This window comes from Phyllobates terribilis, unplaced genomic scaffold (assembly GCF_046119375.1).
Source record: "Phyllobates terribilis strain yellow unplaced genomic scaffold, ASM4611937v1 Scaffold_2__4_contigs__length_985480577, whole genome shotgun sequence".
Lineage (NCBI taxonomy): Eukaryota > Metazoa > Chordata > Amphibia > Anura > Dendrobatidae > Phyllobates > Phyllobates terribilis.
The window spans coordinates 329,827,938-329,938,877 of record NW_027362762.1 but is presented as its reverse complement, the minus strand read 5'-3'; the positions used below and the strand labels follow the sequence as shown (position 1 = coordinate 329,938,877).

The following is a 110,940-nucleotide window of genomic DNA, read 5'->3' as shown; positions in this document are numbered from 1 at the left end:
ATACCCAAAAGTGACACCATTCTAAAAACTGCACCCCTCAAAGTGCTCAAAACCACATTCAAGCAGTGTATTAACCCTTAAGGTGCTTCACAGGAATTTTTGGATTGTGGAAGAAAACAATGAACATGTAACATTTTTGTGAAAAAAAGTTAATTTAGACAAATTTTTTTATTTTCGCAGGGGTAACAGGAAAAAATGGAACCCAAAATTTGTTGTGCAATTCCTCCTGAGCACGACAATACCCCATATGTGAGGAAAATCCACTGTTTGGGCGCACGGCAGGGCTCGGAAGGGAAGGAGCGCCATTTGACTTTTTGAATGTAAAATTAGCTTGAATAATTAGCGGACACCATGTCATGTTTGGGGAGCCCCTGATGTGCCTAAACAGTGGAAACCCCCCACAAGTAACCCCATTTTGGAAACTAGACCCCTTAAGGAACTTATCTAGATGTGTGGTAAGCAGTTTGAACCCCCAAGTATTTCACAAAAGTTTATAACGTAGAGGCACAGTGCAAAGCTCAGAAGGGAAGAAGCGCCATGTTGGAGTTCATATTTTGCTGGGCTGGTTTGACGGTGCTATGTCACATTAGCAAAGCCCCTTAGGTGCCAGAACAGCAGAATCCCCACAAGACCCCATTATACAAACTACACATCTAAATGAATTCATCTAGGGGTGCAGTGAGCATGTTGACACGACATGTGCCTTACAGAATTTTACACCATTGGGCGGTGAAAAAAGAATAATTGCCTTTTTACCATCAAAGTTTTGTTTTAGCCAAAGATTTTACATTCTCACACTGGGAATGGGTAAGAATGGCACCAAAATTTGTCACACACTTTTTGCTGAATGTAGAAATACCCCATATGTGGCTGTACAGTACTGCTTAGCCACATGGCGAGACTCAGGAGGGACGGAGCGCTATTTGCCTCCTGGAGCGTAGATTTTCCTAGAATAGTATGCAGACTCCATATACACAGCTCCTACGTAATTCAGATGAACCCCCGAGGGATCCATTCACTATAATGAGGCAGAAGAGTTAGGCCTCTTTTACACGTTGGTGTGTCCGGTACGTGTGGTGACATTTTCCACATGTACCGGAGACACGTTGGCAAAACACGTTGACATGTCCATTTTTTTTTTTTGCGCTGCACGGGCCGCAAAATGTCCACACTGATGACATCAGTGTGTCATCAGTGTACAGTTAGCTCTGTTCCCGAGTGCTGAACGCTGCCCTCATCATTGCCCTTGCTTGCGCTGTAATCAGCGCGAACAAGGGACAATGATGAGAGTAGTATTCTGCTCCCACTGTGTCCTGGTGTAAAAATAAGAATAAAATAAAAAAAAATCCTTATACTCACCTGTCCGAGGATGTCCCCCCGCTGTAATCCACCTGACCGCTCATGGAGAGGAGCCAGGGAGAATGACTGGCTCCAGCGAGCTAGCCCTGGAGCAGAGCTCAGTGAGTAACAGAACATCGCTCGCTGAGCGCAGCTCCAGGACCCACTCGCTGGAGCAAGTCATTCTTCCCAGCGTGAGAATGAGCGGTCAGATGGGTTACAGCGGGGGACATCTTTGAACAGCAGAGTATAAGGATTTTTTTTATTCTTATTTTTACACCAGGACACAGCAAGAGCAGAATACTAGTCTCAACATTGTTCCTTGCTTGCACTGATCACAGCGCATATAGGCAACAATGATGAGGGCAGCATTCAGCACCTGGCGCTTGGGAACAGCGCTAACTGTACCGCTGATTCCCAAGCACCGGTACGTGTGCTCCTGATGTGGGACACGGTTGCCACACGTGTGCACACGGACATGGATATCTCTGGTACTGAAGATGTGAAACCGGCCTTACTTTGGACTCCATCTGGCTTCTGTTTAGAGGTTTCCTTTTTTTCAGAGGTTCACAAAACCGGCCAACGGCACTTTTATGCAAGCCTAATAAAAAGACTGACACCCTGGGATTACAGGCCAGACTGCATCCACGGTGCCTCCATCTGCCTCATTACAGGGAATCTTCCGCTGAACACCGGGGTTCAGAGATTTACACGGAAACCCCGGTGTGAGCGCTCAGCGCAGGATAAATGTGAGCCAAGCCATACTGCGATCTTTGGGAGGCTGAATGAACAAATCAGCAGCAGGTGAAGAATTGGTTTTATTTATTTTTACGCCGTTTCTTGTGCAGTATAAGTGATTAGATGACTTTATTCTTCGGGTTGGTGCAATTACAGCGATACCAGATTTATATTGGGTTTTTATGTGTGGCAGCTTTCACACACTAAGGCTGTGTGCCCACGATGCGGTTTTAATGCGTTTCCGCGGTGGCATTTCCGCTGCGAAAACGCATTAAAATCGCTTGTTAACCCCTTCGCAACCCTGGGATTTTTCGTTTTTGCATTTTCGTTTTTTGCTCCCCTTGTTCCCAGAGCCATAGCATTTTTATTTTTTGGTCAATATGGCCGTGTGAGGGTTTATTTTTTGCGGGACAAGTTGTACTTTTCAACGCCATTACTAATTTTACCATATTGTGTATGGGAAAACGGGAAGAAAATCCAAGTGCGGTGAAATTGCAAAAAAAAAGTGCAATACCACAGATGTTTTTTTTTCTTTCTTTTTTTTTTTTACCACATTCACTGAATGCTAAAACTGACCTGCCATTATTATTCTCCAGGTAATTACGAGTTTGTAGATACCAAACATGTATAGGTTCTTTTTTATTTGTGGTGAAAAAAAATTCCAAAGTTTGGTTAAAAAAAAAAAAAATGGCGCCATTTTCCAAGACCTATAGCGTCTCCATTTTTGGGGATCTGGGGCCGGGTGAGGGCTTATTTTTTGCGCACCGAGCTGAAGTTTTTATTGATATCATTTTGGGGTAGATCCTATATTTTGATCGCCCGTGATTGCATTTTATTGCAATGTTGCGGCGACCAAAAAAAACATAATTCTGGCGTTTAGAATTTTTTTCTCGTTGCGCCACTTACCGATCGGATTAATTCTTTTTTCATATTGATCTGGCGATTCTGAACGCGGTGATACCAAATATGTGTTTTTTTTTGTTTTTTTAATTTTATTTTGAATGGGGGCGAAAGGGGGGTGATTTAAACTTTTATATTTTAATATTTTTAAAAACATTTTTTTTTCCACTTTTTGCTTGCTTCTATAGTCTCCATAGGAGACTAGAAGCAGCACTTATCTGATCGCCTCTGCTACATACAGATGATCAGAAGATCACCTGTATGTAGCAGAAATGGTCCTGTGCTATGAGCGCCGACCACTAGGTAGCGCTCATGACAACCACTGGAGTCTGCTGCAGACACAGGGTTGTCATGCCCACCCATCGGTGACCCGCGATCACGTGACGGGGTCACCGATGGGTGGGGTAAGTGACGCACTTCTGGCTGTTAAATGACGCTGTCAGATATTGACAGCAGCATTTAACATGTTAATAGTTATCCACCCGCGGCTGTTGCGGGCACATGTCAGCTGTAATAATCAGCTGACATGTGCCCGGTTCAGTGCGGGCTCAGCGCCGGAGCCCTCACTGAACCGGGGGATTACAGCCTGTGCGTACTAATACGGCACAGGCTGTAAAGTGTTTAAGATGTCTGCCATGTCTCCCAATGATAATCCGCATTTGCTGTGCACATGCTGTGGAAATTTCCGCGGCAGATTATCATTGCGGAAAAATCCGCAGCACAACCAATTTGGCTGCGATTTTGCGTCGAAATCGCGCCCATTCACTTGCATTGAAACGCATAAAATCCGAATGTATAGATTTTATACATGCGGACTTTATGCGGTTCAATGTGTGGATGGTACCCGGGTCTGTAGAAGAGGAGACTCTCATCCGACCCTGGTACCATCGTACCCGCAAGTTAAAAAAGAATATAAAGTAAAAAAAAATTATTCATACTCACCTCTCCGGCGGCCCCCGGTCTTCTCCTCGGCGGCCCGCGATCTACTGGCAGGACCTGCGGTGACGTCAGAGCGGGGGCCGCCGGAGAGGTGAGTATAATTTTTTTATTTTTTTTTTATTTATTTTTTTTTAGTATAGATGCACCATTGAAAATCAGAACTCTCCTCTTAAGTTGGTCACACAATATAAGTCCATGCCAGTTGCATGTAAGGCTATGTGCCCACGATGCAAAAATGCTCCGGATTTTTCCTGAGCGTTTAGCATCACTTGGAAAGTGCTTGTCAACTTGGTCACACTATATAAATCCATGCAAACAGCATGGATTTATAAAGTGTGACCCGAGAGAATGTAAAAAAATAAATCTACACTTACCTTCCGATGGCCCCCGGTGTCTTGCTTCCCTCCGTCCTGGCTGCCGGCACATCGCGGTACACTGAAGGACCTGCCGACGTCAGCGTTGCGTGACCCGTCACATGACTATGACATCAGCGCAGGTCCTTCAGTCCATCACGATCTGTCGGCATGAGAGGAGGAGCGCAGTGGGGGCCATCAGAAGGTAAATATAACATTTATTTATTTATTTTTTATTTTTACAGTTTTCTATGATACCTGGGTCCGGAGGAGAGTCTCCTCTCCTCTAGACCTGGGTACCATCCCCACATTGAACGCATGTATTCCGCATGTGCTTATTTAGTGAAGCGGAATGCATGCGTTCTAATGCAAGTCAATGGCAGTGAAAACGCAGCGCTTCCGCAAAATAATTAGTAGTGCTGTGTTTTTTTCCGTAATAATAATCCGCAGCATGTGCAGAGCACATGTGGATTATCATTGGGGAACATGGCAGACCTTCTACCATGCGGTTTTTAAGCATTTCTGCTGCGTTTTTGCATCTGTGGAAACGCTTAAAAAATGCATTGTGGGCACACAGCCTAAAAACTGTATGTGCTTTTTCTACCAGGGAGAGGAAAAACCGCTCAGGAAAATTGTGCCCACGATGCAGATTTCCTAAAAAACATTTTTTTTTTTTTTTTTTTGCAAAGACTAGTTTTTGCATTACCATATTTTTGAGAGCTATAATTTTTCGATATTTCGGCCGACAGAGTCATGTAAGGGCTTGTTTTTTCCGGGACAAGTTGACATTTTTATTGGTACCATTTTCAGGCACGTGATATTTTTTGATCGCTTTCTATTCTGATTTTTGGGAGGCAGAATAAACAAAAACCAACAATTCAGGAATAATTTTATTTTTTTATTTTTATGCCATTCCGTGTGTGGTAAAATTGATATGGCAACTTTATTCTTCTGGTCTGTACATTTACAGCGATACTACATTTGTATAGTTTTTTATGCTTTGGCGCTTTTACACAATAAAAACTTTTACAGAAAAAAAATTTTTTTTGCATCGCTATAACTTTTATTTTTCGGCTGATGGAGCTGTATGGCAGCTTGTTTTTTTGCAGGACAAGATGAAGTTTTCAGCGGTACCATTTTTATTTACATTCGTCTTTTTGATCGCGTTTTAGTCCACGTTTTGTTCAGCGGTATGATAAAGCACTGTTTTGTAATTCGTTTTTTTCTTTTTTTTTCTTTGTTTACGGTGTTCACTAAAGGGGTTAACTAGTGGGACAGTTTTATAGGTCAGGTCGTTCTGGACGCGGGGATACCAAATATGTGTACTTTTATTGTTTGTTTTTTTCATAATATTTGAGTACCATAATATATATATTTTTACAACTTTTTGTTTACGTCTCACTTTTTTTTTTACTTTCACTTTTAGCAGTCTGGTCACAGTTATAAGGTATAGCAGTGCAAGGTCACTGCTATACCTCATAACTGTCAGTGCTGCAGACACAAGTTAGTTTGATCATGCGCGGTGCATGATCAAACTAACTTGCTGGTGCCTGGTGACCCGGATGTTTTCATGACGCCATCGGGTCATCATAGCAACGATCGGGACCCCGCGAGGGCGCCGCTCCAAGAGCAGAGGGGCTTTTGTCCCTCTGCTCGCTTGCTAAATGCTGCGATCACAGCATTTAGGGGGTTAAAGTGCCGGGTGTCAGAATCAGCTGACACCCGGCGGCGATCCCACCCGCACAGCCTCTGTGCGGGCGCGATCGCCTGGGTGTAATAATACGTACCTGGTCCATAAGGCACGGGGACGTATTATTACATAGCATGTCAGAAAGGGGTTAGAGTATATTTTTCAAACCTGGCTGAGATCATTCAGCCAATGTCTGATGCATGCTGCCTATGGATCAGGCAGCATGTGTCAGCTGTCGGATTCCCTTTAACCCTTTTCATTCTACCAACTAAGTCATATGAGGGCTTGTCTTTTTGAGGGACGAGCTGTAGTTTTCACTGATGCCTTTCATTTTACCATATAATGTACTAAAAAAGAAAAAGGGCCAAAAAAATTGTGCTGTGAAATGGTGTAGGAAAAAAAATCTATTTCATCATAGTGTTTTGGGTTTTTACACAGTATTCATTGAGCAGTAAACCTCACCTGGCTTCATGCGGCTTATTACAAACCTGTTGATACCAAGTTTTAAATAGTTGCTATCACAATACCTGGATTCAAATCAGCAGAAGCAAGCTGCGACTGGGGGCGCACTATGCCAGGAGCTAACCATCCAATCGTCAGTTGCAGAATGGATCATATTAAGTTATTTTCAGTCTGATCTGGATGAGAATGGCCCTGAAAGGATCCATCAAGGATCCATTTTCGAACTGACGAGTGGATGATTAGTTCTTGGCATAGTGTGCCCACAGTAATATCAGTTTGCTTCTTGTGATGTGAATCCAGTTATTGTGATGGCCCCATTCTCCTGGGCATTGATCAGTGACTTAAAGGGATATTCCCATCTCTAGGATCCTATCCCAATATGCAGTAGGTGTAATAATATTAGCAAATACCTCTAATTAGAAATGTAGTATAGTTCTTCTGATTCACTGTCTCTTTTTTCATGTGCAGGCATTGCAGCCACTTAGGTATCCATGGTTACGACCACTGATATAATGAGTTAGTTAGCTGGTTGCTAGTGGTTGTAACCATGGATACCTAAGCTGCTGCAATGCCTGCACATGAAGAAAGAGCTAATCAGAAAAACTATACTACATTTCTAATTGGAGGTATTTGCTAGTAGTATTATTATTACACCTACTTCATATTGGGCTAGGATCTTGGAGGTGGGAATACTCCTTTAAGCCTACAGGATACAGACAACAGGCGGCACTGTGACAAACCCATGCCTACAATCGTTTTATGCCTTATCTAGAACAATGCTGCAAGGTGAGCCTCTTTTATCCACTATCCATTATACTACATTGCTGTTTCTACTTATTCACCCTATGAGGACCTCTCCTGTGTTTTATATTTTTTTTTTTTTATCCATCGCTTTACTGTCACCCTCTTTGCTTTGGCTGTTGAAGCTTAAAGGGGTATCGCCGTCTACAAGATCCTATCCCAATATGTAATAGGTTTAATAACAAATATGTCAAATTAGAAATGTAATATAGTTCTTCTAATTCACTATGTCACGTACCCCATGTGCAGGGTGTCACGCCGGCGACTCGCACGGCTGCTAAGCGCCGCCCTACTCAATGCAGTCATCGCTCTGCTCTCCCCAGTCGCGGGATGTCTTGCTGAGCTGCCTCTTGTAGCATTCCCAACAGGGCTGCATCCTTCACCCACCTAGCTATAAGGAGGCGTGGCCACTTCCTGCAAGCTTTTAACCACATCATGTCCTGCAGAGGTGAGATTCTCTGGCCTATCCCCAAGCAGCTCCTCCCATCACTCATCGCCTGATCTAAGGCTGCGTGCACACGATGCGTTTTTCATGCGTTTATGCTGCGGAATTTCCGCAGCGGAAACGCATCAAAAACGCATGGTAATCCACACCCCATGGTCCCCAATGGCATTCCGCAATGTCAATGCACATGCTGCGGATTTTTCTGCAGCGCAAATAAATCCGCAGCATGTTCATTAATTTTGCGGAAGCGCAGCCATTGACTTGCATTGAGACGCATAGAATCCGTGTCTGTACATTTGTACAAGCGGATTATATGCGTCTCTATGTGCGGATGGTACCCAGTTCTGGAGGAGAGAAGACTCTCATCCAGACCTGGGTACCATTGTACCTGTGAAAAAAAGAATAAAATAATAAAGTTTATATTCACCTGTCCGGCGGCCCCTGCAGCGCTTACCTTCCAGGACCTGAGATGACGTCGTGGTCATGTGACCGCAGGCTGTCTCGCGAGATGCCGACAACCAGGAAGAAGCCAGGACGAGCGCGACAGCACACGCGGCGGGGGATCGGGGGTAAGTATAGCTTTATTTTTTTATTTTTACGGTCACACTATATAAATCCATGCCTTTTGCATGGATTTATATAGTGTGACCTAGTTGTCAAGCACTTTCCAAGTGATGCTATCGCCTGGAAAGTGCTTGTCAGTCCGCATGCGGAAACACATGTGGGTACGCATGTGAATCCGCATGTATTCTGCAGGAAAAACGCATGCACAATCTGCATGCGTTTTTTCTGCCAGGGAGATGCAGAAATGCTGCAGAAATTTTCTGCTTCATTTCTGCATCGTGGGCACATAGCCTAAGATTCTAGTTCAGTCTCTGTCTAGATTCCTGTAAGATGCACTGTTGTATTGTCTCTTGTTTTCTGACCTGTTTATCCTGACCTCTCTGCACCAGACCTCAGCTACTTACGTTGAACCTGTGCTGGCTGCCCTGACCCTGGATTGTCTGACCACGTCTTTGCCTCTGTCCACCTGTACCTTGTACCCATGTCTCTGACCATCCGGTCAGCTGCTGCAGACCTGGGTACTGCCTTGGAGTGGTCCCTAGTGACTGCTGGTGGCAAAGCCTATCCTTACCAGCCTACCCTCATCAGAGGCTCTAGTGAATACCTGGTAGTCAGTTACACCGCCCCTGGGTAATCCCGGCCCTTGGCGCAGTAGGTCTACACCCACCAGTGTTAGATCATGCCCTGGATCCCGCTGACAAATTGGGACCCAGAGATCCCGAGTCTAACATGCAAGTACTGTACGAGGTGTGCTTTCAATGTGAGTATCCGAACGAGATGATGCAGGCAAAATAATGTAGTGGCAACCTAGCTGCAAGGTCTGTCCGTCGCAATGTCCACCCTGCCTACCGCATCTAACACATCTGGCCTACCCTCCTCAGGACAATCAGTCTCCCTGAGGGAACTGCCTATGGCCTCAGTTTTTGGTGGAACTGCTAAGCTCCAGCTTCCACTTCTGTCCTGCTACGATGGAGATCTCAAGGAGAACCGCAGCTTTGTTAATCAGTGCCAGATCCATTTCACGCTCCAAGCTCATCTCTTTCCTTCGGACCAGACCAAGATAGCGTTTATGGTCTCTCTGCTGTCTGGATAAGCCCTGGACTGGGCAAATCCCATTTAGTAGCATAGCAGTGCGATGACCCAAAATGTTGGTATTGCTGTCTGTAGATGTTCCGAGCGGTATTCTAGGTTCCAGGTCACACCTCCTCAGCTGCTTCGTTTCTTTTATCCCTAAGGCACAGCATTTATACCATGGCCCAGTATGCCTTACGCTTCCATACCTTGGCAGCCAAGCTGGCTTGGAAAGAAGAAGCCCTGGTGGCACCCTTCTGACAGGCTCTGTCCAGTTGTATAAAAGATGAGTTGGCAGGCCGAGATCCTTGCTGGATGCCCTTGTACACCTGGCCACAGGGATAGATCTACGCTTTCATGAGCGAGCTCTAGAGCAAGCTTCAGAGCCTACACATGCCAGAAGACCACCTAGACTGGCTCCAAACTTAGTTTCCATTACTACCACAAGTCGCACCACCAGTCACTGAGCCAATGCAGATTGAGGGGGCCAAACTTTCTGTGCAGGAACGACAGCGGAGTGTCACAGAAAACCTATGCATGTACTGTGGAGGCAAGGGACATTTTGTTCACAAGTGCCCTGTGAAACTGGGAATCTCCAGCACCTTGGGTTGGCCAGAGAGACGACTCTATATGAGAGTAATTGCTCTCCAAAGCTAGTGACCAACGTTACCCAGACCCAGAAGGAGAGGTCTCTCTCCGCAACTGCCCATCTGGATTCCGGCTCCACGGGCAACTTCATCCATCAGTATCTGGTCCATCGACTTCAGCTTCCAACACAACAGCTGGATCAACCCCCGACTATTACCTCCATTGATGGTCAACTCCTGGCAGAGCCTATTAGATTCATCGCGCTGTCAGTCATGATTTGGATTGGAGTCCTGCATTCAGAAAAAATGTCCTTATACGTGGTACCCAGATCCGTGAATTCTGTTCTCCTTCCTTGGCTGTGTCTACACGCATCGGTTGTTGATAGGTCTACGGGTTAGGTGCTTCTCTGGGGACCGTATTGTGCTTCCAACTGCCTTGCCAAGGTCACGCCCAAGACTCCGCCTTCGAACCGTGGTTCTCTGCCCGTCCATTATTGTGCCTTTGCAGAAGTCTTCTGTGAAAAAAAGACAGAGGTCCTACCACCCCACAGACCTTATAACTGTCCCGTCAATCTCCTACCTCATGCTTCAACATACAGGAGTTGGGTGTATCCGCTATCTCTACCTTAGACTCGGGCCATGTCTGAATATATTCAAGAAAATTTTGCCAAGGGATTCATTCATAAATACTCTTCTCCGGCTGGTGCCGGCTTCTTCTTCGTGGCCAAGATGGTTGGTTTCTTATGCCCCTTTATAGACTATCGAGGTCTTAACAAAATCACTATATAGAAAAAGTTCCCCCTGCTTTTGATTTCTGACCTTTTTGACAGAATTCGTGGAGCTAAGATTTTCATCAAATTAGATCTGCAGGGAGCTTATAACTTGGGTACTGCCCTTGTTAGGACGGGAGTTAATGCAAGGGGCATCACAGGGTAGACATCTTGATCCAGTCGACCAGTATGAAGGGAACCCCTTCCATTTTGGCATTTCCACTGTGAAAATGGGTGAGATCTATGCATGTCTTTTCATTTATGCACTATATCACTTTAAATTTATTTAAGTACTTTGTTTGGATTTCTCTGATAGATAAATGAACCTGTCTGGGAGAGTCTAAAATTATTGCTATTTATGGCTTGTGTATGGTTTACTAGTGGACCCTGAAAAAGGGGTCTTAAAATCTTTATCCATGTTTTTGCTTTGCTGACGGATAGGGGTTCGTAGATTAAGACATCTAAAGGGTGTTCAGGAGATTTTTTTCACCCTAGGTATGTATTTTTCCTACAGGAAAATAGGACTTCATGGTTATATTTTATTTGTATGATTAAAGGTTATCCTCTACGCCAGAGGTCTCAAACACGCGGCCCATGGGCCGCATGCGACCCCTGAGGCTGCTTTATGCGACCCGCAGGCACAGATCCCTTGACAATCCCGACCTGGTCCAGGAGGCTGCATTGCCGCACAGAGACCGTCTCCCGGCACAGCATTTCCAATGCCAGCCGCCGGCCAATCAGAGGCCAGCAGCTGACATTTGCGTGCCGGCGCAGCGAGTATGACGTCACTGCCATGCGCGGATGTCAGCTGCTAGCCTCTGATTGGCTGGCGGCTGGCATTGGAAATGCTGTGCTGGGAGACAGTCTCTGTGCGGCAATGCAGCGCTGCTGTCAGCGGCTCCTCCTGGACCAGGTCGGGATCGTCAAGGGGTCTGACTCTGTGGTGCCTGCGGGCCACATCTGCAGGAAGGACGCCGAGGAAACGGAGTATAGGTGAGAATAATCTTATTTTTTTCTCTTTTATGTGTGTGAAGAACAGCACAGGGGGCACATAGCCACAAGATGGGGACCTGGATGGGGCACATAGCCACAAGATGGGGACCTGGATGGGGCACATAGCCACAAAATGGGACCCTGGATGGGTACATAGCCACAGCACAGGATGGGGACCTGGATGGGCACATAGCCACAAGATGGGGACCTGGATGGGGCACATAGCCATAGGATGGGGACCTGGATGAGGCACATTAGTACAAGATGGGGACCAGGATGGGGCACATAGGCACAGGATGGGGTACATAGCCACAGGATGAGGACCTGAATGGGGCACATAGCCACAGGATGGGGCACATAGCCACAGGATGGGGATCTGGATGGGGTACATAGCCACAGGATGGGGACCTGGATGGGGCACATTAGTACAAGATGGGGACATGGATGGGGAACATTACTACAAGATGTTTGCCATTATTACTATATGGTGCTAATTGTAAGACAATATTACTGTATGTGGCCATTTATAGATTCTGGCCTCTCGCTCGGTCCGCTTGGAACTCGAAAGAGCTTGGATATGTGGTTTGAAGGAGAGATTAGAGTCCAGGTTTACCCCAAGAGCTGTTCACTTTTCCATTGATAAATTTGGGCCTCTCGACCGGCCAGCTTCGGGCAGGGCAACAGAAAAACACATGTAGCGATTTGAGGAGCCATGGTCACCCGAAAGTGACGGTGAGAAAGTGTCACAAGAGGTGGATAATGATGAGACACAATAGACAGAAAGTCAGCAGGAGGACCTGGGTGCGGAAGTGGAAAACGAAGCGGTGGATGATGAAGTCACTAACCCAACCTGGCAAGGGGACATGTAGAGCGAGGACAGCAGCACACGGGGGAGGAAGGTGTAGCACCACAACAGGCAGGAACAAGCAGTGTGGTGGCCACAGACACAAGGCGGGCAACTGCTCCCCGGAACAGCAACACTACGGAAGTTGTCAGTACAACTGTTAGGTCTTCCCGAGTCTGGTTCTTTTTTAAAGACTGTTTAGATAACCCTATAAAGGCCATTTGCAACATCTGCCAGGCCAGCATCAGCAAGAGCACCAACACTACTAGCCTGACCACCACCAGCATGCTCAGGCACATGACAGCAAAGCACATGACAAGCTGGGCCAAACACCAAGGTCGAGAAACAGTGTCTGCGGGTGATACCACTGCCTCTTCCGCTGTTGTGTGTGCACGTCAATCCCCTGTCCATGGTGCATGCGAAGATGCCTCCCGCCCTACACCTACCATTGCAGACTTGCAACCATCACCAGCCTTTGCAGCGTTCAGTTGTCCCTACCCCAGTTCTTGGAATGCAAGCGCAAGTATGCAGCCAGTCACCCATCCACCCACAGGCCGCAATACTAAACTGCCACATTTCTAGACTGATTGCACTTGAAATGTGACCTTTTAGGCTCATGGAGGCGGAAGCTTTCCACAACCTCATGGCAGCGGCAGCCGGGTGTCCATACTCGGTCCTCAGCCACTATTTCTCCCTGTAGCACCTTACACAAGCCCAGAAAATTACCCGCGCCCTTCCCAGTCCACTTAAGTGGTTAGGACTGCATAACCACAAACACGTGGACAGGTGAATATGGCCAGGGACGGTACATCTCACTGACGCATGCGCAAGTATGCAGCTAACCACCCACACACAGGCCGCAATACTAATCTGCCACATTTCTGGACTGCTTGCTTGCACTTGAAATGTTGCTTTTTAGCCTCGTGGAGGCGGAAGCTTTTCACAACCTCATGCTGGCAGCGGCTGGGTCTGCATACTTGGTCCCCAGCCACTACTATTTCTTCCAGTATCGTCTCCATCTTCCACAAGCGCGGGTTCCAGGTAATTACCCGTGCCCTCCTCAGTGCACTTACTGGGAAGGACCACCTCACCACAAACACGTGGACAGGTAAATGTGGCCATGGATGGTACAGAGCCAGTCCACAGTAAAAAAACAAAAAAAACAGCCATAGAGTGTCTGGGAACCTTCACACACACTTTTCTTAGCCAGTGCTGCTTCTCAGCAGGGTTGGACGGGCCCACCAGAGAACCAGAGACTCCTCCGGTGGGTCCTGGCTTCAAAATCAGGAAAGTTCATAGTGCCGATGTGAGGATGTGATGATGATAGAGGCCACCATCTCCTTAGCTTGCTGCTGTTACTTTTCTATGGGAATCAGTTTGGCTCCAACCAGCCTGGAATATTTCCAGTGAACTATGGTACGACGCCATGGTATTAGCAGTGCCCCCAGTACCAGTATCGAAGCCATCCACAATTTCCTCCTCAGGGATTTTATTTGGTGGACTGAGTGGCTGCCCAAATACATTAGTTTCTCATAAAGGAGCTGAAGATACTGAGTGGCAGTAGGTGCAAGTTTCTACAGCATGTTAGATATCAGAGGGAGAACAGAGAGGGCAGCACAGTGGCTCAGTGATTAGCACTGAAGCCTTGCAGCACTGGGGTCCAGGGTTCAAATCCCATCAAGGACAACATCTGCAAGGATTTTGCATGTTCTCCCCGTGTTTGCGTGGGTTTTCCCCTCAGTAAAAAAGCAGCCATAGAGTGTCCAGGAACCTTTCCTCACACTTTTCTTAGCCAGGGCTGCTTCTTGGCAGGGTTGGACAGGCCCACCAGAGAACCGGAGAATCCTCCAGTGGGCCCTGGTTTCTCCTTCAGGAGAGTTCATAATGATGATAGAGGCCACCATCTGCTTAGTTTTCTGTTACTTGGAATGCAAGCGCAAGTATGCAGCCAGCCATCCACCCACCCACCCGCAGGCCGCAATAATAAACTGCCACATTTCTGCACTGCTTGCACTTGAAATGTTGCCTTTTAGGCTTATGGAGGTGGAAGCTTTCCAAAACCTCATGGCGGCGGCGGCCGGGTGTCCATACTCGATCCCCAGCTGCCACTATTTCTCCTGGTATCGTCTCCGCCTTCCACAAGCGCGAATCCCAAAACATCACCCGTGCCCTCCCCAGTGCACTTAAGTTGGAAGGACCGCCTAACCACAAACACGTGGACAAGTGAATGTGGCCATGGATGGTACAGAGCCAGTCCACAGTAAAAAAAATAAAAAAAACAGCCATAGAGTGTCCAGGAACCTTCACACACACTTTTCTTAGCCAGGGCTGCTTCTCAGCAGGGTTGGATAGGCCCACCAGAGAACCAGAGACTCCTCCAGTGGGTCCTGGCTTCAAAATCAGGAAAGTTCATAGTGCCAATGTGAGGATGTGATGATGATAGAGGCCACCATCTCCTTAGCTTGCTGCTGTTACTTTTCTATGGGAATCAGTTTGGCTCCAACCAGCCTGGAATATTTCCAGTGAACTATGGTACGACGCCATGGTATTAGCAGTGCCCCCAGTACCAGTATCGAAGCCATCCACAATTTCCTCCTCAGGGATTTTATTTGGTGGACTGAGTGGCTGCCCAAATACATTAGTTTCTCATAAAGGAGCTGAAGATACTGAGTGGCAGTAGGTGCAAGTTTCTACAGCATGTTAGATATCAGAGGGAGAACAGAGAGGGCAGCACAGTGGCTCAGTGATTAGCACTGAATCCTTGCAGCACTGGGGTCCAGGGTTCAAATCCCATCAAGGACAACATCTGCAAGGATTTTGCATGTTCTCCCCATGTTTGCATGGGTTTTCCCCTCAGTAAAAAAGCAGCCATAGGGTGTCCAGGAACCTTTCCTCACACTTTTCTTAGCCAGGGCTGCTTCTCGGCAGGGTTGGACGGGCCCACCAGAGAACCGGAGAATCCTCCAGTGGGCCCTGGTTTCTCCTTCAGGAGAGTTCATAATGCTGAGGTGAGGTCATGATGATGATAGAGGCCACCATCTGCTTAGTTTTCTGTTACTTGGAATGCAAGCGCAAGTATGCAGCCAGCCATCCACCCACCCACCCGCAGGCCGCAATACTAAACTGCCACATTTCTGCACTGCTTGCACTTGAAATGTTGCCTTTTAGGCTTATGGAGGTGGAAGCTTTCCAAAACCTCATGGCGGCGGCGGCCGGGTGTCCATACTCGATCCCCAGCTGCCACTATTTCTCCTGGTATCGTCTCCGCCTTCCACAAGCGCGAATCCCAAAACATCACCCGTGCCCTCCCCAGTGCACTTAAGTTGGAAGGACCGCCTAACCACAAACACGTGGACAAGTGAATGTGGCCAGGGATGGTTCATCTCACTGACGCATTCCACTGGGTTAACATTGTGGAAGCCGGGACCCAGTGGGACCTTGGGACGGAACATGTCCTCCCGACGCAGAGGATTGCGGGCCCTGGGTCAATCAGGGTTACCCCTACTTTCTACAGCTCCTGCACTACCTCCTCCTCCTCTTTAGCTTCCATCTCCATCACTTGATTCATTTTTTCAGGACATATTAGAGATTATTTACTTAAACTTCGTGTGTGGCAATAACAATAAGCAGGACTGTATGCTTAGGCAACAAACCGCACACCGTTGCAGAGTTGTTAAAAGCTGTATCAGAGAACCTGGTGTCAGCTCTGAACCTAGGCAAGCTCACACATGTACCATACCTGGCCCATGTGCTCAACTTAGTGGTTCTGCAGTTTCTCAAAATCTACATGGATCTGCCAGAGCTGCTTGTGAAAGTACGCCGCGTGTGTGCCCATTTCAGAAAGTCAGCTACAGCTTCCAGGCAGGGCTTTAGCAACGTTTGCAGCTTCCAACGTTTGAGATGTGACTATGCATTGGAAATCAACATTGCAGGTGTTTGGAATGATTTTGAGCAGCAGAGAGCAGTTGTTGAGTACCAGCTTCAACACACCCGTCGGCATTCAGGTCAGCCTCCGCACATAAGAGCTAATGAGTGGGCATGGATGTCTGACATCTGTGCCCATCTCCAAAACTTTGAGGACTCCACGAAGATGGTGAGCGGTGATGATGCCATAATTAGCATCACCATCCCGCTTCTCTGTCTCCTGAAACGCTCGCTGCTCACAATTAAAGTGGAGGCATTGCAGGTGGATCAAGGAACTGTACAGGGTGATGCTACCCAGCCCAGCCACATCTCAGCGCGGACTGGGTGATAATGAGGAGGAGGAAGACAACATAGACAGTAATACTCTTGGTCAGAACAGGGAAGACTTAGCTGTTGGCAGTCTGGCACACAAGGCCAACGTTATGTTCCCCTGCCTTTACCGTGACCATCGCATTGTAGGCATTTTGGGCATTACAGAAAACTGGCACGGCACGAGATAATTCTTGGAGACGGAGGTGTGAGGTTCTGATTAAGGAGGATGTTTGTCTTAGATCAGTTGCAGAACAGAGGGAACAGGAGGGGTGATACACAGAAATGAGGCCAGTGCAGAACTGAGGACAGCATGGTGGGTGAGAGAGATGAGTTTGTATTGTATTCTGTAGTGATTGTTTAACCTAACTTGTGCAATGACTGGCACAGCGTAGAGGCGTTGGTGAAACGGCTTGAAAGACCCTACTACTGCATTCAGAAGGGATTGGAGAGGAGATAGTTTGTTTAGAGGGAGACCGATTAGAAGAGAGTTGCACTAGTGAATAAGAGTGACAGTAAGAGTTTTTGCAGTATCAAAGGTGAGAAAAGGTCAACTTCTAGAGAAGTTTTTAAGGTGCAGGTGATATGAGCGAGTGAGTGATTTTCCAAGTTGAATAAAGGAAAGTTGTGTGTCAAATATGACTCCAAGATAGCAGGCGTGCCGAGTGGGAGTTTTGGTGGCAGCAGCTAAAGGAAATTGCAAAGTCAGATATAGGTAGGTTAGTAGAGGGAGGAAACTGAAGGAGTTCATTTTGGGAGATATTAAGTTCAGGCTCTTGTTGAAGAATTATAACAAAAAAAAAATTCTCATATGAAAATGCTGGCGGCAGAGGTCACAGTCAGACAGTTCATTGGACAACCAAGGAGTACAAGCGAGGAAAACACAAACCAGATGCGGCAGAGGCAGGATAACGCTGTCAATGGTCTGGGACAGTTCTCTCAGACCCTCCCAGCGCCCACGCCCTGATACACGGGGTACTCTGACAAGGAGGGAAAAGTTTTGGAAGATGCAAGCTGGACATGTGGCATGAACTGTCTTTCTACGCCTTGGAGGTCCTGGCCGCCAGCGTTTTGTCAGAGATAGTTTTTAGTGCCACAGGGGCCTTGTAATTGATAAAACTGATAGGCGCATCCATCCGCCTGTCAACTGAAAATGCTGACAGGCTGCCTCTTATAAAAATGAACAAGTGCTGAATTGGGCCAGACTTCTCAACACCACCAGATGATAGCATCAAACATAAACTCAAATCCAGTGGTTATTTTTTTGGGGGTCTATTCCCATGCACCCCTTCACACCCAGACATGTGTAAACCCTTCTGGAATTGTTCTATTTTATGTCGCCCTCCTCCTTCTACTCATCATCCACCACCATATCACCAGGGAGACTGTGATGCAACACTCACATAATTTTTTTAAGGGTGTTTCTGATTAGAGATGAGCAAATATTTCAATATTAGTTTCGGATTACAATCGCCGTTTTTGCAATATTTGCCAATGTAATTGTCGAATATTTGCTGAACATTGCCAAACGCCATTGGATTCAATGGGTGAGGTGGTGTGTAAAACCAAACGTATACACAACACCTTCAAACGGGACTAAAAGCTGCCAAAATACATAAATTTAGGGGCAGTCACCAGGAAAGTGGCATCAATTGACCCAGAGTAGAAGTAGTATAATTATTATTATTCATTATTACAGAACCATATATTCCATTTCTCTTTACATGTGAAAAGAAGTCACTGACTGGTACAAGAGCAGAGAGGACCCTGCCCGTGAGGGCGCACAAGCAGTCTATAAGGGATGGGTGAGGATACAGTAGGTGAGGGTTCAGCTGGTCGAGCAGCGGTATGGTGGAGCGAGGGTTACTGAAGGTTGTAGGCTTGTTGGAAGAGGTGGGTCTTCAGCTTTCTTTTAAAGATTTCAACAGTAGGCCAGAGTCTGATATGTTGGAGTATACAGTTCAAGAGTAGAAGGGATGCACAGGAAAAATCTTGTATGCGATTGTGGGAAGAGGAGAGAAGACGGGAGTAGAGAAGGAGATCTTGTGAGTATCGGAGGTTGCGTGCTGGTATGTGCCGGGAGACTAGGTCACAGATATATGGAGCAGACAGGTTGTGGATGGCTTTGCATGTCATGGTTACGGTTTTGAACTGAAGTCTCTGGCCAATGGGGAGCCAGTGAAGGGATCATAGATTGCAATCTTATGGATTGCTTGAGCCAGTCCATAGTAAAAAAGCAGCCATAGAGTGTCCAGGAACCTTCCCACACACTTTTCTTAGCCAGGGCTGCTTCTCAGCAGGGTTTTACGGCCCACTCAAGAATCCTTGGGTGGGCCCTGGCTTCTTCATCAGGAGAGTTCATGATAGCTCAAACTTTGCAGCTGCTATGGGGCTCATGAGCGGGGGAGAAAGGTGGGCCCTCAAAATCAAATCCTCTGGTGGGCCCAATATTTTTCACTGACACTGCTTCTCGGTGAGAGTTGTATTTCACCACAGCCATATTCTTTAACTCAGTGAAAGGACTGGCATAGAGGAAAACCGTATCTACTCCGGCTGTCATTTCTCCGCCACCAGGTTCCGCCCATTGTCACACACGACCATGCCTGGCTGTATGTTCAGCGGTGAGAGCCACAGATCAGGCTGCTGTGTTACAGCTTTCAACAACTCTGCAGTGGTGGGCGGTTTGTCACCTAAGCATTAAGCATATTATCTTCAGCACAGCCTGTTGCCGCTTGGCTAAGGCAGTGCTGCAGTGCTTCCAGCTTGTGACTGATGTGGTCATTTTGGAGATGGAGGCCGAACAGGAGGAGGAGGAGGTGCAGGAGCTGAACAATGTGATTACATTGAGGTTACATTGGCGAGTCTGGTTTTTATACTAAAGAAAGATCCTACTGTGTTTTTTATTATTTTTTTTACGTCTCTTCAAATGTGTATTGGAGTGTGTCCTAATTTTTGGCAGCCCTTGAAATTGTTGCATATGCAATAACAGTATAGGAGACACACTCCTTAATAATGGAAAGGACAATTCAAATAGATTCTATGTTCTATAATATTAACTGTCTTATCTAAAATACTTTTACGGGTGAGGTATCGCAGTGTGGATAGCGTATTACACCGATCCAGCCAGGTATTATTGCCTTATACTACATGCCGCTCAAAATTTTTTAAAATCTATTCTATTCCCTATCAATAACACTGCCAGATGCATTTACAATAAGAACAGGTGCTGCTGCTAGGTGGTATCATCACCAGCTACATGAGTGTTCATTCTGGTCGCATAAATGTCTTCCACAGCCCATAACTTATTTTTTTTAAATTTCTTTGGCCTTATATACAAGTCATTGCCTTGGAATGTTTCTTAACATTTTTTCCATTTTAGCTTGTTTTTTTTTGTCAGTCTGCAAAAGTGGCGTAATACTCTGACAACATTATTTACAGATATGTTATTTGTCAGCGGCCAACTCAGAATAGGTTGAACCCTCAACTGCAATACTTTAAATGGAGTGTAATATTTGACACGCTCACAATAATTGCTGAATTATTAGGACAGTCATATGGGATAACGTCTGATGGCCACGGTTTCAGGCAGTTTCCTAATAGTATGGTATTTGTCAGCAACCAAGTGTCAATTGGTTCAACAAACACAGGTGACTGACTTAAAAAGGAGTGGAATATTTGGCATGCTCTACAAAATTTCTGCATTATTATGGCAGTCATATGGATCACGTGCGTCTGATCATTGAAAAAAGTTCCTCTGCTTCCACAATACAGTAATATGAATAAAACGAAAAAAATGTGGCTGTATTCTGTGAACAAGCAAATGGAGCTGTAAAATGGTGTACGCTGACACACTGCTACAACCTATAAATGGAGGACAATATTTTCCACGTTCACTACAAATGGCTGGATTTGAACCGCAGTTACATGTAATACGTCTGACAGAGAACCACGGTTTTATATAGCTGGCCTGTAATTTACTGCTATTATTCTACACAGAGACCTAGTGTGAATAGCTTGACCGACACACTGCAACAGAATGGAAATGGAAGAAATGTTTGATTTTGGAACAGTCTTATAGGTGATATGTCTGACAGAGAACCACGGTTTTAAATAGCAGGCCTGTAATTTACTAATACTATTCTTAACAGACACCTAGTGTGAAAGGTGTGCTTGACTGACACACTGCAACAGAATGGAAAAGGAGGCCAATATTTTCCACGTTCAGTTCAAATTTCTGGATTCTTATCGCTGAAACATGGAACAGATCTGAATTTATTCTGCAGTGAGAACAAGCAAATGGAGCAGAAAAATGGTGTACTCTGGATTGCTTTTTAAGCAAATAACCAGGATTAAGATAAAAAAAAAAATTGCCCTGGCCCCTGATATCTGGGGCTATGTCTACAAATATCTGTAATTATTACAGCAGCAGCAGACAGGACGTTCAATGGACCCTCTTGCGCTATATGCACTGCAGTCTTCCACATACACTGTCTGCCTGCCTAACTCCTGCCTAGCACTGATTATATGCAGCTGGATTAGTCCTCAGAAGAACTGTTAGTTCAGATGGATATATGACGCGCCCCCTGGGCCGTGGGGTACTCGGTAGCCGGGCAGGTCGGTGCTGGGGGATGTCACAGTGGCGGTGACCCGGTCCGTGACCCAGGGCGGTCAATAAAAGGGGTTTTAAAGAAAAGGGAATAGAGTTTCTATATATAATGTTCGTGACGCCACCTGTGGTATGCGGCTATATGGAGCCACTGCTGCGGAGCAGATCCTCTGGAGCTGATGATGACGCAGCAGGGTTGGTTCAGCTCTCCACAGGCAGAGCTTAGCTCCAGGGCAGGAAATGGTGATGTTATAGATGTTGCTGTGCAGTGTAGTGCAGGGGATGGTGAGGATAATGACCAGTCCACAATTTAATGGCGGTTTCCTCTTATCTTTACTTGCGGTGGTTAGGCAGACCGGGGCACAGGTACTATCTGATAGTAGAGGTCCGGGCGGCCTGGAAGAAAGTTGGGAATTCACCTCACCAGGTGAAGTTGGAGGCCTTCCCTTTGCGCTAATATCTTCGGCCCTGCTGCTTATAGCTGTGCTGTGGCCCTCGTCCCTGAGTAAAACGTCTTTGTGCTCACCCATATGGCAGGCAGCTTGGGCCTTCCTGGAGTGGTGCTCCCACATGGCGGTGCTGGGCCCTATGTGCTGCTGAGCCTCCGGGCGTCTGATGGGGCCAGGAGACCTGCAGTCTCCTGCCCTCCGGTTTCTGCTGCTGGGCCTTCAGTGCCCCACAACCTGGGACTCCGGTGTCTGGTTCTTCTACGCTCCTCTCTGGGGTGAACTGCCATGCAGCTTCACTCTCCAGGTCTTTCCTCTTTGCTGTCCTGTATTCAACTCCTTTCACTAACTCTAACTAACCCCGCCTCCAGATTCCAGTTGCTAAGGGGAGGAGCTCCCCTTGCTGGTCTGGAGCCAGGAAAGTGTTGCATGCTAGTATACCTGACTAGGGGACCCCTGCTTGCTTCCAGGCATGGCATCACCCCTTGTGAGGGAGGTAATGCCACTGTGGCAACCGGACTCCTGGGGTGCCACATTCCCCCCTAGTTAACTTCAGTACTCCCGGACTGAGGATACCTTTTTGAATTAACAATTCACATTACAAATAGTTCACAAAGTTAAAAATTACAAAAAACCCAACCAAAAACGTATAGCAGTCACTGCGGTGCTTAGTCTTTACGCCACAATCCTGATAACTGAAATTTGGCTGGTGGGAACCGCATCAACCCACTTTGTGTATCGTCCCTGGGCGTGTGGCTTCAGGGCACTCTGTCGTTGGGCCTAGTCTTCGGCCACGCCTGCGGTTTATTTTCAAGGCCACTTACTAACTATTTTCAATATTGTCCTGACCACACCTAGTCCTGTGGTCCAATTGTCCATAAATGTAACAAATATATATATATCCAGGATTATTTAATGGTTACAACTATATATAACAAACACTTTAGTTCCTCCAGCGGGCAGGGAGCTGACCTTTAGTACTCCGGGTCGATCTACATAATACATTTGTTGTCACTAACCTACCCTGGTCCCTAGTGTCTACCCCTGGTGTGGTGGGTTCAGTGTGAACTACACTACGGGTAGCCTGAGGTAACACCGGTAGGCTGGGTAATCTCCTACGAATTTTTTGACTCACCATAGGTATGACAGGTTCACCGCTAGCAGAGGGTAGATTCTCCTGATCTGCTGCTGATGAAGCATCTGTATCTGAGGTCGACTGGTCTTCTAGATGTTCTGGAGCCTCTGCAGCTTCCGGTGAGGCCGCTTGGAGAAAGGTCAGGAAAGGTACCACAATTGCTCTGTTCACCTGCATCCAAGACCGGGGAAATGCTCCAAGGACTGTCTGGACCATTTCTTCCACTTTTTCTGTGGACTGAGGGCTGTCTTGGTCTTCTTCTGGGTGTTTCAACTGTTCAGGGCATATCTTCAAGTGGTCTCTTGAGACTGCCCCTGAAGTTTCCCCTCCATCTTTACTGATGAGGCACACCTTGGTGTTATCGAAGTTCGAAGGTAAGATGGTGTATGGCTCAACCTCCCACTGGTCATCTAATTTGTGGACTTGTCTTTTCCTCTTGAATACCTGTTCTCCAGGTGATAAGGGAACGGCAGGTGCATGCTGATTATAAGTTTTCTCCTGCCTCTGTCTCGCCTGGGACAAACTTCTCTCAACACATTCTTGCACCTTGCGGTATTGTTGCTGCCGTTCGTTATCCCAATCCGCATCTGGTGATGTCGTCTCTGGTGTTAAAACTCCCATGTCTAAGTCGATGTGTAGCTTACCAGGTCTTGCTCTCATCAGGTAAGCGGGTGTACAGTTGGTGGAATTCACCGGGATGTGGTTATATAGGTCCACCAAATCTGGTAATTTCTCTGGCCACAGGCTACGTTCTTCAAGGGGCAACGTCTTCAACAGGTCTATTACCACCTGGTTCATCTTCTCGCACAACCAGTTGGTCTGGGGATGATACGGCGTCGTCCTTATTTTCTTGCAGCCGTACAAGTTACAGAATTCCTGGAACACCTCTGCTTCAAAGGCTGGACCTTGGTCGGTAAGCACTTGTTCAGGGTAACCTTGCGGGCGCAAAAGTGTTGTTAAAACGCTTTGGCTGCCGTCTGATCTTTCACTGGCACTACTACCAGGAATCGGGAGTAGTGGTCTACTATGGTGAGAGTGTAGACATAGCCTGACCGGCTTGGAGCTAGCTTCACGTGGTCCAAGGCTACCAGTTCAAGTGGTTGTTTGGTGATTATGGGCTGCAGGGGAGCCCTCTGGCTATCGCGGTCTTTTCGTCTCAGGTTGCATGGACCACATTCTCGACACCATCTCTCGATTGCTTTCCTCATGCCAGCCCAGTAGAATCGCTCACATAGCAGGGCTTCCAACTTCTTCCACCCGAAGTGTCCTGATCCATCGTGGTACGCTTCTAAGACCATTGGCGCATCCTGCCTCGGGATTACCACCTGCCAGACCAGTTTGTGTGTCTGGGAGTTGATACTTCTTCAACACAGCTTTCCCTCGTAGATGAACAGCTTGCTCTTCTCCTTCCACAACTGTTGGGTCTCCTGTGGAGCATCTGGATGAGGGTGCGAGTCAGCTTGTGTCAGCAACTCCTTGATTAGGTGGACAGCCGGGTCGCTATCCTGCGTCTCTGCCCATCCATGGTGGGGCAATGGGGTGAATGTGGCCTCTCTGTTGGCGGAGCGCTTGTGCCTCACACAGTGGGAGCACTGGGTCACCCCGTGACGATGGAAAGCGGGTAGCTCTATCTCCTCCAGCTCTTCCGGGTCTTGTCCCCCATCTGGCAAGTTGGGCATCCTGGACAGCGCATCAGCATTAGTGTTTTTATGCCCCGCCCGATACTTGATGGTAAACTCGTAGTTAGACAGTCAAGCTATCCATCGTTGTTCTAGGGCACCAAGCTTCGCAGTCTCCAGGTGCGTCAGCGGGTTGTTATCCGTGAAGACTGTAAATCTGGAGGAGGCGAGGTAGTGTTTGAAGCGCTCTGTTATAGCCCAGACTATGGCTAAAAACTCCAACTTGAAGGAACTATAGTTGTCGGGGTTCTGTTCCGTAGGATGGAGCTTCCTGCTGGCGTAGGCAATCACTTTCTCTCTGCCCTGCTGTACCTGGGACAGCACCGCTCCGAATCCCACATAGCTGGCATCCGTATGAAGTATAAAGGGTTGGCCACAGTCGGGGTAGACCAGGACTTCGTCTCCAGTAAGAGCCATTTTCAGTAGAAAGATTCGTCTTCTGGTTTACCCCATTTGAACGGAGGTTTCGGGTTCTTGGCCTTCTTGGACTGGCCCACTAAGAGGTCCTGCATGGGTGACGCTATCTTGGTGTAACCCTTGATGAATCTCCTGTAGTAGCCTTCCAGCCTGAGGAACTGCCGCACTTCCTTGATAGTGGAGGGTCTTGGCCAGTCCTTGATCACAGTGACTTTTTCAGGGTCTGGTGCTACACCTTCGGCGCTTACCACATGACCTAGGTACTGCACCTTGGGCTTTAACAGGTGGCACTTGGACGGCTTTATCTTCAGGCCATAACCAGATAGGGCTTCGAACACCTCGGCCAGGTGCTCCAGGTGATCTTCATATGTCTTTGAGTAGACAATTACATCATCTAGGTACAGCATGACAGTTTCAAAGTTTTTGTGTCCTAGGCAACACTCCATTAACAACTGGAAGGTTCCTGGGGCATTGCAGAGCCCGAATGACATGCAGTTGAACTCACTGAGGCCCATTGGTGTTGTAAATGCGGTCTTTTCTCTGTCCGCCTCTGCCACATGAACCTGCCAGTACCCACTGGTGAGATCCAAAGTGGAGAAATAGTTAGCTGATCTCAATGGCTGCTAATGATTCCTCAATTCTGGGTAATGGGTAGGCGTCCTTATGTGTAATGCGGTTAATCTGCCTGTAATCAACACACATCCTCATTGTACCATCTTTCTTTCTAACGAGAACTATTGGAGCTGTCCAGGGGCTACAACTATCTCTGATCACCCCAGCCTCCTTCATCTCCCGTAACATTCCTTTGGCACATTGATAGTGAGCTGGGGGTACAGGCCGGTACCTCTGTTTAATGGGCGAATGATCTCCCGTGGGGATATGATGTTGGGCCCCTTTTACCTGCCCAAAGTCTAGTGGGTGTTTGCTGAAGACTCGCTCATATTCTTGGACCATCAGGTATACTCCATGCTTTTGGTGCAAAGAGGTGGAGTCAGTGCCCACTTGTAGCTTCTGACACCAATCCTCCATCTGCCCCTTGGAGCCATTATCCTCCGCCGGTTTGGATGGAGGAAAGGGTTCCACTGTCCTTATTGCGTTGTTACTGACAGGGAATAGCTTAGTAAGGGTAGCATACCGGGGTAAATGGACCTCTTTCTCCCCACAATTCAGGATGCGTATCGGTACTCTCCCCTTGCGAACATCGACTACCCCCCTGGCTGTCAAGATGATGGGCATACTATCAGAGTACACGGGTTCTACCAGGGCCTGATAATCTTGACCCCTGAGACCGATTGCTGCCCAACACCATATTAACATTTCACTCCTACGAGGCATTGCAATGGGGAATGGATCACTCATCCTGACACTGCCAACTTCTCCACCAGACAGCTCTACCTGTTGTCTTTTCATCAGGGCTCTGATTTCCTTCTGCAGAACTCACTGCTGACTGGAACTGGCAGTCTCTGCAACCTGTTGCAACAAAACAATAATTTCCCCAAGACAATTCTCTATCACACTGGTGCCTAAGGTTATCATAGGATGACTTTCTCGGCGATCAATATCAACAATAATCAATCCTTGTGATGGCAATTCTACTCGGCCAACTTTTATGGTCACCTCTTTATACCCCACCTGAGGCTAGGGCTGACCATTGCGGGCATAGATGCTAAGATGTTCATCTGGACGGCGGGTAATGTCTGAATCAGTCCAGAATTGTTTATAAAGGATATATGGCATCGCTGTCACCTGGGACCCAGTGTCCAGCAGTGCATTCATCGGGATGCCATCAAGCACGACAGGTAGGACCGGTCGTCCTCCCACGTACTTGCCAGCTTTGTGGGCCTGGGCGTCTTACTCCTGGGGGTTGGCCCTCTGCCCCAGAGGTTGCTCGTTTAAATTACAGAATCTTCCGAAGCGCCCCGCCTTTTGACAGCGGCGGCAGATGGGTTGTCCGTCCTGGTCGTAGCGATCTCTGTTCCTCCCTCTGGTCAGTGGAATTCTTCTCTGTCGATGCCACGGGACGTCATCTGGACTGGAAGCCAGCTGGATCTTTTCCTTTGGAGACACTTGCATGGCCTGCACGGTTTTGGTTAGTGTAGCCACACTTTTGGTCAGCTCCTGGACCTGAAGGCGTAGGTTTGCAGACGGGTCATTTTCTAGGGTCTGCGCGTCAGCCTCCACAGGTGCCAGGGAAAAGGGCGTCACCTCCTGGTGGTATGTGATAGCTGGGCGCCGGAGGGATGCAGTGCCACTTGGGGTTGATTCTCCCAGCACCCGGATGGCTCGGTCTTTAAATTGCGCAAAGTCCAGATCAGGGTTTTGCAGAGCCGTAATACGCAGCTGTGTCCGGTAAGCATTAGACAGAAGCCGCTCAATAAACTATTCAGTTTGCAATATGTCCTCGTCTCGCACACTGTCGGGGTCTACCTGTTTAATGGCTCGCAGCGCCTCCTGAAGGTTTAGATCATAGTCCCGTACACTGTTCTGCACCCTTTGTTTGCACCCGTAGAACTTCATCTTAATTTCTGCTGCGGTGTGGGTGTCAAAGGTATCCTTCAACCGGGCCAGTATTTCCTTAACAGTGTCTTTGTCCCTGCCGGCCAGGACTTCACTTCTCTCTGGGCTACACCAATTAGCTGGCCTATGAGGATGCTGACTTTTTGCTCCTCAGACAGGGGGTACACTTTAAACAAACTGCGCAGTCTCTCCTCAAAGTCGGTCAGGGTGTGCAACTCCCCTGAGTACTGGGGCAACCACGCCGCCCCCGGTATATACGGCATTGATAACGGCATGACAGTGGCGGCGGCTGAATCCTCTCCCAGGTTGGGCATCTCCCCTCCCCCCCCCCCAGTAAACCTCAGCCAGGTCCTGGATGGCTGCTGACGTACCAGTATGCTGCTCTGCAGGTGGGAGGGATCGCTTACCCAGCGGTTCCGGATCAGGGCCTCTTGCTTCCCCTCGGCGGACGGCATGTGATAACACAGTTCAGTAAAGTCTATGGCACACACAGAATCCGGTTATACCGGGCTTCGTGAATCCTGTTCGTAACGCCAAGTTGACGAGTCCCCTGGGCCGTGGGGTACTCGGTAGCCGGGCAGGTCGGTGCTGGGGTATGTCACAGTGGCGGTGACCCGGTCCGTGACCCAGGGCGGTCAATAAAAGGGGTTTTAAAGAAAAGGGAATAGAATTTCTATATATAATGTTTGTGACGCCACTCGTGGTATGCGGCTATATGGAGCCGCCACTGCGGTGCTGATCCTCTGGAGCTGATGATGACGCAGCAGAGTTGGTTCAGCTCTCCACAGGCAGAGCTTAGCTCCAGGGCAGGAAATGGTGATGTTATAGATGTTGCTGTGCAGTGTACTGCAGGGGATGGCGCAGATAATGACCAGTACACAACTTAATGGCGGTTTCCTCTTATGCAGACCGGGGCACGGGGTACTAGCTGGTAGTAGAGGTCCGGGCAGCCTGGAAGCAAGTTGGGAATCCACCTCGCCAGGTGAAGTTGGAGGCCTTCCCTTTGCGCTCATCTCTTCGGCCCTGCTGCTTATAGCTGTGCTGTGGCCCTCACCCCTGAGTAAAACGTCTTTGTGCTCACCCATATGGCAGGCAGCTCTCCTGAAGTGTCGCTCCCACGTGGCGGTGCTGGGCCCTATGTGCTGCTGAGCCTAAGGGCGTCTGATGGGGCCAGGAGACCTGCAGTTTCCTGCCCTCCGGTTTCTGCTGCTGGGCCTTCAGTGCCCCACAACCTCGGACTCCGGTTCTTCTACGCTCCTCTCTGGGGTGAACTGCCGTGCAGCTCCACTCCCCAGATCTTTCCTCTTCGCTGTCCTGTATTCAACTCCTTTCACTAACTCTAACTAACCCCGCCTCCAGATTCCAGTTGCTAAGGGGAGGAGCTCCCCTTGCTGGTCTGGAGCCAGGAAAGTGTTGCATGCTAGTATACCTGACTAGGAGACCCCTGCTTGCTTCCAGGCATGGCATCACCCCTTGTGAGGGAGGCAATGCCACTGTGGCAACCGGACTCCTGGGGTTCCACATATACACTGCTCAAAAAAATAAAGGGAACACTTAAATAACAGAATATCACTCCAAGTAAATCAAACTTCTGTGAAATCAAACTGTCCACTTAGGAAGCAACACTGATTGACAATCAATTTCACATGCTGTTGTGCAAATGGAATAGACAATAGATGGAAATTATTGGCAAATATCAAGACACCCTCAATAAATCAGTGGTTCTGCAGGTGGGGGACCACAGACCACATCTCAGTACCAATGCTATCTGGCTGATGTTTTGGTCACTTTTGAATATTGATTGTGCTTTCACACAGAAGTTGCTCAGGTAGTGCAGCTCATCCTGGATGGCACATCAATGTGAGCTATGGCAATAAGGTTTGCTGGAGGCGCTATCAGGAGACAGGCCAGTACAACAGGAGACGTGGAGGGGGCCGTAGGAGGGCAACAAGCCAGCAGCAGGTCCGCTACCTCTGCCTTTGTGCAAGGAGGAACACTGCCAGAGCCCTGCAAAATGACCTCCAGCAGGCCACAAATGTGCATGTGTCTTCACAAACGGTTAGAAACCGACTCCATGAGGGTGGCATGAGGGCCCAAAGTCCACAGATGGTGGTTGTGCTCACAGCCCAGCACCGTGCAGGACGCTTGGCATTTGCCACAGAACACCAGGATTGGCAAAGTCGCCACTGGCGCCCTGTGCTCTTCACAGATGAAAGCAGGTTCACACTGAGCACATATGACAGACGTGACAGAGTCTGGAGACGCCGTGGAGAGCGATCTGCCACCTGCAACATCTTTCAGCATGATCGGTTTGGCAGTGGGTCAGTAATGGTGTGGAGTGGCATTTCTTTGGAGGGCCGCACAGCCCTCCATGTGCTTGCCAGAGGTAGCCTGACTGACATTAGGTACCGAGATGAGATTCTCAGACCCATTGTGAGACCATATCCTGGTGCGGTTGGCCCTGGGTTCCTCCTAATGCAGGACAATGCCAGACCTCATGCGGCTGGAGTGTGTCAGCAGTTCCTGCAAGATGAAGGCATTGAAGCTATGGACTGGCCCGCCCGTTCCCCAGACCTGAATCCTATTGAGCACATCTGGGACATCATGTCTCGCTCCATCCACCGTCATGTTGCACCACAGACTGTCCAGGAGTTGGCGGATGCTTTAGTCCAGGTCTGGGAGGAGATCCCACAGGAGACCATCCGCAACCTCATCAGGAGCATGCCCAGGCATTGTAGGGAGGTCATACAGGCACGTGGAGGCCACAGACAATACTGAGCCTCATTTTGACTTGTTTTAAGGACATTACATCAAATTTGGATCAGCCTGTAGTGTGTTTTTCCATGTTAATTTTGGGGGTGACTCCAAATTCAGGCCTCCATTGGTTAATAAATTTGATTTCCATTGATGATTTTTGTGTGATTTTGTTGTCAGCACATTCAACTTTGTACAGAACAAAGTATTCAATGAGAATATTTCATTCATTCAGATCTAGGATGTGTTATTTGAGTGTTCCCTTTATTTTTTGAGCAGTGTAGATATATATATATATATATATATACATATATATATACAAAAAAAGTGTGAAACAACTGAAAATATGTCATATTCTAGGTTCTTCAAATTAGCCAACTTTTGCTTTGATGACTGCTTTGCACACTCTTGGCATTCTCTTGATGAGCTTCAAGAGGTAGTCACCGGAAATGGTTTTCACTTCACAGGTGTGCCCTGTCAGGTTTAATAAGTGGGATTTCTTGCCTTATAAATGGGGTTGGAACCATCAGTTGTGTTGTGCAGAAATCTGGTGGATACACAGCTGATAGTCCTACTGAATAGACTGTTAGAATTTGTATTATGGCAAGAAAAAAGCAGCTAAGTAAAGAAAACGAGTGGCCATCATTACTTTAAGAAATGAAGGTCAGTCAGTCCGAAAAATTGGGCAAACTTTGAAAGTGTCCCCAAGTGCAGTTGCAAAAACTATCAAGCGCTACAAAGAAACTGACTCACATGAGGACCGCCCCAGGAAAGGAAGACCAAGAGTCACCTCTGCTTCTGAGGATAAGTTTATCCGAGTCACCAGCCTCAGAAATCGCAGGTTAACAGCAGCTCAGATTAGAGACCAGGTCAATGCCACACAGAGTTCTAGCAGAGGACACATCTCTACAACAACCGTAAAGAGGAGACTTTGTGCAGCCGGCCTTCATGATAAAATAGCTGCTAGAAAACCACTGCTAAGGACAGGCAACAAGCAGAAGAGACTTGTTTGGGCTAAAGAACACACGGAATGGACATTAGACCAGTGGAAATCTGTGCTTTGGTCTGATGAGTCCAAATTTGAGATCTTTGGTTCCAACCACCGTGTCTTTGTGCGAGGCAGAAAAGGTGAACGGATGGACTCTACATGCCTGGTTCCCACCGTGAAGCATGGAGAAGGAGGTGTGATGGTGTGGGGGTGCTTTGCTGGTGACACTGTTGGGGATTTACTCAAAATTGAAGGCATACTGAACCAGCATGGCTACCACAGCATCTTGCAGCGGCATGCTATTCCATCCGGTTTGCGTTTAGTTGGGACCATCATTTATTTTTCAACAGGACAATGGCCCCAAACACACCTCCAGGCTGTGTAAGGGCTATTTGACCAAGTAGGAGAGTGATGGGGTGCTATGCCAGATGACCTGGCCTCCACAGTCACAAGACCGGAACCCAATCGAGATGGTTTGGGGTGAGCTGGACCGCAGAGTTAAGGCAAAAGGGCCAACAAGTGCTAAGCATCTCTGGGAACTCCTTCAAGATTGTTGGAGGACCATTTCCGGTGACTACCTCTTGAAGCTCATCAAGAGAATACCAAGAGTGTGCAAAGCAGTCATCAAAGCAAAAGGTGGCTACTTTGAAGAACCTAGAATATAAGACATATTTTCAGTTGTTTCACACTTTTTTGTTAAGTATATAATTCCACATGTGTTAATTCATAGTTTTGATGCCTTCAGTGTGAATGTACAATTTTCAAAGTCATGAAAATACAGAAAAATATTTAAATGAGGTGTATCCAAACTTTTGGTCTGTACTGTATATATATGTTGTGGAATACCTAAACTAACAGGATGTTCAATGGACCATTTTGCACTACATGCACTGCAGTCTGCCACATACCCTGCCTGCCTAACTCCTGCTATCACCACTGAATATATGCAGCTGGATTAGTCCTCAGGAGGACTGTTAGTTCAGTTGGATATATATATGTTGTGGAATACCTACACTAACTATAAACAAGCAAATCTCTCCCGGACGCAGCAGCACCTCTCCCTACTCTGCCTGATTCCGAGGTAGACTGTGACGAGCATGGCAGCGCCCGGTCTTATATACACTTGATGATGCTGTGCGGCCAGCCATCACTGTAATGCCCACAACCAACATGGCTACGGCATTACAGTGCATGGCAGGCAATCCCTGCATGTTCATTGGCTCTCTAAAAAGCGCCAAACATGCAGGGAGGGGACCCGAGTTCCCGCCCGAGCAACCCGGAAATACTCACCGAGCTTGTCGAGCACAGTGATGCTCGGGCGAGTACCGAGCAGTGGAGAGCACGTTCGCTCATCACTAATAATGATCCTAAACAGAAGTCAAAATCCACAATAGACTACCTCAAAAGGCGCAAAATTAAGGTTTTATAATGGCCATCACAGCAGGGCTGTGGAGTCGGTAAGCTAAACCTCCAACTCCTCAATTTCAATAACATAGACTCACTCATACATGGCTCATGTTTAAGTGATAAATTTACTGTTGCACAGATTAATCTCAGCTAAAAGTCTAGACCCTTAGATCAGGAATAGGACAGACATTTCTAGGACATGTCATGACTTTCCCAACTTCTTATTAAAAAATATTCCTCACAAACAGCATTGAACTACTGTACCCAATTTATTATATATTTTAGGAGTTGGAGTCGGTCCATTTTATGCTGTCTCCTACTCCACATCCCTGCCTCACAGTCCCCTGATCTGAACATCACTGAAAATCTATAGCTAGACGTCAAAAAAGCAATGCATGCAAGACGACCCAGGAATCTCACAAAACTGGAAGAATTTTCAAGGAAGAATGGATGAAAATCCCTCAAACAAGAATTGAAAGACTCTAGACTGGCTACAAAAAGTGTTTAGAAGCTGTGATACTTTTAAAAGGAGGTGCTACTAGGTACTAACTATGCAGGGTGTCCAAACTTTTGCATTGGGCCATTTTCCTTTTTGTAATTTTTAAAATGTAAAAGATGAAAATATATATTTTTTGCCTAAAATACAAAGGAAATGTGTCATCTTTAACTTCAGCCCTTTTAGAGATCATTTCATCTTTAACTTGCTTAACTGTTCACAATAACAGATATGCAAATTGCCTCTTCAGAGAAAAAGAGGACTTAAAATCTATAGCGCCACCTATTTGAAGCAGCAATCCTACAAGTCACAATCAACCCTTTAACGAGTCGTCCAATATGACTTAGGATAAAAGCCAAATCAGAATCTCAATTTGCAGACAGTGTTTCTGGCTGTTGGTCCTCGTCAGTTCTAAGTATGAGAACTGATTTGGTTAGATGAGAGGCTCTGGACTGAGGTCTAAGGGGCAACGTTTCTCCTTGTGGAGAGTGACATACCGGCTCTGGCATGTCAAGGTAAGGAGGCTTATTCACCGTGCAATGCTCCTCTGGGAAATGTAATATGCAAATTGCCTCTTCAGAGAAAAAGAGGAATTTCCCAAAGGAGCATTGCACGGCGAATATGCCTCCTTTCCTTGACATACCAGAACAGGTATATGACACAATAAAAACAGACACATTTTTTCAAAGAAATTATAGAAGCCATGTAACCAATAGAAAACAGGGAACTGAACCAAGAGGTTGAATGTCCCCTCAACCCCCTTTCATATCTCTACATCTTCAGATGTTACAGTCGCTATTCCCAAAGGCTTCTTCGGTCTTAAAAAAAAAGTTGAAGAAACCAGCTTCCAAAAGTGCAAATATTTATTGAAGCAAATCCACGCAGTTTAAAAATTTCCAAATTACATCGGGGAATCTCACATGGAAAAAACGCAACGCGTTTCGAACACAAAGCTGTGTTCTTTGTCAAAGCTAACATGCATATGACACTCTATAGTATTATATCCAATAACAACCAATCAGATCGATATGCTTGGTCACATGAGAGTGTGAATAGGGTGCATAATTAGTGTGAGCCAATCACATAAAATGGAAAAAACAATAAAACCATTATGGAGAGAAAGAACAAAAAAAGAGATAAAATTCATTTTAACATAGAATGTTACATGAAATAAATAAAATAAACTGACAGAAACATGAAGTAGAATCAATAATGAAACATGATTTCACGGCGTGCATTGAGTCCGTCTGGGAAACGGGATCCAAGGTTGTAAATCCAGAATGCTTCTCTGGTGAGTAAACGATGTCTGGAATCTCCTCCTCGATGTGCAGGTTTAACCCTCTCTATACCAATGACCTGTAGAGAACTGCACGATCTCTGGTGAAATTGAATAAAATGCCTAGAGGCATGTGAAATATTACGGTTGGTACTAGAAAGAGAAGATATATCAGTTAAATGTTCTGAAATGAGAACTTTAAGATTTCTTGTTGTGCAACCAACATATATAAGATCACAAATTTTGCATAGAATTATATAAACCACATTCGTGCTGTTACAATTTATGTGTCCTTTGATTTTGAAAGTTTCTGTGTGGTTATAATTGAAAAATTCTTTAGTAGCTGATGTATATTTGCATGTCCGACATCTATTTTGGCCGCACTTATAGAAACCAGAGTAATTTAGCCAAGTATTACTTTTTAAATTATTAGAGGAGAAAAAAGACGGTGAAACGATGTTACCAATAGTGACACCTCTCCTTGCTACTACAGAGCAATTGGATTGTAAAATTTTAGATAAAGTTGCATCCTCATACAAAATGGATATGTGTTTGAAAAAAATAGATTTGATTATATTAAACTGAGGGCTATACTGCAATGACAGGACTAGTCTATTAGAATTATTGTGAACAATACGTGCTCCCAAATTTTGGTGTCTCTTGTGTTTGATTATATGTTTGGCTCTACTCAGGGTCCATTTAGGATACCCCTTTTCTGAAAGTTTGGACCATGTATGTGTAAGTTCTGTAGATAGAGTGTTTTCATCATTGCAGTTCCTTGCAACACGTGTAAATTCACCCACAGGTAATGCTTTGATAGTATGGGGCGGATGACTACTACTTGCATGCAAAATAGTATTTCCAGACTGTGGTTTACAGTAAGTACTAGTCAATATGTGTTGATCTGGAATGCCCCGCAAATTCAAATCCAAAAATGAAATGGCAGAAATTTCAACCCTATCCGTAAATGTCAGATTGCAATGATTGACATCTAAATATTGCACAAAGTCGGGTATGGCAGACACATCGCCCGACCAAACGAACAGTAGGTCATCTATGTACCTGCCATACCAAACCAGGTGTTTGGTAAAAGGATTATCAGTACTGTAAAGATAACCTTCCTCCCAATAGGCCATAACTAGATTGGCTAATGATGGAGAGTGTTTAGCACCCATTGACACGCCTCTCGATTGTAAATAATATTGGCCATCAAAAGAAAAATAATTACATGTCATAAGAAAATTGACCACTTGTATAATAAATGTACATAGGTCTTCCGTATAATCACTATATTTTTTCAGATGATATGAGAGTGCTTCCACTGCAATTTCTCCGGGGATTGAGGTATATAATGTCGTTGCGTCACAAGTAGTGTTGAGCATTCCGATACTGAAATATCGGGTATCGGCCGATATTCGCGGTATCGGAATTCCGATACTTAATTCCGATACTTTTACAATATCGAATACCGGAATCGGAAGTTCCCATAATGCCTGCGCTCTGCAGTGTCTCTGAAGGATGACAAGTTGGATGGCAGCGCTCAGCTGAGATCCAGCCTGTCATCAGAATGCCATCCCAGCGGGGGAGAATTCTCCTGATTGTTTAAAAGCCGGCGCGCGGTAAAAAGCCGCCGGCTTTTAAACAATCACACAGCCCCATACTGCTTCCCCGCAGCCTCCCACCCCGATCCTCCGCTCCCCTCGCCACCTCCAATCCCAATCGTAAATTAGGACCGGGCGGGGAGCGCAGCACCAAGGAGCGAAGGACCCGGGCGGGGAAGCCGGCAGTGAAAAGACTTCACCGCCGGCTTTCCCGTTCTGTGCTGCGCTTTCCCGCCGGTTATTTCAAATGAACAGCTGAGGTATCAGCTGATGCCGATCAGCTGTTCATTTGAAGTCGCCGCGGTGCCCTCAGAGGGTTCATGTGAGTTCATGCTTGACTGCATGAACTCACATGAACTTTCCCACGGCCGCACAGGTCAGCCTCACCTCCCAGACCATCAGACCGTTCATGATTAGTGTGTGTGCGGGTGTCTGTGCGTGTGTGTGCGGGGTGTGTGTGCGATGTCTGCGTGTGTGTGCGGGTGTGCGCGGTGTCTGTGCGTGCAGGCAGACATAGGCCGATGTGACACTACTACTCCCATCGGCCTATGTCTGTCCCCCGTCCACTCGTGCCAGCAGGATCAGCTCGATGGGAGCAGTAGTTCCCATCAGCCTGATCCTGCTATTTAAATTGCCCTACTGTGCCCCAATAAATTTTAAATACATGTCATTGGTGGCCAGTGGTTGCCTACAATAAATTAGTTCATACATTACCTGTCCCCGCCGATCGCCACCTAAAATAAAGTAAAAAATAAAAAACTACACCTATACTCACCTAGACACCTAATTCCCCGAAGCCATCGATCTCCTGTAATAAAATATAAAATAATAAACCACAACCTTATCCTTACCCCTCCGTAGTAGTCCACGAGTGTCCCACGAAGATCTCCAGTTCAGAGCAGCCACATAGAATGTGACCGCTCTGACCCGCTGCTGCCGCTAGAATGATGGGGCCGTAAGGGTTCACCGGAGTTAAGGCAGCGCTGCTCCGGTTAGCTCCTTTACGGCCCTGCTGTATCGTGAGAAATTCCCACGGTACAGCAGTGCCGTAAAGGAGGTCTCCGGAGCAGCGCTGACTGAATGCACTCCGGTGACCTCAGTCAGTGGCTCCCCCTGCCGGGAGCGGATGTGTTCCCGGCAGTGTGAGCTTACAGCAGCCATGCACAGCTGTCACCATCTCCAGATGTGACAGCTGTGCATGGGAGATCAGCGCAGGAACGTGGACAGGTAACTATTATTTTTAGTAAACTAAGAATTAATTAAAATGGTGTGTTTTATTTCAAATAAATTATTTTTTTCTGGGTGTAGTGTGTTTTTTCTTTTTAACACTTTGTAGGTTAGTAATGGGGGTGTCTTATAGACGCCCATCATTACTAACCTGGGCTTCATGGCAGCTGGCGCTGACATGAACCCCACCACTAGTACCCCCTGCCACCGCACCAGGGCAGCGTGGAAGAGCGAGGCTAAGTGCCAGAATTGGCGCATCCTATGGATGCGCCATTTCTGGGGCGGCTGACGGCTGGTGTTTCTAGCCTGGGAGGGGGCCATTATTCATGGCACCCTTCCTGGGCTATTAATATCAGCCCCCAGCTGTCTGCCTAGCCTTTGCTAGCTATTAAAATAGGGAGGACCCCACGTCATTTTTTTTGGGGGGGTCCCCCATTTTAATAGCTAGTAAAGGCTAGGTATTCAGCTGGGGGCTGATATTAGTAGCCTGGGAAGCTCCGTGGGTTTTACCCCCTTCCCAGGCTTCAAACATCTGCCCCAGCCGTCTGCTTAACCTCCGCTAGAGACTAAAATTATGGGGGATCCCACGCCATTTTTTTTTTAAATAAATCCTTTATTTTAACACTAAATGACATTTGAGGAGTTAATAAAGATGCAGTCCCTAAATTATTATTTATTTTTTAATTAATTTTTCCCAAAACTTTTGACGTGGGCTTCGCCATATTTTTGTATGCCAGCCAGGTACAGCATCCAGCTTCTATGAACGCGCCATTTTCCGGGGCGGCTGCGGACTGCAATTTTCAGCGGGGGGGGCAGAAAGCTTGGGCCTCCCTGCGCTGCAGATTCCATCCCCCAGCTGCCTAGTTGTACCTGGTTGGACACAAAAATAGGGAGAAGCTCCACGTTTTTTTTTAATTATTTCATGAAATTCATGGAATAATTAAGAAAAAAAGGGCTTCCCTATATTGTTGTGTCCAACCAGGTACAAATAGGCAGCAGGTGGTTGGGGGCAGCCCGTTCCTGCCTGCTGTACCTGGCTGGACACAAATATAGTGCGAAGCCCCAAGTCAATTTTTTTTTAATTATTTCAGGAAATTCATGAAATAATTAAAAAAAATTGATGTGGGGCTTCGCCCTATATTTGTGTCCAGTCAGGTACAGCAGGCAGGAACGGGCTGCCCCCAACCACCAGCTGCCTATTTGTACCTAGCCGGACACAACAATATAGGGAAGCCCTTTTTTTCTTTATTATTCCATGAATTTCATGATATAATTAAAAAAAAAAATACGTGGGGCTTCGCCCTATTTTTGTGTCCAGCCAGGTACAACTAGGCAGCTGGAGGATGGAATCTGCAGCGCAGGGAGGCCCAAGCTTTCTGGGCCCCACCCGCTGAAAATTGCAGTCCGCAGCCGCCCCGGAAAATGGCGCGTTCATAGAAGCGCCATCTTCTGGCGCTGTACCCAACTCATCCAGGGCCCTGGTGCGGTGGCTCACTGGGTAATAAAGGGGTTAAGGCCAGCTTGGCATTATCAGCTGGCCCTGATATTAGTAGCCTGGGAAGCTCCGTGGGTATTACCCCCTTCCCAGGCTTCAAACATTTGCCCCAGCTGTCTGCTTAACCTCCGCTAGAGCCTAAAATTAAGGGGAACCCCACACCAATTTTTTTTTAAATAAATCCTTTATTTTAACACTAAATGACAAGTACAGTAATCAACACTGTCACTGTACTTCATATATATGTGACTGACATGTTTCTATCTATCTAATCTATGTGTGATTCTCTATTCTTTCTATTCTAAATTGTCGGGTACCGCTGCTGAATTGCCGGCCGGCTTTCTTAAAGAGACGGTGCATGAAAACACTATTATTTTTTTAAATAAATCCTTTACACTAAATGACAAGTACAGTAACCAACACTGTCACTGTACTTCATAGATATGTGACTGACATGTTTCTATCTATCTAATCTATGTGTGAAGCTCTATTCTGTCTGTTATAAATTGTCGGGTACCGCTGCTGAATTGCCGGCCGGCTTTTTTAAAGAGACTGCACGAAAACACTAATATTTTTTTAAATAAATCCTTTACACTAAATGACAAGTTCTGTAAGCAACACTGTCACTGTACTTCATATATATGTGACTGACATGGTTCTATCTACCTAATCTATGTGTGAAGCTCTATTCTTTCTGTTGTAAATTGTCGGGTACCGGTGAATGCCGCTGATGAATTGCCGGCTTTTCATGTCATTCTACATTATTCTTAGTTGTTTTACTTCATGTAGAATTAACCTACAAGGAAGGAAAGGGTTTATTTTCATTCCGATATTTGTGTCTCATTGACTTGCATTGGTTTCCGGTATCGGAATCGGCGATATCCGATACTTTTTGGGTATCGGCCCGATCCAATCCGATACGATATTTCCTGATATCGGAAGGTATCGCTCAACACTAGTCACAAGCAATCCATGCAAAATCTTGTCTCCAAACTATATTATAAAGTTGTCCCAATACATCTCCAGTATCTTTGAGAAAACCAGCTGTTCATTGTGATAATGGTTGCAAAAGCGAGTCAACCCACTCACTTAATCGTTCAGTGACTGATCCTATGCCCGAGATGATGGGCCTCATAGGGGGTGGGCTGACTCCCTTATGTACTTTGGGCAATGCATGCATAATAGGGGTGATTGGAAAATCTACCAAAAGGTAATCTCTTTGGTTTTTAGATAATACACCCAACATATAACCGTCACTTACAATTTCATAGGTTTGTTTTTTAATATCTACAATCGGATCACACCTTAATTTACGATATGTGGATGAGTCCTCCAATAAAGATGCAACCTGGGATCTATATGTGTCAGTGTCCAGCACAACTACTAAGCCCCCCTTATCAGCCATACGTATAACAATATGTGGCATATTTCTCAATTCCTGCAATGCTTGATAGTGTAAAGATGATAAGTTATGGTGGGAACCATGATGCTTGACATCCTGTGCCAGCGATTTGAGCTCTCTTTCCATTGTGTCCTGGAAGCGATCCATACAGTCCACCCGTGTTTGTAAGGGATAAAAAGAAGGATTTCTGGTTTTGAACGAAGTAGACATCGAGGTTTGAATAGAAGCCGGTTCCAAAGGATTCTGAAGATCCTGCAAATGCAATAAAGACATCTGTTCCTTGAAATTCAAGTCTCTGTATTCATTGACAGTAATTTGAGGGAGTTCAGGTTGCTCATTATCCTCTGTTGTAAAGTGTTTTTTTTATAGTAAGATTCCGTATGAATCTATTCAGATCCAATAGAGTGGAGAAAAGGTTGAAATTACGGTCTGGTACAAAATTCAAGCCAAGTGAAAGAACTTCATCTTGTTTCTGAGTTAAAACTTGTTTTGACAAATTCAGAACATTGGATTTATGTGATGTTAGAAATATTTCTTTCGGCGAGTTGTCATGCCTGGGGGGTTTGCTGTGTTTGCGTCGTCCCCTCCTTTTCCATTTTTTGTCTGTTTGTGGCTCTTGTAATATTTGGGCTTGCGATAATAAGTGAGATTCTCCCGAGTTTCTGTGTCTGTGACATTACTGTCTATTGACTCTTGGTCAGAGGAACTAAAACTGACGTGGAAATCAGATGGAATATTAGACTGATTCTTTTTCTTTTTTAGAATGGACTTAGGTGATTGGGAGGTGCGTGCCCACCTACCCCAATCATACACCTGTTGTTGTGAATAATCCATTTGATCCCTTTGGAATTTAGACTTTTTCCGTGTCATAATAGTGGTTTCTAATCTGGAAACTGCTTGTTGTATGCGATCATTATAAGTCTGATAATCAGGGTTAATTTTGTATTGCTCCAATTTATTGTGTGTGGCTTCAATCTCTTTTTGTAATTCAGTGAGTTTTGACTCCTCATGTTTGATAATGAGCCTCATCAGATTCAAGGAGCAGTCTGAAAGGAGCTGATTCCAGTTCACAACAAATTCCTCAGAGTAAATAGTTGTGGGTATTTTTTTGATTCTTAAACCTCTAGGGATCATATTTTTGTGCATGTAATTTGACAGAGTAGTCTGATCCCACCAGACTTTGGTTTAATTTAGCATGAGTTTTTCCAATTGCTTAAATAAAGCGCTCATGTCATTCACATCTGAGGGGTTAAGAGTCCACAGAAAAAACACTCTCCGCCTTACGTAGGCGTTCAGATTGAGAGTGTGCCATCTGATTTTTATGCACCAAAAAATCTAAGTATATAGCCTTAAGCAAATGATTCCACAATATTTGTTATCTTCATTAGTCCTAATATGGTTCAATATGAAAAAAATATTATAGTGGAATTGTGAGCACGAAAATGTGACCATTCAAAGGTGGCCTCACGTGTTTGCATGAAAAAAAAGTTGAAGAAACCAGCTTCCAAAAGTGCAAATATTTATTGAAGCAAATCCACGCAGTTTAAAAATTTCCAAATTACATCGGGGAATCTCACATGGAAAAAACGCAACGCGTTTCGAACACAAAGCTGTGTTCTTTGTCAAAGCTAACATGCATATGACACTCTATAGTATTATATCCAATAACAACCAATCAGATCGATATGCTTGGTCACATGAGAGTGTGAATAGGGTGCATAATTAGTGTGAGCCAATCACATAAAATGGAAAAAACAATAAAACCATTCTTCGGTCTTAAGCTGCCTAAATTACAGATGTCTCTGGTCCTAGCGGCTGACTGTAATAAAATGCTGACACACATAGTATATGGAGATCACTCAGATTCAGACTACTCTCCATACACATGGATGTGACCAATAACGGATATTTCTGTCACTGGTCGTTAAAAGGATTGTTCCGATTTCACTCACTGTATCAGGAGGCAAACAGTGATGGTGATGTCACGTCTATAGATACCTTCCAGAACATGTGCATAATCAGCAGGTATCGTGCACTTGTTACACACTGCAGGGGGAACTCACCAATTTTGAGAATGGGGGTCTTGTGTCCCCAAGTTTGAATGGAAGTCCAGTATGCACACTGCTGCCACATTCAGTGTATGGGACTGGCAGAGACAGCTGAGTGCAGAACAGGTTATCTCTGTCATGGAGTAGCACCATGCATGCTCAATGAACACGCCATTCAAAAAAAGGACACTCAAGACCTTAGTTCATGTGATTGGAGCGGAGTACCAGTGATCAGCAACTTGTTACGTCTTCTGTGGTTAGGTGGCAAGTTGTGATTGTTGGACAACCTCTTTATATACAAGGAATTTTACCTGGTAGAAGAACAGCACTTTCTACAATGTGAGTGACCATAGCAAGCTCCGAACCATATTCATCATTGTTGTTTCTGGAGTAATTTGCTCTCTTTTTCATGGCTTTAGAATTTGCTACTTATTCTCTACTTATGTTTTTTGCCATTGTTTGGCTGCGTGCCCACAATGCGTTTTTTAAGCATTTCCAAAGCGTCAATTCCGCCGCGAAAACGCTTAAAAAACGCTTGGTAGAAGGTCTGCAATGTTCCCCAATGATAATCCGCGTGTGCACATGCTGCCGAAATTTCCTCGGCGGATTATCATTGCGGAAAAGTGCGCAGCACTACCATTAATTTTGTGTAATCACGGCGTTTTTACCGCCATTGACTTGCATTGAATTGCTTAATATCCGCATGACTACATGTACACATGCGGATATTAAGCGATTCACTGTGCGGATGGTACCCGGGTCTGGAGAAGAGGAGACTCTCATCCAGACCCTGGAACCATAGTACCTGTATAAAAAAAAAAATTAAAAAAAAAAAAAAATTAAAATGAAAAAAAACAACAACATTATACTCACCTTCTGATGGCCGCCGGTCTCCGGTACGGTGCGTCCTGGCTCCTCGGTGGTGTAAAAGGACCTTCCATGACGTCATTTAGACATGTGACAGGTCACGCGACTGTTGACGTTGGCGGACGCGTGACCTGTCACATGACTAAATGACGTCATGGAAGGTCCTTTTACACCACCGCGAGCCGCCAAAGACACCAGAAAAGGAGACCGGGGGCCATCGGAAGGCGAGTATAATGGTTTTTTTTTTTTTACCATTTTTACTTTTTTTAAACTTAACTTGGTCACACTATATAAATCCATGCCAGTTGCATGGATTTATATAGTGTTACCAAGTTGTCAAGCACTTTTCCAAGTGATGCTAAAATCGCTTGGAACAGCGCTTGACAACCCGCAAGCGAAATCGCATGTGCAAAACGCTTGTCCCTGGCTGAAAAAAAGCATGTTAAATCCGCATGCGTTTTTTCTGCCAGGGAGATGCAGAAACGCTCAGGAAAAATCCAGAGCATTTCTGCATCGTGGGCACATAGCCTTTAAGTCTGTTGTGATTTTTCCTCACCAACTTTGCTTATCCAGATCTTGTAGAGATATTCATGAAATGCAGACAAGCGTATGAGAAAGCGTCCGAGTTTCATCCAGAAAACTCGTCCAATTTACATCTAGTTTTCATCCATGTGTCCGTTTTTTACGTCCGTGTCCGTTTTCATCTCTATTAAAAAAATGTACATGATCAAATAATTTCCTAGGTTAATAATAGAAATGTATCCGTAAAAATCAGATAGGATATTCTATGTGGGATCCGATTTTTTTGTTTTATGCACCCATATGTGAATGGGTAAGACTCGGAAGAAATCGTGCTGCTGTGATTTTTTTTCTCACGGACAGTTGGACCGAGAGGGAAATCGTTTATCTGAACAGTTCTATTGAATAACATGGGTCAGTGCACTCTCTGATTAAAAAACTACAGCACCGTCTGATTTATACGCTCATCTGTACGGGCCCAATGTCATTTTGTAGGGGCGTATCTCACTATAGTTCCTGCCTGGAGTAAGTTTTTTTTTCTCTAGATATATTTTTCATTTGTGCCTAATTCTTCTTTTAATTTGCGCCTTTTTAAAGTCTATTTTATACCTGTTCTGCTGTTATTGTATAGTGGCGATTGCTGGCAGAGTTTATAGTTTCCAGATGCTTTTAGCTGATTCATCACTTGCAACTTTTCAAAAAAGCCACAAAATCCTGGAGCGATTTTATGTACACCTGATATTTTGTCACATATTTTGTGTCACTTTGCACTAAAAAGTCTCAAAATAAAAAAGGTTAAAAGACAGAAGTAAAAACCAATTTTTGAGTTTATGTAAAGTTCACTAACCACATGCACTACTTTGAAGAATTTGGCGCAAAAAACAGCAACAAGTACCATGATACAAAAAAGAAAAGTGACACACACAGAGTGGCACAAAAAAACCACAAGACAATAGGAGTGACTTAAAAAAAAATCTCGAGACCATTAAATCAATGCAGATTTCAGCTCTGAGGCGGGCAGAATTGTGAATACAGCTCTGGAGTACAATACAGGCTGTAACATGGAGGCGTAGCAGAAACTAGAAGTAGTCTTGCAGCTGAATCCTGTGAGAGCAGAGCTGGAAGTCTTATTAGAAAGTGTGAGCAGCCATTCGTAGCGGTGAATGTACTAGACAGTGTCGCACCTGCCGGCAGGCACCCGAGCACACAGCAGCCGCCGCCACCCCGGCTCATCCCTCCGTGTGCAGGGAGGGGAGGAAGGGATGGACACCAGGGAGGAAGTGGAAGAGGAGGAGCGGAGGAAGCCAGCGAGCAGTGTCAATACAATAGGCTTCTTGTGTGTGGATGTGTGCGCCTGCTGGGAGGAGAGGCTGTGCAGCGCCTCAGCTCGGTCACCGGCCTGTCTGTGCTCCGGCATCTGGATGGCCAGCGCTCAGGACTGACCGGGACGTGACAGACTAAGGGCGGACGAGCTCGGGAGAAGGTGAGAGACTGCTGGGTGCCCGTCCTGCAGGCCGTGCCTGCCTCCACACATGCGGTGTGCTGCCTGCTTGTACGTGTGCCGGCAGCTGGCGCGGTGCCGCTGTGGTGTGTATGTGTTCCGGGTGATGCGGTCCGCACACTGCCCGTCTGTCACCTCAGGCGGCGCCTCCTCCGCGCGCACTCTGCAGCTTACACTGAAATTTGGCGCCAAGGCTACCTCAGGACGAGCGCTGTCTGGACCCGGCCTGTGACGTCAGCACTGCTCTGACCTGCAGTGACTTGTGCCCGGCTCCTGTCAGTCACAGTCTGGACCTCAGTCACATCCTATCCAGCAGGCAGTGCAGCCATGGCCATTGTGGGATTGGTTTTCTTCACAAAAATTACATTTTGTGTTAAAAAACGCATGAATGCCATAGTCAGGCTGCGTGCCCACTATGCGTTTTTCAAGCGTTTTTGCCGCGGAATTTCCGCAGCGAAAAGGCTTAAAAAACCCTTGGTAATACGTGCCCCATGGTCCCCAATGATAATCCGCATGTGCTGTGCACATGCTCCAGAAATTTCCGCTGCGGATTATCATTGCGGAAAAATACGCAGCATGTCCATTAATTTTGCGGACACGCAGCGTCATCGCCGCCATTGACTTTAATTGAAACGCTTGATATCCGCATCACTACATGTGCACATGCGGATATGAAGCGATTCAATGTGCGGATGGTACCCAGGTCTGGAGAAGAGGAGACTCTCATCCAGACCCGAGTACCATAGAACCTGTTAAAAAAATAATTTAAAATAAAGATTATACTTACCTTCCGATGGCCCCTGGTGTTTTCTCCGCTACGTCCGGTCTGTTGTATCGGTCGCGGTGGTGTGAAAGGACCTGCCATGACGTCATTTAGTGATGTGACAGGACACGTGACCGCTCACATGACTAAATTATGTCGTGGCAGGTCCTTTCACACCACCGCGAGCAGTGCAAGAGAGTGGACACAGCGGAGGAAACACCGGAGGCCATCGGAAGGTAAGTATAATCTTTATTTTTTTACCATTCTTATTCTTTTTTTTTTTTAACTATTACTTGGTCACACTATATAGATCCATGCCGGTTGCATGGATTTATATAGTGTGACCGAGTTGTCAAGCACTTTTCCAAGTGATGCTAAAATCGCTTGGAAAAGTGCTTGATACCTTGAAACGCTTCTACCTGGCAGGAAAAAAAGCATGTAAAATCCGCATGCGTTTTTCCTGCCAGGGAAAAGCAGAAAAAATATGCAGCATTTCTGCATCGTGGGCACTTAGCCTTATGTCTGGAAATTTGTTATGTCATTGATAAATTTTCCCTGTTTCATTTGCCTCAATTGTTATATAGTTTAAAATATAACAGGCTGAAGTCTATCTGTGAGAGATTAGCTGCGAAAAGTCCAAACTAAAGCCTGTACCCAGTCAAGTCTGCACTATAGACTAGCACGACTAAGGTATGGCCGTCCGTGTGATCCATCGGGCCCCTGGACCAAAATTACGCTTGACCGAACGAGCCCTAAAGCCATTGTTCAGACAGGAGAATTTCACAGTCCATATCTGAACTTCAATGCCAAAAATGTCAGCAGGTCTCCTGACCCAAAATTAAAGCGTCAAACATGTCTGAGGCTGTAAGATCTGTGCACGGGACCAGCGGTCAGTTCGAGCATTGCAGTCCGGATACAGACCGTGAAAGATGGCCGTCTGAACCTAGAAATGGTGAATATCAATTCACAGGACCTGGACCAGTGACCACATCAATAATTTGTGCCCATTGGACAGGAGCCTTGCAAGACACTTTCTATCTGCCAGCAACACAACACTTCTTTTGATTAGCCGGCCTGGTGCACCGTCACATCTGCCTCACGCTGCAACAATGATGTGCCATCTGATGCCTGCTCTTCCCCACTCATGACTGACAGGTGTCTCCAGATATGATGCGAATCGATTTGCAGGACCCATTCCAGCACCTACAGGTTATCAACATGGGATTGGGAGGCTTGTGAACCACCTCTTAACTGACAACATCCACGACCTGGCACAACGTCGTCATTGTGGCTTGACACACATGTGATGCCAGGCTGGCTGTTTAAAAGAAGAGCTACAGATGGTGACAGATAGGAGGCAATTCACATGGCTTCCATCCAGCAGTCACAGCTTACTGACATGCGGTTGCAGGACACTGTGCAGCAAATCGATTTGCACCATATCTAGGAGAGATCTGTGAGTCTTGAGGAGCCAGGTGGGGAGCAAGTTTTTGATTGGTCTCCAGATGACTTTACAAAGTGTGTTTTCATTGAAATACTGTTGTTTGGGCAGTTTGAAGCAATTGTTAGGTTCACTTTAAAGGAGTTTTTCCAAGATTAAAAGTTATCCCCTATCTCTGTGAGAGTGGATAAGGCTATGTTCACATGTCCAGTAATTATCGGAACGGATCCAGCAGCAATCCGTTAACAAAAAAGTTGTGTAGACACCTCTTTTTTTTGTCCAGCTAAAAAAATTATTTCAGCAGCATCCGTTTTAACATTGAGCTCTATTGAGAACTGATCTGTTAAATAGCCATCAGTTTTTCTTTCATTTGAAAAGGATCTTTTTTGTGCTCAGTGGATCAGTTTCAATTGGAACAAAACTCATGGCTATTTAATCGATACGTTTTCAATCAACGTCAGTGTTAGAAAAAAAAACGGATCCAGTTGAATTTTTTTTTTCTTTAGCTGGACAAAAAAGATGTCTGCACAACTTTTTTGTTAATGGGTTTTTGCTGGATAGGTCTACAGCAATAAACATACGTAGACTCTTCCTTAATCTGCAGCTGCCATCGGATAACTGGGGTTGTAGGGTGGTAGTGTCGTTGGATGCACGTAAAGCATTTGACAGCGTTGAATGGAGCTATCTTTGGAAGGTGTTGGCGTGCTTTGGATTTTACCAACCTTCATATCGTGGATACGGCTGTTGTACACATCCCCAACTGCTAGGGTCAGGGTTAATGGGCGGACATCCAGACAATTCGCTCTTCATAGGGGGACCAGACAGGGGTGTCCGCTGTCTCCACTGCTTTTTGCTTTGGCAGTGGAGCCCTTGGTGCAGACAATTAGAAAGTCAGCCTCGGTCAAGGGGTATAGATATTGATTTATAGAAGAAAAAATAGCTTTATATGAAGATGATGTGCTGCTTTTCCTGAAAGACCCTCATGAGTCCTTGCAGGGTGTGATGAGCATCCTTGGGAGATTTTGGGCTATATCGGGCCTGGAAATTAATTGGGAGAAATCCAACGTTCTAGCTGTGGACGATGGTGGTGAAGACCTTAGGATAGAGGGGGATGGTAATATGTTGGCGGTTGTGCAGCAGTTCAAGTACCTGGGCTTTCAGGTATCGCTCCCGCTCTCGAGCTATATATAGACCTGAATCTGATCCCACTACTGGGTAAGTTCAGAAGCAAGTGGGGGCGTGGAATAGATTACATCTATCAGTGGTGGGGAGGACAAACCTGATTAAAATGGTGCTAATGCCCCAGGTGCTGTACGTTCTGCAGAATGCCCCCATATGGTTACCTATACGGTGGTTCCGTACAATCAATTCTATATTTAGGGATCTTGTATGGGGGGAAAAACAACCGAGGATTAGATTGAAAATATTACGGAGGCCCAAAGATGAGGGGGGCTGGCTCTCCTGAGCCTGTGGATCTACTATCTAGCAGCTCAAGGTCAACAGCTGAGGGGATGGAGAGAGGCAGAAGGAACGGGTTCGGTGTCACGGATATTGACTCACGTACTGGGGAGAGATTTATTGGTTCAAGGACTGGAGGCAGGTAGTTTTAGGAAACTGGGACTGTCATGCCCCACTCTGGCCCTGATATACAAGGTATGGGAGGAGATTAAAAGGATTAGGGGAGTGGAGGCCCTGACTAATTATTCCCCTATATGGCAAAATTAAAAACTGCCGGAGTTTGACAAAATGGGGAAATTTAAAAACTAGACGAGGAAAGGAATTCAATACATGGCCCAATTACAGGACTCGCGAGAACTAGTGACTTTTGAGAAACTACAGGAGGAATATGAGTTATCTCAGATCTGTAGATTCCAGTATAGACCATTCTGTCACTCTTACATAGTGCCGGGTAAGACTGCTTCTATGAGGGTCCAAAAAGACATATTAGTGGACTGTGTGTAGTGATGGGGGAACAAAAGGAGTTATGTCAGGTATTTATAAGGACTTAATCCACACCTTTTTAATCAACTACCCGATTAAGGCTAAAGAAAAGTGGGAAGACGAATTGGGACCGATAGAAGAGGATAAGTGGGAGGTGATTATAGAATACATACCCCAATTGTCACTGAGTGAGCCAGGTAGACTCTCACAAATATATGTGCTCCATAGAGTATACAGGACCTCTGAAAGACTAAATAGGGCAGGACTGAGACAGACTTCTGAATGCCCTCGTTGTGAGGCCGATGGGGCCGGGATCTTACATATGTTGTGGCAGTGCTCCAGACTAGACTCATACTGGACAGCGGTTATTAACACTATAGAGGGAGTGTATGACTGTAGAATTGAGAGGGATCCTGTGGTTTCTATTTTAGGTTATGTGGAGGAGATCCAGATTCAAAATCAGTTCAAATTGGCGATAGCTAGATTGTTATACATTGCACGTAAATTAATAGCCAGGCATTGGATAAATGAAGAACCGCCGACGATACAAGAATTTTTTAGACAATCAGACTTTATTGTAAATATGGAAAAAGGTATTTATGCCAAAAGAAAAAAGGAAAAAAACGTTCAATACATTGTGGACACTGTGGTTGGAGAGACGATGATCCCGAAAGGAGGATGTACTTTTGAGTATTTGTTGTTGATGTTTTTTTTATAAGGGGGGAGGGGATGCGCTGTAATTTGAAAATATGTGACCTTGTTGGACATTGTAATGTCTGAACTCTGTTTCTTTGTTTGAATTTTGTTAATAAAAATTTATCTGATTAAAAAAAAAAAAGTAAACCTTATATAGGCTGCCATAGCTCTCGGTTGTGCCAGTCTAGTTTACACAGAACGATGCAATGCCGAGAATGATAATATTTTGTGTTGCATAAAAGATAATTTCACCCGTGATGTGCCTAAAAGAGGTGACCAGTCCATTCTTCTGGCGACTTGTGGTTGGAAGCTGCTGCTGTTTTATATATATAGAATGTAAAAAGAAAAATATGCCACAAAGCACAGAAAAGACATGTCAAGTAAAACTCCACTGTCATTTTCTTGAAGCGTCTTTCTACAGCGAAAACTATGCAGGGACGCTGGTATTACATGTTGAGTATTTGCAGCAGAGTTTTCTACACCAAAAACAAAAGTTTTGACAGGAAAAATTATGTGTAAAATATGCACATATTTGATTCTTTTTTGTGTTTTTTTTCAATGTGTTTTTGTTTGCATTTTTTCCTCCCCATTTATTTGAACAAAAAAAACACGCTGAAAGAATTGTCAAGCTGCAAGTTTGGAAAAACGCTTTGATTCTAATCCACAAGGAAAAAATAGGCAGCATGTGCATGAGATTTCAGAAATCTTTCACTTTGCTGGTACTGTAAAGTGGAGCATTGTCTTACCCTTGTAAACCATGCAGAAAAAATGTGACAAACGCAGTGTGTAAACCAGCCTTAACAGTGGACAATCTCCATTTACTAATCCACCAGTTCTACACATGGCCTCATAGTCATCTACTGTTACTGGGAGATTACATGAACTTTACAGTTTTGTGGAAGAGATATATTAAAATTTGTCTACCCCTTCACAATATGCAACTTGGTATTTACACTACGTCAATTAAAATAATCAGATGGCTCCTTGGTTCCAACCAATGTGTCATCCAAATGCTGTCCGTTTTTCACTAGCAGTTGATCGAAGAGTTGACTTTTGTTTTCATACTAGAAGAGTGGATGCTACATGGATTGTAAAAACTGACAAACGCATCAAAAATGTGTGGCAAAAAATGTGAATTCAACCAGAACAGGAACCTGTCAAGTAAAAAACCCCCGCTATTAACCTTCAGATATGGGGTTAATCTGCAGGTTATTAGTTTGATAATTTTGTTTCCCTTTAACCCCCTTCAGCCCCAATCTTGTTACCTTCCTGACCAGGCCAAATTTTACAATTCTGACCAGTGTCACTTTAGTTAGTAATAACTCTGGAACGTTTCAACAAGTCAATGATTATGAGATTGTTTTTTTTTTTTTTTCCTGACATGTTGCACTTTGTTAGTGGTAAATTTAGGCCAATATTTTTTTTGTTTATTTGTGAAAATTTCAAAATTTTGGCAAAAATTTAGCAGCTTTCAAACTTTAAATTTTTATATCCTTATACCAGTTAGTTATGCTGTACAAAATAATAAAAAACATTTCTCATATGTCTACTTTACATCAGCATCATTTTTGAAACATAATTTTATTTTTTTATTTTTAGAAAGGTAGAAAATTACCAGCAAAATTTACAAAACCGTTTTTTTTAGGGATCGCATCACGTTTAAAGTTAATTTGAGGGGCTTATATGACAGAAAATACCCAAAAGTGATACCATTCTAAGAACTGCACCCTCAAAGTGCTCAAAACCACATTCGAGAAGTTTTTAAACCCTTTAAGCACTTCACTGGAACTAAAGCAATGTGAAAAGAAAAAATTAAAACTTTAGCATTTTTACAAGGGTAACATTAGAAATTGAACCATACAATTTTTTTGTGCAATCTCTCCTGAGTACGCCAATACCTCATATGTGGAGGAAAACTACTGTTTGGACGCTCGGAAGGGAAGGAGCGACATTTCACTTTTGGAGCGCAAAATTGGATGGAATAGATAGTGGATGCCATGTCGCATTTGCAGAGCCCCTGATGTGCCTAAACAGTGAAAACCTCCCACAACTGACTCCATTTTGGAAACTACACCCCTTAATTGAATTTACACCCCTCTGGGAATTAATCTACAGATGTAGTGTCAATTTTTGACTCTATGGCCGTTTTCCAGAAACAAACGGGCAGTGGAAGTGGCAGAGTGAAAATTGTAAATATGCCATTGCAGTGCCCAGCTTGTGCTTCTGGAGCCAGGCACCCGTAAATTAAGGGGCTCTCCTCACTACATTAACATGTCAAGCATGTGGACGCTAACTGCGGTTTTGGCACATTGTGGGGCTCAGAAGGAAGGGGATCATTTGGATTTGGGGGCGCTGATTTCACTGGATTTCTTTTGTTGGGAGCCATGTCGTTTTTCCAGAGCCTTTGTGCTACCTGTAATGTGGAATCCCACTATATTTCTGTTAACAGATGACAAACCCGAGTGGGGACTTTTTTTTTTTTTTTTTGTGGGTTGAGTTGAAGCTTTTATTGGTGGCATTTTGGGGTACAGAGCATTTTGTATCCGTTCACATTTATTTAGCGATCTACGCTGTGCACTTACATTGAGGTTTCCGTCTAAAATCTAAAAGATGTTATTCAGATGAAACCTCCAACTGATCCATTCACTATAATTGGGCAGCGGAGTTGCTCCGCACTCCATTTGGCCACTGTTAGCCGTGTCTGGCTTTTCAGAGGTGCACAAAACTGTGACTGACCGCAATTTTGTGCTTGCTTAAAAAGACCTAACCCCCTCCCCCCCCTGCTGATACCGCTGGATCATAGGCCAGACTGAGTCCACAGTGTTTCTACCTGCCTCATTATAGGGAATCTTCCGTCCGGGGTTTCGTCTAAATACCGTATTTCAGATATTTATTTACTCCAATGTTAATGTGAGCCGAGCCTTACAGAGATCTTTGGGAGGCAGAATAAAGAAATCAACAGCAGGTGAAGAATTGGTGTTGTTTATTTTTTACGCAGTTCCTCGTCCAGTATAAGTGATTAGACGACTTTATTCTTCAGGTCAGTGCGATTGCAGTCATGACAGATTTATTTTTATATTTGGCTGTTGTCACACATTAAAAAATGCTTTTATTTTAGAAGAAAAAGCTTTTGCATCACCATATTTTGAGAGCTATAATTTTTCTATATTTCTGTCGACAGTCATCTATGGGCTTGTTTTTTGGGGGACGAGTTGACGTGTTTATTAGTGCCATTTTTGGGCACATCATTTTTTGATTTCTTTCTATTTTTGGGAGGTAGAATGAGCAAAAACTAGCAATTTAGGAATTGTTTTGAGTTTTTTTTTTTTTTTTTATGCCGTTCACCGTGTGGTAAAATTGATAGGACAGATTTATTCTTCAGGTCAGTACGTTTACAGCGATACCACATTACATCATTTTTTTTAATGTCTTGACACTTTTACACAATAAAAACAATTATATAGAAAAAATAGTTTTTGTATCTCTTTATTCTGAGAGCCATAGCTTTTTTATTTTTCTGCTAATGGAGCTGTATGGCTACTTGTTTTTTGCAGGACAAGATGACTTTTTAAGCTATACGTTTTTGATCAATCATGTTTTATTCCACTTTTTTTGGCGGTTTAATGAAAAAGCATAGTTTTTTGTCACTTTTTTATGGTGTTCACTGAAGGGGTTAACTAGTGTGACAGTTCTATAGTTCAGGGTTTTTTTTGCATACGGCGATACCAAATGTGTACTTTTTTTGTTTTTACATACATATTTATTTGTATAATAATTTTTTTTTGTTCTTTATTTTGTGTTTTTATTTTTTACCCCTTCACCCCCGGGCAATTTTCTTGTTTTTGCGCTTTTGTTTTTTGCTCTCCTTCTTCCCAGAACCATAACTTTTTATTTTTCTGTCAATATGGCCATGGGAAGGCTTATTTTTTGCGGGACAAGTTGTACTTTTGATCGACGCCATTGGTTTTACCATATCATGTACTGGAAAACGGAAAAAAATTCCAAGTGCGATGAAATTGCAAAAAAAAGTGCAATTCCACTGTTTGGATTTTTGGGTTTGTTTTTTTACCATGTTCACTAAATGCTAAAACTGACCTGCTTTTGATTCCCTAGGTTATTACGAGTTCATACCTACCAAACATATGTAGGTTCATTTAAGTGGTGAAAAAAAAAAAGTTTGTTAAAAGAAAAGTCACCATTTTCCATTTACAGAGACCCATAGCGTCTCCATTTTTTTGGGATCTGGGGCCGGGTGAGGGCCTATTTTTTTGTGTGCCGATTTTGACGTTTTTCTTGATACCACTTTGGGGTAGATCTGATGTTTTGATCATCCGTTATTGCAGCGACTAAAAAAACGTAATTCTGGCGTTTTGTTTATTCTCATTACGCCGTTTACCGACTGGATTAATTTTTTTTAGATATTGATAGATCGGGCGATCCTGAATGCGGCGATACCTAATATGTGTATATGTAATTTTTTTATTGTTTTATTTTAAATGGGGCGAAAGAGGGGTTATTTAAACTTTTATATATTTTATTTTTAAAAACCTTTTTTTTTCTTTTACTTTACACTTGCTTCAATAGTCTCCATGGAAGACAAGAGACTGCGATTGTCTGATCGCCTCTGCTACACACAGACGATGATCAGATCACCGTTGAGCATTTCTGCTATGAGCGCCGACTGCTGGGCAGCGCTCATAGTCTCCCGGCAATGACAACCGCGACGGTTTCCTGCAGACCCTGGATTGTCATGCCGACCCATGGTCATGTGACATGGGCGCTGATGACGTCCTTCCGGCGCGACGATGTTAAATTCCGCTGTCAGAGATTGACAGCGGCATCTAACATGTTAACAGCTGCGTGTGGATCGTGATTCCACCCTCGGCTGTTAGGGGCACATGACAGCTGATCAGATCATCCCTCATGTCCCCGGAAAGGTGCGGGCTCATTGCCGGAGCCCGCACCAAAGGGAGAGACTCGACATGTCGGAAAGGGGTTAATATATTTTTACAATCTTTTTCTTTTTTTTTTACTTTTTTATTTAGGGACTTTAAATTTTGTTACAATGATTGCTGATGTAATGCATTGCAATGCATTATACCTGTCAGTTTTACACTGACAGAAGCCTCTTAGACCATGCTCCGGGTATGGTCTAGGCAGGCCACCGTAGCTGACAGAATACTTGGTAGCCATGTGACCTCCTGCTGTCATGGCAACCATTGGTCCCCCGTGATGACGCTGATTAGATGGGAGAGGGAGCCCCCTCCCTCTCCCAGCCTTTTTAACCTTCAACTGGTGAGGTGGGGTTTGCCACACCCCAGGGAATTTTTGTTCGACTGCCATTCATTGAAAAATGCTGGTATGAGGATACGTGTCTCACTAGCTTCCATCCATTTGTGGGTGTCAACAATTTATTATACTCATGTGTAATCAATCGCCAATAAGAAAACGATTAAAACAAATGTGATCTTTGCATTTTCTGTAAAAATAAGAGATCTCTAAACACTGGGGTATAGGAAACCCCACCTCACCAGTTGAGGGTTAATGCTGTGATTGCTATTGAATGAGGCCTAAAAAAACGTATTCTGATACTGCATGCACCGCACTGCAGTTTCACTCTGAATTTATGTGGTTTTAATCACCATACATTTTATTGGTTGGATTTTCATGATGGTTTTATCTGAGTTCTGATCCAAAAGCCCTCGCAAAATTGTCAATTGTAAAAAAAATATAAAAATGTAAATACTGTGCTTTTAGTTGCTGCTTCTTAGTCCATTCATGCAAATGGAATAAATCCACACGTAAACTGCATAATAAACGCATGTGAAAGGACATGCCGTAGCTGAAAACCACAATGTGTATAAGCGCAGCATTTGAACACCTTTTGCTATCCATGTGTTGACATTAATTTTTATAGGAAATTTATTTGTGTGGATTTTAAATCCACAACATGTCATTTCTTTGAATTGTCACACTGGATTTTCATTGTTTGCAATACTTAGGTGAAATCCTTTCAAATCTACTTCAAAATCTGCAAGGTTTTTTTGTACCACAGGTGATGGTAGCTGAACAGTGGCAGTAAGGGCTTTTATAATTGTTTTAGTATGTTCTATACCATTGTGTACATAGCAAATTTTCTGTATATCAGGACTGGACTAGTCCCAAGATCCTCATAAGCCAATTTATCTAACAGGTGTGTAACTGATTTGTTTTCTTTTGGTCTTTGGAAACTTATTGTCTAGCTGCTATAAAAATATCAGGCTCCTACAATTTGTCCACCCCTCTTTGTCAGCACTGGTGGAAAATGCAGAGCAGTAAACATGATCTGTCTCATTCTAATAAGGGTTTTAGTTTTTCTGCCTTCTTCTCAGACATTTGTAATGTAATGTGGGTTATTTTTAAGGAAATTACTGACCTGTTTGAGGTGTATGGTTACCTGGTTGTTCATGCTATCCTGAAATCATCTTACCCCATACATTGCCAGAGTAGCTCTATAGTGACCCACAGTGCGATCCTTGGCATCACCCGACACACCTGTTCTCAGATTTTCTTCTACATTCAGATTGTGACTTTCATTCTGCCTTTCTCGGGCCAGAACAGTCTATTTTAAGGAACAGCGGTTTTATCAGCTGTCTTCTCAGTTTAGATTTGATGCCTGTTACAGCAAACTGAAGAATTCACATAAGAGTGCTCCAGCTATGTCCATTATAGATAAAAAAACCGATTGTACATTTATACACAACACTACGTTTAAAAAATATGTATTCTTCACTACATTCTTTTTACTAGTTTGGAACTGCGATTTGGTACTTGGACTGTATAGATAATCAGATGAGAGAAGTCAAGTGGATGTGGTCATTAGGATGTCTCAGTAGTAAAGCTCACACTCTACACCGTCCTCTATGGCCAAAATTGTGGTCCTTCCTCAAAATCAAAGCAGTTTAACCAACAGAATAAAAACTAAATAGGTGTGCTGCAATCTCACATATTACACTGCAGATTATGCTTAGTCTGTACTGTCCTAAATTGAAAGTGGTGTTAAGCATTTCTTTTAGTCTGGCTTCAAATTCCCCATGCTAGTGTTACAACATCTAAGCCTGCACCACAATGAAGGCTAAACACTGGGAATAGGTGTCACTGGCAACGTTTTCGGATTGTTTCAAAACAGACTGTCACTCTTCTTCCTAGCAACGTTTTGCTCTCACACAAAGACAATTGCTCTGTTACCTGACATACACAATTACTAGAATATACCCGCAATTTTCGACCAGGGTGTGTGCACATGCTGCATGGAAACTGCATAAAAAAGAATGCATTATGTTTTTAGTCCTTCACATTTTGGTTCTAAAGAGCAGATATTAGACTGGTATGTACTACACGCTCACTTCATAGGCTTTACCAGGCAAAATGCATAGGTGGAGCACCGTGTATGCTTCTGGCCACGTGCCTGCTCTCAAAGATACCATTGTGGACTAGTCCCATACCGAATATCTGAAGAACGACACCATTCCGTAAATGCAGTCAGACATCATTGCAATTTTCTTTTTTCTAAAGACCGAAATATAGCACTAGAGATGACCAAGCACATTAGATTCAAAATTGTTTTTTCTTTTAAATGATTGTTCAATCATCTTACCGATACAGCCATTCATGTTTTAGACCACACTGGCTAGAACCTGACAGCTGATACATGCTACCCAATCCATATATATATATTTTTTTTCAAAAAGTGTTTTTTTTTTTTTTTTTTTTTTTTTTAAATTTCATTAAAATTCTTTATTCTAGCCGTGTATTTATTGAAAAAGCGGCGACCATTTTACTATGCAGTTAGTAATGGGGGCGTCTTATAGACTCCCTCCATGACGTCTTATAGACTCTCTCCATTACTTACCTGGGCTTCATGTCAGCCGCCAATACAAGGCTGACGTGAACCCCAACCCCATTACCCCACTCGCCACCGCTACAGTGCAGTAGGAAGAGCAGAGGCTAATCGCCAGATTTGGCGCATCTTATGGATGCGCCATTTCTGGTACTTCTGAGGGGTGATATTATTAGCCACGGAGGGGGCTAGTATTCATGGCCACTTCCTTGGCTATTAATGTCAGCCCGCAGCTGTAATCTAGCCAGTAAAGGCTAAACAAACAGCTGTGGGCTGATATTAATAGCCAGGGAACGTTTTTGGCTAATGGCCCCGTCCCCGGCTATTAATATCAGCCCCCAGCAGTCGGCTTTCCCTCTGCTGGTTATAAAAATGATGCGGGAGTCGACACATTTTTTTATTTTTTTTTATTTTAGGCTCTGCTCACGCTCCGGACGTAGCAGCTCTTTGGATGCATATTTTTGCTGTGTCCAAAATGTTGCATTCTATTGAACGCAGGTAAATCCACATGTGTTCACTGAACCTTGCGAATTTACTACATTCAATACATTCTAGTGGTCAAAGTTCTGTTGCGGAGACTAGCGACTCTGCAAGAGAATTTGACATGCTGCGGTCCTGAAAGACGCGCCGCATGTCCGTGTCCACGGGTGATCCGCAGCCTCAGGTGCACACATAGTGGACATGGGATTTCTAGACATCCCATCCACTATGCTTTAACATCTGGACGCTGCAGGTTTGACGCTGTAGAAACACGCAGCGTCAAACCTGCAGCTGCTCCTGATCGTGGCCACGTACCCAAACTCACCCGCAGCATGTCAATTTCTGTAGCGGACACGCTAGTCTCCGCTGCAGATTTTGACTGATTGAAGTGTCATTATATGTGATAGATTCACATTTACCGACAACAAAAGTGCGGCATTAGAACACCGCGTTTTGGACAGAACAAAAATGCGCTGCATCCAAAACGCTGCTGAGTGCTGATCGGGCGGACGTAGCAGTTAACGAACTAGCTGTGAGCAGTTAATTATAGCCAGGTACCATATTTGCAAATGGCACCTTCCCATGCTAAAAAAAAATAGCAGCTCACAGCTGCTGCATAAATTACGTGAATAGAAAAAGCTAATGAAGATTGGGTGAATTGGGACTAGCTGACACTCGGCTCTTTTTTGTTTGGTGATGACAAGGTGTCAATCAGACCTTTTCGTGACCAAACCTAAGTAAAGTAAAGAGTTAAATAAACACACAGATGCAGAGCACTTTATTTGAAATACAACAGACATTCTTTAATCATTTAAATTAACCAATATACTCACCCCAGTTCTGAAGGTCATCCAAGGGTTTAAGTTATGTCTCACCAAATAACTTTATTTAGCTCCAAAAAGCATTCATTGATGTACAAAAACGCTTCAAAAAACGCACGGAATTTCCGCAGCGTTTTTCCTGCCAAGGAGATGCAGAAACGCTCAGGAAATTTCTGCTTCAAATCCTGATCGTGCGCACATAGGCTAAAATTAAAGAAAATAAAAAGAAACATATTTGGTATTGTCCTGTCTGTAAAAGTCTGGTCTAAAAATATATGTGGTAAACACAATAAGTAGGAAAAAAAATTAAAATGCCAGAATTGCAGGTTTTTGGTCACCATTCCTTCTGTAAAAAAATAAAAATAAAATACAGTAAAAGGAAATCCAAAGATGTTATATGGATCCCAAAATATCATCAATAAAAGTATCCGCTAACCACACAAAAAGCAAGCCCTTGGACAGCTCAATTGACAGAAAAATAAAAACGTTATTGATCTCTGTGGCGACACAAATTAATTTGTGTGGGGTTTTTTTTTCTTGTTTTTTTTCAGGTGTTTGTAAAAAAATAAAAAAATAAAAAAAATATATACATATATGCAAGTTTTGTAGTGCCTTAATTGTACTGACCAGGGGAATAATGTAGCCAGATAATTTTTTACCATATATTGATTGTTGTAAAAGGAAAAACCAAGAAATAATGGCGGAATTGTTTTTTTTTTTTTTTACCATTTTATCCCACTTCAAAAAAAAATTTCTTTTACATTTTATGGTAAAATAGTGTGTTTTTTTCCGAAAGTACAAGATAAAAAAAGAAGTTTTGATACGGCTGTGTAGATGCAAAATAAATAAGTCATGCCCCTTGGAAGATGGGGAGGAAAAAGTAATCTGGTCCTTAAGGCACTTGTCCACCACTTTATCGTTGATGACATCACTGTCTGATCGGTTAGGGTCCGACACACGGCACCCCTGCTGATCAGCTGGTGTTGGTGGCGGCTGCCGGAAATGCTCAATTGAATTGCAGAGCTGCTCTGTCGTCTGATAGTGTCCGCGGCTGGGTACTGCACATCCGCCTCCTATTGAAATCAATAGGAGGCTGATGTATAGTGCTCGGCCGTGGCCACTATCGGTAGACGTAGCAGCTGCGTACACAGGCAGAGCCGTTGAGGTAGGTGAGTGAGTGGCTGCAGTGCTGTTGATGTGATGTCAGCGCTGCTGCCAATATTGGACAATGAGTAAAACTGTTTATTTCTATTTATAACAAACTGTGCCAGAAACTTGGGGTTTTCAGAAAGGCAGCAGTCACCATTACATTTTATAAAAAAAAAATGCTTAGATAAACGATCTTTTTAAATTTTAAGAGAAATTATAAAATTATAAGAGAAATTCACTTTTGCCTCCTGGTTGAACTTGCACGCTATAAATCCCATGATTGATATAGGAGATGGCAGTTTGTGCTCATAAAGGTCTATGGAGGGGGGGAAGGCGCTAAAAGGAGACGCAGACATTCAGCTGCAAGTTTTCCTGAAATTACTGTTATGGCTTACTATTAAAAAAGTTGTACAGCATTGAAGAAGCATGTCTTATTTTCTTTCAGAAACAGTGCCATGCCTGACCACAGGTTGTGTGTTGTATTGCAGCTCGGCTCTATTACTTCACTGGTGCCGAGCAGCAGTATCATTGACAGGTATGGTTCTGTTTCTGAAAAGCAAACATGGATGGCACAGGAGTTGTGCCCATGCCATTATAAGTAGGAGCCGACTGTAATACGTGGGCAGGCTCCTGCTGCATGTGCTGAAACCAGACATCACACCGATCTCAACACTAAGGCTGTGTGCCCACGTAGCGTTTTTCAAGCGTTTTTGATGCGGAATTTCCGCAGCGGAAACGCTTGTAAAACGCTTGGTAACCCGCACCCCATGGTCCCCAATGGGATTCCGCAAGTTCTATGCACATGCTGCGGATTTTTCCGCAGCGTTTATGCTGCGTTCAAAAATCCGCAGCATGTCAATTAATTTTGCGTTTCCGCAAGCAGAATTGCCTTTGTCCAATGCATAAAAACGCAAGGCAATTCTGCATGTGGAAAACGCGTGATAAACGCGCGATAAACGCGTGCGGAATTCCGCATGCGTTTTTCCGGGAGAGGACTTGCAGAAATGAAGCAGAAATTTTCTGCTTCATAAATGCAACGTGGGCACATAGCCTAACTCCAGATGCAGCTGTAAATGGTGACCGCAGCCAATGAGGTATTAGACAAAGGTAGATCGCTCCCTTTGTCAGACCATCAACATGCCCGCAGCACAATTGCGGGGAGTCAACCAGTTGCTGTGGCAACAGGGCGTCCAACAATGGCCTCCGTTTCTGCCATTTCCCATAGCCAATCCTATCCCGCCAGGAGGCGGCCCTGATAGGCTAATTGTCAGTCAGATACTGACAGGTTAGATAATGTACAGTGTTATCAATGCCATCAATAGATCGCATGTTCAAGTCCCCTTGTGGAATCAGTAAGCATTGCAAAAAGAAGAAAAAATGTTTTTAAGTGTTAAAAAACATATTTTGTATTGTCGCATTCTTAACCCGTACTGTAAAACTATATAATTTGTCATACCATATGGTGAACATTGTGTATGTGTGTGTATATATATATCAGCTGTATGTATTTTAAAATTGTACCAGTAAAAAAAAAATACCATACATCTCAATATGCAAAACAACAAGTTCTTATACAGTTCTGTAAATAGAAAAGTTAAAGTTAGTGCTCTTACAACACAAAGACCAAAAAATGGGATTCTTTTTAAGTGATTTTTCTTGTAAAACAAAGTAGTAAAAGTAACATAGGATTACATTGATACCCACTTTATACCATCAACCCACAGAATAAAGGTAACATGTCAATTATACTGTACTCCATAAAAATTAAAATGTGAAAACCATTGCCGATTTAATACTTTTGGTTCATGCTTCCTACCAAAAACTGTGATCAAAAAGTACTATGTACCAATAGTGGTACGAGTAAAACTGCAGCTTGTTCCCCCAAAACACAAGCTGTCATATAGATGCATCTATGGAAGAATAATAAAGTTATGGATGTCAGAATATGGTGACCAAAAACATTTTTTTTTTAAAAAAAAGTCAGTGCAAAAATAGCAAAACATAAAAAACACCCCACTATATAAATATGGTATTGGTGTGCTCCTTTCAACCCACAGCATAAAGATAACATGCCAATTGTAATGAATGGTGATTGGAGTTTTAAAATAAATAAATAAATAAATAAATAGAATTATTATTTTGCCTCTCTTAGAGGTTATAAAAGTGATTTAAAAAAAAAAAAGTCACACTTTCCACAAAATGGCACCAATGAAAAGTACAGCTTACTGCGCAAAAATAAGCCCTAATATCGCTTCGCTGAAGGAAAATTGTGAAACTTGTCACTCTAAAAATTCGACGACCCAGTAACAAATGTTTGTTTTTTTCAAGAGTTTATTAATTGTACAAAAGTAATAAAACTATAAATGTAGTATTGTCGTATTTGTACTGACCCAGAGAATAAATGTAATACTTTTTTTTGTTTGTTTTCAGCCTGGTGAAAAGTGTTAACTTGTAAAAAAATAAAAAAATAAATTCTGCCATTTGTTTTTTTTTTTGTGTTTTTATGTTCCTTCCAAATCAGTTAATATAAGCGTAATAAGTTATATGTACCCCATATACAACTCATCCCCCATAAAACACAATTATGGTAACAATAGAAAAAATATGTACTGGCATAAAGGGCAAAACTGGCTGCATTGCCGAGGGGTTAATATTTGTGGCTAGCAGATGTACATGGACATGACACTATATGGCATGTATGAACTATCAGGGCTGTGGAGTCTGCAAGCCAAACCTCCGACTCCTCAATGTCCATGACATCGACTCTGACTCCTTCATACATGGCTCATGTTTAAGTGATAAATTTATTGTACAGATTCATCTCAGCTAAAAGTCTAGACCCTTAGATCAGGAATAGGACAGACATTTATAGGACATTTCATAACTTTCCCAAATTCTTATGAAAAAAAATATTCCCCACAAACTTCATTGAACTACTTTAGACAATTTATTATATATTTTAGGAGTCGGAGTTGGTCTATTTTATACCGACTCCACCAAAATGGGCTCCGACTCCACAGCCCTGATGTCTACACACATGTTCACTAGAGCTAAACATACCACCACCTCCTGATCCAGATAATACTTTGGTCATGGAGTTGACAAATGTCTTGATAAGGTGCGGGGAATTAATAAATATTAAGCTGTTCTCTTGTCTTTAGTAGGAAAAAAAAGACACCTGAGAATTTGAGCACACATTAGATCTGATGGCAAGAGGGGTAAAACATAGAGAACATTTCCTTCATGCAGGCTATACAGGGGGAAAGATGAGTAAGAGTCGGGGATCTTCCTGCTTCTATTGCATCTTCACCCTCATTTAGGCTAAGTTCACACAAGCATTTGAAAAATCGTCCATTTTTGACATTCGAATGACATCTATTTTTCACATCCACAATTAAAAAAATGGTAAAATGTCTCATCGTTCTTATTTAGTCTTTGGTTTGTCTCTTATGGTTCACACACAAGTCATTCACTGAGCACTCGCGCTGGACAAATGACCCTTTCCTAGTGAGACACCTTTTTCAGTGAATGTAATACACACGGGATGTTGTCATGAAGAAATGTGCTAACATTCATTCTGTACAAATTACTGTATGAGGCTTAAATCTCCACCGGTAGTGAAGACGATGATGAAAAGCCGCTTTGTTACCATTCAGGATTTCCATGACTAGAACGTTTTTTTTTTTTTTTTCCTGGTTCATGTGTCTGCAGCTGCCATTTTTCCAGTAGCTCTTCACATGGGTTTCTATTGCAGTCTATATTTTTCCACCTTTCTATCAGGAAGTTCCTTCACAGTTACCTATTGGAATGAATGTAGAAGACATCACAGGAAACGTTAGTTTCCTGCTAAGATTTTCTTGGTTAAAATCAAATTAACTGATACTTTACAATACTTCACGGCCAAGTTCTATGTCACACTACTGCTTGTCTGGCAACAATCAGGGGGAAGCATTTGGAATAAGAGTTAGATATCCAGTTTACCTGTAAAATATATACTTGCAATTTGGAAAATGTGTATGTTGGTGCCTAGGTCTCTTCCAGTAGCACCCAGTAATGATATGGTATGGGAATGTGCACATGTGTTTTGCTGTAGAAAAATCTGCTGGAAGTACTTGAATGTTGGTAGGAAAAAAATTGTGTAAAATACATGCGTTTTGTGTTTTTGCGCTAGTTTTTGATGCTTTTTTTTTTAGTTTTATTGGTGAAAAATGCTGCAAAAATGTTAAAAGAATTGATTAGCTACTGATTTGAAAAAACGCTTTGCTTATTTTTTCCTTGTAGATTAGAACCACCAGTGTGTGCATGAGATTTCAGAAATCTCATTCACTTTTCTGGTACATTAAAACTGTGGATTTTTTTTGTCCCCTGCAAAAACGCAGCGTGTGAACAAGCCGTAAATGTCCTGCACGTCGGAGGCCCAGGTTGCTCCCCCATGTCACTTCCCAGTACAACTCAGATTAACTGTTGTGCAGAAGCTTGAGCTAACTAGGAATTCAATGTTCAACCTATTACCTATTGTGTTGATCTAGATAAAAACCCCATGAGACAAATGCTAATTGCCCCATATTAGGGCAATTGTCAATCAGATTAGTTCCCAGAATAAATGTCCAATAACGTAATATTACATTTATCAAGAAAGGCCCTCCTTGAATTTGGCCAGTGAATCGACCATCACAAAATCCAGCTGCAGAGTTCCATAGTCTTGGTGCTCACACACTAAAAATTAGTCTAAAACTATGAAGTACCACGGGTATATATACAGTGGGGTAAAGTGTTTGATACACTGCTGATTTTGCAAGTTTTCCAACCTACAAAGAATGGAGTGGTCTGTAATTGTTATCATAGGTATACTTCAATTGTGAGAGAGAGAATCTTACAATGTGATTTTTCTGGATTTTTTTAATGATTTTTACATAATTGATTTGCATTTTATTGCATGAAATAAGTATTTGATACAGTTGAAAAACAGAACTTAATATTTGGTACATAAACCTTGGTTTGCAATTACAGAGGTCAGATGTTGCACACACTGCAGCAGGGATTTTGGCCCACTTCTCCATACAGATATTCTCCAGATCTTTCAGGTTTCGGGGCTGTCACTGGGCAACTTTGCGTTTCAGCTCCCTCCAAAGATTTTCTATTGGGTTCAGGTCTGGAGACTGGCTAGGATGCTCCAGGACCTTGAAATGCTTCTTATGGAGACGCTCCTTAGTTGCCCTGGCTGTGTGTTTCGGGTCATTGTTATGCCGGAAGACTCAGTCACAACCCATCTTCAATGCTCTTACTGAGGGAAGGAGGTTGTTGGCCAAAATCTTGCGAAACATGACCCCATCCATCCTCCCTTCAATACAGTGCAGTTTTCCTTTCCCCTTTGCAGAAAAGCACCCCCAAAGTATGTTGTTTCCCCCACCATGCTTCACAGTTGGGACGGTGTTTTTGGGGTTGTACTCATCCTTGTTCTACCTCCTAAGGCTGTGTGCCCACAATCCGGAGTCGCTGCGGGTTTGACGCTGTGGACTTATGCAGTGTCAAATCCGCAGCGGCCATCTGTTAAAGCATAGTAGATGGGATTTCTAGAAATCCCATGTCCACTATGCGTCTGCGGCGCGTCTTTCCAGACCGCAGTATGTCAGTTTCTCCGGCGGGTCCGCATTCGGGCTTTCCCTATAGACTTAACCTCTGTGAGGAAAGTACAAATGGGGGAAAATTAAAAATATGGCGCCACTCATTTGCATAGATGAGCGGAAGCCGCCGGAGGCTCTTCCGCAGCGTCTAGGCCACAGGCCTGGACTCATCGAGGGCACATACCCAAACACTGCGAGTGGAGTTGATACCAAAAAGTTCTATTTTGGTCTCATCTGATCACGACCTCACATGCCTCCTCTTGATTATCCAGATGTTCACTGGCAAACTTCAAATGGGCCTGTCATTGTGCTGGCGTGAGCAGGGGGACCTTGCGGGACCTGCAGGATTTTAATCCATGATGATGTAGTGTGTTACTAACGTAATGTTTGAGACTGGTCCCAGCTCTCTTCAGGGCATTGACTAGGTCCTCCCGTGTAGTTCTGGGCTGATTCCTGACCTTTCTCATAATCATCCTTACCCCACGAGGCAAAATCTTGCATGGAGCTCCAGACAGAGGAAGATTGACAGTCATCTTGTGTTTCTTCCATTTTCTAATAATCGTGCAAACAGTTGCAGAGTAGGAGGGCTTCTTAGAGAAAAACTAACAGGTCTGTGAGAGCAAGAATTCTTGCTGGTTGGTAGGTGATCAAATACTTATTTCATGCAATAAAATGCAATTTAATTATTTAAAATCATACAATGTAATTTTCTGTTTTTTTGTTAGATTTTGTCTCTCACAGTTGAAGTGTACCTATGATAAAAATTACAGACCTCTCCATTCTTTGTAGGTGGGAAAACTTACAAAATCGGCCTTGTACCAAATACTTATTTTCTCCACTGTATATACCATACCCTTGTTTCCGTTACAGCAAAGTTATAAAGTGATAACTGCTACACTTATACTGGGGAGAATGATTCTCAATAAGTAATGTTGGAGTTCTCTAACATACAGAAAGTAAAGAAGTTATCATGGACAAATTTGTGCATCATGAACAGTGTAATTGTGATGGTTGTTTTTTATGCCAGCAAAAGATATTCAGGAAGGGTAAAAATCGTTAACAAAATGAATTTGTCAATTTTTACTGAAGTTTCCATTTGAAAGGCTCTTGTCCATCATAGGCTATACATAGCTGTAAAGAATTAACTTTCACTAAAGCCCCGATTCATCCAGCCTGTGATTTTTACGTCCTTGTTGATGAAGTGCTCTAGAGAGTAAGATGTGTCATATTCATTAAAAGGTGTGCACCTTTTAATGAATTTGGCTTATCTTTCAGACTTCCGTGCGCTACCAAAAGGAATGTACTGTGTCAGGTCCTGAAATACATCTTTGTTGTAATTTCTGGTACTTTTTGGCACAATTATGAGAATTGTGCTGGGCTGAGCTGTTTTTTTTTGAAAGGTAGGCGGGACTGTCATAAAAAAAGACAAAAGTTGCAAAAAATAGCATTTCTAACAGTTTTGGCAAGAACTGCTTGATAAATCGAGTCCTTGGTGGTTTGGTTTTCTCCCGTTACTGCTGTTTTTTAAAAAATGTTTTCTTTTTTTTTTGTAGAGGATGCGTCAGGATGAAGCGACATAGGCACCTCAGCAGCAGCGACAGCTCAGACAATGAAAGTGAGTACTTTGTGTGCTATATTACCCTAATCTTCACATAAGTATAGGTTGGATCCTTGTGTACATTACATATGGAGCTTGTCCTCACAAGACCAATAGCTGTGCACCTTACTGCCTTTTTCACATAATAGAAGGAAAAAATTGAAATAATCCTAACCCCAGATTATTTGTTATTTTCACAAAGATGTAAAATGAATTCAGTATTCTTCAAATATTCTAGTGCGGAGGTAGTCTGCTAGTTCTTGCTAGGCATATGCAACATTTGGCAGCTTATGATGTACAAGTATTGTACTGATGAAACCTTGGTGCATATGAACATGGCCTAACCATGCTCCTGTCATATTGCAGTTATGTCTTTCCGGAGACTCACACTTCAACATTTTATTCATCTGTTGCAGGTCTTTTAAGAATTTGTTTGGCCACATTTTTCTAAGTAACAAAAAAAGCTGTTAAATATCACATATGAGCATTGGCGATACTGAATGTTGTCGCAGTATGGCTATAATACCTATAGAATGTAGTGTTACTAGTTGGAGCATTTTCAAGTTCACTTTGTACAGTAAAAAAGTGCTGGCCCTTGTAGTGCACCGCCAGTAATGTAGGTTTGTTTTATTTACAGGTCCTTCCACTTCCTTTTCTTCCTGTTTTCAGTACAAGAATAAGGCTAAACTCACAACAGAGGATGAAAAGAAATCTGCCGAGGTATTTGGAGACACTTGAGAATTAATAGTACTGCAATTGGTTGCATGAATTTAGAAAAGAGTGGGGGGGTGGAGTGGTGAAAATTGCAAGCAATGTATCGCTTTGTATGTTGGAGGCATTTCTAATCACGGTTATTTTGTGCAGAAGTGCTGGACATCTTCAGTACACTTGTAGGGATGATTTAAGATTTGTCATAATGAGAAGTTTTTCATTGTTTAAAACACACAATAAATGTTGTGCGTGTCTGGCATATTTTGCTTAGTTAATCTTCCCAATTGTAGCTGCACAAAGTCTCTGCTGATATTTTTTCTATGTTTGAGGTTTAAAGCACCACTCTGGCATTTTTTTTAATTTGACTGCTGGAGAGGTATCATTAATGCATGTGCCCTGCCCCTAGTAAAATACTTGCCAGCCACCATCTTCTGCTCTACCCGGTGCCACTCTGGTCCCGTTCCACCATCTTGTGACGCAGCACCTGACTGGCTGGAAGTCAGCGCTAACCATCACAAGCTTTGAATGCAAGTCTGAGAAGCTCGTTATGGCTTTCATAGACTTGTATGGAGAAGCGACGTCCAGCTCGCCCAGCAAACATTTGTGGGCTGTTTACTATCTACATAAAGAGTATATGCTGTACTCAAAAGTTTACACCATGACCTTTTTACAGTGCTATGTTTTCCAATGAATGTCCATCATTTTCTCTTTATTGATAGTGCATCCACTGTCTGATTGCTTACAGTTTTAATGTCCCAGATCGTACCCCCTTACAGAGCAGCCGCCATTTAACTACCTGTTGGATCATGATATGTGGATGTATGAAACTGGTCAGAGTACGAACCGAGATGAGCAGACTGGCCTCAAGAACACTGACCCGAACTTGACAGCCTCTTAGGTGTATATGAGGCTGTTGAATTCAGGTCAGAAGATCGGCAGCCAGTCTGTGCATCATGATCTGTTCTCTAACCATATTACATGGATCTGTGAAACAGTTCTAAACTCCTCCACACCCCCCCTTGAAGTTTCGTTTTATAAGGTGGGGGCAACGTACACATTGTGTACTCAATTTCCATTTTGTGCATTTTCTAGTGGTAACTGCACATGGTACCCCGTGGAATCAAAAAAAAATATCTTCTAGATGATTTTGTGCTGGAGTAGATTTAGATAAAAGCAAATTATAATCCACAGTTTTATTAACCGCTGGTACACAGGCACATGTGTTAGTGACTCCGAACCCCAGGCTTCCTACAGTATTGGTTTCCATAGGGCCTCCAGCTGCTGCTGTTATTAAAGAAGTCCTCCCATGAAGATTTTTTTTTTAAATTAATCTGTGTATATGTGTATGTAGAGTAGTGATTGTTTTAATATACTCACTTACCGCTTCTCCGGGATCCAGTTCTGTTCTGGTCCTCTTCTAGGTGACGTCACTGCTCTTCAGACTCTCTCGCTCACTCTATGCTTGGGCCAGAAGTCTCATTTACAGTGTAAATCTATGGAGCCTCGTTATGACGCTCCATAGACTTACATAGAGTTTTACAAGTGTAAAAGGAACTTCTGGGTCAAACAGAGCACAGAGAGACTGAAGAGCAGTGACATCACTGAGAAAAGGAGTAGAAGAGAGGAGAGAGCACACATTCACAGGTTTATCAAATAAACATCTTCAGGGAAGGGCTTCTTTAACATATGTGTTACCACTCTAACATCTCAGTCCACATTTGAGAGCTTTATCACATTTTCCTTCTTAATAATAGACCTCAATGGATGCAGTATAGCCAGAGCCCATATCGCTGGTGATAAAGAAAAAGTTTTCCTTATAACATGTTTTTGCTACAGCGCTTTTAAAGCGGCAGTCTTGAAAATTGATATTATATATGTGGCTTTATATTCTAGAAAATTGAGTTTTAATTTTTCTCTCTCCACTCTGGTTAAAATAAATACGATAAAGTATGTGGGATGAGACAAACAAACTAGATTTTACATTTGCTGACTATATAGTTAATGTTAATTAATGCTAATTAAAACTGTATGCTCTTCTTGTACCAAAGCCACTTGGCAGAGGCACACAGCTAAGCTCCTTCCGTAGGTGACAAAAATGTAAAAATAGAAGTTAGGAAACATGCAGTAAAAACACTGATCTTTATATGCTCAAACCAAGAGCTTGCATGAATTTGTGAAGTGCCTCCAATAAAAAACACCAATCAAGTGATACAGGATGTCATCTTATCTCTTTTTACATGATTGTTAATAACAGTTGAATATATGTAATAAAAAAGAAAATTGAAATGAGAATGTAATTGTACAAATGAATACAATCCTTGTATATTGATACAAAATGAAAGCAGATGCCATGTGTCACGCCTACAGAGAATAGAAGCATATGGTATGAGGAGTGAAAATGGTGCATCATTGGCTTAGCTATTCCCAAAGTCTTGTCCTTCAGTTTGATGTCGTTAAATTTAATTTTCATTTAAACTTTTATTTTTTTTGGCAGCACAGTATTCAGAGATGTCATCATAATCCTATTGCTGGGGATCCGTCTCTAAGCACCCTCGAAGATCAGCTGTGTGAAATGGCAATGGTGCTTGTGCCAGCCATGTAGCCTCTTGAATGCTTACACTGCTTTATATACACTGCTCAAAAAATTAAAGGGAACACTCAAATAACACATCCTAGATCTGAATGAATGAAATACTCATTGAATACTTTGTTCTGTACAAAGTTGAATCTGCTGACAACAAAATCACACAAAAATAATCAATGGAAATCAAATTTATTAACCAATGGAGGCCTGGATTTGGAGTCACCCCCAAAATTAAAGTGGAAAAACACCCTACAGGCTGATCCAACTTTGATGTAATGTCCTTAAAACAAGTCAAAATGAGGCTCAGTATTGTGTGTGGCCTCCACGTGCCTGTATAACCTCCCTACAATGCCTGGGCATGCTCCTGATCAGGTTGCTGATTGTCTCCTGAGAGATCTCCTCCCAGACCTGGACTAAAGCATCCACCAACTCCTGGACAGTCAGTGGTGCAATGGTGGATGGAGCGAGACATGATGTCCCAGTTGTGATCAATCGGATTCAGGTCTAGAGAACGGGCAGGCCAGTCCATAGCTTCGATGCCTTCATCTTGCAGGAACTGCTGATACACTCCAGCCACATGAGGTCTGGCATTGTTCTGCATTAGGAGGAACCCAGGGCCAACCGCACCAGCATATGGTCTCACAAGGGGGTCTGAGGATCTTGGTACCTAATGGCAGTCAGGCTACCTCTGGCGAGCACATGGAGGGCTGTGCGGCCCTCCAAAGAAATGCCACCCTACACCATTAGTGACCCACTGCCAAACCGGTCATGCTGAAGGAAGCTGCAGGCAGCAGATCGATCTTCACAGCGTCTCCAGACTCTGTCACGTCTGTCACATGTGCTCAGTGTGAACCTGCTTTCATCTGTGAAGAGCACAGGGCGCCAGTGGCGACTTTGCCAATCCTGGTGTTTTGTGGCAAATGCCAAGCGTCCTGAACGGTGTTGGGCTGTGAGCACAACCCCCATCTGTGGATGTCGGGCCCTCATACCACCCTCATGGAGTCGGTTTCTAATCGTCTGTGCAGACACATGCACATTTGTGGTCTGCTGGAGGTCATTTTGCAGGGCTCTGGCAGTGCTCCTCCTGTTCCTCCTTGCACAAAGGTGGAGGTAGCGGTCCTGCTGCTGGGTTGTTGCCCTCCTACGGCCCCCTCCATGTCTCCTGGTGTACTGGCCTGTCTCCTGGTAGCGCCTCCAGCCTCTGGACACTACGCTGATAGACACAACAAACCTTTTTGCCACAGCTCGCATTGATGTGCCATCCTGGATGAGCAGCACTACCTGAGCAACTTCTGTGGGTTGTAGAGTCCGTCTCATGCTACCACAAGTGTGAAAGCACAACCAACATTCAAAAGTGACCAAAACATCAGCCAGAAAGCATTGGTACTGAGATGTGGTCTGTGGTCCCCACCTGCAGAAACACTCCTTTATTGAGGGTGTCTTGATAATTGCCAATAATTTCCATCTATTGTCTATTCCATTTGCACAACAGCATGTGAAATTGATTGTCAATCAGTGTTGCTTCCTAAGTGGACAGTTTGATTTCACAGAAGTTTGATTAACTTGGAGGTATATTCTGTTGTTTAAGTGTTCCCTTTATGTTTTTGAGCAGTGTATGTGCTATTAACGTAAATACCAGTTGATCTTAATAGGGTATTTCAAGACTTGAAAATCATCCCCTATACATACGATAGGTGATAACATCCTGATCATTGAGCGTTCAACCACTGAAAACCCTCAGCAGCTCTAAAAACAGCACTCTGCAGATCCCCATCTTAACTGGAGTACTTGGGTGCATTCATTCATTTATTCATTCACTATCTATGGAAATGCCGGAGACAGCAGACTATATTTTTTACTTGGTGTTTTGGTTTGCTGTATTAGTTGGGTTCTAATTTTACTGCTGTTTGTACATACACTTTAAACTGCACTAAAAAAACTTTTATAAATTTACATCTATACTTTGTATGTGTGATAGTATGTCCAAACCCCAAGACCGCAAGCTGATACAATGGGCATTTATAAACGATTGCTGAGATCCCATTACATCTTTAAAAGAGTATTTCTAGCATCTAAAATGATGTCTTAGCAATATGCTATCACAGCACTTCTTGATTGGTGTGGGTCTGGCCTTTGGGATACCCGTCAATCCTCCTTAGAGGCCATCGTGCTATTTTATGTTTTCTCTGCTTAGATGAGTAGTCAGGGCACTGCTGTGCAGGGTAAACTTAGGAGACTCAGAACTGCACCATTTCTGTGGCGTCTTTTAACCTGCCCAACCACAGTGCAGTGAAAGGAAAGCAGAACTAAACAAGTGCTGAGAACATTCATTGTCCGAATTGGTGATTGCCCAGATGTCTTACCCTCACCATTCATAAAGTGATAGCATATCTTGGCGATATACCATTACTTAAGAAAATGGCAATTTTAAGTGAATGGGTTTGAAATCAAGTGAGCAACAGTATCAGGCACAGTGATACTCATACATTTCTGCTGCTCAGAATGGTTTTGAGGAGTCAAAAAATCACCAATCACACATTGGTATGAAGTCCTAGAAAGTCCCTTTTTAGATTATTCTGTACATGAAGGGGTTACCCAGAATTCAGCAGTCTTTTGTCAAGTGCAGAACCTGTGCAAATTGGAAGGAAAAAAAATAAACCTATTACTCTACTTGTCTTAGGATTTCTTTTATTCTCTACCGCTAATCTCCCTCTAGGCCTGAAGACTGGCCGTCAGCGAGCGCCTGTCACCCAATGGCTGTGAGGCCACAGTGATTGTCATTTTCAGGCACGGTTTTCTCATCACCCCAGTTTGGGCGAAGCTTCTGAATAGGAGGAAAATTCTGACGGTCATAGACTATGATGTATTTTATTATATAAATACAGTATTACTGAGGATTGCCTCATGAATGGAATTCCCTTGGCACTCCTATCTGAACATAGATACCATTTAGATTCACAAATATGAAGGCTATATTATAAATTATGAAGGAAATGGCACCATGGTCTGTTGTGACCTAATGATTCAAAGTGCTTTACGATGAATTTCAGTCTGCATATTCGCGGATGGGTGATTTTATACCTGTGAGCTCTTGTGTAGGTATGGTGCAGATTTCTGAATTACTAAACCTTGTACACTCGGTGCCCCACTGAATATTCTGCTACTGCAGTGCCGTTCATCATTCCAAGTTTCAGACAAGGCTAGATGTAAATGCCTTGCCAAGTCTGGGACATTTGCCAGGAGCAGCTTTTATGTCTCAGTAGATTTCTAGACACCTTGTTTCCGATTTCAGAATTCAGTGAAGAAAGCTTTTCATTTTTTGCTAAGCTCACTTGCATTCTATTTCTACATGATCAATGCAACTATTAACTTCTCTTTCTACAATACTTATTACCGTAATGGCATTGTACATGAGCTTTTGCGAATCTCTCGGATCCCCGCACATCGCAAAAACTGGAGCTCTTAATCCCCATTCCAATGGACTGGTGGTGGATATCGCTCACTGCCACTACATTCCAAGTCTATGGCACTGATGGAGATGGCAATGTACTCTGATATAGCTGTCAGTCTCATATACCATGAATGGAGCACCAGTGCCTATGCTTGATCGCCACTCTACTCAAATATTGGCAGAAAGACCCCCATTTTCATAACAGGTGTGGGTCCCAATGGTGTGGTCCTCAACAATCCGATACTCATCCCCTATCATGTGGCTAAGAGATTGTAATTTCAGGACAATGATTGTGGGAAAACATTCTGTAACGACTTTAAGGAATAAGGTTCTAATCTCTAAAACTAAAGTGAATTATTTTTGGCTAAATGTTTTATTTTTGCTGATCTGCTGACATTCTACATTTTATCTGATCTTTAGTTTTGCACACTGAGTCTCATATCTTTGTGCATTATCAGGTATTCCGGAAAGACCTAATCAGTGCCATGAAGATTCCAGATTCCCAACATGTCAATATGGATGAATACTATCACTTTGCAGACACGTGGAAACAAGAGTGGGAGAAGGGTGTCCAAGTACCTGCTAATCCGGAGTCCATCCCACAGGCTTCTCTCAGGTAGAAATGGAAGCATCAGCAATAACCTAATCTGTTTTATAAAATGTTTCCTGCCCCACATACATTACTTTCTTATGCTTTAGATACAGGATTTTTTTTTCTTAATTTCACAACTTGTGCTGCTGTATTTTACTATTTCACTCTGGTGGCCACTTGTGCGGTGTGAGGCTAGGTTTATACTAGAATTTTGCAATTAGTTGAAAGTTACTGCTTCTTTTGGGAGTGGAGGGAGGACAAATGCACCATTAAAAAATATGGCGCAGGCTATTTTTCTACCCCAGTTTTGTGTGTGTTTGTTTTTTTCAAAAAATTTAACCGCAGGAGCTACCTAGGCACCTGTTTCAAATCTTGAAGAAAGACAAATTTAACAGCTTGCGTATTTTGGCCAAAATATCGACCAATACCCCATGTGGTGTATTTATCTTATACACTATTTTTCATCTTTTTTGCACATTTTTGTGCAGGATGCGGCCGGGCCTCTTTAGTGTTGGCTGGGTGAATTGGGGTGTCTGTCCTCTGGGGGTGCACGTATATAGTGCTGGGCAGCCCGCCTGATCTAATAGTATGGGCGTCATCAATAGGCTGCAAGCTAGACACTGTGCATCACACACATCTGTGTGACTGGCGCCCTATGCAGACTCCATCGGTGTGCATGTATAATACTACACAGCCACCCCCTCCTTGAATTGGTAGGTTAGGGAGTGGCTGTCTGCATCAGTATTTCATACCTGTGCTGCCCCTGCCTTTATCATGGAGGCCTGCTGCATCCTGCAGTGCATTAGTAATCTGTCCTGGTGTTTGTAAGGCATTATCTTTTACTGTGATGTTTCTGGAAATTATGTCCAATGTTCACCAAATTTAACAGCATGCAGTAATGTGGTGTAGATAAGAGGAAATTAAGTATGAAATTCTATTTATCTGTTGGATTTTTCTTCGGTGATTGTGCAGCAGTATCACTGCATTTTCTTTTTTCCTTGATTTTGCTTTAAAACCAAAATATAAACCACTCTAGAATTTGGAAGGTCACTTTTTTTTTAAAAATGTGTGATGGTCTACCTTTGTTACCGCAGCCTTATTTGGTTATAGATGTGATCATAACCTTTGAGAGTATCTGCTTGCCCAGTCCGCCTTCTGTCCTCTCAGGCTTAAAGAGAATCTGTCAATAGGATCAAGCCTCTTAAGCCGTCTACATGGGCACGCAGGTCAATGGAAGTTGAACAAAATTATACCTTGACATCTACGATTTAATGTCTTATTCCAGAGAAAGACAGACACATTTTTATTAATATGTAAATTTGCTGTTAAGATCTCTGGGCTAAACACAAATCTCCCTGAGAATCTGCCCCCAGAGCTTATTTTGAAAGAAAGAGGGCATTACCAGTGTGAGACATGTACTGACTGACAGTTGTAATCACACGCTCTGCAGTGAGATCAGGCGAGAAGACTAACACGGTACAGCAGAGTTGAACTTTCTCACTGCAAACATGTTTGCGGCTACAGTTACCCTCTCATAGTGCTTTAGCTTTCATCTAACAGGCAGCCAATGTGCGGGAAAAGGCAGTACCGCAGAGCTGACATCACTGAGAAGAGAGCTGCTACTGTGTAAATGTGTTCCTAATGAGACGAAGTTCAACTCTGCTGTACTTTTGTTAGTTATAATCAAGCACAGCTATGAGAGGACATTTTATATCCTCAGATGTGTTTTGTAGTTCTTTTGTACTGCTTTTCCCCAACACTGTCTGTCTGTGAGATGGAAGCAGAAGAAGTATTAGTTGTAGTCAGGCACAGTTCGGTAGTGCGAGCAGAACAGCAGACTGTTGGTCATTACATGTCTCACACTAGTAATGCCACCTTTCATTTAAAATTAACACTGGAGGCAGATTCTGTTGAGATCTGTGCCTGATCCAGAGATTGAACTACTGTACCCAATTTATTATATATTTTAGGAGTCTGAGTCGGTCCATTTTATTCCGACTCCACCAAAATGGGCTCTGACTCCACGACTCCGACTCCTCAGCCCTGGTTAGGAGGGTTGATCCTATTAAGAGATTCCCTTCAAAAGGAAATCTTTCAGCAGGATTTCAAACCCCAAACTATTTATATCACCATGCAGTTTTTTGAAAGACAAGTCCAGCTTTACCTTGACATTCCCTTCCTCTGTTACTGAGAAATCAGCATTTTAATATCCAAATGTGGCTGTAGACCTGAAGCCTTTATCACTCAAGCTCTATTCTCCACCTCTTTTTGCTTGACTGGCGGCTCCTTTGCCTGAAGATACACAGCATAGAGGCAATCGATCAAACAGGAGTATGTGCTACTGGGGTGGGAAATAGAGCTGGAGTGACAGATGCTTCAGATCTACAGCCTCATATGCATATCAAAGAACTGATTTCTCAGTAACAGAGGAATGAACTGGCAATGTAAAGGTATTGTTGGACTTGTCTTTGTAAGAGCTACATGCACATATAAATAGTTGGGGCTGAAATCCTGCTGGCAATTTCTCTTTAAGGCCGTGACGTTAGAAAAAAGTCTGCCGAAGGCCCCAATTTCAGCTGGGCGCTGTGTATGGAATCCTTCTGAGCCTCCTTAAAAGATTATTTTAGGGAAGAGAAAGGTTAGGCTAATGGAATTTACAAACATAACTTCCTTCTCCCATCACCCGGGAGGTAAATCTCTACCAGACTCCACTCCACTTTACCTACACAGAATAAATGCACACTTAGTCAAATCATGTGTGGATGTGTATAGGGGGAAATGGAGGTCTGGTAAAGTCTGTCTGCCAAATGAGCGTTGAACCCAGTAGCATTTTTATGTTCTTTTACTATCAAGACAGTCAAAACAAGTATTGCCTTCAATGGCTATATGGCACAAATTGGTCATTGCTCTAGTTTGTAAGACTTTTATTTTTATTTTTTTTAGGGTAATCGCAGAGAAAGTGAAGGAGGTGCTCTATTCTCGTCCACGAAAATACATCCATTGTTCAGGCCAAGAACCTACAGAGCCTGGTTATATCAACATTCTGGAATTGGCGGAGAGCATGTGTCGTTATGATCTTGATGATGTCGATCTCTTTTGGCTTCAAGAATGTAACCTTGAGTTAGCAGACATGGGTAATAATACACTACATGTTTATTACTGGACCTTCATTTGCAGAAGTAGATATTTTAAAGGGATCATCTGGGACTTTGCTTATTTTTTTGTATGGGGCTGAAAATATACCGGCAGGTAGTTGCGAACTACCTGCCTGTTCTGCCCGGTGATGATCTCTGCTGGCTCAGGTGGTGATAATGTTGCTTTCTTTGACCTCATGTCAAGTAGAGCAGCTCTTCATCTTCCCGGCTGCTCTGTCAACGTCATGCTGATTGACAATTGGCCCCTCGTAGTTTGGCATCTTATTGTCAATCAGAATGACCTCAGCAGTAACGCCTGTCGACCGAGCGGAAGAAAAGACGCTGCTTTGTTGAAGTGTCGTCACCAGAAGCAAGAGAATCTCTGACAGGAGCAGTCCGTGACTGCTCTGAACCGATAGAAATCATCGCTGGGCAGAACAGGAGTTAGTTGGTTTCATATGAAAAAATAAGCAAAGTCTGGGATAACCCCTTTACACAGTGGATCAAATATTAGGACTTGTTAATGATGGAACACAGTATCAGTGTTTTTTTATTTTTCAGTATTCTCTGTTTCTGCTATGCTTATCTACTTTGTTACCATAATTTATTTCCCTCTTGATTGTTAAATTGACACCGGAATAAATTATTTATCTATGTTCTTCCTTTTGTAGGTAGTGCTCCTTTGGATGAAAGCACCATGGAAAAGACATTAGAAGTGCTGGAACGACAATGCCATGAAAACATGAGTCATGCCATAGAGACAGAAGAAGGTCTAGGTATCGAGTATGATGAGGATGTCATTTGTGATGTGTGTCGTTCACCTGACAGTGAGGAAGGCAATGACATGGTGTTCTGTGACCGATGCAACATCTGTGTTCACCAGGTGGGTTTCATGTTTTAAGATGTTTTATTGCATAATTCCTGCTAAGAACCAACCATTGTTAAATGGCTCCTGATGCACACGCCAGGTCTGGCAGGTGTAAAACAATGTCCTTCTCTTTCCAATGACAAGTTTATGTCCATTATTTTAGCTGTTTCGATAATCTACCACACTATGGATTATAGAGTTTGGACTTTGTGTGGTGTTAGTTATTTTTGAGTCTTGGCTAAAAAATACTAATGGGTATAACTACTGTTAAAATGAATTGTTGTTAGCTTTGTTATAGTACTTTTTTAGTGAAAAACAAAGTGTAGATTGAATGCAAAGATTGATGCTGTGATTCTGATGAGAAATTATCTGCACTGAAGCTTGTACAAAAAGACATGTCTATTATTTTTTCTTTACATATCGGTAGGCATGTTATGGCATCCTAAAGGTTCCAGAAGGCAGTTGGCTGTGTCGCACCTGCGTGTTAGGTGTTCATCCACAATGTATTTTGTGCCCAAAGAGAGGAGGAGCCATGAAGCCCACAAGGACGGGAACAAAATGGGCTCATGTCAGTTGTGCACTCTGGATACCAGAGGTACTTGTGATTTTGTGATGTTAAAGTGGTCTGTGACTTGCACGAGATTTTGGACCACTGGGTTCTTTGCTTGCTGTCTTTCCATATTACCTTTTTTTTTTTTTTTTCCAATCCGAATACATTGAGAGCTGTGCTGAACTTGTACCTTGTTGCCTTACTTTTATGTGTGGTGATAATTGAGTCTTTCACTCACCTAAGGGATACCTTTTATTATGCAGTAGCCTTGATTGAAGCAGCATAGTATAGGTGCAGGTCAAAATACCAGTCATTTCTGTAAAGTGTTAATAAAAGCTACAGTACTGACTTAGTCCACTGTTTTCAAGAGCTGCTTTTTGCCCTGACGCCAGCTGCTGTATACAAAATCCTTTTTTTCATCCAGAATTAAAGACAGACTATTGTCTCATCGTATTGTCAACCGTATGTCATCTGTATCCACAAATTACAATCAATTCCTCATGTTGTGTTAATTGATAACCTCATAATTAGAATTTGAAAGCTATAGTGAAAAAGAAGGAAGCCTCCATTATGATAAAAAATATGAAACGTATACTGATCCGCCTACAGGTACCTGGTTCTTCTACGAACAAATAAAAAGCTTCATAAATGCAACTTCTAAACAAAATGACAATTTATAGACCACATACTCCCTTTGAAAGCCTCTGTCTGACAAAGCCCTCCGGACCAGACTGTCTCCCTATTATACAAAATCTTCCAAGAAAGCCAGATAGTGCTTCAGGGACCCCCCCCCCTGTTCTTCTCAAAATGGGAGGAGGATTTGGGAAGACCTCTTTCTTCAGAGCACCGTGCCAAAATTCTTTTATTTACATTCAGATCCTCGCTATGTTCAGTGTCACAGGAGAGGAGCGTCAAGGTATTAACTAGGTGGTATAGGTGTCCCTCTACCATGCATTTAATATTTCCTACAACTCCGGATACCTGCTGGAGATGTTGGAAAGAAAGAGGCTCATACATTCATATCTGGTGGTCATGTCCAATTATAAAGAGTTTTTGTCTAAAAATTGTTGACCTATTTAACAAACTTTCCCTATACAGGGCACAACCTTCCTTAGAATTAGCCTTATTATCACTAAGTGACATCTCAATATCAGGGTTCAAAAAAGGTCTGTTGAGACATTTCCTCACAGCTGCCAGGAATCTAATTCCTCATTATTGGAAACAAGAAAAAATACTGTCTCTTTCAGAATTTATAACGGAACTCAATAACATATTTAGAATGGAACAACTAATAGGTCAGATCACAGGAACTTCAGATAAGATTTACAATACTTGGGCTCCTTGGATTGCGTTCAGAGAAACCCCAGACTTGGATTCCTGGTTAAATCGACTAAGTCACACTGAGCCCAATTGTTGATTATGTACAATGAGTACCCTGATACAGTTTCAACTCGCTACGAAAACTCTCAAGAGTTGCAATACCCCAGGAGAGAGACCCACCACCTACAGTACCTACTGTTCCCTCATCCTCCCCTCTTTCTTTCTTTCTTTCTTTTCTCATTTCTGTCCTGACTCTGGTCTTCCCCTCTGTCACTCTAGTCTAACACTTTCTTTCACCAACACAATTTTGTCATATTATTGTTATTCATGCACTATTTTTGTTCAGATATAATACAATTTTACATTAATCAATGATATATATTGTTACTAAGTAATATGATCGAGAAGTTAAATTGCTCCATTTTGACAATTTGTTGTCGTGTAGATACTGTACCATTTATTACTGTTCATTCTTGTTATACTTCACATATTCAATAAACTTCTAATTTATAAAAAAAAATATGAAACGTATAACGAAAAAGGAGGGAGCATCCACTGATAAAAAAAAATATAAATATTTGTTACACATTGAAAAAATGTTTACAGATAGGTCCATATAATATGAGAAAAGAGAGGAAGCAGAAGCAGGAAGAGAGTAAAAACCGCACATATAGTATCTCATCAAACTTAAGAAAGTAAGGTACTAAACTATGAATAATCCTAGTAACATACACGTATATGCATATATGAATGATCTGGTATATGACTGGTGTAGCAAATGGGTATTTAGTATCAAGTACAGATATGGTAATGTGAACCAGTCACCTAAGATACGTCACAATAGAGCATAGGTCAGCTATTCCACATAGCATGACATTGAGCGTAATGTTATTACATAACATAATGTAAAGCTTATTCTGTACTGTCTGTATAAGTCCCCCCTAAAATTTGTAAAGTGCTGCGGAATATGCTGGCACTATAAAAATAAAAACTATTATATTATTATTAAAGCAATGTAATTGGCTTTTAGCCATTACAGTATAGGATGTGGAGTAAAGAAGCACCTCGACACGCGTTTCACTACCACCTGCGGCTTCATCAGGCGATCTCAATGTAAATGGACTGTAGTCCCGGCACAGCCACACTCCCATGTACAATGCTTTTTCTGCATATACAATGAACTGGCTGCAGCGTTACACCACTTATATTTTAAGGGCTTATCCTAAGGAAAAACAATCAAATTATCCAATTATATTATAGTAACATGTCCACTTTACTCAGAAGGCCTTTTAGAATTTTTTACCTAATGACAAGCAACATTTACCAGTTGTTACTTACTTTTCTAGTGTAACATGAGTTTCTATTCGTAATAAAACAATGCTGTCATTGCACATACAGGTGAGCATTGCTTGCCCTGAAAGGATGGAGCCAATCACCAAGCTTTCCCATATACCTCCGAGCCGGTGGGCATTGGTGTGTAGTCTTTGCAAACTGAAGACCGGAGCCTGCATACAGGTACGGTACACATCTCTATTTTTTTTTTTTTTTTTACTTAAATCAAAGAATTGTCTTTTAATAGATTAACTTGCTTTACATGTATATGATTATTTGTAATTTATTACAATCTGCCATGTTTAAAGGAGTCAAAGATCAATGCATGCATGGTTTCCATTGTATTAAAAAGTTGGAATGGGACTTGCGCTTTCACAACATAGATGAGATTCCTGACTGTGGACTCTCACCAATGGTGACATGTCATAAGTAGTGTTGAGCGAGTATGTTCTATTAACCCTTTCGCCGAGTATGCTCGGGCCGAGCGCCGAGCATTTATAGCTGCTCGGTGATATTGTTGAATCGCTCCCGTGTGTATGATTTGCAACTGTTTGACAGTTTTATTACATGGGAGGAATGTCTATTTCTTACACATTCCTCACATGTAATAAAGCTGTCAAACAGTTGCAAATCATGCACACGGGAGCGATTCAACCATATCACCGAGCAGCTGTAAATGCTCGGAGCTCGGCCCGAGCATACTCGGCGAAAGGGTTAATAGAACATACTCGCTCAACACTAGTCAAAAGTCTTCAGAAAAAAAACCTTTAACCATGGAGGATTGTAAGAACCATATACATTAGTTTTGGACTTCTTGAACTCCAGGTGAATAATTCTGTAGCAGACTGTAATATAAGATGCCATGTTACTGTCATGTCATTAATTCTACAGATTTCTGATGTCTGTATGCTCTTCATCCTAGTTTACCATTGTGTAAGTATATTGCTTGTGTTCTGTGTCACTAATTTATGCTTTCTTTGTGTAGTGCTCCGTTAAGAGCTGTATCACAGCCTTTCACGTCACTTGCGCATTTGAGCACAGTCTGGACATGAAGACTATACTAGATGAAGGTGATGAAGTAAAATTTAAGTCCTATTGTCTAAAGCACAGTAAGAACAAGCACTGTTCAGCAGAACAGGACGAGCCTGAGAAGCCTCCTGTGGACAACAGACAGAGTGAGAGTGAAAAGACCAGCCTCCGAGCCCAGAAACTGAAGGAGCTGGAGGAAGACTTTTACACTATGGTGAACGTGGATGACGTGGCAGCTGAATTGGGATTGCCCAAGCTAACAGTGGACTTGATCTATTCTTTCTGGATGTTAAAACGAAAAAGTAATTTTAACAGGCCGCTTGTACCACCTAAAGAGGAAGAACAGAATGGCTTGATACAGCCCAAAGAGGACAGTATTCATACCAGAATGAGAATGTTCATGCACCTGAGGCAGGATCTTGAAAGAGTAAGTTGGGTGTTGCATTTAATCAGTTTTTTTTTTTGAACTAAAGAATTACATTTATAGAAATCACATCTTGGTAAACTGCCATTTTAAGAGGTTATTCCCCTAAAATTTAGCTTCCGAATGAAGGGTGTCTGCTACCACCGAATGGGTTCAAGAGATTTATCTTGATTTTCAGATAATGGTGGGAGGGGGTGCCGTAGAGGAGTGGCATCTCAGTAGTACAATGATGGTAACCATTTTGACATGATGGCTATATTCCTCTTACATTGTTTTCTGTAACTCTAAAAAGAATGTGCGGTCAGAAAATATTTCTCTATCAGTTGTTCAAATTGCCTCTTCAGAGAGCTCTAGTGTCACCTGTTGCAAGGCTTAAAAGCCTCCTCACATAAGCATGTCACTATCAACAAAGAGAAACATTACCCCTTAGATCCCTATCAGAGGTAGGATGGCAATGACCGGTAACGCCTCTATACACAGATGATGACAAAGCATCCACCACGCAATAAGTGATGTCACAGCTGACCCTCCAGCCCTTTCCTTCACAATGACTTTTGTACATGCTCATCAGATGCGTCACTACAAAAGATAGGGTTAGAGTGTGTTCATTGTGGCTAATGTGCATGTAGATTTCCTGAATCGGGAAGTAGGAGTCTAAAAAAACCCCAGTGGCCAGTGTGGATTCCGATCTAAAAAAAAAACATTGTCAAGATGGAAGGGAAGCAATAGAAATAAAATAAAAAAACTGTGGACACTTGACTTGAAAGCATACGTACGCAGAGAAAATCTGACATTTTTATTAGGATGCCTCCTACAGATTCCATACAGTGGCATTCATCAATCAACCTTTGAGGTTATTTTCAAAGGTCCCATTCTATATTGTCCAGTCAGAGGCCAAAAAGACGCTGTATTCTCTCCTGTCTTCCCCAGCATGCTAAATTTTCTGACTGGTCCCATCGATAGGGGTTAAGCTTTAAGCTGGGAAAACCTCTGTTAAAGCAGCAAAATGTTAAAACATCTGTTAGATCTCTATATGTTTTTCATTAAACAGGTAAGAAACTTGTGTTACATGGTCAACAGAAGAGAGAAGCTCAAACTGTCCCATAGTAAACTCCACGAGCAAATCTTCAATCTACAAGTCCAGCTTGTCAATCAAGAGATGGCAGCAGGTAACCTACATTTCATTGGGCTCCGTGAGAGACATGAGAATTCAGAACTACATGAATTTTAGAACAGATTGTGGCTATATCTGCATTGCATATTATACATAAATTACATTCATTTACATTCTGTTTTGTAACTTTTTTTGAAATAATAAACCAATGGGGGAATTAACTGCATGCATTCTGTACATAAGCTTATGCATTTAGGCCAGAGTGTCTGTCTTTATTAATTTTTTTGGACAAGTGTGTTGCTGTGCATTGTATGAGACTTGTTGCAAATTTCAGAGATAAAGTGGGTACGAAAAGTATTCAGACCCCTTTAAATTTTTCACTCTGTTTCATTGCAGCCATTTGGTAAATTCTAAAAAGTTCATTTTTTTTCTCCTTAAAGTACACTCTGCACCCCATCTTGAATGAAAAAAAAACAAATGTAGAAATTTTTGCAAATTTATTAAAAAAGAAAAACTGAAATATCACATGGTCATAAGTATTCAGACCCTTTGCTCAGACACTCATATTTAAGTCACAGATCCTCCTTGAGATGGTTCTTCTCCTTCATTGGAGTCCAGCTGTGTTTAATTAAACTGATAGGTGTGTGCCTTTCCAAATCAAGTCCTGTCTATATAAGACCTCACAGCTCGCAGTGCATGTCAGACCAAATGAGAATCATGAGCTCAAAGCAACTGCCCAAGGAGCTCAGAGACAGAATTGTGGCAAGGCACAGATCTAGTCAAGGTTACAAAAGAATTTCTGCATTACTCAAGGTTCTTAAGAGCACAGTGGTCTCTATAATCCTTAAATGGAAAACGTTTGGGACCACCAGAAGTCTTCCTAGACCTGGCTGTCCAGCCAAACTGAGCAATCGTGGGAGAAGAGCCTTGGTGAGAGAGGTAAACAAGAACCCCAAGATCACTGTGGCTGATAATAATAATAATCTTATTTATATAGCGCCAACATATTCCGCAGCGCTTAACAAGTCAAAGGTTCATATACAACAGTCATAAGTAACATAGTTAAAGATAGTACAATAATTGCAGCAAAAATAATGACGACCCTGCTCGTAAGAGCTTACAATCTACAATGAGGTGGGGGTGACACAAAGTACAATGGCTTATTTACAAGGATGGTCCAGCCACCTTGGGGGGATGAGGGATAGATAAAGGCGGCATGAGCTCATCACCAGCCGATATCTGTAGTGCTTTTTGGTTCGGTGGAGACTTTGGAGAAATAAGGGATGGGCTATAAGAATATAAAAGGACTTAGATTAGGGAACGTGGTAGGCCGCCCTAAACAGGTGTGTTTTTAGGGAGCGCCTAAAACTGTGTAAGTTGTGGTTCATCCTAATTTTTTGGGGTAGAGCATTCCAAAGAATAGGTGCAGCTCGGGAGAAGTCTTGAAGCTGGGAGTGGGCGGTACGGATTAGTGTGGATGTTAGTCGAAAGTCGCTAGTGGAGCGTAGAGAAACGGGTAGGTCGATAAACAGAAATGAGGGAAGAGATGTAGGGGGGTGCCACACTGTGGAGAGCTTTGCGGGTGAAAACAAGCAATTTAAATTGGATCCTATAATTCATGGGCAGCCAGTGCATTGACTGGCACAGAGTGGAGGAGTCTGAGTAACTTTTAGCCAAATAGATGACTTTCCCCTCTCCAGTCCATCCTTAATGCTGCTGCCAGGGTCGAGTGAGAGGGAGGCCAATTAATAGAGAGTTACAGTAGTCAAGGCGGGAGTGGATCAGGGCAACAGTGAGGGTTTTTGTTTCCAAGGTGAGAAAGGGGCGGATTCTAGAGGTATTCTTCAGGTGCAATTGACAAGAGTGGGCAAGAGATTGTATATGGAAGGTGAAGGAGAGATTGGTGTCAAACACAACGTCCAGACAACGCTCCTGCTGGCTTGGCGTTATTGTGGTGCCACACGGAGAGAGAGATGTCAGATTTAGGGAGGTGAGTAGACAGCGGGAGCAGAAGAAGTTCAGTTTTGGAAAGGTTGAGTTTCAGATAGAGAGCGGGCATGATGATAGAAACTCCGACCAGACAGTCACTGGTGTTCTGTAGTACAGTGGGGGTAAGGTCAGGGGATGAAGTGTAGAGTTGTGTGTCATCAGCATAAAGATGGTACTGAAAACCAAAATTGCTGATGGTCTGTCCAGTTGGGGCTGTGTAGAGAGAGAAGAGGGCCAAGGACTGAACCCTGAGGAACCCCAATAGTGAGAGGAAGAGTGGAAGAAGTGGAGCCAGCGAACGATACACTGAAAGAGCGGTCAGATAGGTAGGAGGAGAACCAGGAGAGAGCAGTGTCCTATATGCCGATTGAGTGGAGCATAGAGAGTAGGAGGTGGTGGTCAACGGTGTCAAAAGCTGCAGAGAGGTCAAGAAGAATGAGTAGAGAGTGGTCACCATTACGTTTTGCTGTCAGAAGGTCATTGGTTACTTTGAGTGCAGTTTCTGTAGAATGTAGGGGGCGGAAGCCGGACTGTGATGGGTTAGAAGAGAGTGAGTGGAGAGGTAACTGGTAAGGCGGGAGTAGAAAAGGCGCTCGAAGAGTTTAGAGATGAAGGGAAGATTGGAGACTGGTCTGTAGTTGTTTGTGCAGGAAGGGTCAATGAAGGGACTAATGGAGTGCTTGAAGGAGGAGGGGAAGATACCAGAAGAGAGGGATAGGTTGAAGATTTTAGTTAGGTGAGTAGTGACGACTGAAGAAAGAGACTGGAGTAGATGTGAGGGGATGAGGTCATGTAGTGGGATGAGAAGAAGAGAGGAGCCTGGAGACTTCTTCTGTGACTGGGTCAAATGTGGAGAGTGATCCAGAGGAGATGTGAGAAGAGATGGGAGTCACGGCACTTGGTGGCTGGGAGCTGATTTCCTGATGGATGGTGTCTATTTTCTCTGTGAAGTAGGAGGCCAAGTCCTCGGCACAAATGTCCGTGATGGGGGCCTGCGCTTTAGGACTGAGGAGAGAGTGAAAGGTATCGAAGAGTTTTTTGGGGTTGGATAGTGAGGAGATCAGGGTGGGGAAGTAGGTCTGTTTGGCGAGGTGAAGGGCAGAGTTATGTTTTTAACATAAATTTATAGTGGATAAAGTTTTCTAGTGTGCGAGTTTTCCTCCATAGGCATTCGGCACTTCTAGAGCAACGCTGGAGAAATCGGGTTTGTGGTGTGAGCCAGGGCTGTTTTACTCTGTGTTTAGAGGTTCTGAGGGTGAGGGGCGCTACTTGGTCCAGCGTGCTTCTGAGAGTGTCATTGTAGTGATTTACAGCCAGATCAGGACAGGAAAAAGAGATGCAGTAGGGAGATGCGAGAAAGTTCCACAAAGTCAACTATCACTGCAGCCCTCCACCAGTCGGGCCTTTATGGCAGAGTGGCCCGACGGAAGCCTCTCCTCAGTGCAAGACATATAAAAGCCCGCATAGTTTGCTCAAAAACACATGAAGGACTCCCAGACTATGAGACATAAGATTCTCTGGTCTGATGAGACGAAGATGGAACTTTTTGGTGATAATTCTAAGCGGTATGAATGGAGAAAACCAGGCACTGCTCATCACCTGCCCAATACAATCCCAACAGTGAAACATGGTGGTGGCAGCATCATGCTATGCGAGCGTTTTTCAGCTGCAGGGACAGGATGACGGTTTGCAATTGAAGGAAACATAAATGCAGCCAAGTACAGAGATATCCTAGATGAAAACCTCTTCCAGAGTGCTCTGGACCTCAGACTTGGCCGAAGGTTCACCTTCCAACAAGACAATTACCCTAAGCACACAGCTAAAATAACAAAGGAGTGGCTTCAGAACAACTCTGTGACCATTCTTGACTGGCCCAGCCAGAGCCCGGACCTAAACCCAGTTGAGCATCTCTGGAGAGACCTGAAAATGGCTGTCCACCAACTTTCACCATCCAACCTGAAGGAACTGGAGAGGATCTGCAAGGAAGAATGGCAGAGGATCCCCAAATCCAGGTGTGAAAAACTTGTTGCATCATTCCCAAGAAGACTCATGGCTGTGCTAGCTCAAAAGGGGGCTTCTACTCAATACTGTGTGTGTGTGTGTGTGTGTGTGTGTGTGTGTGTGTGTGTGTGTGTGTGTGTGTGTGTGTGTGTGTGTATATATGTATGTATATATATATATATATATATATATATATATATTATATTCTATATGTGATATTTCAGTTTTTCTTTTTTAATAAATTTGCAAAAATTTCTACATTTCTGTTTTTTTTCAGTCAAGATGGGGCGCAGAGTGTACTTTAATGAGAAAAAAAAGAACTTTTTAGAATTTACCAAATGGCTGCAATGAAACAAAGAGTGAAAAATTTAAAGGGGTCTGAATACTTTCCGTACCCACTGTATGTCTGCTACTGAAATTTAGTAAGGAAATTGCACAACTGTTACTTAACATGGGAGAAAACTTTATGCAGAGAACCTCTTTTTCTATGGGCTTTTTGTTCTACTTTGTGTGAGACGTATATGATACTAGCCAGGGCCAGGTGCTTCAGTGGGTATTCACAGCACTTGGCACTTACATAGTGAATATCTTGTGACGGCACAAGACTTGGCAGCTGTATGAGCTATATGAAGCTAATTAATATTCTTAACACGCTGTGAGTGCCAGACAGTCCTTCTGTCTTGGCAAATAGAGACATTCCTAAACATTATCTCTATATGTAAATGAAATGACTGAAAACGTTGGATATTAGTAGATTAATGGCTGAAATATGTAAGCACGATTTCTAACCTAGTAGTTTTTGTTTTCTCTTCTGTATTTAGTGAACTCTTTTGGGACTGTCCTCAGGATGTGGCATGCATGGGCAGCCAGGTGCTCAGGGTTATTCCTAGATGGCCTCATGTGAATGAAAGCATCCTTTGTAATGTGGCACTGAATAATTTTCTCTAGTAAAGTCAGTCTGTTATAATGGCTAATAACAATTTACAAGTCCCACGACACATGCATATTCTGGTTCAAAAGGGATCTTCAGGTTTCAGAAATTAAATTATTTACTTTTACTGACAAGTTTGACAATTTTATAATATCTTGTCTCTTTACATTTCTCACAGTATTCTAGATATCTGCTTTCAGATTTGCAGAGCTAAAGTCCGCAGTAATTTACTGCACAGTGGATTTAGAAAACCCCATCCACATGTATCAAAATAAAACAAAAACCTTTCAAATCTATAGCGTGCTTATAATTAATGCGGATTTCCACACTTTTAATGTGTTGGGGTGACATTCTCATTGAGCACAGTGTGTTGTGTTTTTGTGGATTCCCAGCAGGATTTATTCACCAAGTGTGGGTCAGCAGGAGGAAGGGTGGTGCACTTATGTTTCCATAATCAGACGGATGCTAGTAAGTGACTGAAAGTAGAGCTCTTGAAAAACCTGAGCTCGCAAAGTATATTTGGAATATAAGTTTATTTAGCAAAGAATAGCACTTACACCTGCTGAAACTGGAATACCCCTTTAATTCCCAGGTGAAATAAAAATTCTGTTGCCAAGCAAGGCCTGTAAGGATCCCTGATCTTTTACTACACAACCACTCTATTATAATAAGAATATTGAACAGTTAGGTCATTTTTACTTCCATATATAAAGCTCGCCGTTAATCAGATTAGCAGATTTGTTATTTGTTGCTTTGGCTGTTCATAGGAATGTGCCTTACGCTGCTTCTATAATATGAAAGACGGCAGAAATGTTGCAAAGGGTTCCAATATCGTTAAAATATGACTATATTGGCTTATGGTCCCAATCACATCCTGTATTCAAAGCTTTTTCACTTTTTTATAATATATATATATATATATATATATATATATATATATATAATATTATTTATATAATTATTTATTAGTATACAATTAACACTAAGAACAGTTTTACGCATCCGGCACAGTTCCAAGTATGGACCTGGATGCACGGACCGGCCACTGGGCTCCGGACCCGAACTCAGCAGCCTAATAAGCTTGTATAAGGTTACATTTGGTTCAGGAAACCCATGGCCGGTCCGTTCTCGGGACTGTGTGTATCGGATATGTATAGCCAGCCTCTGTTTAATCATGACCTAGCGTTCCTTTCTTCCATGTCTGTGCTAGATTACCTTTTTAATATATTTTGCTGGTTTTATGTCTCTAGGACAACCGTTATCGAGTGCACTGGAGAATACATTATTTTACCCGCCTCCAAGAATAACTTTGAAGTTAAAAATGCCAAAATCCACAGTAGCAGACTGTAAAAACAGTTCAGTGAAAACTGGGAAGCGATCAGGCCTTCTTGATAAGAACAATAGTTCACATCGTGGCCGAGAACTGCAGAAATCTTCAGAGGTCCTCACTAAACACTACTCTCACTTTGCCTCTGAACAAAGAAGGAATGGATTACTAGAAAGTAGTAATCCCCGGATTGAAATTCAGGAACCAGTGACGCAGCAAACATCACGATATAGGAGCTCAGGTAAACCAATGTCTCTACAAGCTGTAATCCATGGACAGTCTTCAAATGGAAGTGGGAAAGTTCAGCACGAACATGTCAAGTCAAGCAAGTCTAATGGGATTTTACGTTCTAGTGCCGACAGAATCCAAAGGGAGAGCTTAAGCCAAACATCTCATGAGCAGGAATCTTTAATCACAACACATCTGCCCAATCCGGGAAATTTTAGGAAGTCCAAGATTGAGCATTATAGCCGATCAATCAAAGAAACAACAAATAGCATGGTAAGGACCACAGAAGATCAACGAAGCTGTGAAAAAACACAAAAAAGGCAGTCAGCAAAAGAGAGATTGTGGAGCAAACAGACTGTTGAATGTCAGTCTTCTGGGACTCCGTATCAGGACAATGATGGCTATTGTCCGGACCTAGAATTAAGTGACTCCGAAGCTGAAAGTGATGAAAATAAGGACCACATGCACCTGAGGAGAGGCAGTTCAAGTAGGGAAAGCCCTAATAGAGACTCTAATAGAAACAGTCGTAACAGAAGCAAAAAGAGTGCGATTCCACACAGTTCAGGACAGAGGTGATGGTTCGTGACCCCTCTCAATCCTGTTATGTTATGCTTGTGCATATTGAAATGCCAAAAAAGTCTACATTTCCAAAAATCCAGTAATGAAGGGGGATTCTTTTCTTTAAAGCTGGGTTTTTAGCAGCAATGCAATTCTTAAATGGGAAGTAGAGATGAGCGAATCTTTTTGAAATTCAAATTCTCCAGTTTTGTCAAATTTTTCAAAATTTGATTTGCCTTGAATCTGAAAACACGTGTGTAACACGCTGAACTCTGTATCAAACACTTTTTCAAGTTGTTGAAAGACCACCCAGCCTTAGCAATTTCCGAGTGACCTCAGCATATAGGGTTATGGCTAAACAGATGGTAGTTCTTTAGCACTGATCTCCTGTCACACACTATCTGTAATGATTGTTCAGTGTTTTAAAACTTTCCCATCTTATAACTATCGCTAAGCTGTGAGCAATGAGCTCTCACTATCCTGATTCACTACAAAATATCTGCTGCATTTCCTGCCTCTGCTTTTAAACAGGATATCCTAGTACCTCCTGATTGGCTGTAATATATACCATGATGAGATAGGCGCAAGGCATTATGGGACTGCCTGCTTGGCCGATCCTGAGGCCCATATAAGCCTTCTCAAGCCCATGCAATCTTTTGCTTTGTGAACAAATGGCGTTGGGCATTTTTTGAGGGGTTACAGTTTGCACAAATCAGATTGCAAATTTTTTAATTCGCCGGGTCCAGCAAATTTCCAAAAATTCAACATGAATTCGCTCATCTCTAATCTGAAGTGAATAATACTGTAGGAGAATGCACAAGCAGCAGCATTGCTTTTTATCAAGTACAGCCGGAAGTAATATGCACAATGACATTTTTATATTGTTTGTAACACCAAAATTTTCTTAATATAAAATACAAACAAATTGATTAATTTATGTGGAGGCAAAGCTCTGTAACATAGTTTAATATGCTTTTAAATATCTTTGCTAACAAGTGAAAGTATTACATTGTGTAAATACTTTGTTTAAAGTGCATTTTAAAAGCAGTGTACAGGAATTGCTGGTTGTGCAATGCATTTAATGTAAATATTTTACCTGTATAACTGCGAGATGCCAATACGTGAATATTGTTTACAAAGAGAAATGGTAGATTTACATGATTTATCATCATTCTGTTTCAGTCACACTGAAATATAAGCTGAACATGGGGCATATGCATGAAAAGTCATCTAGATCTGCAGAATTTCTCCATGGCAGCTTAGGAAATTAGCACTGAGAATTTACAACAAAACGCACTACTTTCAGTCTACCCAAACAGGCCTTTCCAAGTTGGTGCAATATGTACAATGTGTGAACACAAAGGAGTATTAAGGTTGAGACCTGCTTCAATATTTGCTTTGTTTTTATATATATTTTTTAATTATGGAGGCTAAACTGTCTGTGTAAGGGGAACACCATTTTAAAAATGGCAACATCAGTATAACTAGATTGCAGATGAGCAAATATATTTTGATGGAACTAAATTCTACTTGAATATTACAAAAATACGCATTCACCAAAATGAATTTGCAGTTTCAGTAAAATGGTGCCAGCTGTCTGCAATTTAGCTGAACAGTAAAGGGTCATTGAGAGGCTTAAAAAAAATAAATGTATACTCGCCTTAGCCCTCACCTTTTTGCCCCTCCTTTCCTCAGTCACTCGTTCTGTTCTTGTTTCATCTTATCACCACTACCGAGCGCTGAATCCTCAGGACTCTTAGGGACTGTTCTGCGCATGCATCTGCAAAGTCGTGGCGCATGCCATGACTTTACACACACTTGAGCAGAATAGTCCCAGGTCTCATCGGCGCGGAGAAGCCTGGAGATTCAGGACTTGCATTGGTGATTAGAAGATGCGACAAGGAATGGAGGGGCCGGAGAGGTGATTAGTGAGGTGAGTATAAAATATATATTTTTTTATATTCAACGTTTATAATGCGCATGAGTATTGAGAGACCACAAAGCGTAATAAGGGACATTCAACCAGCTGATCCGCTAATCTCTAGTATTGATCATTAAAGGGATTGTCTGGTCAAAACTGATAAGTTTGCAGTGACTGTGTGTCAGCAGACTTATGAATCCCCCCCAGTGCGCACACTGTACACTGCGAGGATTCGCCGGTTTCAGACCGGGGACTGGAGGATATGTATGAGTTATACATACTCCCAGCCAGTGTACATACGAGTGTATGGAGCGAGGCCACGCCCCATCTAGTGATGGGAGTGTCCGACTAGAGGGCGTGGCCTCGCTCAATACAAGTGTATGGAGAGCAAGGCTGCACCCATTGGCCAGGGTATGTATAACACATAATACCCTTCGGTTCCGGATCTGAAACCGGCGGATCCCCACAGCGCACATTGCATGCGCTGCCGGGATTCATTAGTCTGCAGTCGCACAGAGTGACTGCTGACTTATCGGTTTAAACCAGATAACCCCTTTAAGCTTTAGGCCCAATTCTTACGTCTAAATCATGTGCCGTATCTGAATCTCAACTCCACATTCGGTTTCCCGTCCAGAGCTAACTGCCTTATTTATGCCAGCGAGGCAGTTGATCGGGTCAGAGAGACCCACTGTTAGCACTGTGTATTGTGGTCCGTGCTTGATGGATTTAACAATTTTATATACAGTATTGTGGGAAACTTTTGGGCAGGTGTGGGAAAAATGCTGTAATGTAACAATATTTTAAAAATCTAAATCAAATCCGTAATCCTTATTTAGTGTGACCACTAGTGATGAACAAGCATGCTCTCTTATAGAGTTATCCGAGTGTCCTCAAGTCAAATGCTCGTGTACCCGCGGCCGCATGTATCATGGCTGATGCACACGTTTCAGGCATTCTCTGCATGTGTAGCGGCTGTGTATCAGCAGCGATAAATGCGGCTGCGGGTACACAAGCATTTGACTCTACCACGCTGGCTACTTTATCGGAACGTGAGCACGCTTGGATAACTCTCTATCTGAGCTTGCTTGTTCATCACTAGTGACCACCCTTTGCCTTCACAAAAGCATCAATTTCTCTAGGTTCACTTACACACAATTTTTTTTTTTAAGGAACTCTGTAAAGAGGTTGTTCCAAACATCTTGGAGAATTAACCACAGATCTTCTGTGGATGTAGGCTTCTGCAAATTCTTCTCTCTTCATGTGATCCCAGACAGATTAGATGTTGAGATCAGGCCTCTATTGGGGCCATATCATAATCTCCAGGTTTCCTTGTTCCTCATGCTGAAGATAGATCTTAATGACATTGGCTGTGTATTTAAGGTAATTGTCCTTCTGCAAAATAAATTTGGAGCCAATCAGTCATCTCCCTGATGGTATAGCTTGATGGAACTTTGCAATGGCCCGTCATACCAAACTTTTGCACAGTACTGTATTTTACAAGTAGAATTTGCTAAGGCTGCTGTTTTATATGCCCGTTTTAAACAGAAGCCTGCTGGAGTACGATGCAATAAATTTGGCACCTCTTGGGCTGTGCATGCATGCGCCATAGAATGCAGTCTACACCAACAACTTGAACATTTTAAATACACGTTTCCTAATAAATAGAAGTTGGCCATAGTACATAAGGTTTTTTTTCTTCCCAAATATCTAACAGCTTCTGCATTAGTATGTTAGGCTAAAGCTCAAAACAAATTATTACACGTGATGTGTGATCTATCACATATGTTTTTTTTTACAAGATTCTATGGTGTCCTGCAATTTGGTATAACCTTTTTTTTTTAGGGAAAGATTAAAATTGGGTTTAATAGCACTCTTTGTGGACAAGAGAGATTACATTCAGTTATCACAAAAACAATCCAACAGTGTTATAATTTTATAAGGCGGTGACATTGCAAGAAAAATATATATTTTATTTACATACATGCATTCCTGATTTAATTAACGCCTACAAATGCATTTTGTAAGCATACACTTTATAACCATAGAGCACTAGCCTAAGATCCGTAGTAACAATATTGCTACAAAAGACTTCTCATTACTTGCGACACCAGCTTTGCCCTTTATCTACATGTACAATTTTATAGGGGAAAACAAGCCATCATGTAGGTTTGTTTCATTGCTGCCAATTTTTGCAACCAACTAATGTTTTATACAATTATCAGTATTAGTAGATGATCTCTGTGTAGATTCAACACTATATCAGTTTACATGTTTCAAAACGATTGCTCGGGAAAAAGTGCCCTCCTCAATAGTTGGTGTTTAGTTGTGACAAGACCACTGTTTCTCTGAGACCTTTTTGATGCATGACTCCAATTATTTTGGAAAACGTTTATAGATTTTTAGTGCTTTTCACCAATACTAACTTATCATGTATATGTATGGGTTGATAAAACCATGGGGGAGCCTTTCAGACAACAGAGAAATCGACATTCTGAGTTAGTTTAAAGAATGATTTCACTTAGACATTTGTGGACCAGAGACCTCTGTTAGATTCTTAGTTTGTAAGTTCAGCATTTTATGGCCCAGCAAATGCTATAAAAGAACACCCTACAAATATTTACTTGATGAGGTAAATGTCCCAATTGAATGTGTCTACTGAATACAATCTATGCATTTTACTACCAATAATTACTGTAACTTATTTATTTAAGCTTGTTTTATGTTTCTTCCTACACTTGTATACAGAGCAGTGTGGAATACTATTTACGATATAAATTTGCCCTTGCCAGAGAAATGGTTATCAGTCATGACTTAATCGATTGCTCCAACTAGATAGAACCTTGTTCCTTCATAAGCATATATTTGGCTTTCAAATGATGCCAGGATGAAAGCACTAGGTGCAGAGTTTGGTGGGAGTGATGGTTCTTGTTAAGAAGAGCGTTTTATCTTATTGCTGTGATAGGGAGCTCATTACTTTCATCTCTTCACTTGTACCTCCACTTGTTACATTTTGTTATTTTGTTTTTTACTGAAGGTGCTCACACACATTTGACTAAAATTGGACAATTTTCTAACTGTACTGAATATTTGTCTGGTGAAAGGTAACAAAGAACATTAACCTACTCATCGTGACCGTCATTGTCTGGAACAAAGTCAGATACCATTTAAAAAAAATCTTTTGTTCATTTGATCATACTTTTGTCTTCATTGAAAATGTATGGCCAGTTAAAACGACCTTAAGTGCCAATATAAACTAAAATGTCTGGCGCTCTGGGTGAAATGACACTTCAGCAGATAGACTGCGATGGTTGTTTAACCATCAGCCTACTTATGTCTAATGAGTAGGGTCACATTAAGGGTTCACTCACACTGGCATATAACACGGCCGAGTGCTATGCAACATTTAATCGGATAGCACTCGGCCCAATGTTATACTACGAGGCAGTGCAGATCTGCAGAAAATAATCGCAGCATGCTGCGTGTGGCTCTGATATTCGGATCACCCGCAGCCATATAAGTCTGAGTGCGTGTGAAACATTGGACTCCACTGGGATTGCATCTGAGTGCAGTTCTATGTACGCACATGGAGAAATTAAGTTCTCAATCTTCTCCGTACTTGTGCTGCGATTCTCTAATGCAAGATAACCGGATGACACTCGGCTCAAATTCTGATCCGAGTTTGGGCCAAGTGTCATTGGCATAATCGGCCCGATTCTCTCACGCCAGAGCATTGACGCCAGTTTGAGCGTACCCTAAAAGTGAGAAGATGAGCAGTTGCACATCCAGGCGATTTGCAGGCTTCCCATACATCAGTTACAGATTACTGACCTGGCCGGTGCACCGGAGTCCTGCGAATTAATTCTCCATTTACCAATCTATTTAAAAGCTTAATTTTGCTGAGTTTGTTAAAATATCACAGTGCAAAATTGCTTCAACTCCGCAGTGTAACATGTAGAATTCTTTTCACATTACTCAATTTTATAACTTTTTTTTTTCAAATATTTTTATTGAATTTTAATAGAAGAAAACAAATCAACCTCATCTGCCGATCACAGCTCCCTCTTCCGTTAATGATGCATATCAGATTTCTCAATTTCTGAGAAAATAATCTCGTATACGAGTAGTTATTTTCTTGTTTAAGGGTATGAGAGATCACGTCTGCCATGTTTACATCACTTCAATTGGCCAGAGAGACATTCTTTTTCAATATTTAAAAGGGGATATTAATAAAACAGTCACAACCCTTTGAAACTATAAGGCCTCTTATAATTGAGAAATATGTCCTACAATAAATACCTTTCTTCATTGAAATAAGCCATATAACAAGGCTTTATTTGTGTATGGTATACGTTTGAAAATTGACCTGAACCTGTTTTCAGTGAAAGTGTTAGAGAATGTAAATCAGAAAATTAACTTTTGTTAAATAGGGTTTTATGTTAAATGTATTTTTTTATTTCTGTTTTTATATAGTGAAGCAAAAACAATCTTGCAATATTCACACTAGTCAATTAATACCAAAACTAGACTCATCCTTCCTGTTCTATTCAGTAGCCACATTGACATAATAGACTGGCTCTAATGCATTGACTGCTATAGAAAAGCAAAAGTCATTGTGAAGGGAGCAGTAACTATCACCTTATGAATATTGGAACCGGTGTTGTCTACTCTGTATAGAGGTGATATCTGTTACTGTAATCTTGCTTGTAATGATGATGACAGCAGGATCCGGAAGTAAGAGTCTAGTATTAGACTTAGTGGTCTGAAAATTGCAAGACTTCAGAGTATGTATGCGTGTGTATGTATATATATATGTGTATATATATATATTAGAAAATTGAATTTAAAAACTTTTAACTGGATTTAACATACAACCTTATTTAAAAAGGTATTTTTCATTACAAATCCCCTTTTGAAATGGCTGTCCCAGAAATATTTTTTGCTACCATTTCAGACATGATTATAATAGGTGATTCAGCTGGCAGTCTGTGGAGATGAAGCTCAAGAATAGTTGTCAACTATTGAAATTAATGGGAATTTTAGTACCTCTGAGCGCCCTAACTTGCCAAAATTCATGTCTATTTCTTCAGTGCATTGACTGTTCACTGAATCGATAAGTGTACTGGCAGCTAGACCCCACCGGACAAAATTGTGTGTAGTGCAGTGTTGGGGCTTATTCTAACATTCCCGCAAATTGGTCCGAGATCGGACCACAGTGCACGGACTGGCCACGGCTCTCCCGACCCGAGCATGATAGCCTGGTAGTAATACATGAAGCTCTCACACTCTGGTTGAGAATAAAGGAAATACTAGGGAGCAAAGAGTGCAAAGTAGGGTTTTAAACGATTAATAGATAAGGTATGACGATGAATTCACGCTCACCTGTTGCGCATTGCAACAATTCAAAAGCACATATCAGCTGCTGCAGGACACTGGTCGTCACACTAGGAAAGTGTGCTGTTCGGATTAAGAGTGGTTTTTCTGTGCTGCTTATGGGCTCACAAAGAGGAGCTCAATAAAAGATGGAATTAAAGATGCATTGTTTATTAGGACAGTTAGAAGGTCAACGCGCTTCGAAGTTGGTTATCCAAAATTCTTCCTCAGGACATAACCTTATTGAAAATCTATACCAGTCTGACAGTTTTATGCTGATTTTTGGGGAAAAAAAACACATGACATGTCAAAGTTCAGTTATGGTCCATTGCTGTGATGTAAGAAATGACAAAAACATATAAAGCGTGAAAACATATTAAAAACAATAATGAAAATACATGCTATCAATATGATAGTGCAGGAAAACCACTCTTACTCCGAACAGTACACTCTGTTTGGGAGACTCATGACCAGTCCGTATATTATCTCAGACCAATGTGCACGGACATCTGAATGAGCCCTTAGTTGGGACTACCACTATGCAGAATGTTAGTGCTTTATAAGCAATGGAAAATAAATGTTTTATTATCCAGTATGACCCAATACAGAAGTCCAAAAATAATAATTGATTTTATAGATGATGGTTTAATCCAAACTTTAGATCTTCCGACAGTATTACATTGGTGCTAAGCTATTGCTGTCTCCTGAAAACTGAGAATACAAACTGGCCAATAACTAGTATAGCCAACATATGAAGGAACATAATAAAATGGTTTACTCATCTGCAGATCTGTTTTCCCTGGTACATTTGTAAATCCTCATTTCTTTTTGTGTTAATTGTTTTTTTCTTTTGTTCAAATCTATATAAATATGTATATATTCAATTTTCAAAAACGGACTGAGCCTTTTCTGATGTCCCTGATGTTTTACAAGTACTTTTGCATTAAATTATGTATTTGCCAACCTGATATAGTCTGATTTCTTTAAGTTAAGTTCTTTGATTTACATGTTTTCCCATTCTAGTTAACCAATGTAGCAAAACTGTGGTTAAAGGCTTGTTTGTACCATTTCATTCATAGTCTTCAGATCTGTAATCTATAACCATTTTTGGCTCCTAAAAGTAGTTGGAAATAAGGAAAACTTTTCTATTGTGAAAGCTTCCCCTTTTCCTCAATTTGAACATATTCCTACAGAAGTAGCCATGGTTAGCAGAACACACACAACACAGCACTGGGATATCACGGTGCAGAAAAGTGTAAGCTGACATCTAACTTGAGATCAGTCAATGACTTTTGCAGTGTTGATGTCGCATTATTTGTATAGTTAAGTTTGGCTACATCTTTACTTATACCACAGATACAGCCATGAAGATAAACCTTTTAAAGGGGTTGTCCACTGCTCAGACAACACTCTTTTCAGTCTCTATATTCTCCTCCACTCACCCCCCCTCCTTCCTTTATAAAATAGCAGCTATACTTTTCTCCTGTGCCCGCACTGTTCCAGCAGTGTTGGCACTGGCTCTCCCGGGGCTCGCATGACATCATGCCACGAGATCCTTGCAGCCACTCAGCAACAGCTTTACTCTTCCCTCCTTTGGAGAAATCAGATATCTGGAGGAAGTGAGAGAGCAGCTGCAGGTCTCACTCTCTCCAGATGTCAGTTATGTCTGAAGGAGGGGACAATGAAGTGGCCGCAGGGATTGCATGATATAAATTCATGCGAGTCCTGGGAGAGCCAGTGCAGACACTGCTGGAATGGTACCTGCCCCAGAGGTGAGTATAGGTGTTATTGTTTTATGAGGGGGAACATAGTGATTGAGAAAGGATTGTCCGAGTAGTGGAGTACCACTTAAAGATTTCTTTTCCATACGTGTTTTGGGAACATTTTATGAGTATGATAAAATTACTTTCCTGTATGCCTCTGCAGAGAGCGGCCATTACACGTCACACTGGTAACTCCCCCTTCATATAACATAAGCTCTGGAGGCAGAGTTATCTTCCGGGCATCGTCCTCCCCAAAGCCTGGAAAAGGTCATTTACAGAAAGCGATAAAAGATTATTACACTGTCGCCTCATTGGGGGACGCCGGACCATGGGTGTTATGCTGCTGTCCACTAGGAGACGACACTATGCATAATCTGAAAAAGATTAACTGTGGCTCCTCCTCTGCAGTATACACCCCTGAACAGCATCAACCTTCTCCAGTTTTTGTTTAGTGTCGCATAGGAGGCACACCTAAAACTTTTACTCCTTTTTCACCGACGGGATTACAGATGAAGAAAAGTGGGTCTACTGCGAGACTCCCGGCATGGCTCCTTCCTCGGCCCCTTATTATGGGGTGCACGGTTGAAGTTGAGATGGCTATTCCCCATGTCGCTCCTTCCGCAGCCCCTCGGGTGCTGGTTCGAAGTCGAGACCCCCCCCCCTTCCCCAATTCCTTTTGGTTTCTGGGTTGAGGTCGAGGTGAGGATATAGCCCCCTGATGGTGACAACAGCACCTCCCTAATCCCCCCTGGGGGTGTTAGGTTGAAACGCCTCAGGTAGGGCCTGTACAGGCAGCAGCCAGCACACTACGGCTGAATCCAGGGACCCCAGCCCTGCTGCGGGCTCCTGTCGGGGCCGGGGGAAGCGCAGGCAGAACACAACAGGCACAGGCCTCTCTGCACCCTGTTTCTGTGGCAGCAGGGCCCCCCCTTCCGCTTATACCCCACCGCTATCCTGCCTTTAAATCCGGGGGGGTCCGGTTCAGATCCGGCCCCCTCCCGGACTTCTGCGCCGGCCTGCAGTCCCTACGGGTATCAGGCTGCCACCTCCTCTCCCCGGCCCGCCCCCCCGGATGACAAATATGACACTACAGTGTCATAGAGGGGGCGGATCGAGACTGAAAGTGTGCGATTTCACACCGTTCTGCCTCCCTTTTCAGCTCCTCGCCCCCCTTCTTTCTTAACTTTACTCCAGCGGCCATTATCTGCTGCAGGATAAGGGAAGACCAGCCAGTCTCCGGGGGGCACAGGACCGTGGATCTTCGGCGCTGGACCTAGGGGCACACCGGTGGGATAAGATCACAGCTGGAGTTCTTCCTCGGCTGTGAGTCCAGGCTCCTCTGCATAGCCACCCCTGTAGGGCCCTCTGCATAGCCACCCCAGTGCACTATGCCGGGCTCAAGGTCCAAGAGAACCAGACAGGACTGCTATTATGCACTCTGTACAGCCTGCAGCAATACTCTCCCAAGTGGCAGCACGTACCCGCACTGCCAGGATTGCATCCAGACTACTGTGCCAGAGCCCCAAGAAGCCCCTGCCAATGCTTCGGTGTCTAATGCCATGCCGGAATGGGTCACTCAGATGTCGCAAACTATGACGCAGTCTATAGATAACCTCACATCCACATTGCTTCAGGCTCTGCAGAGTCATGCCTCGGCTATGAACGCTACCCAGCAAAGGGAAGGCTCGACTCGGGGACATGACGACTCGGGCACATCCACGTCTAGGTCAGGACGCAAGCGGACCCACAGGTCGCGTTCATCTGCGTCATCCCATAGCACACGGTCATCCCCTTCTAGGGAGAGACACCGTAGTTCCAGGTCATCTAGACCGTCCCCTACCAGGGACAGACAATGCAGTTCTCCGCAGCGATCCCCGACCAGAGAAGGCCTCCACCCTGGTTCACCCAGCAGGAGACGCCTTAGCGATACACAGGATTCGGAAGGCATCTGTGATTCCGACTCAGACAAGGAAACTGAAGGGTCTCTGATCCCAATCCCCCATAGCAATACAGCGCTAGTTGAGGACGTAATCTCGTCCATCCATCGGGTGCTGGACATTCCTGATCCACCCCCGGAGGCACCAATACACAAGATTTCCTTTGAATGACTTCTGAAGCCGCCTAATGTCTTTTTTGACCACACAGAGTTTAAGTCGATCCTTAAAAAGCAGTTCTCACAGCCTGAGAAGAAGTTTACCAATCGCAACTATCTGGAGGCGCGGTACCCGAAGTGGATCCCCCAGTCTCTAGGCTAGCAGCACAGTCACTCCTTTCACTACCAGATAGCTAAACCCTCAGGGACACAGCAGATCGGCAGGTAGAACGCATGGCTCATTCAATTTTTGAGGCCGCAGGGGCCTCCCTGGCTCCTGCGTTCGCTTCAGTTTGGGCTGCCAAGGCCATCCTGGCTTGGGCCCAAAATTTACAAGCTGGCCTCTAAGTATCTGCTCCTGAGCTGTCGGACCAAGCGGTTCAAATAGCAGTTGTAGCAGAATACATGCTTCATGTAGCTCTGGATTCTGCAAGGGGTGCAGCGGGGATAGCATCAAATGCCATCACGATTCGGCGTATCCTCTGGCTGTGGGAATAGAAAGCAGACGCAGGCTCAAAGAAGTCCCTCACGCACCTCCCGTACCTCATTGGTCGACTTTTTGGTGAACAGTTGGACACGATGATATCCAACGCCACCGGGGGTAAGAATACCTCTCTCCCCCAACTGAAGCCGAAACGCACTTACAAGAAGCGTAACCAAACTCTATTCCGATCCTTTCGGAACTCTTCGGGTTGGTCAGTTTCGCGGCCAGTACAAAATAGCAACCGCTCCCTACGCAGGGACAACTCGCGGTCGACGCAAAAGTTTGACAAGACCTGGCAGTCAAAAGCAGGCCAGTCAAAGTTCAAAGGAGGAAAATCTCAGACTTCCTCCTCATCATGACTCACGGACTCCGGAAGACACCCCACCTGTAGGCGGCCGACTTTTGCTCTTTCATCAAGTCTGGCTGCCTATTACAGAAGACAGGTGGGTCAGGGAACTAGTGTCTTTGGGATACATGATAGAGTTCACTTCCAACCCACCAAACAGACTCTTTCTTTCTGTTCCCCCAAAACCGCCAGCCAAAGCTTGTGCCTTCCGCCAAGCGGTCTTCTCGCTTCTTCAAGCAGGAGTCATAGTACCGGTCCCCGCAGCCGAGCGCTTCCGTGGGTTCTACTCCAATTTATTCGTAGTCCCCAAGAAAGGAGGCAGCGTACCGCCCACACTGGACCTAAAACAGCTCAACAAATATGTACGGGTACGTCACTTCCGCATGGAGTCCCTTCGGTCCATCATTGCGTCCATGAGAAAGGGAGAATTTCTCGCCTCCATAGACATACAAGACACATACCTGCATATACCAATTTCACCCGCCCATCAGAGATTTCTCAGGTTCGCAATCGACCAGGACCACTACCAGTTCGTGGCTCTTCCGTTCGGACTCGCCGCGGCTCCCAGAGTGTTTACCAAAGTCATGGCAGCCACCATGGACGTCTTGCACTCCAGAGGCATAGTAGTCGTTCCATACCTGGACGATCTCCTTATCAAGGCGAGCTCAGCGTCTCAATCACAATCGACACTCTGAGTCGCCTGGGTTGGTTAGTCAACCTACAAAAGTCATCACCAATGCTATTCAACACCTTCAGGGGTCTAGTGCTCCTTCCCAAGGACAAGGCACTGCCTCTCCGTCTAGGAGTTCGTACTCTCCTCAGCAAACGCCCTCGATCTCTCGGTTTGCCATGAGAGTCCTCGGCAGGATCGTGGCGGCAATAGAAGCGGTCCCATTTGCCCAGCTTCACCTCAGGCCTCTCCAACTAGCCATCCTCAAGTCATAGGACAGGAACCCTTTTTCTCTCGACAGGGAGTTCCCCCTGACGTCGTCAACCAGGAGGTCCCTGCACTGGTGGCTCAAGCCAACCTCACTAACAAAGGGGAAATCCTTTCTCACGGGTCAATGGAAGGTTCTGACCACCGACACGAGCCTGACTGGTTGGGGTGCGGTGCACCTACACCACAGAGCACAGGGCAAGTGGTCCCCAGCGGAAGCGACCATGCCCATCAACATCTTGGAAATTCGTGCCATCCTCCTGGCATTGAGAGCCTTCCATCACTTACTAGCAGCCTCTCACATCAGAGTACAGTCAGACAATGCCACGGCTGTAGCATATGTGAATCACCAAGGGGGGACCCGCAGTGCCCAGGCGATGCGCGAAGTGACACACATTCTCCACTGGGCGAAAGACACAGGTTCGGTTCTCTCTGCGGTCCACATTCCGGGTGTTGACAACTGGGAAGCAGACTTCCTCAGCCGGCAAGGAATGGACTCGGGAGAGTGGTCTTTCCATCCCGAAGTTTTTCGACAGATCTGCCATCGCTGGGGGACTCCAGACGTGGATCTAATGGCATCCCACGTCAATGCCAAGGTTTCCAACTTCATGGGCAGAACTCACGACCCGCGGGCGCTAGGAGCGGACGCCCTGGTTCAGGACTGGACCCAGTTCCAGCTCCTGTACATTTTTCCACCTCTCCCCCTGATATCCAGAGTGGTGAGGAAGATCAAGCAAGAGGGAGTTCCAACCATCCTAATCGCACCAGACTGGCCCAGACATACATGGTACACCGACATCGTACATCTCACAGCAGACGTCCCCTGGCGTCTCCCCGACCACCCGGATCTTCTGTCACAAGGCCCGTTCTACCACCAGAACTCAGGGGCCCTCAATTTGACGACGTGGCCATTGAGACCTGGGTTCTAACCCAGTCAGGGTTCTCGCCGGACGTCATTGGAACCATGATCAGGGCACGGAAGCTAACCTCTGCTAAGATTTATTACCGTACCTGGAAAGCCTTCTTTACCTGGTGCGAATCTCGTGGCCAGACCCCATTCCCTTATTCCCTCCCCAGGGTACTTGGGTTTCTCCAATCGGGTCTGGAGGCCAGACTGTCCCTGGCCTCCCTTAAGAGCCAGGTGTCCGCTCTCTCAGTGCTTTTTCAGAGGTGCATTGCTAACAAGCCGCAAGTAAGGACATTTCTTCAGGGGGTTTCTCGATTGGTTACCCCCCTACAGACGACCACTAGAAACGTGGGACCTCAACCTGGTGCTGACAGCATTGCAGGAAACACCCTTTGAATTCCTTAGGGAAGTCCCACTTCGCCTTCTATCCCAGAAAGTGGTTTTCCTGGTGGCAATCACCTCGCTACGCAGGGTGTCTGAACTGACAGCACTCTCCTGCAGACGGCCCTTCCTGGCTTTTTACGAGGACAAGGTAGTTCTCCGTACGGTCCCATCCTTCCTTCCGAAGGTTGTGTCCAACTTCCACCTCAATGAGGAAATTTCACTGCCATCCCTCTGTCCGGTCCCGGTTCATAGAGTGGAGAAGGCTCTGCATACGCTTGACCTTGTCAGGGCATTGCTTATCTATGTGTCTAGGACTGCGCCCTTCCGGAAGTCTGATTCTCTTTTCCTTCTTCTGGAAGGTGGCCGCAAGGGTCTACCAGCTTCCAAAGCTACCCTTGCCAAGTGGATCAAATCGACCATACAAGAGGCCTACTGCCTCAAAAATTCTCCTCTTCCAGCAGGTATTACGGCACACTCTACACGTGCGGTAGGGGCCTCCTGGGCCATTCGGCACCAGGCTTCAGCACAAGTGTGTAAGGCAGCCACCTGGACTAGCCTACACACGTTTACCAAACACTACAGGGTTCATACCCAGTCCTCAGCAGACGCGAGCCTGGGTAGATGTGTTCTGCAGGCAGCAGTACCCCAATTGTAGGGGCCCGTCTACACAATATTTGTCCATTGCTTCCCAGGAGGAGCCACGGTTAATCTTTTTCAGATTATGCATAGTGTCGCCTCCTAGTGGACAGCAGCATAACACCCATGGTCCTGTGTCCCCCAATTAGAGGCTAAGATAAAGATTTTACGGTGAGTACACAAAAATCTCCTTTTTCTCAACAACAAGTCATCTGATAGGAATACAGGTAGGACTTTTTTCAGCAGCCTATAACCCGTATGCCCATATTAATAGTTTTACAAAGGTCAATTGTGGTGGCAGATTCACTTTGAAACCTTACCATGTGTCAAGAATTACCTCAATGGGAATAAGAGCCAAGCAGGACTGAGGCCCAACTATGATCACCCAGCAATGGGAAGTCATATAAATGTAATGCCCAGCTCAAAGAAAGGGAGGCCACGCCCTTGCATGCATGGCGTGCTAGAACCTAAAGCAAAACCTAAAGAAATTAACTACTCTGCCCTTATTCACATACTAGAGGTTAGGAGAATCCTGACTGGGTACACCTTGGCACTGGTGGGATGGCTTTACACTTTTTTTTTTAAATCAAAAACAGTGTTAACTAAGTACTCTATGTTGTTTATATGCTGCGCTATTGCGTTTAATTATATCAGGGTATATGTTCATTTTTTTTTCTATCTTAGGTTTTGTCTTTTTTAGTTGCTAGTGTGAACATGCTCCTACATGTTGCCACTTGTACTCCAGGTCATTTCTTTCAATTTTGTGCTTGTGAGATAGTAGCCTATATTCCCATCTTAAGTTCATAGTCAAACTTCAAGATCATTTTCCATTCTTCACTCCCTCTAAGATAAAATACACAGAAAGTAGCTCTGCTTAAAGGGCCATTATCAAGCCGACAACCCCTTTTCGCATTCCCTATTAGAACATATGGAGGTGGATCTGCCACTGGGCTACACTCAGAGCCAGAATGGGGTTTCTATATGAGAGCAGGTCCCAGACCTATGTGCCATTTATCTTGTATATATCCTGCAAACACTGCAAGGAAATGTCTTTAGCCATGATTTCCCTGGAAAAGCATCAGTATTATTTATTTTTAGCGCACCATTGATTCCATGGTGCTTTAGATGAGGAAGTGTTACATACAAATATAAATTACAGTGACTAACTAACAATGACCGACTAGTACAGAGAGGAAAGGGCCCTGCCCTTGTGGGCTTACAGTCTAAAGGATAATTGGGAAGGAGACAGTAGGTTGAGGGGTTGTGGCAGTGGTGAGGTGGGTTATTGCAACGTGTAAGCTTTCTTGAAAAGATGAGTTTTCAAGTTCCGTCTGAAAGTTCCAAATGCAGTCGGACGTGTTGGAGAATTGAATTCCAGTGGATGGGGGATACTCTGGAGAAGTTTTGGAGGTGATGGGGTGAGGAATGTATAAAGGTGGAGGAGAGAAGAAAGCCTTGGGAGGACCAGAGTTTGTGTTGAAAGCTATTGGGAGAGAAGTTAGTTATGTGCACTGTTTTTGGCATTAAAGATCATAAAACATGAGAAAAACCATTCACGACTAGTTGTAGGCGAGTAATGGGCGACCAACAGAATCAACATTCATGACATGCATGCTGCTAATTGGGGGTAATTGACTCATTTAATGAAAGGGGGTGTTCTAATTATTCGCAGTGCAGCGTTAAATTAGTGGCTGGTTTCAGCCCTTGCGTCGTAAATATAATAGGTTGTTCCAGATATTGTACAGAAAGAACTTTGATAAAGAACATTATTGGAGAGGGGAAAACATATAAAGTGCCGAAAATAATTGGCTGCTCAGCTAAATAGATTTCTAATGCTTTAAAATGGCAATCGAAACCTGAAACACATGGTAGAAAATGAAATACAGCCATCCGCATAGATCATAGACAGCCCACAAGAATAGCAAAGAAGCATCCAATTATCAGCTCCAGTGAGATCAAAGAAGATCTTCATTTACAGTGGGGGAAATAAGTATTTGATGCCTTGCTGTTTTTGTAAGTTTGCCCACTGACAAAGACATGAACAGTCTATAATTTTAAGGGTAGGTTAATTTTAACATTGAGAGATTAGAATATCCAAAAACAAATCAAGAAAATCACATTGTATAAAGTAGATATCTTTTTTTTTTTTTTTTGCATTTTGCAGTGAGAAATAAGTATTTGATCCCCTACAAGCCATTGAGTTCTGGCTCCTACAGACCAGTTAGATGCTCCTAATCAACTCGTTACCTGCATTAAAGACAGCTGTCTTACATAGTCACCTGTATAAAAGACTCCTGTCCACAGACGCAATTCATCAGTCAGACTCTAACCTCTACAACACGGGCAAGACCAAAGAGCTTTCTAAGGATGTCAGGGACAAGATCATAGACCTGCACAAAGCTGGAATGGGCTACAAAACCATAAGTAAGACGCTGGGTGAGAAGGAGACAACTGTTGGTGCAATAGTAAGAAAATGGAAAAAATACAAAATGACTGTTAATCGACCGATCTGGGGCACCATGCAAAATCTCACCTCGTGGCGTATCCTTGATCATGAGGAAGGTGAGAGATCAGCCTAAAACTACATGGGTGGAACTTGTTAATGATCTCAAGGCAGCTGGGATCACAGTCACCAAGAAAACCATTGCCAACACATTACACCTTACAGGTTGAAAAATTCTGTTGTGCCCGCAAGGCCCCCGTGCTCAAGAAGGCACATGTGCAGACCCGTCTAAAGTTTGCCAATGAACACCTGGATGTTTCTGTGAGTTATTGGGAGAAGGTGCCGTGGTTAGGTGAGACAAAAATTGAGCTCTTTGGTATTAACTCAACTCGCCGTGTTTGGAGGAAGAAGAAGGATGAGTACAACCCTAAGAACATCGTCCCAACCGTGAAGCATGGTGGGGGAAGCATTATACTTTGGGGGTGCTTTTCTGCAAAGGGGAGAAGACGACTGCACCGTACTGAAGGGAAGATGGATGGGGTCATGTATCGCGAGATTTTGGCCAACAGCCTCCTTCCCCCAGTAAGCATTGAAGATGGGTCAGGACTGGGTCTTCCAGCATGACAAAGACCCAAAACATACAGCCAAGGCAACAAAGGAGTGGCTCAGAAAGAAGCACATTAAGGTCATGGAGTGGCCTAGCCAGTCTCCAGACCTTAATCCCATAGAAAACTTATGGAGGGAGTTGAAGCTCTGAGTTGCCAAGCGACAGCCTCAAAATCTTAATGATTTAGAGATGATCTGCAAAGAGGAGTTGACCAAATTTCCTCTTGACATGTGCACAAACCTCATCATCAACTACAAAACATGTCTGACTGCTGTGCTTGCCAACAAAGGTTTTGCCACCCAGTATTAAGTGTAGAGGAATCAAATACTTATTTCTCACTGCAAAATGCAAAAAAATTATCAAAATCATACAATGTGATTTTCTTGATTTTTTTTTTTTTTTTTTTTTGGGGGGGGGGATATTCTATCTCTCAATGTTAAAATTAACCTACCCTTAAAATTCTAGACTGTTCATGTATTTGTCAGTGGGCAAACTTACAAAAACAGCAAGGGATCAAATACTTATTTCCCCCACTGTACCTGTGAGTCCTGCAACCATCAGAAGACGCCTATGTGAAGTCAAACTATTTGCAGGAAACCCTCGTAAAGTACCATTGCAGAAAAAAACATGTTTAAAAGGTTAGTTTGCCAAATAACACATTGACTGGCCTAAAGACAAGTAGCGTAATATTCTATGGACCGGTTACAGCAAGATTGTTCTTATTGGGTTTAAAGGCCGCAGACAGTTCGTGAGACGATCCATAAACACTGAATTCAAGCCACAGTACACTGTGAAGGCTGTAAAACATGGAGGTGCAAACATAATGGAGGATGTTTTTCATACTATGGAGTTGGGCCCATTTATTGCGTACCAGCGCTATGGACCAGTTTGACTATATCAAAATATTGGAAGAGGTCATGTTGCCTTATGGAGCACTTGTACGTGGTTCTCACTGTCGCACTCAATACACTTAATAGAGATTACAGTCTCTAGCAAAGTGTGCAGTAGACGCACATCTGTAACATACCCCAAACTTCTTTAGAAGCTCCTTACGTTCCTGGAGAAGTTTCTTTCTGAAGCCGATGCACTTCTTTAGGGGATGTGGCATCTTATGAATGGGACACACAAGATTAGGATTTTCTACCTTTTCACATACCTCGCTCTTGTCTGGAGCTGGTGAAGGTGTGGGAAGAACATCAGTCTTCACTGACCATGGGTTGACACAGTTTCTGTTGCTTAAACGTGGACTTTCATACTTGGGAGGGAATGAACCAGGGTCACTGGGTTCTCCATAGAAGAAGCTTGGGTCAGTCTTACACTCAGCAATATTTTCGATAAACTCACAGAAGTAGGAAAATGAAGGAAAGGAGACTCTGGTTTTCCCTTTTGTATTTTGATCCAAGTGTG

The 110,940-nt window shown here is 43.5% G+C and overlaps 1 protein-coding gene and 1 long non-coding RNA gene across 2 annotated transcripts; one reads left to right on the top strand and one right to left on the bottom strand.

Annotated features, from left to right (window-relative positions):
- Window positions 1-34,094: 34,094 nt before the first annotated feature.
- Window positions 34,095-44,889, bottom strand: LOC141207883 (uncharacterized). Its single transcript, XR_012278205.1, has 3 exons — window positions 44,793-44,889; window positions 43,646-43,795; window positions 34,095-34,602 (listed from the first exon to the last, which is right to left on the bottom strand). It is a non-coding gene; the product is annotated as an uncharacterized lncRNA (long non-coding RNA).
- Window positions 44,862-99,898, top strand: JADE3 (jade family PHD finger 3). Its single transcript, XM_073664446.1, has 11 exons — window positions 44,862-45,091; window positions 67,457-67,518; window positions 68,138-68,220; window positions 74,705-74,862; window positions 77,782-77,972; window positions 78,644-78,855; window positions 79,268-79,435; window positions 82,109-82,225; window positions 83,028-83,498; window positions 84,547-84,664; window positions 90,781-99,898. The coding sequence occupies exons 2-11, from the start codon at window positions 67,470-67,472 to the stop codon at window positions 91,659-91,661; spliced, it is 2,448 nt and encodes an 815-aa protein (XP_073520547.1). The 5' UTR covers window positions 44,862-45,091; window positions 67,457-67,469; the 3' UTR covers window positions 91,662-99,898.
- Window positions 99,899-110,940: the final 11,042 nt, after the last annotated feature.

What these genes read in the sequence shown, in the direction of transcription:
- JADE3 (XM_073664446.1), top strand. Translation starts at nt 67,470, where the DNA reads ATGAAGCGACATAGGCACCTCAGCAGCAGCGACAGCTCAGACAATGAA. An exon ending in CCTTGAGTTAGCAGACATGG is followed by an intron (nt 77,973 to 78,643) that starts GTAATAATACAC and finishes TTCCTTTTGTAG; the next exon opens with GTAGTGCTCCTTTGGATGAA. An exon ending in CAATCAAGAGATGGCAGCAG is followed by an intron (nt 84,665 to 90,780) that starts GTAACCTACATT and finishes TTATGTCTCTAG; the next exon opens with GACAACCGTTATCGAGTGCA.